Source organism: Amphibalanus amphitrite, unplaced genomic scaffold (genome assembly GCF_019059575.1).
Source record: "Amphibalanus amphitrite isolate SeventyFive unplaced genomic scaffold, NRLGWU_Aamphi_draft 000551F_arrow, whole genome shotgun sequence".
In the NCBI taxonomy this organism is placed as follows: domain Eukaryota; kingdom Metazoa; phylum Arthropoda; class Thecostraca; order Balanomorpha; family Balanidae; genus Amphibalanus; species Amphibalanus amphitrite.
In genome coordinates this window covers 117,492-260,860 of record NW_024882045.1, presented here as the reverse complement: position 1 = coordinate 260,860, position 143,369 = coordinate 117,492, and the positions used below count along the sequence as shown (strand labels likewise).

Below are 143,369 nucleotides of genomic sequence, written 5' to 3'. Positions count from 1 at the left end.
GAACGTCAAGCTCTCTAGACAGGCTGTGGGTTATTTTCGCAATGGCGAACGGCATGTCCGTCGCCCAGACCGCTCACGTCTCCTTCCATGTCATGCAGATGCCGCGAGTTGCGATAATCGACTGGCGCCATTACGTGCGCTAACTATTTGTCGCAGCACTGGACGTGGCCGGCCCTATGGGAGGACCAGGAGAAATTGTGGAAATTGATGAGAGCCTATTTCGAGGGAAACGAAAATACAACCGCGGCCGCATGCTCCTGGGAAATGACTGAGGAGCCCCAGGAGCCGCAGGAGGCGGAGCTGGAGGGCCCGGCGGAGCCGCAGGAGCCGGAGCCGGAGGTGGAGCTGGACAACGGAACTATGGGCGTCGGATCGACGGCCCATGGGTCTCCGGCATGTTGCTTCGGCGGACGGGGGGAGCTGCGCCTCGTCCACGTTCCACGGAGGGACGCGGGGACTCTGATCCCCTGATCAGGAGGCACGTTGCGGCCGGCACAACGGTGTACTCAGATGAGAGGGCGGCTTACCGCCAGCTTGGCGCAGCTGGAATGAATTACGTCCACCGGAGTCTGGACGGTTAAACATCAGGTACGTATGTAGGTGTAGGTACAGTCCACAGCAGAAGTAATGTGTGGTTTCAGTCATGGGTATGTTCTGCTTCTGAAGCTTGGAACGATTAGCCAGACTACAATGAAACTTTGAATGTAGGTTATACGTATCGTCACCCTTGCAGCTGCAACTTTAGCTATTGACATATTCTCTTCTCTTCGATCACTCCGCATTAAACAATCGCCAGTCAAAGCCAACCGTTGAGATTGGTAAAACCCTACATTACTTTAGCGGTGGGCTGTACATTCAACTAGGAAGCTGGAAGGCACGCTTTTTACGCGAATAACTTGCGTAAAAAGCGGCTGATCGCGACGAAACTTTCAGCACTGTCGCATTGGTCAATTGTACACCTACCCTGAAAATTTTATGACTCTGGCTAAAATGACCTTTGATCTGTGACCTACTTTTCGAGATCACATCATTTCGATAGGAAGTTTAAGCCCCGGGATAGATCAGCCATCGGTAGCGCTATAATTCACGCCAAATAAGCCGTAATGCTTATATCTGTTACAGCAAAACTTCGTAGATCCAGCCAATCGAGACACCCACACCCAAGGGATGGAGCGGGCGCAAGGCCCTATATAGAAGGTATGCTCAATGCTCATTAGGCCAAAGCAGCGATTTCCGTGACGTCACAGGTACGAAGCGTCGGACGGCTGTAATGCAATCCTATAGAAAATGACCCAACTTCAGGGCTCTCCCACATAGCTGCCAGACTCGACACCAAGGTAAAAATCATATCATATAAAAGCTCAAATCAAGACGAACAAGAAACCTATCTGACGTTTTTACGTATTACTACCGGCTTAGACAATATTCAAGTATATTCAGAGCTCTGCATTAGCTCACTTTTTCTGCCGTCAATGCCACTACAAATGCCTATAGTCGGAGCACGTGCGCATGTCGAGCGGGGACCACCAGTCGGGCGATTCGGAGCTGCCGCCCAATCAGAACGCCGCAATGCCGTGACGTCATTGGTCGCACACGACACGTTACGGAGATGGGGATGAGACAGCCCTGGAGCGGGCGTGGTGTCGAGTCAAGTATGACCTCCTCAAGCTGAAGCACGGCACCACTCCCGCTTTGCTCCCGAGCCACCTCGCCTGCTTCTGGTGGGAGTCCCTTGACCGCAGCCAAGTTTGAATCACATTCGAAAAAACAGCTGTTCAACAATGGAGCACGAGATTTACGATTCAAATCGTTGATCAGCTGTAGATACTAGGGCTGCGTTTTAAATACACAATAACCAAAAGCGCAGATAAAGAAAATGACAATACAAAATCGAATAAGACAAACCATTCATTGAACAGATATGCCTTACTGAAAGCAGAAGTCAAATATGTTTACGCATACTGCCGTACAAAGGCAAAACCGATCATGTCGATTTTTACCATTTTTCGTTTTTGTTATCAATCTATTGGGAATTTTCAGCTGCGTCTGATGGTAATAACGTTTTGTACGGTTTACGATAAATAAGCAAAATATTTGGAAAACTATATTTTTGGAATTATTATGTTCCCATGATAAGGCTAGATTACATAGGCAAACATGATTACGTCTTAATAACTCAATCGAGGAGGTCATTCATTTTGAGTTATTATAACAATCTGTTCCTCGCAAGAGCACTAACACCATATCTTCAATGATAACGTCTTTCCAAAGGAGGAAAAAATGCATGCGTCTGCATGGTTCAGATGGGAGTCGATGGCAAAAACAACTAGGTTTCAGACATTATCAGATTTGTCACTAAAGAGAATAACAAGAGATACGGGGAAAACCAGTTACTTGTCGACGTGACCAGAAATGCCTCGCTGCTTTATCTTAATGACAGGAGGGGTATAAACGACTACGCCTGAACGTGATTATTTTTACCAATAAATAGAGCAATGCCTGCTTGCAACGTGCTCATTTTTGTCGTGCCGATTTAGTTTCTTCAAGACTAGGGTGCCACACACTACCATTACAGGCGGGCGTGCCTATTGCCTACTAACGTAATCGCTTTAGCTGCAGGCAACGAGTTCGATGGTAGCGCCTGACCACAACGTAATCGTTTTTGCCACATGTACCAATGACTCTTCAACCTGGAGGCATTCAATCCTACTACTTACGCACACGCATTTACAGGGACGGATCCAGGGGAGGGGCTTTGGGAGAGAGAGACAGAGACAGAGGACGCTGTCCTCAGCTTTCACTAAAGGCGCCCAATCGCAAATTTTGCCCCCGTTCCACCCCCCCCCCCCTCGTAGATGGAATACATGGCACATGCCGCCCCCATTCCAATGCCCTCTTCAAAGAAAATCCTGGACCTGACCTGACCCTGGCACCGAGGTAGCCACTCTGACCCCTGACGCCGGGGAGGTGGCCGCTCTGACCCCTGGCGCCGGGGAGGCCACGCCCCGCGCTACTACCGAGGAAACAGCTTCACACGTCGCTGTCGAGGACACGGCGGCCCTAAACCCCGTCGATGAAATCAGGGTATATAGAACAACGGGTACACCAACGACGCGGAAAGCGCCCATTTTACCTGGATGAGTTACATGGTAGGTGATATATTTTTTTGAATATGGAAAAATAGGGTACTCTATTCTGACGAGTAAAGCCAAATTCATAAAGCAATTATTTTTAAATTATATGTACCAGAAATAACATACTAACCGTAGTTTACAACTTAGTCTAAGGTTAGTTGAAAAGCGTATAGTTGATACTAAGATGGAAGGAATCAATGGAAGGCAGAAATGGCGCAGCTGTTTCATTCTCAAACTGTGTTCGCAAGCAGGATTTACGAGATGCTAGCGACATCTATTAATGTAATCGGGGACGCTGATTGGCTGATCGAGTCCATGAGCAGTATCACTTTTTTTTTGCTCCGCCAGCCTAAAGCCAGTCTGGAGCCGGGGGTCATTACATCTGGCAGTTTTGGCCAGGAACAAAGTTTTACGTTAAGCCGGTTTATGTGAACCCGGAAGCTAAAAGATAAAGCTAAAAGATTAAGTGCCAAAAATACTGGCACTTAATCATTTAGCTTACATGTGGGGCTCGCTTGAAAAAGGTCGATTTAACATGGAAACCCTATGGGGTAATAGTTTTTGAGCGCCCATTTGGCCTAATGCTACCAACTGTTACTGGCTACCCCTGGATGAAATAGTCACGAACGTTCCCGCCAGAGAGACGTCAGACGACGGTCAACGGAGACACACTACCTGTTGGGTCATGCGTAAAGGCTGATCACAGTGCTGATGACCACCAATGCAGCTCAGGTGCCTGCAGCACATTGAGCCTCATGTCGCTACGTTTGTATAATTGCATGCAGATTGATATCAATCTCGTACATGCAGATTCCGGACCCTTTCAAATCGCCTCAAAATCGGCATGTAGACCAAACAGGACACGCTGATCACGAATCCGAAGTCCGTTCCGCGGCACATATGTAACTTTTCCCGTAATTGACGAATTACGGATCTGCATGCAGATTCCGGACCCTTTCAAATCGCCTCAAAATCGGCATGTAGACCAAACAGGACACGCTGATCACGAATCCGAAGTCCGTTCCGCGGCACATATGAAACTTTTCCCGTAATTGACGAATTACGGATCTGCATGCAGATTCCGGACCCTTTCAAATCGCCTCAAAATCGGCATGTAGACCAAACAGGACACGCTGATCACGAACCTGAAGTCCGTTCCGCGGCACATATGAAACCTTTCCCGTAATTGACAAATTACGGATCTGCATGCAGATTCCGGACCCTTTCAAAACGCCTCAAAATCGGCATGTAGACCAAACAGGACACGCTGATCACGAATCCGAAGTCCGTTCCGTGGCACATATGAAACTTTTCCCGTAATTGACGAATTACGGATCTGCATGCAGATTCCGGACCCTTTCAAATCGCCTCAAAATCGGTATGTAGACCAAACAGGACACGCTGATCACGAATCCGAAGTCCGTTCCGCGGCACATATGTAACTTTTCCCGTAATTGACGAATTACGGATCTGCATGCAGATTCCGGACCCTTTCAAATCGCCTCAAAATCGGCATGTAGACCAAACAGGACACGCTGATCACGAATCCGAAGTCCGTTCCGCGGCACATATGAAACTTTTCCCGTAATTGACGAATTACGGATCTGCATGCAGATTCCGGACCCTTTCAAATCGCCTCAAAATCGGCATGTAGACCAAACAGGACACGCTGATCACGAACCTGAAGTCCGTTCCGCGGCACATATGAAACCTTTCCCGTAATTGACAAATTACGGATCTGCATGCAGATTCCGGACCCTTTCAAAACGCCTCAAAATCGGCATGTAGACCAAACAGGACACGCTGATCACGAATCCGAAGTCCGTTCCGTGGCACATATGAAACTTTTCCCGTAATTGACGAATTACGGATCTGCATGCAGATTCCGGACCCTTTCAAATCGCCTCAAAATCGGCATGTAGACCAAACAGGACACGCTGATCACGAATCTGAAGTCCGTTCCGCGGCACATATAAAACCTTTCCCGTAATTGACATATTACGGATCTGCATGCAGATTCCGGACCCTTTCAAAACGCCTCAAAATCGGCATGTAGACCAAACAGGACACGCTGATCACGAATCCGAAGTCCGTTCCGCGGCACATATGAAACTTTTCCCGTAATTGACGAATTACGGATCTGCATGCAGATTCCGGACCCTTTCAAATCGCCTCAAAATCGGCATGTAGACCAAACAGGACACGCTGATCACGAATCCGAAGTCCGTTCCGCGGCACATATGAAACTTTTCCCGTAATTGGCGAATTACGGATCTGCATGCAGATTCCGGACCCTTTCAAATCGCCTCAAAATCGGCATGTAGACCAAACAGGACACGCTGATCACGAATCCGAAGTCCGTTCCGCGGCACATATGAAACTTTTCCCGTAATTGGCGAATTACGGATCTGCATGCAGATTCCGGACCCTTTCAAATCGCCTCAAAATCGGCATGTAGACCAAACAGGACACGCTGATCACGAATCTGAAGTCCGTTCCGCGGCACATATAAAACCTTTCCCGTATTTGACAAATTACGGATCTGCATGCAGATTCCGGACCCTTTCAAAACGCCTCAAAATCGGCATGTAGACCAAACAGGACACGCTGATCACGAATCCGAAGTCCGTTCCGCGGCACATATGAAACTTTTCCCGTAATTGACGAATTACGGATCTGCATGCAGATTCCGGACCCTTTCAAATCGCCTCAAAATCGGCATGTAGACCAAACAGGACACGCTGATCACGAATCCGAAGTCCGTTCCGCGGCACATATGAAACTTTTCCCGTAATTGACGAATTACGGATCTGCATGCAGATTCCGGACCCTTTCAAATCGCCTCAAAATCAGCATGTAGACCAAACCGGACACGCTGATCACGAATCTGAAGTCCGTTCCGCGGCACATATGAAACTTTTCCCGTAATTGACAAATTACGGATCTGCATGCAGATTCCGGACCCTTTCAAATCGCCTCGAAATCAGCATGTAGACCAAACAGGACAAGTTGATCACGAATCTGAAGTCCGTTCCGCGGCACATCTGAAACTTTTCCCGTATTTGACAAATTACGGATCTGCATGCAGATTCCGGACCCTTTCAAAACGCCTCAAAATCGGCATGTAGACCAAACAGGACACGCTGATCACGAATCCGAAGTCCGTTCCGCGGCACATATGAAACTTTTCCCGTAATTGACGAATTACGGATCTGCATGCAGATTCCGGACCCTTTCAAATCGCCTCAAAATCAGCATGTAGACCAAACAGGACACGCTGATCACGAATCTGAAGTCCGTTCCGCGGCACATATGAAACTTTTCCCGTAATTGACGAATTACGGATCTGCATGCAGATTCCGGACCCTTTCAAATCGCCTCAAAATCGGCATGTAGACCAAACAGGACACGCTGATCACGAATCCGAAGTCCGTTCCGCGGCACATATGAAACTTTTCCCGTAATTGACGAATTACGGATCTGCATGCAGATTCCGGACCCTTTCAAATCGCCTCAAAATTGGCATGTAGAGCAAACAGGACACGCTGATCACGAATCTGAAGTCCGTTCCGCGGCACATATGAAACTTTTCCCGTAATTGACAAATTACGGATCTGCATGCAGATTCCGGACCCTTTCAAATCGCCTCAAAATCGGCATGTAGACCAAACAGGACACGCTGATCACGAATCTGAAATCCGTTCCGCGGCACATATGAAAGTTTTCCCGTAATTGACAAATTACGGATCTGCATGCAGATTCCGGACCCTGTCAAAGCGCCTCAAAATCGGCATGTAGACCAAACAGGACACGCTGATCACAAATCCGAAGTCCGTTCCGCGCACATATGAAACTTTTCCCGTAATTGACGAATTACGGATCTGCATGCAGATTCCGGACCCTTTCAAAACGCCTCAAAATCGGCATGTAGACCAAACAGGGCACGCTGATCACGACTCCGAAGTCCGTCCGTTTCCGATTTTGAGGCGATTTGAAAGGGTCCGGCATCTGCATGCAGATCCGTAATTCGTCAATTACGGGAAAAGTTTCATATGTGCCGCGGAACGGACTTCAGATTCGTGATCAGCGTGTCCTGTTTGGTCTACATGCCGATTTTGAGGCGTTTTGAAAGGGTCCGGAATCTGCATGCAGATCCGTAATTTGTCAATTACGGGAAAAGTTTCAGATGTGCCGCGGAACGGACTTCAGATTCGTGATCAGCGTGTCCTGTTTGGTCTACATGCCGATTTTGAGGCGATTTGAAAGGGTCCGGAATCTGCATGCAGATCCGTAATTTGTCAATTACAGGAAAAGTTTCAGATGTGCCGCGGAACGGACTTCGGATTCGTGATCACCGTGTCCTGTTTGGTCTACATGCCGATTTTGAGGCGATTTGAAAGGGTCCGGAATCTGCATGCAGATCCGTAATTCGTCAATTACGGGAAAAGTTTCATATGTGCCTCGGAACGGACTTCGGATTTGTCATCAGCGTGTCCTGTTTGGTCTACATGCCGATTTTGAGGCGATTTGAAAGGGTCCGGAATCTGCATGCCGATCCGTAATTCGTCAATTACGGGAAAAGTTTCATATGTGCCGCGGAACGGACTTCGGACTCGTGATCAGCGTGTCCTGTTTGGTCTACATGCCGATTTTGAGGCGTTTTGAAAGGGTCCGGAATCTGCATGCAGATCCGTAATTTGTCAATTACGGGAAAAGTTTCAGATGTGCCGCGGAACGGACTTCAGATTCGTGATCAGCGTGTCCTGTTTGGTCTACATGCCGATTTTGAGGCGATTTGAAAGGGTCCGGAATCGGCATGCAGATCCGTAATTCGTCAATTACGGAAAAGTTTCATATGTGCCGCGGAACGGACTTCAGATTCGTGATCAGCGTGTCCTGTTTGGTCTACATGCCGATTTTGAGGCGTTTTGAAAGAGTCCGGAATCTGCATGCAGATCCGTAATTTGTCAATTACGGGAAAAGTTTCAGATGTGCCGCGGAACGGACTTCAGATTCGTGATCAGCGTGTCCTGTTTGGTCTACATGCCGATTTTGAGGCGATTTGAAAGGGTCCGGAATCTGCATGCAGATCCGTAATTCGTCAATTACGGGAAAAGTTTCATATGTGCCGCGGAACGGACTTCAGATTCGTGATCAGCGTGTCCTGTTTGGTCTACATGCCAATTTTGAGGCGATTTGAAAGGGTCCGGAATCTGCATGTACGAGATTGATATCAATCTGCATGCAATTATACGAACGTCATGTCGCTCAGGCTAGGCATCGTACTGAACCCGGAAATGACAGTACTGACTGACTTAACCCCACTGTTGTCTGCGTCCGATTGCACACCAGGGGACATTACCAAGGGTACAACATCCAGGGTACGAGCAAAGGGTTCAAGCAAAGGGTAAAGGGTACAAGCTGTTGTCAGCTTAACATAAATACTAAATTAACCCGCGCGGGGCTGGGGGGGGGGTAAATTTTACCCCCTCGCGAATTTTTGCAATATCCGCCGCCAGACTTTCAGTACCTTTTCTTACATCAATTTGACACGTTCCCTGAAAATTTGGGCGAAATCCTTCGGATTTTTATTTTTTTAGAAAATGACTATTTAGTGACGTCATGCTCGCCATTTTCGCCTCAAAAACGGCAAAATTTCAAACGCCGCTAACATCCTCATTTTTAAGGGAATCAAGACGTAACAAAAAGGTTATACGTGATTCTACTTCGTCTATCAAATGGCTATCTCGGTTTTTGACAATTTTGGATTTTGGCCCAAATTAAAAAAAAAAAAATTGGGAAAATCATAAAATCCAAAATCTTGAGTGTATCGAAAAAACCGGAATATGTGTCAGAGAAGTGGTCTATGTGCACCTACATATCAATTTTCAAAAGAATCGGTTCAAAAATGTGGGAGTTATTTCAAATTTTATGACGTCACGACACACAAAATTTTTGAAAAAATGATTATTTTTGGAGGTTCTAGACCTCGTACAGAAACAAAAATAGCACCATTCGATTCGCCGTGAAAAACTTCATCAGATAGACTACTTTTTAGGCCTTAACAACCAACTTCAAAATTTGACCTCACTTGACCTGACCTTGACCCGACCTTGACCTGAAATTCATCCAGAGGTGGTCCATATCACTTGTTGAGTGTGCCTATTGAATTCTATGAATAAAATGGCCCATAAAACATGTGCCGCACATGCCCTTTAATATATTTTGTTTTTGGTGACCTGACCTGACCTGACCTTGACCTCTGAATGATATTGTATGCAACGAATATTGTCTTGGTAGCCTAAGAACACGTTTTGGGCAATCAGTCTCAGTCCATGACTCCATTCTTCGGCAACTACGGTGCAAGGCCGATACTGTAGAAACTTGCAATTTGTACCCTTGACCTGACCTTGACCTTGACCTCAAACTTTAAATTAAGTACTTGTTTTTAGTTGTTCGTGATGAAATCTTTCGATTGGCGTTTGAATTTTCCAAATCGGACCATTAGTTCGGGAGATAACAGGGGGGGGGGGGGGGGTAAAATTTACACCCCCCACTCGCCAGCCCCGCGCGTTCGGCTGGAGACCCCAGCCCCGCGCGGGTTAACCCGGCAGTTGCTGGGGTATTTCGCCACCCACCGTTCGCTGGGGGGGGGGGGACGTCAAACGCCCCCACACGGTTCGTCGGAAGGTCATCTCAGGCTCAAAAGAAACGGTATATACCATTCGAAAACTGACGGTGAGCTGAATCCAAAAATGTATTTTTTATCAAAATCGATCGATGGCCTTTTTTTGAAAATTGCGTTTTTGTAAAAACTTAATAATCTTTTATTCCACGGGCTGTCCCGGACATTCTTGAAAACATAAACATGTATTTTTGAGTTCCAGTGAAAGCTGAACGCCAAAAGAACAATATTTAGCGAAGCAATATTTCCAAACATTAATATGCGACTCCCACAGCCGACAATAAGGCGCAATCACACATCTCAGTGTCCACGATGGACCAAAGTCAGCCACACAGAAGCGTGAAATGACCCTTATCGACTCGCAGACCCGGCGCTCTCGGCCCGCCTGACCGGCCACGGAAAGAACGTTCGGCTCTCGTTCTACTAAACAAATGTAATATTTGCCACTTTAACTGTCCACATCGCTATTAAAGTTACTCAGGATACCTGTGAAGAGAATTCATTGTTCGGCTTGATTTACAACATGCTTTAATTTACATTTTTCTTATACATGTTTTGTTCCATCCAGCTGCGATCAGTGCCCGCGCAGGGGAAGTGAGCGGGTTTTCACTGTCAGAGGCTGTACTGGTGACAGCTGCTCGGCCGCGCGACCGGTCAAAGGTTACCCTGCCCCGCCGGGCGCTACCCCCACTCCACCCGAGCTGAGGCCGGTGCAGCCTCTGACATTTCAGCGCGGCCAATTTTCCTTAAATGGGCATGATACCAAGCTCAATTGAGCAAAGTAGACATGAACAGATGCAAATTAAAGGGACTATCCCACCTTTAACATGGGGTTTGAGTTGAGATAGCCAAGTTTGCGGCGAGGTTCAGAAACCACTATCTATCTAGGTTGCAACCCCCGCGGCCTCTTGGTGTTGAAGAAATTCGTTCCCTTCATTTGAAAATGGGCCTTGTACAAGGCCCTATCTTCAACATGGAGCGACCGTTAGTGTGACGTCACCTCGTTTAGTCATTCTGATTTAAATGGGTTTGTTCGTTGAAAAATCGCTTAAAACTTGGTCTGAACTTTGTTGTGGTGCCTACAGAGTAAAAATAATCAGCTTTATGACAGTAATGTGGCCTGGGGAAGGAGGTGATTTTGGGCTGTGACGTCACATATTTGAAAGTTTGTGTTTGGAATATGGGAAGCCTAAGATATTTAATGAAAAATAAATGCCAGAACCGTGTTCCTGGTCATCCAATCTATAAAGTCGGGCACAATTTAACTGGTTTTAACAACATTTTAGAAGGTGGGATAGTCCCTTTAATGCATGATGCGAAGATGACAGAACAATGAATTTTCTTCACAGGTATCCTGAATAGCTTTAATAGCGATGTGGACAGTTAAACTGACAACTTTGACATTTGTTTAGTAGAACGAGAGCCGAACGTTCTTTCCGTGGCCGGTCAGGCGGGCCGAGAGCGCCGGGTCTGCGAGTCGATAAGGGTCATTTCACGCTTCTGTGTGGCTGACTTTGGTCCATCGTGACACTGAGCTGTGTGATTGCGCCTTATTTTCGGCTGTGGGAGACGCATTTTAATGTTCGGAAATATTGCTTCGCTAAATATTGTTCTTTTGGCGTTCAGCTTTCACTGGAACTCAAAAATACATGTTTATGTTTTCAAGAATGTCCGGGACAGCCCGTTGAATAAAAGATTATTAAGTTTTTAGAAAAAATGCAATTTTCAAAAAAGGCCATCGATCGATTTTGATAAAAAATACATTTTTGGATTCAGCTCACCGTAAGCTTTCGAATGGTATATATCGTTTCTTTTGAGCCTGAGATGACCTTCCGACGAACCGTGCCCAGCCGATAACTCGAGAACCAATAGGCGCAGCGAAACGCACGAGGCGGCTAACGAAAGAACGCGACGAGACGCTTCAGATGAGTACTTCAAAGTTGAATTTTGAGGTCACAGGTCGGGTCAACGTCAGGTCAAACCCTTGAAATCGGGCTTTCAGTAGCATGGACTTCAGGACTTCGCAATGGGCGCCTCTCGTCAGAAACTCTGTCAAAACGGTGCACAATCCATCATATAAGGCCTACAAGAGTGCCAGTTCCATGTAGGGGTCAGTCAAGCATAGGTCAGGGCAGTGGCGCAGCCAGGATTTCGTTTCGGGGGGGTCATCGCCTCCAAAGCGGGCCCCCTAGTGTGCGGGCCCCCCACCCATTTTTCAGAATCTTTCCATATTACATACGCATTCTGCTGAGCGGGCCCCCTTTACCTGTACGATAACCCTGAGCGAGTTTGAATCGGAAAATTTTGATAGAACAATAGCTCGGTAATCACCCAGTGTTCAATTTCTACGCGAATTGACCATGACAGAAATATGTTACTATGACGTATGAATTCGTATCTTTCGAGGGCGAAATGTGCCCCTTCCGCAATATGCATAGCATATATGCAAACGGAACTGTTGCCTGCTTCTGTCGGACAAGATTTAAGCAGTCCCATGTGCCTGTCCTAACTCCTAAGTCATCTATTGGCTGCTGTAGTAGATTGTGATTTATTCTTCTTCATTACGTGCATTCGCTCACAAGAAGTTTTAACCCTCGCCGGCACAGGGGAGGGGATGATGCAACCCCCTAAGGGTTTTCGCAAATAACTCGCGTAAGAAGCAGCCGATCACGACCAAACTTTCAGTACCCTCGCGTTGATCAGTTCTACCCTACCCTAGAAATTTCATGACCCTGACCCAAATGACCTTTGACCTGTGACCTACTTTCCGAGACCATGTTTGGCCAGAATCGCGATTCGGCGTATGCCGGCTCGCATTAGCCGCGCGTTTGCAGTCTTTCGTGGTTTCAAGCATTCAAACAACAGTGAGTTGATGCTGCTCCCATGCATTAGGGTGGATGTCAAGGTCACCTGAAGGTCAGGTCAGGTCATTCATTACCTATGATGACCTCGGTACTTTTTTCGAATTATACATGTTTCCAGGCTAGTTTTTGGAGCTGAATCCGAATTTAACAACCATTTGAACATTTACGAAGTAGTTTTGGTGCCTTCGTAACATGTTACGAAGCTGCCAGAGGCGGCTGACACGTAGGTACTACGAATACCCGGCAGGACTCCTATTGGTTGACCTGACCTGACCTGACCCGACCTGGCCTAAATGCATACTCTTGCCTTGGGCCGGGTTTGTTGTGGCGTGGTGATGTGGTGACGTAGATTCTGTCTGCTATCGTGGTCCCGGCATGGTGTTACTTAGCGCGGGGTACGGGCCCGACCGTTGCGCCAAGTGCGCTGAAATTTGCGCAACTTATAGATCAAGGATGGGCAACGTGCCTTTGAGGGTCTCAGCTCGATCGGATCGATAGCGAGCACATGGCGCGTGCTCAAAAAGTGCAAATTCGCGTCATGGACTTTACATGTATAAATCGGCTTGCAAAATCGGGCGAAAATGGCTAAATATGCCAGACACTGGTCCGGTACCCATGCAGTATCTCGGTAACCGTGGGCCCAATCGGCACGGGGAACACAGTATCGTGTAGAGAATCGAAAGGACTATCGAATGGTGTGCGGTGCAGGGATGGCACGCGCCACGTGCACCCGTGAGGGCACTTATGCTGGAAAATTTACGTTTCGGACAGATTTGGGACTTAATGCTATTTTCGGGTGACTGTTTGACGGACCGGGTTCAAACAACGCCTGTTGGCAAAAGAAAGGTACCGCCTCTCATGGAAAAATTGTGAACAGCTAATTGATCAAAAACAAGGTTCAGAACAAATCGCTGGAGAGAATGGTATTTGTTAATGACTTACTTAATTACATGGGTTTTACTGCATAACCTGGTACGTTTGACAGTTGAAAATGGCATAGTTGGAAAGAACATTTAATTTTGTCCAAAATCCAATCATCGCTTTTGCATGACGAGCAACAGTATTCTTAAAAATATAAATGTTGCAAACCTCTACAAAGTAATTCATCGATCGCTATCATTTTTCAATAACCTACGTCAACCTTTGTTATAAACTACACATGACATGTTCTATAGTAGAACGCATGCTTATCAGACACGAGCACCTCGATGCAATGGATATTTTTTCCCAAACCAAAATGCTTAGCCGTCAAAAAGCAATCAACCGAATTGGATACATAACCCACGGACACAAGACCAGCCAAACGCCCACCGATCGAAAATACCCCTTATTCGCTTTGGGGAGCAAGCGAGTCACCCTAGCGGGCCCCATTCAACCAGGGGCCCGGGCCCTATCCACACGGGGGCCCGAGCCACGTCCACCTGGGGCTCCGGGCCCCGTCCACCAGGGGGGCCGGGCCCCGTCCACTAGGGGGCCCGGGCCCCATTCATCCGGGGGCCGGGCCCCATTCACCCGGGGTCCGGCGTCCACCTGGGGCCCGGGGCCCGTTCTCCCGGGGGCCCGGGCCACATCCACCCGGGGGCCCGGACCCATCCACGGGGTCCCGGGCCCCATCCACCCAGGGGGCTCGGGCCCATTCTCCCAGGGGCCCGGGCCCGTTCTCCGGGAGGCCCGGGTCCGTTCTCCAATCTCCCGGGGGCCCGGGCCCCATCCAACCGGGGGTCCGGGCCCCGTCCACCCGGGGCCCGGGGCCCGTTCTCCCGGGGCCCGGACCCATCCACGGGGGCCCGGGCCCTATCCACCAAGGAGGCCCGGGCCCGTTCTCCCAGGGGCCCGGGCCCGTTCTCCCGGGGGCCCGGGCCCCGTCCACCTGGGGCCCAGGCCGACCCCTCACCCGTGGTGTCCCAGTAGGCATTTCTCGAAGCGGGCTCGTCCGATTAGATTAGGGTCTCTCTCTCTCCTCCCTCCCTCTCTCTCTCTCTCTCTCTCTCTCTCTCTCTCTCTCTCTCTCTCTCTCTCTCTCTCTCTCTCTCTCCTTCTCTCGAGCGGGCCCCTGACAGAAATTTCGGGGGGGGGGTCAGCTGACCCTCTGACCCCCCCCTGGCTGCGCCACTGGGTCAGGGTCAAGGTCAGGTCAACCGGGTAGGCACATATCCCCGAAAATAAAAACTAATATTCGCAGCCTATGACACATGTTTTATGGGTAATTTGGGCCGTAGAACACGATGGTGACATTCATTTTATCATATATGTACGTGTTTGGCTAAAAAAGCTCAATTTAAGAAACTAATGTATCATGGTCGTGAAGCAGTCACGAGAAATTGTCAAGATTCAGCTCAAGATTTTGGGAAATGCGGAACGATAATCAGTAATCGAAGATAGCCATTTGATTGTTCATGGTATTGGCATTCTAATGGCGTTTACGGCATATCTGTATGTCTATTCTGTGATTTTATGATTTTTTGAACATATGCCGTTTTTGGTCGAAAACTCAGAAAACATAGACGTCACTAAAACCTCGATATCTCAAACATTTTTCTACCGATTATTTTGAAACTTTGTCACAATAAACTTAAATCAAATCCCTACAGGTACCCAAAATTTAGCGCGCACGCCATTTTTATGCTATAGCCCGGCGAAAAAAGTGGGGGCGTTTAACGCCCCCCCCCCCCCAGCAACTCGCGTGTTAACATACTAAACACACAATTTTACTTTTTAACATTTTTACATTTTTACTTTATCACTTAACATACTAAACACGACGGTCCTGCCTGATCAGCGATCATCTCAGGCCCATGTCACTCCACTTTTGATGACATCATAAGGGGGCCTCAGGACAATAATGGCGCGGTGCGCCACAATCGCTTCAAAGCTACTTGCCAACGGTTGCCATTTTTGAAAATATTATTTTGAAATTAAGTTGCAAGTTATTCAAATATTGTAATAAAGTTGTTGATTAAATCGATGCCATATCTGAAAACTTACTGAAAAATGATTTATTCATAGTAAAAATCATAGACTACTACATATCTGGACTGGACACGAAATTTCGCCGATTACCATAAGGGTACCAATGGAGTTTTATGTGTTAAATTTGATTGCCTTTCATAATGGATATGTTATAATGAACAGGTCGCATATTTGATCCCATCCCATGGTTATAACCGCGTGAACTTCGCCCTGCTTACTGATGCTCATTTGGCAGCTTAGAGGTCAGTGGAGAGAGTGCTGCGCGTGCTACGTGATGGTCTGCTATTAGTCATCATTTTGTCGCTTCTGCCATCTTCGTTGACAAGGAAACTCGCAGATAGTGGTTGCTTGTTTATGATAATTCGCACATCACAATGAATCGTAATACAATGAATGCAAGCCACAATTATCACATAAATAGATCACAATGATACACTATTGGAACTGTGACGCTCCTGCGATGTCACTCTTCCAGCTCCAGAAACTAACAGGACAAAACACGGAGAACTGGCGGCGGGCGTACATACGTTTGACCCGGGTCGCGCTGAGCCATACTGTGCCGGCGCAAAAATGTAACGTACATACTGGCCACTAGATGGCACTGTGAGTCAGCGCCTGAAGGCATACTGTGCCGGTGCACAAAGGTAACTTAAATATCGGCCACTAGATAGCGCTGTCCGTCAGCGCCTGCAGATGCAGTGGAGCCGAGCTGGTCCTAAGTCTTCTTACTCCCACTTAACTTGCGGCGCTTCTGGTCTTCCCTAGAGCATCTCTCCTTACTGGTACTGGCGCCGGGGTCTGTGGAACGCTTCCATTTTCCGTGTAGACGGCTGTTGGCGTCCCTGACCATGTTGCTGGCGAACAAATTGAATAGGGAGCCTGCCATACGCGATACTACAGTTGCAAGACAGTGGCCTCCTTCACAGCTGATGTCTGAGACAGTCACGTTCTCGGCCGATGTGATGACTTCACTCACCACATTCACGAAGACTGCTCGCGGCAGGTTGCTGCCGAACAGACGCTGCCTGCTGCTCTGCTCTTTGACGAGAGTCCTCCAAACACAGCAGATTCTGGAAGCGATGTCGATTGCAGTGGAAGTGGGTCGTATCAGCTTCCCTCGATCTAACAGGCCGATGAAAGTATTGCTGAGCAACGACGTCTGATCCAGGTTGTCCGCCAAGCGAACCTCCAGTGGTGGAGAGCGTCTGTCGATCAGCAGATCTGCGCAGGAATCGCACTTGTTGTCTTTGGTGACTGCGCGCGCGAGGTAGCCGGCTATGTAGCCGAGCGCAGCCTCGGTTGTGTCATCGAGGTCGTCTTCGATGTCGCTTGCTGTGATCAGTGTTGACAGATGGCGTACCGTCTCGCTGTCTTCCTCCCCTTTCTCCTGTCTTGGAATGTCCATTCTTGAAGCGATTTCGGCCACGCTGAAGCCCGACCACCAAACCAGCCCTGTTGTGCGGATGATGGCTTCATTTTCCCAGAACTGGCGCACGCTTGCCCAATAGTTCCCACCGGCGAGCTTCCTCAGGTGCCCAAAACGACCTTCAATCTGATCCGACTGAATTTTCCCCGTGAGAACGTACTCTAGCCGATCTGGATATGTTGACAGAAGGTACCGTGCCAGGGCGACAAGACCCCTTGAGGTATAAAACACCGCCATACAAGTGTCCTTTGTCATCGGAGCACCGCTGTCGAGAACGGCACGCATGTAGTCACCAAAGCTCGCGATGAAGCCAAGTGACTTCTCGCTGTCGTCACATGCAGCTCGCAGTGCGATGCGGCTCTTGTCGTTCAGTCGTTGCGCTGCGTACGCCGACTTAACGTTACATGCATCAAACCACCGTCTGATGAATTCAAGGAGAGCTGCAGTGTCGGCGAAACCTGCACAGTCAGGTCGGTGTTCAGCGAAGTACCGTAGGGCCGCAGTCGTTGTTTGGTCCGTGACTGCCGCTGCCAACTTCACATTGACACGCTCCAGAACTGATGGATTCAAGACTCTGTCCGTAAGCTTGTACGCAAGCTTGGCCGGGTTGCCATACTCCATCTCATGGATCCTCTTCAAGTGATCGAAGCTGACTTCTAGGTCGCGCTGGTCTTCTGAACCAGGGAGAGGCGGAAGACGGAGTGATTTGTTCCTCATCATACCATAATAGAGGTTCTTAAACACGTGCACTGTATCGTACAGCGTGAAAATCTTCTCCTCATCATCAGAGTATGGATTTATCACGTATTCCGGGTGGTGACCGTCCGTGCCGAGTGACCTGTGCCACGCTTGATTCGTGCGGTGGTTGTCAGTTGTTACCGACACCACAGTGAGTCCTAGCTCGGTCAGCCCCTTCAGCGTTTTGTTGAATATGTCATTGATGTCGGATGTTTTGACGTGAGGGACTGGCTGCATGCATATCATGTCCTGGTATGTTCCTGCGACAGAGTTCACATGGACACAGAACAGAGTCTTGGCGATAGCTCCATCTTGCTCGCCAAACAGCCGCCCGCCGGCCAGCTCCATCGTCTGGGCGCAGTAGACTTCATCCATAGCCATATTGATAAGCCGCTCTCGTGGCGCCAACTTTTCAACTCGCATACGGAGGTACGCCATTGTCGTGCTGTCGAGTCCGGCGCTAACCTGCAGTGCAGATGTAAGTCGACGGAGGGTTTTTGAGTGCGGAAGGCAGAGCAAGGGCGACTGTTGAAGTGTGCTGTACAATTTGGGACTCATTCTCTCCCAAATCACTGCGTTCCCCAGAAGCTCCTGAGAGCACCGTCTGTTGTTCGCCGGCTTCGCGACTAGTCGCAGTTGTTCAGCGCAGAAGGAGACTACTGGGCAGACATCGCCATCGCTGGACTCGGCGATTGTGTCGAGGAGCGTCGCGGCTGCCGACAGACGAGCAGCAACTGTCACAGTGACACTCTTCAGACGTGCAATCACGTTCAGCACTTCTGACACTGATGAAAACGCTCCAGGCACGCAGCAGATATCAGAGACTGTCTTGACCGAAACATCAGTTCCTTGGCAGTGCAGCTTGAAGCGAAGGTCGTCGTATATGGTGATGTTGTGGGTTATAACGGGCATGCCAGCCGGTTCTCTAACTTCCTCCTTTCTTATGCTGATCACTGTCACGTCTTCAACGTTGACTTCGGCCACCCTGAAAAAAGAAAATTCATAAGACGATATTCAAGCATCTTATTTGCCGACACTGCAACCGCCCACAATATGTTGTATCTTTTGCGCACTTAGCAAATCATATTTCTTTTGTTTTACGTATTCGATTGTATTTCAACATATTTGTTTTTATATAATCAATTATTGTAGAATGGTAATTACTATTTGTGAATATTTCAGTAAGGTAGGTACCTTTTATGTTGTATGATCAGAAGCCTTATTCCGCATATGGAGGTACTTATTTTTCAGTAGTATCATTTTTTTCAAGACGTTGCAACGAAACAGTTAAGTTACCTACATCAAATATGTAATTGGTGGGTTAAATCGTAGTAATCTATCCGTCACTCCCGTTAAGTACCTATTCAACATAGTTGGGCATAATATTATCATTTATCATACCTAAAAAATTAAATACATATTACAAAACACAATAGGCGTAGGAACAGGGGGGCCAGGGGACCATGGCCCCCCCCCCCACTTTGCGGCCAAGTTTTCATGTTACATTATTTAATGTTGCTCAAAATACAAAAATAAAGGCAGCAAACGATTCAGCAAGACGAGGAGTTCAAAACTGCCCTCAAATTTTTCTTAGGGGGTTGGGGTTCCCACAAACTGAGATCGAAGTGTCCCTGACCGGGGTCTCCCCCCCCCACTTTTCGTGACGTTCCCACGCCTATGCAAAACATCAATTCCATTGATAAACATACCTGAAGCCCACGGGCAGGTGCTCCTTTTTTAGTTTCTGACAGAGATCAGCGAGGTTCTGTATCTGGTCGTCAGCGAAGAATGCCTGTGTCCGGTTTTCGGCCTCTTGTTCCTGTCGGAGTCGTCGTGCCGATGGGTCTGCAAATTTCGTCGGACGAGGTGTTGAGCGGCCTGTTGCGAGTTCCACAAACGGCACAGCATCTTTCTTCAGAAGTCGCCGTTTCCGATCCTTGCCGCGTCTGTTAGCACCCACACGAAAATCATGAGGACGGAAATGCTTTTCGCATATGCCACAGTTGACCCCGTTCAGGTTTTCCACGTTCCGTCCAATGGCTTCAGCCCATTTCCTCTTGCTTGCTTTATTTCCGGGGAATCGAAAAACGCTTAATCGTGGGGTAAGCTTATTGTTTTCCCTGTCCCATATCGTCGGCTTGTGTCCTGAACGACAGTTAGCAACTGCACAATATCTTGGCATTGTTGAACAGCTTCCATACTGTATACAACCACAAGTTATGAATTCATTGTGTTGCGGAACGATTGTACAGAAAGGGGAAATCACCAAAAAAATAATATTACAATGATCCACATTAAACCAACTTGGTATTAAGATGTATAAACTACAATTCCGACAAAGCTCAACGAAAACAATATGATGAAATTTGGAATGTTTGAGATTCTATAAGTAAAATACTCATTATTGCAGCACGTGATAAATGCAATTAACATCCGTCATCCACCGCCTGCAGTACCCTTATGGTAATCGGCGAAATTTCGTGTCCAGTCCAGATATGTAGTAGTCTATGTAAAAATATAAGCTCGATGCGTTTTTCCGTTGCTTTCCTGCAACTGCAGAGGATTTTTAAATCGTCTATATCTTCAAAATCGGCCATTTCTTAGCATATTGCTGCTTTTTTATCGCTAGAAAATTAGTTGGTCTTTCCAATGAGATCAACGGTTGAGCGATTTGTGTAGAGTGCCACCAACAATCTTCAAATGAAGTTAGTCATTTTTACGTTGTAAAGGAATGGAGTACCCCTTGCGAGCATCAGGGGTGACGTCACTCAGGATCTGTCTCTGATTGGTCGGCGGGGGAGTGACTGTACCTTCTATAGATGGCCTTGGATCATCCAGACCACGCGGAACAGGAACCCAGCGGTGGCCTGGAGGGGTCCACGTCAAAACAGCTAGTGACTATTGAGCTAGTGACTTTTGAGCTAGTACAAAAGAGCTAGTGCTTCAAAACAGCTAGTGACAAAACAGCTAGCGCCAAAATAGCTAGTAATGCAAAACAGCTAGTACCTCAAATCAGCTAGAGACAAAACAGCTAGCGTCAATATAGCTAGTAGAGCAAAATAGCTAGTGCTTCATTATAGCTAGTGACAAAATCGCTAGCGTCGAAATAACTAATGAAGCTGTAGCTTATTCGTACGAAGTACGGGCAGCTATTATAGATTCTTTCCCGACGAGCCACAGGACTTCATACCACTCTCCTGTTCTTCACCTCGGTCGGTTCAGCGTGAAGGTGGATTGTGCCAGGAAGTCGGTGAGGACCGCTGTCGCGCACCATCTCCCACAGCGGAAGCAGCGAGACCCAGAAAAAGAGCCCGGACGAACGCACAGAAGATCGCGAACTTCGTGCAGATCGTGAACAAACACCAGGTTAGACTACCTCCGAAGGCCTGTGTTGCTGGTTGGTGGAGACGCTGCACCACGAATTTCTGTGAAAATCAGCGGAAAAAAATAAACGAGCAAGTGAACAGGGTAAATGTGGCTGCGAGACGACAATGGTGCGCCGAGCACCTGCTACACCTGGGCCCTGCGGCGCGGGGAGTCATCCTGTCGCTGATCAACCGCTCCTCGGGCACCGCCCTCGTCCCCTCGACCTGGAGAAGGGCATTTATCATCCCTATTCCCAACGCTGACAAGAACCCGGGTTCGGTGAGCAGCTACCGCCCTATCAGCCTCACCAGGCACCTGGCGAAGCTGGCTGAAAGAATGGTCACTGCAAGACTGACCTTCGTGGCGGACAAGAAGCACCTAGTTTCGCCCGAACAGGTTGACTTTCGACGAGGCCGAGGCGCAGAGGAGAGCCTTGCCAGGCTGATACAGACTGTTCAAGACGTCTGGAACCGGCCGAAGCCACGGGGACGTCCGAGACACGGAACTACCGCCGACAGGTTCGCCCTCCTGGCTTTCGATTTCAGTCGCGCCCAAGGCCCTATATACCAGGTAGGGTCGTCCCAGGGTATATTGGGTCGTCCGGCGAGTCTACCTTTTCGTGACGTCAGCTCGTGACGTCATTTGGAGTCAAGTCTCGAAGCCCCGTTCAATCCCCATGTAAATGAGCGATTTTCGAAGCACTGTAGAATGAAGTCTGCACAAGATATATCAAACCTAAGCATCTTATCTGAAAGAGCAGACAATTTTCTGCAAGTTATCCATTACGTGTTTTTCGCTAAATCTTTTGCTTTTTTCACAAAAGCGTAAAATGTCCCGCCATGTCTCCGCAGCCTCCCTGCCGCCAGCTGCCGCGCGGTCGCGGTAGTGTAGTGGTTAGCGTGCCCGCGCAGTATCTCAAAGGTCCCGAGTTCGAATCTATGCGGTGCGGAACTTTAATTGCAATTCCAAGCTGAATATACGCACATCCATAATAAATTATTATTCGTATAGCTTAACTGTCACCAAGCTATCCATATAAATTGACTTCACCCAAAATATCGGCAAGATTCTATTAAAATATAAATTCAAATATGGCGGCTTGGACTTCCGCGTGCGTTAGGCTCCGCCCATAGCTCCGCCCACATGCGTGACGTCATTCGTGTTAGTTGACACACGCGGAGATAGGGGACGACATGGGCCGGTGTCGCGCCTACGACACCGTGGACCACCGGATGCTCTACTCCGTCACCTCCCGAGGTGTATGGCCACCTGGGTGTTCGGCTTCCTGAGGGACCGCCGAACCAGAGCCGAGGTGAATGAAGTGCGCAGCTCGGAGCGCCCGTTCCGAGCGGGCCTGCCACAGGGGCCGGTTCTGGCCCCCACCCTCTTCACCCTCTGGTTCGCCGACCTCATCGAGGACCTCCGCCACGTCCCCAGGACATACAGGGTGATCCAAAAAATTTGGAACCCCTAACTTAAAATGTCTCTAAGTCCGAAAGTATTCACTTTATTGACCAATTGCGAACACCATTAGAAAGAGCAATAAATCCTCTATAAAATCACGTCAAATTGGTGAATGTATATTGTAAAGCATTGGCACACTATTAGCTTTTGGAATGAACGTCAGAAAACTGAGTGAAACGAAATCGCCAAATGTTAACAATGCGATGAAATCCGTTAGCACTCTATCTGTTGTCTTTTTGCGAATAACACCACATCCAAATTCAATTTTATTTCATAAAAGTTAACACAGAAGCACACAGTAAAACAGATACACGCGCCCTAGCTTCCGCTGTTCATCACAGCATGTGCTCAACGGCGAGCTCCGGGGGCCGTCACGCAGGCCTGCAATTGCTTGGGGACAGCTCCGACTGCGCGGGCCAGCAGTCTCTGGGAAACCGGTCCCAGCAGGCCGTCAGTCTTTTCTTTCCTTACAATAGCACGTGAATGAGCTATTTTTATTCATGAACCTCCAACAAGCGACATGGTCAGAACAGCAAACCGTCAATCACTGATTTGCGCATAGTATGTTCAAAACCGTTTCACTGAGTTTCGTGACACAAATTTTATAGGCATATGTCTAGGGCAATAAATTGTAAGTACAATCAACTTGGTTTTATAGAGAATTGAACGTTCTTTCTAATGGCGTGTGCAATTTATCAACAAAGTGAAAATTTTCTGACTTATAGACATTTTAAGTTAGGGGTTCCAATTTTTTTGGATCACCCTGTATGTCTTTGCATACGCAGACGATACGGCGACAATGAGTGCAGGAGGCACGATGCCTGAAACAACGGCCAGAGCGCAGCAGGCAAAGGACACCCTAGCGAGCTAAACACGCCGCTGGAAAACGAAGATCGCCCGCCAGACAGCACAAGCTCTCGCGCTCTCCCAGTGGAGTAAAGATACCGTCGACCAAGGCCATCTATAGAAGGTACAGTCACTCCCCCGCCGACCAATCAGAGACAGATCCTGAGTGACGTCACCGCTGATGCTCGAAAGGGGTACTCCATTCCTTTACAACGTAAAAATGCATATTTACGTCTGGACAACGAGTTGCGGGGAAAAGTGCCGATTGTGTTGCAGTTTTAGGAGCCGGTGATTAGGCTGGATTTTTGGGTTACTTTTTCGTTCCGATTCATGTATTTCATAGTGTTTGGCTTTTGAATATTTTAGTTCTTTCAGATAAATATTACTTGCCTTACAACTTTTGTAAAAACGTTTCATTTTTTTATAAGCCGACGTTCAGAGTCCTAAAAATACATCAGCACTACAATCAATGTAAACAAACAAATGGAGCACCACTTGGCTCTGTTCCAAGGCCATTTTTTAGTTTATCTGGTGGTTTTCTTGCTCTTGTACGTCGTTTTGTTGGATGTTTTGAATCCCTTAAGATTGACTTATATCATATTTAAGAAGCATGTTGACTGAAAACAATCTGAAGTATCCAGGAGGCTGACAGAGGTCCTGACTACTGAGCAATATCAATATCAAGTTGAACAAATTATGAAATTTTGGTTGATAAACGCAAGTTGATCGGGCTCATATATCAGCAAGAAAAAGTAAAATTAAAAGAGCTTAGGTATTGTCCAAAAACAAGCTATAATATTGCAGACCTTGGAGCAATACTGAAGAGCACGCTGAGCAGGATCGTGCCAGAAAATGTTGACTGATGAGCGCATATTGATGTATTGGTATGAATATTGAATGATAACTTACAACAGCAAGATAAATTAGTGCTAACTGTCAAGTTAAAATCTAGAATGAATGGACTTGGGCAGTTTTACTATGCTTAAATGCTATGCAGATTGTAATGTGCATCAGGTACTCAGTGTCTGGCAAATGAAACAGGCGATCATTCCATTGCTACTGGAGGAGAAAGCTTGGATCACTAAATCCACTTTATGTTGATTTTGATGTTAATCATCATAACTGTATTTCTTGAAAAAAGGATTGTAGTAAAATTGTCAATGTGACAATCCATGCAACAATGTGATCATATTATGTGTTCATAGTCATTCGTGATAGTCATTATTGGTCCAATATACAATGACAAAGCTCTCAGTCTCAGCGTTTCTTCCTGTGGATGGCCAGCAGTGACTCAAAGCTTAGAAGTATTAGTTTTCTTCACAGGGCTGGGATAAACAGTACTGAGGGTAATCTTCCACCAAGGAACTCCACTTTGACATGGTATGAGATGTAGGCACAAGTAGGTAGGTGCTCAGTTCCTACTTCCTATAGTCAGTAGTTGTGTATGTTTACCTAAGATCAGATTGTTAGTTTTTTAATTTGCCAAATGTCCATAAAAATGTGACCTGAGCAATGAGCATACCTGAACCTGACTAACCTGACAGCTGACCTAACCTCAATCATCACACATATTTGCAGCCTACCCAAGACCTGCATGGCAGTGGCACCCAGTTATAGGTAGGTACTCACCCTAACTCAATCGTACCTGCTAACCTCCAACTTGCCAAAAGTAAGCTCACATTGCCACGCTGTGTCCAGGGAAACAGTCAACTGAGGAACTGGCTCATTGGGTGGCTGGTGTGAGACTGTGCATTTAAAGTGTTTCTTCTCTGAAGCTGCTCTGCACTGCTGTATGTCATGTTAGATGCTCAGAAAATGTGGGAAATGATTACTAAGCTACTTTAGTGCTTTGTTAATGCTCGAGACATGAACAAGTACAGATCATGCAGGGTACAGCTATGAGTTAGGTGCTAACTGCTAGGTGAGTATGTTATGTGAATGTGCTGTTCCCTGTTTGACCGTAAGTATGCAAACAAGCACAGGGTCACAGTTATATTCAATCTCCACATAAACATACAACAAAAACGGCCATATAGCCTTACTCCGAACACACCACAGATAACTTAAGCCTTTGAAGGCACAAAAATGTTTTGATTAACAGGACAGGTTTACAATATATCCTCTGTCCTTGGGGGATCTTGCTGCCAAGTTGAGGTATGATGACTGAACTTCAGGATTGATCAACCTTTTCTTAGCCACTGCTTAGGTATATACGAGAAAGACCAAATGCTTGTTTGGTTTGATTTACAGGACATGTATACAATATATCCTCTGTCCTTGGGGGATCTTGCTGCCAAGTTGAGGTACGATGACTGAACTTCAGGATTGATCAACCTTTTCTTTGCCACTGCTTATAAACGAGAAAGACCAAATGCTTGTTTGTAAACTGCGTTGAAAATTTAATGATCCACCTTCAATTCTGACATGAAGGCACAAATGAAATAGTTCCCTCTTCCTTTGGAATACACAAAGCAAAATATTTAATAAATTTTAGTGGATGGACAAGAGCAATTAGTATAGCTTAGTAGCTGGCACTGTTGATGAATTACACTGACGCTTATTCGCTTCATATTTTGTAACAAACGCGCTAAAACTGCAATATAACAGCACTATATGCTTCTTGACAAAATGCAATAGTATTAAAAATTTAGCCCTGATGGCATTCATTCTTGGTGGAAACGTAATTACAAAATATTTTGTAGTAACTATTAAATTCCGGCCGAAAACAGTGCACGATTTAAAAAAGAATCATTCCAATGGCGGTCCATTCTTGCGGTCCTGAAATCGCCACTATTTCCGGCCTCTCCAACGCAACTCGTTGTCCAGACGTAAATATGCCGTAAAAATGACTAACTTCATTTGAAGATTGTTGGTGACACTCTACACATATCGCTCAACCAATGATGTCACTGGAAAGTCAAACTAATTTTCTAGCGATAAAAAAGAGCAGCAATATGCTAAGAAATGGCCGGTTTTGAAGATATAGACGATTTAAAAACCCTCTGCAGTTGCAGGAAAGCAACGTAAAAACGCATCGAGCTTATATTTTTACTATGAATAAATCATTTTTCAGTAAGTTTTTAGATATGGTATCGATTTATTCAACAACTTTATTACAATATTTTTATTACTTGGAACTTTATTTCAAAATAATATTTTCAAAAATGGCAACTGTTGGCAAGTAGCTTTGAAGCGATTGTGGCGCGCCGCGCCATTATTGTCCTGAGGCCCCCATATGATGTCATCAAAAGTGGAGTGACATGGGCCTGCCGTCGACTTTAAACTCAAAGTCGATGGGGCTGAAGTGAAGCCCCCACGGCCCACCTGAAGTTACTCGGCATCACGCTGGACAGGTTACTTCACTTCGGCGAGCACTGCGCGAGTGTGAGGAGGAAAACCAGGCCCCAGATCGCCCACCTGCGCTCCATGACGAACCGGTCGTGGGGACTGCAGGAACAGCAGCTCAGGACGGTGGCCAACGGCTACATTAGAGGGGGCCCTCGAGTATGCGGCATCGGCATGACCAAGGCCGCATGGCATGACTACCCGACACGCCTCCTGGCTCCTGGACATGTCGAGCAGCTGGCTGGACCGTGAGCTTCGATTGGCGGCTCGCGTGATGACCGGCTGTACCCGATCAACCCCGATAGCGCCGCTCATGGCAGAGGCCGGACTACCAGTCGCAGGTAGTCTCTCTCTCCGCTGTTGCCTCATAGTCAAACCCGGAATCCTCCAGCTCTTCTGACATTCTGCACCATTCTTATGCTGATTTTCAAGGACTCAGAAATGTCTTTGTTTGTCCTTCCAGCGCGCATGGCAAGGAGTACCACATGTCTTTTCCATAAATTGGGGGGGGGGGGGTCAAAATCGTCCATAGTCGCTAACTATGCAACAGGAGAAACAACATTTGGTCATTGTTATTTGACAAAAGAGAAATTGACCTGAACGAAATGAAACCGACAGGGGCGTAGCCAAGGGGGCCGTAGGGGCCATGCCCCCCCCCTGGAGCCCAAAAGAGCCCCCATCGCGGTGTCGTAAGTACGGTAAGGGGCACAATAAAAGTAACGTAAGGGCCCCTCGGGGCACCACTGCGTTCGCGGGGGCCTTTCGGGCCTGAGACCTTGCCGCTAGGGCCCTCTGGGCTCTCTTCATTAGTTAAAAAGGGCCTGAGGCCTTGCCACTGGGCCCCTCGGGGCCCTCTCCATTGGGTTCGCAGGAGCCCTTCGTAATTTTAACCCGCGCCCCGTAGGGCTACCGGCGGACCCTACCACCCGTAGGGGGGGGGGGCCGTTTCGGCCCCCCTAAGATCTCGGAAATTTACCGGCCGATTGATATTTGGCACATATATAAATTGCAACAATTTAAGAGTTGTCAAAAGAATTAGGCGTTCTCCCCTCCCAGGCGGTCTACAGCCCACGTGCTATACAGACGCCCGCCCCCTGTTGAAATTGCGCGGCACCTCCGGGTCCAGGTGTGGCGATGGCTAGCGGGCTATGGACTTCAACTAGACGCTAATATGCACTTAACATCTTCCTCAGGGCACTAAAGAGTCAGGTACTCCATAGTTTTTCCTAGTATATACTAGAATTATACTATATCAACTAGAAAAACAACTAGAATCGGGAGCCTACAACTATATACCGAAAAATATTCCAGGATATGGCTGCACTCTAGGCACTCTAGCGCGGCGCAGCTGGCGCCCTTGTTTCAATACATTGCGCCAGACTGGTGTTTGATTCATCTGTGATTGAATCGATTGGATTGAATCAAACAAAATTTGTTGAATCAGAAAGGTTTGATTCACCGTCAGGATTGTTTGATTCACAAGCCATGATTGAATCAAACGCATTGGGAATCAGGGTTGATTGAATCAAAAAAATTAATGATCATGAACTTAAAAAACAATGAAGTGAACGAACATAGTTCATTATCAACAAATATTAACACTACTGCCATTACATGACAACAAAAAGAACACAACAAATACAATACTATCCCTGATATTTTATATATTTTGTTTTTTAATTGAATCAAAAAAGAATCATTCAAAAAAATTTTGGCTGAATCAAACGTGAATCATTCCTTTTATTGTTTTTTTGATTCTCTGAATCAAAAGGAATCGATTCACCATTTTTTTTAAAGGAATCAAACGGTGATTGAATCAAACAAAAATCAAATGAATCAATGATTGAATCGATCCAGAAAAGGTGAATCAAAAACCAGTCTGCATTGCGCTTCATATTACAAGGCAGCCTGTGGTTTCACGCGGTTCCATGGTGTTCTCTATATTTAAAGACTTGCAAATTGTGCTGGCTAATTATTTAAATTCGGGGCTGCGGAGTCGGAGTCGGAGTCGGAGTTGGAGTCGGTCGGAGTCGACAGTTCTGCCCGGAGTCGGAGTCGAAGTCGGAGTCGCCCAAATCTTATCGACTCCGACTCCGGAGTCAGAGTTAACGCTGCATGGCTCAACTTCATGCACTGCACCTGTTTGATTGACGATACCGCACTCGAAATTAGATTTTGTCGAAAATAGGTCATTTTTCTGTTTTTGGACGAACGTTTTCAGCGAAAGAAGCAGAAGACGGAAAATGCCCCAGAACCTGCTTTTTAAATCTGCATTTTATTTTAATGCATATTTGCAACGCAAACCTTTGGAACGCACATGGGATCGTTTCAGGCAAGATAAAAATATCTCCATTATGAGCTTCAATATCATGATATGGGTATTCATAGAACCGTCCGGAGTCGGAGTTGGAGTCGGAGTCTATTTTTGAAGTCTGAGTCGGAGTCACCCTAAAATCCATCGACTCCGCAGCCCTGTATTTAATAACTATCGTATGCACAAAAAAATCCGCTCTTTATTATGCGTGGAATTATGTGAACGAATGCATTTCTGGGCAGTTGTGTGCAAATTTGCAAATTGCTGAACTTGAATTTGGGTGGTGGGCTGCAGCCTCGCTCTCTCATTCTTTCACTGCTACTTAACACTCGCATGTGTGCGGCGTTTGCCAGCTTCTAATGTGTAGGGGGGGGGGGGCGGTTGAACCCCCCCTTGCCGTTTGGCCCCTGATCGAGCTAGAGCTTCGCGGAAAAAAACCAGCGTGTTGCCCGTGACGAGAGGAAGCCGATGATACCCAATTTTAAGGTCCTAGGTCATTGGTTGACCTTCCAGGTCAGTTCAATGACCCAAGGTCGGGAAAATCGGGACCTGTTAGAAAGTCGTAAAGTGTGGCTGCTAAGGTTTTTTTCGGGGTGCTGATCACGAATATCGTGTTAGTTTTGATCACAGATGATATCTTTAAGCATTTAGACCAGGTCGGGTCAGGTCAGGTCAGGTCAACCAGTAGGCGTCGTGACGGGTATTCGTATTACGTGTCAACCGCCTCTGACAGCTTCGTAACATGTTACGAAGTCACCAAAACTGCTTCGTAAATGTTCAAATGGTTGCTAACTTCGAATTCAGCTCCAAAAACTAGCCTAGAAACATGTAAAACTCGAAAAAGTGAACCGAGGTCACCAAAGGTCAATGACCTGACCTGACCTTCAGGTGACCTTGACACCCACCCTAATGCATGGGAGCAACATCAAATCACATGTTTGAACGTTTGAAACCACGAAAAACTTGCAAACGCGCGGCTAATGCGAGCCGACATACGCGGAATCGCGATTCCGGCCAAACATGGTATCGGCAATGAGGTCACAGGTCAAGGGTCATTAGGGTCAGGGTCATGAAATTTTCAGGGTAGGTGTGAAATTGATCAATGTGAGGTCACTAAAGGTTTCGTCGCGATCGGCCGCTTTTTACGCGAGTTATTCGCGAAAAACCATGGGGGGGGGGGGGTCCATCCGACCCCCCCCCCCCTACACATGCGAGGGTTAACAGTGTGTTTAAAAAGAAGTTTCAACGTTCTTAATCAAATGTGAGACATGAAGACACATTTGACTTAACTGTGAGCATGTTTTGCATATAAATTGCATTGCAAAGATTGCTTACACCAGCTTTATCTATTTGCAATGGTAGCTCTCTTACGACATTTGTGTATTGTCTTTTCTAAGTTGGTCGTTTGTATATATTTTTATAGCTCTGACAGGCTGACGAAGGAAGACTGAAGTCTTCTGAAAGCTATCATTACTAAGAAATAAAGCTGGTGTTTTGTTGAACAAATTTAACAATACAATATCACTGTCCCAGCTGAATAACCAACAAATTACATCATACTTTGTGTAAGCATCTCATACAACTGTGTTGGTGTGATAATGAAATCAAAACACATGCATCCTGTATCCATGAGAGTGGATAATAAGTAAAAAGTGGCATGTTGTGATAATTATGCATTATCCTGGTAATTTAAGTTTAAATGAAATAATGTGAGATTTATTTGATTGAAACTAAATATGGAAAATAATTTCTAGGTCAATTTTTACTTTTCCTTTGTTCTTGTTGCTATTCTCGATATTCTATTTCACTCACACATCAAATTGACTTTCTTAGCCATATACAGGGTGACACAAAAAAACGGTCATCACCAAATTTCGAATAACTTCGGAAGTTTTATTCAGATCATCACCAAACTTCGGTCACTTAAAGGTAGTGTGCCACCTTTGAAAGATTTCCCATTTTATTTTTCCTAGGATAAGAAGCTTCTGTTTTTACCTAATATCGCAAAAAAAATCAAAAATGGGCCTGGAATAGTGCTTTTTTCGCCTAAAAGTTTTTCGGCTTTTAGATATGTATAACAACTGTAGTGGGCTCACCTGCAAACAGGCGTCGGGCAACAATCGCGAATGCGGCGCACTTGTGACAATAAGCAAAGGTCATTATAGTGTTACGACCATACGACGTACGGGAATGAGTTATCAGCTGTCTAATCGTAGACAACACAATGTCGAGCCTTAAACTGTAAGCCCGTATTGTATTGTTTCTTTTATTTGGCTGTCGAACATTATTTATGGTTTGAAATATGATTTTATGTAAAATAATTGATATGAAAAAGCCGTCTTATAAGTTATGACCCCATTTCACCACACGCAAGTGGCAGAAATGACAATGATCAGCTGACGCATTTTTCTTGGCCGAAGTCAGAGCGCGCGGCCCGACGCACCACGCGTATTTGGAAATTCCGACCTCGACAAGCATCAGAAGCCACCTAACAGGCGTGTTCGAAACCGCAGGACATGATGATGAACGGGTTTATCGAAACTTGATTGGATGAGCATATCGGTAATAGCGATTTCAGTGTGTGCATTTATTGTTCATAGTGGTGTGAAATGTGGTTGGGGTACGACCGACAACCCGTCGGGGCGAATTTCGCACTGGGGTACTCAAAATTTGAAGAATTTAAGACGTTTCCATGAGTTTTGAAGGTATGGATAAGTTCTAAAAATCCGGTTCTCCTTATCTGGGCCATTAACTCCATACGGTCCAAGAAAGCTGGCACACTACCTTTAAGGTCACACCTATGTAGCATACATCCACTAAGTTTGAAGTCTTCACTACGAATACTTTTAGTACAGTGTGTGTTTTACTGACGCTCCACAATGTGCTCCAGGTGAGCGCCACGGCGCTGCAGGGCGTAGGCACACTTGCATCCGGCGGTCAAAGTTGTCGATAACCCGATGGCTGTGCAGTGTGCACTTTACAGAGTGCAATGGCCTCTGGAGACAGTGCTCAGGGGGTGTGCTACCCCTGAAACGTTATTCTTATCGGGTTATCGGCAACTTTGCCCGCCGGATGCAGGTGTGCCTACGCCCTGCAGCGCCGGGGCGCTCACCTGGAGCACATTGTGGAGCGTCCGTAAAACACACACTGTACTAAAACTATTCGTCAAGAAGACTTGAAACCTGGTGGATGTCTGCTACATAGGTGTGACCTAAAGTGGCCGAAGGTTGGTGATGATTTGAATAAAACTTCCGAAGTTATTCGAATTTTGGTGATGACCGCTTTTTTTGTGTCACCCTGTATCTGACCCTTTTTAAGGACAAGACATGCACTAGGTACTACATGTATGTTGTGCAGCTGGCTCAAGATTCCTATATATATAGCCAAGCTGCCCTACCGACACTGGCAAAATGAATGCTTCCTCGAACAAAGCTAACCAAAGGTGCCATCAACTGTCTAAATCTGAACAGGAAGGAAGCCTAGCTTTCAGCATAGGCACCAGCTTGTGTGAAGCTGTGACTTTCAGGGTGTGCACCACCCAGTGTTCATTTCTGTTAACAAAAATGTGTGACCATGAAGGGAAACCCTTGTGAAGGTAATATCTCTCGGCCATATAAATTATAAATCCCCTTAACAACCAACTACCCTAAGATTAACAGGGCACTTAAATAACCATGCATTATTCCTCTGATAATGCTTTTTATGTGCTCGAATAGGTATGTACAGTCACCAGCACTTGCTACTAATCACCTCGTTTTTGTTCAGTAGTTTGAAGACCGATCAACTGTCAGTCGCGCAAGATACGTCAAACGATCCGTTTGGTCCTGCGATTTTCGAATATCTAACTTGTTTTTGTATATTCGAAGCATTTTGGGATGGGGAGCCAAAAAACCTCTTTTCTGCCCTAAAGTGTGCCCCAAGAAGTCGTAGAACCTAGCCCCGCCTCTGATCCACAGACCACTAGTGCCATCTCTTGTCAGCCGAACAAGCCGCAGAAGTAAATAATGTCACGTGACCTTTGCACACGCTACAATTACTACGCAGCTGTAGTGGGGGAAGCGGGACGGAGGCGTGGAGAGGGACGCGATCGGTCGGCTGGGGTCAGGTCGCCGAGGTCAGAGGTCATCCGCCGGAGGGTGTTTGAGCGGTTGGGCCGTGTGGGCTGGGGCCTGCGGAGTGCGGAGCGCCTGGACCTGTCTTGAAACAAGTCCTACAACGCTGTGACAGTCGAGAATATTGTGAGGAAAGAGAGAGAAAGAGAGAGAGGAGAGAGGGAGAGAGAGAAAGAGAGAGGAAGAGAGAGAGAGAATAGAGAGAGAGAGAGAGAGAGAGAGAGAGAGAGAGAGAGAGAGAGAGAGAGAGAGAGAGAGAGAGAGAGAGAGAGAGAGAGAAAGAGAGGGGGAGAGCGAAGAGAGAGGGCGAGAGCGAGAGCGAGAGCGAGAGCGAGAGCGAGAGAGACAGAGACAGAGACAGAGACAGAGACAGAGACAGAGACAGAGACAGAGACAGAGACAGAGACAGAGACAGAGACAGAGACAGAGACAGAGACAGAGACAGAGACAGAGACAGAGACAGAGACAGAGACAGAGACAGAGACAGAGACAGAGACAGAGACAGAGACAGAGACAGAGACAGAGAGATAAGAAAGAATGGAGGGAAGGGATAAGGACGGGAGGAGAGAAAAGAGAGAGAAAAAAACTGAAAAGGAAAACCAGAGAGGGTAAAATGAGAAAGAGGGCAATGGGTAAATCAGTGAGAGGGAGCGAGAGAGGAAATATTTAGTTGTGTCAGCTTGTTTCACATGTAAAATGCAAATTTGCTTTCCATCATAAATCATTACAGCTTCGGATCTTAGCATCCTTGTGATAAACCCACGTTGACGGGATGCAGTAGCGGCGGAACACCTTCAATTAAGGGGGGGGGGGGCACTGCCGACTTTTGGTCCTATTATTTCCATGCAACGCTCATTGGGCTAATGTTGAAATGCCAAAATCAAAGGGGGCACGGTGCCCCGGTGCCATCCCCGTTCCGCCGCCTATGACGGGATGGGGACGCTTTTATGGTCGTCGTTGGGAGCTCGGCACTAATGGGGTCTGGGGATGATGTTGAAGGTTTCGCAAATGTTTCATAAAAGATGCTATTTTTTGCACAACCTATTAAACATTTTTTTACGTTTGCTATGAAAATGTTACGGCTGTTAGGCCCAGTTCCTTCAAGATCAGGTCCACGACTCCACAGCTTACAACAGGAGCTATTATAGCTAACATAACAATTAACCCGCGCCGCCGTGTTGGTGGCATTAACTTTCCATCGAGTGCTGGGGGGGGGGGGCGTTTTACGCCCCTCCGTCTTCCATCGAGTGCTGGGGGGGGGGCCTTTTACGCCCCTCCGTCTAACTCGGCTCCTGGGCCACGTAGCGACACGCGGTAAGCGACAATCGAAAGAGCGTCAAAAATAAGGAGGAAAACACTCGGTCATTTTAAGGTCAGGGCAAAGGTCAGGTCACTAGGGTTCATCAAAGGTCAAATTTTGTTGATTTCAACGATTTCGAACACCCGACGGCTAACTCGGGAACCAATAGAGCTATAGCGCCGCGGAAAAGCGCATTCGATAGCTCTTTTAACGTTTTTTCGCCAACATGTCCTCAAATGACCTCAGGGGCACACACAGGGGTCACAGGTGCAATTTTCCGATTCAGTGTGTCATGTTTACCTATGGACCGATGTTTCAGAGGGTGTAGAACGAAATTCGTCCAAAAGAGGCGCATTTCAATTTTCTCCCATTGATTTATACCTAATGGAGCAGTCGCAAAACTGACCTGACCTTAGGTCACAGACATAAAAAAATCCGAGGTATCCATTTTATACATACTGTTACCCTAAGCAAGCACTGAAAGTTTTAAAGTGATCGCTCAGTCGGTGTAGCTACAACGAGCTTTCGAATTTTTTTCTGAGGTAAGGTCACTTGACGTTACCTGGTGACCTGACCTTGAATGACGCTACGCGTCGCGTCGCCGTTTCTTGAGATATTCGCGAAAAACCTGAGGGGGAAGGGCGTAAAAACGCCCCCCCCCCCCCAGCACGGCGCGGGTGGTCGACATAGCGACTCGGACTGAACAAATGCCTTTAACGTTTTAACGGTTGAATAAGGTGAGAGGATTGAGGTAGGCTTGTATCGGATTTTCTTCTGCTTGTCGGTAGTTTAGGTTGAGCGCGAGCTGTCCATAATCATTCAAGAGGGAAAATTCAGCTGCACATCGTTCGGGCCAAAGTAATACCAAACATTCTCAAATTTTGTAGTAAAGAGCCAGTAGTCTACGAATATATTCAAAAAACAATTAGAAAAAGAATAAGCGGACTGGTTTCGTCTATCAAAGACTTCTTCAGCGTTTTTTCAAAAACGTATAAGAAGAAAACTAGCACAGTGACAATCGTTTGAAATAAAATTGGATTCAGTAAGAACTAAGAACTTCATTGTCCGAAAACCGCTGACAGTTGATAGCTCAATGAGTAATGACACTTAGAGCCGTGCATAGGGAGGCGTGAAAACACTCCTCATCTCGTTCTATTACGAGAGGACCATGTCATGGCGTGAGAAAGGTGTTCTCAATATAAATGACACTGTATGAGTGAATAAATATTCCGCGCCCTCTTGGGCTATTGGCGGACCCTACCACCTGATCGGGTGTTGCAGCCGTTTCGCCCTCCACCTGAGATCTCGGAAAGTTACCGACCGATTTTAAACATTCGAAGAGCGTTCGATAGCCCCACCAGGTAACTACCTTATTACCAGGTCTCGTTGACCTAGGTGCAACCCATGACGTCACAAGTCAGGTCAAAGGTCGCATTTTTTCACCGATTTAGTCTAAGGAATGCGTTACAGTCAGTTAACACATCAAATAAAAGGCATGTTATCGAAGAACATCGATGGAGCGTTGGTTGTCTAATACATATGTTGCCTAAAGAGGTCATTGATGCCAGGTCAGTTCACAGAGGTCAGGTCACTAAGGGTCACAATATGAACCCAACTATGTCGTCGTGTGATACATGTTTTATGGCCAATTTTACATTTAAAATTCAATGGTGTGAGCTAGACGGCCATTGTGGCCAGTTTAGATTACATTCTGGTGGAGGTCAGGTCAAGGTCAGGTCAAAGAAGGTCAAATTTCAAAGTTGATATTTTGCATAAAAGGGGTATCTATTCGATGCAGCTCATCACAGGAAATCCAATGGTGGCCTTTGCCTTGCTTTGTGTGTTCTGTGACGGCTAAAATTGAATTTGAAAATTTTACGTAATAAATTTTGAGAAGTTTTTTTTTTGCCATAACTTTGCTAGAGATGGAGCTATCGAGTTTAATCTAGAGCAGATAGTTTTATAACATATATTTCAGTTTTAGTTTTGAAAGTTGTTGGTATTTTCGGGGTGTTATACTTCTATAGTTTTGTTTTGATGGTCAAAATCAATTTTTGTTTGGAAATAAGAGTTAGCAGTTTGGTAGCGCTGTTTATTTTACATCTTTTTGATCTTGAATATTTTTCGTTATCTTGAAAACTGTAAGCGTGACAGCTCTTCCCGCTAAACCTTTTATTGGGTCGAAAATGACAGAACATGGCATCCCTCTGACGTCATTTGTGACTAACCTTTCATAAGAGCTCTGGAAAAATTTGGTCACAAGGTGTAAAAATGATGCCCGGAGGGGTCTTGAAAGTTTGGTGGCGACATTTGCTATACTTTAGGAGATATCGACTGAAAAGGAGAGAGGGAGCCGTTTCGCGCCGCCCCCCCCCCCCCTCCTCAACAGGGCTTTCAGTTGCTGCTCTCAGAGCTCTTGGTTATATTACAACGTAGTGGAATTGTAAGTGGCAATATAAGCTTCCTGCCAGCGCCGGACCAGAGTTTAAACATGTAGGCTGAATTTTAACATTTAATTTTTGAATTTTTAAACCGTTGAGCTTTTTAGAAGTTGTATGGCCTGTTCAGCTCCTTTTTTTGGTCCATCACAGCGGGCTTGTATGTCACTTGTAAATCAAATTAAAAACTTAACTCGAATTAAAAACTTTTTACTTGGTCTGGCTACCTCGCCAACTTCTTAACTGGATCGTTTAGTAGCTTTTGATTGGGCACTGCCCACGTTGTCTGTCTAGCTTTTCGTGTCATAGACACTGTCTATGACACGAGAAGAGGCTGCTGACATAGTTTGTCGCGGTTGGATAATACCAATCCACGTCCCAGTGGCTACTCGATCGCACTTTCCCTGGCCCACCTCTCCCACCAGGCGAGACTTTGCCCGGCACAGCCGTCGCCTCAGTGCCTCGGGCGGTGACCCGTTCAAAGGGGCTCACAATTCGTATGGTGCCGTGGCTCTCAAACCAATACAGAACAGTGAAACGCAAAGGCTCACTTTCCATATAAGGCGAACGGCTGATTCTGGCGCCGGGGCTTCATTCATGCTAAGGCGCCCAATCACAGCGCCGCATTTCAGTTAGTGTCGGGCGCAAAAGCTACCATGCTCCGCCCCTCCATCACGTGACCCTGCCCTCACGTGGCCTCAGTCACGTGGTGTTTCCACTTCTCGGCGCATGGCGGCGCTAGTCTCGCAGGGGCGGTGGTAGCTTGCTCCCCCGCCGTCCGGGGGTGATGGGTAGCAACTGCTGGTGACTGTACATGTTCTTTCATCCTGATTTTTCGAAGATACTTATCACTTGAGTTTGTTTTTATTGCAGGTGTAATGCATGTAATTTCATCTTGATGTGTTCTTAGATCGAAGATCCTGCTCGCAGCTATGCCCCATTGCTTACCATCGCCAAAGCTTCTTTGAGACGGTTACTGTAGTGTTCTCCGTCTCATATGTGTTGAGGATGAGCTGAATGTCACCCTAGCAAGCTCTCTGACCCGAATTTCCTCCTTCAAAAACACCAGGAAGTCATCAAAGTGGTGACTCGATCGCCGGGCCCACTCCAGACGCCAGTCTTCGGGGATATTGCCCTTCACCATGGGCAGCAGCAGGCTGGATAGGCTCTCTGAGGAGACACCCAGAGTGCTGAGAGCTCTCGTGTGCGCAGACAGGTGATCTATGAAGGATCGCATGGCCTTCAAGTCACCGTGGCGGACTGATGACATGTTCATCAGCTCCTTCAAGAGAGTCTCCCGTCGCACATTCTCGAGGTCAAATCGCGCTTTCAGAGCTGACACCGCCTGCACATACCCGTCAGCCGTGACTGGGATGCCCTGGATGGCCCTCAATGCCACTCCGGCAAGATGCGACTTGAGGACCACGAATTTCTGAATGTTTGCGTAGCAAGGGTTGTCGTGCACAGAAAGTGAAAAGAGTTCCCAGAACTCGGGCCATCTCATCACATCACCATCGAATGTGGGAATCGCCACGGTGAGTGCTGCCTTCAAATTGGTGCTACCAGCCCAGTTCAGTGACTCAGAGGCTCTGGATTGAGCTTCTTCAGCTCGCTCGAGGCGAGCCAGGAGGCGGGAACCGAGGAAGGCCTCATCCTCTAGAGTCTGAACATGATTCGTCTCATCGGCTTGACCCTGTTTGTCCAGCTGGACGTGCAAGCCCTGCAGCTCACTCTGGATCTTCTCCACATGGTGGAGTTTTAGGGCAAGTTGGTCCGGGTCTAACGCTTTCCGATCTCCCTCCCTGTAGGCTCGGAGATCGTTGCACGCTTTAGTAGCCTTTGTGCGGAGACGCGACCTAGCAGCCAGTAGCTGCTCCATGTTTGAGTGAAATGGGAACTAAATCAAAGTACAAAGTGGACTGTATGTTCAAAACAAACCATCAATTTACCCAGTGGACTCAACAAATTAAATGTCCGGTAGCCATGGGGACTGTGTCCTCCACTGAATAAATGATTCGGCCCGGAGGACTATGTTGCGAATCCAAGTTAAAGAAGGTATAAATACACCAGGCGGATGTATTTTTGATCGTCAGCAAAATGAACAACCATGGCAGGGCAGGGCTCCGACTCGGCCCAGTACAAACTCTGCACCAATATAAGCCTACTCTATGAAATGAGAGCCTCGTTCATGGCTCCCCAACCCGTAAATATCCTCTCTGAATAGGCGCGTTGCCGTATGAAATAGCGACCTTGCAAGGCACGCTCAAATGATACGAACAGCTCCGCGAATATGCTCACCGAACAGGCCGCTCAGACTAGTAAGGCTAACATATTCACGGCGCTGTGCTATCGGTGGTTGGGTCCAAAAAGCGTATGTGGAACGAGCCGGACAGACTCAGTCCCAGATTTAGACCCTCGAATGCATGTGCGTCGCCGAGTAAGCCGACAGCAAGCCTCTCAGACGAGACTGCCGACGTCCCCAGCAAACGCATATAACATTCGAGGTCCCAACGCACCATCCGTGACAACAGACATTGTCCGACTGCCCTCCGCCGGCGCGCCCTCACCCGACCTCGCTTCACAATCACGTGGTCAGCAGCCGACCAATCACTGCACGAGTCCGCGCCGCACAGCCCCGCTCCAGCGAGAGATGCTGTGCCGCAATACAGCGGCCGCGCGTCGGCCGGGAAGCTCAGCCGGCGCGGCGGCCGGGCGAATCACTGATCACAGCAAGATACAAATATTAGCTTAAACCACTCATGACCGAATTTCAACAAAACCACAGTAAAAATAGCATGGATGTCGAATAAATTTTATTTAAGAAAAAAAGGAAGCTCATTATCTCCCTTTAACATACTTTGTATGTGGATGCCCACACTACGAGACCTTGAAAACCGAGTGCGAAAAGTCGCATTTTAACACGCAACCCTATGGGCTAGTGGGAAAAGTCACGCCCATGCTGCCATAAGACTTTGGAGGGGGCTGGCAGGGACATGAGGGATGAAGAAAGACGGAGCGTGCATGGCTTCGTGGAGGAAACTGTGCCTGCGATGACTGATCTACAGTTTAAGGAAAACTTTCGCATGCAGCGCGGTACAGTGGCCAGAATTGTTGATGCACTAACGGAACAGATTCCTGAGGAGGACAGGGAAGCTGAGAAGCAGAAGCTGGAGTTCAAACTACTTTTGTTCTTATACTATGCTGGCAGCATAATAAGTTTTCGGAAGGTATGTGTACTGTTTGGTATCTCCGTAGCCACCGCATGGCGATTTGTTGACGACATTGTGGCCATCCTGTCAAGGCTCCACACACGCTACGTACATTTTGCCTCTCAGCCCATCCTTCAAGAAGTCATGGTCTGTTTTCACCAGCGCGGTGGCATTCACGGCATCATTGGCGTAGTGGCTGGATGTCACATTCCCATTGAACGTCCGAGCGAGCAAGAACATGCCTATGTCAATCGCAAAGGATACCATTCCATCAACCTGATGGCTGTTTGCGATGTTCACGGGAAGTTCTTGGATGTTTGCATCGGGTGGCCCGGATCTGTCCACGATGCCAGAGTGTGGAAGAACTCGCCTCTTGGAAGACTTCTCGAAGACCAACATTTCCGGAACCGCACGCTCCCACCACCGGGTAGCTTCATCGTCGGTGATTCTGCATTCCAGCTGAAGCCTTGGCTGATCACTCCATTTCGTCACAACCAACTGGGACAGGGTGTGCATACGGCTGCGCAGAAGAGGTTCTTCAACAAGAAACTCAGCTCTGTCCGTGCAGTTGTCGAACATTCGTTTGGCCTGCTAAAGGGAAGTTTCCGTCGCTTGACTTACCTCGAGACAAAGCCTGTGAAGAAGGCAATTGTCTATCTGCAGTCGTTTTCAAGATAATCATCAAGTTCTGCAGGACTATTTGCTCTCCGCCGCGCATGCCTTCAAGGCCCAAGTCTCCCCCTCCCAACCGCCGTCGGTTGCCATGGTGACCAACCCCTATGGGTCCCGGCGGGCGCCCGAGACGCCGGTAGCCGGCTAACAACAATGCCGGCCGACCCTCGTCCCCTGCCCCGGCGGCCCGCTCGGCGCGGCCGTCGCGCGGGCTGGCGTGCTCGGCGCGCGAGGGGACATGGCAATGGGAGCAGCGAACAGCTGACTGCTCCCGGCACTGGGACCCATGGGCGTCGCCACAGGGGGGATGGGGGGGGGGACACCGTCCCCCCTGGAGTGAGGGTGGGGGGATTATCCCCTCCTCAAATTGAATGTCAATCGAAGTTTTCGAGCTGCTTTTTCTCAGTTACCTGTCATTCTGCGGAAAAAAAGAAGTAATCCTTTACCGAACAAGTTTTTTTTTAACGGGACAGAAGACCTAAGTCTCTTCAGGATGCGGTCAACATCATGCAGGAGGTGCCTGAGCCCGCAAGAGCAATGTTCCCAGAAGTGAACAAGCTCTTGCAGCTCCTCCTGACACTGCCTGCAAGCTCTGCAACGGCCGAGAGGAGTTTCAGTGCGCTGCGCCGCCTGAAGACTTGGATTCGTTCGACGATGCGCCAGGACCGACTCACCTCGGTGGCTGTCTGCCACGTACACCGGCACCGGGTGGATGCTGTGGATGCTGACAAACTCGTGGCTCAGTTCGTCAGCCTTAACGCCGGCCGAGAGCGAGTATTCGGGCGTCAGTGAGCTGTGAGTGGAGGTAATAAACCTGTGTCTTTGCACTTGTAAGTTCGATCTTTCTCTGGAATGTTGGATATTTTTATTGCAAGAGCCTTTCAATCACACGTGAATCGAAAAGACTCACGTTAATGCGACATTGCACGAGCAATTCAAAGGGAGACGAAAGCCGATTTAGGCGGTCATAATTAAGCACATGCCTTTAGGTATATAGAATATGCTTCGCCTGGTCTGTAGCTGAAGCAAAACGAGCATATTTAACAATGAATGACACGAAAGTTTATCACCAAAAGTTAAACGGCTTCCTTTGAGGAAAGTCAATTTTGGTAGTTGTGTTAACCCTCGCCCGCACATGCCATTTTCCCATCCTAGAACGCACATGGGGGGGGGGGGGGGGGGGCGGTTGCCACCCCCCCCGCGCCGTTTCGCTCCTGTTGGAGATAGAGCTTAGCGGTAAGACCAAAAAGATTCTTTGGGAAGAGACGAATCCAATGATACCCGATTTTACCTTCCAGGTCAGGTCAAACTAAAAAATGTTGCTGTTTTGGGTCACCGTTGGATATCAAGTGCGCTGCTTGAAAAAAAAGGATAGAGGAGCAGCTATAACAAAAATCAGTCTTCTAGCTCTAAAAATGTTGAGTGCAGAGCAGAAAGACTACCTGGGGGGCGGGGGGGGGGGGGGTGGCAACCACCCCCCATGTGCGGGCGAGGGTTAAACAACTGATCTGTCAGACGTTACCAAATTCAGACCGATTACTGTCGTACCTGGCTGGCATTTCTAAAATCACTGAGCGCATCGTTCACCAGCAATTGAGTGGTTACTTTGAAAAGCGCCAGCTGTGGACCTCCTGTCAGCATGGCTACAGACGGTTCCACTCAACCGAAACCGCTTTGACCGCTTTGTCTGATTTTATACTGTCTGCCATGGATGCTTCTGAGGTAGCACTAGTAGTTCTCTGTGATCTCTCCAAAGGATTTGATGTGGTCAATCATGATTTGCTCTTGTCTAAACTTAAGTTGTATAATGTAGACACTCGCTGGTTTGAATCGTACCTCTATGACCATACGCAACTAGTACAGTACCATGGAGCGGACGGCCAGCTTGTTCGCTCTGAGTCGCTACCAGTCACCAATACCATGGGCGTGTACCAGGGTACCGCCCTCGGTCCGATACTTTTTTCGATCTTCTGCAATGACTTGGCTCTGCACATACGCAGATGATGTTCAGATCGCAGTAAGAGGCAGAAAGAACCAGATTACTGACCTGATATCTACCATGGAAGGTTACCTTGCTGTCATGGCTGATTGGTTCAGCTCGTACGGCATGAAGGTCAACCAGGCGAAAACACAGCTGATTGTCCACGGCACTAAACGTAATCTGCAGAATGTCCAGCCTGTCCTGATCAAGTTTGGTTCGTTTGTCATCAGCGAAAGTCGTACAGTGAAAAACCTCGGACTTGTCATGGATCGCTATCTCACGTTCGAAGACCATATCACCCAGCTTGTAGCTAAATGTACCGGTGTTCTCATATCACTGTCTCATTCCAAACACGTATTGCCTTCGTGGACTGTCGCCCATGTAGTGAACGCGCTGGTTGTGAGTTCTATTCGGTACTGCATCTCCGTCTATGGGACCTGTTCCAAAACCCAGCTACATCGTGTGCAAAAGCTCAGCTAAACTTTTGTGCCCCACACACAAAGAAATATTGACACCGTCAGCGGTGTAATTGCACAGTACATATCTGAGCACTTGAGGAAGGTTAATTTAGTCCCTTCCCCGCTTAAATTACACGCATTAGCTTCTAAAGAACACCAAGAAGAAGGTAATCGAACACTGTTAGGAGGGTTGGGTGTTTTACTACACCATGATATAACGTTAACGGTGTTAAATTACACTGAAGCTCTTTTTAAAAGTATGCTAATATCCTTAAGTTACCCCATGTACGCGGTTAAAAAACAGCCTGGAAGACCTTTTCAACAAATAGTACATATCTGAGCAGTTGAAGGTTTTTTTACACCCATCGTATATCTACGAAAACACTCTTAATCTACTAAAAATATAGTTCTACGATTCTATTAATACAACGTTTTTACTTTTATAAACCACATTATAGGTATTAAAACACGTGCATATTATAATAATACCGTTGACTAATCTTAATATTTCAGGGTACATAACATTCGTAGATTCCTGCAAATGTCCAAACAAAGTGCCTCAACGAATACAAAACATGTTTATTCGCATGTTTCAAACACTGGTGTCGTAAACCAAGTATAACGAAACCGAAAATCACCATTTACGGCTAAGTTAGCACTTTTGCATCTCGCGATGACGATGCACAACCTCACGGTTTGATTATTTCGCCAAATAAGACATCCGCTAATAAACACAAAACAATTTGTCACCTATTGTAGGAGTTGGAACAAAACGTAGGACAAGTGGCCCAGAACATGCATGTATTCGAATGTTAAACAAAGGGTACACCAAAAACTTAGGCAGCAGCAACGCGTGAAACACATTCAATGACGTGGAAACATCCAACACCCGATACATAATCAAATCAAATTCTACTGACTCAGTAATCCCCTAACTCGCTATAATCCCACAGTAATTTCCTACGCCTAATGACTCATAGCACTGCGGCACATCTTTGCGTCATAGCAATGACGCATAGCACTGCGGCACTGGTGTAGTCAACCTATGCGAAACAGGAAATCACCATGGTGCCACCGTAAACAACGATTTTGTTATCATGACAAAGGCCTTTAAGAAGTGCGGCACATCTTTTGAAAGTTTTCAGAAAATTCAGGTTTGCTTTTTCAACAGCAAAAAAAAACACAACTCTAACCAAGTGCGTCCGTATTATTGTCCCTTATGGGATTATTGCCCTGCATCAATCACTTCGACGCCGTCTCGTTGGAGTTCGCCACTGTTTGGCTGGCCGTGATCACAACAGCCCATAAGTCCACGAAGCTGTCCCACATCCTTGGCTGACTCTGAAACAAGCCAGAAGACCCGCGCTCATTTAACGATCCTTCATGTAATGCCTATTTAGGTACTTTGATCGGTTATTCGATACTTGATTCGCAATTTACTTTCATACCCTCCGAAAATAAAAACACGGTCTTGACAGGTATTAAGCCTATTCCGGGCGTGGGTATTCAGCTCATACTTGGTGACTTTTCCTAAATATTCATTACGCAAATTTCAGCAAAAAAATGCCGTTTCAGGTCAGGTCAGGTCACCAGAGCGTTTTTTTTACCCCACCTCAGAAACGTTTGCAATCACGTCAGAGCTAGAGTTTTTCACGGAGCGATTTCCCCTTTTCAGGTCATCATCACAGTACCAGTATGTGTAATTTATATATAAGAAATTGCATATCTGTGACCTGAGGTAAGGTCAGAGTCGTGATCTTTATATTACAAGTCCATGTGAAAATATTGAAATGCGTCCTGCTTTGAGTAAACGAGTCAAAACCATCCGATTCTTTCAGGATTATGACAGATTATCTGATCTGTAATGACTCAGATGCCATTTACTGACAAGGGTACTGGGAAGGGTCATCCGAGGTCATGTGACGTCATCATTTGTTTTTAGCTAATAAATCACGATATGAATGGTGCTAAAGACTTGTAAATGTACCAAACTGTTTGCCTGGTTATGACGCGTTGATTGGTATCCAGCGATCAGCGTGACCTTCTTCGGACAAATTTTAAAGTTGACCTATTAAGGTCATGCAAGTGTAGCGTGTGCTCACCGGGAAAGAAAGCAAGAACCTAGACCAAGATATATGTACAATAACGAGAATGAGATTTAGCGAAAGCAAATAGACAGTCCCTAAACAGAAAACCAAGGGCCCTAACACAGCGAGCCGGCCGCAGACCACGTTCGTCCGACTCCGCGCTCCGCTCATTCTATAATTCGCCGCCGCGCGGCGCACCCCTTCCGCCCGACCGCCCGGTCACGTGACCAGTGGGCGGCCTCAGGCGGTGGCCGCTCACCGGTCGGCCGGCCGGTGGACCACCCGCCGGCCACCGCCGCGAAACGCCGTTTACCATTTGTCACTCCGATTAGTGGTTTTCGAGATCTGAAGGGGGTCGAAAAGGCCCCCGCCCGATTCCGAACCTTCCAGAGCCCGTCCGGAGTAGGGTTATAACTTACCTTCGCGACAAGCGCACGCAGGAAAAGCTCCCGCAACCGGACGCTCCGAAACAGTCTAGCCTCCTCCACGTTTCCGCCTCAGTCATCCTGTTACTGCTGTATCTGCAGTCTGCAGCCACCATTCCACTTCTGTTCTCCACTTCATTTCCACAATATGTACCGCACAATTCGATAAACACCACTGATTCTTCATGGTCAGAGCACTGCCAATGCGCTCCACGCCTCAGCCGACCAGACTGAGAAAAAAATGGCGGCGAACGCGGGCGCGCATTCGTCCTTTTGCGCATGCGCGAAAGGAAACCCCCGTAAGCTACTTTGAGATTTGAGAACACCTCCACGGATATTTTACACCTTTAAGAAGTAACGGGCGTCTTTTAAAAGTATTTACAAGGTAATTATAGGCCTCAAGGTGTAAACGTAACGCTTTGCTGTCGTTTTAATACCTTCTTCGGTGTACATAAACTGATCCCATCTTTTTATAGTCTAGATATACTTTTTGTACCTCAACGGTGTTTGAGAAACTAACCACCTTCATTTCTACTTTGATAAAAAAGAAGGGATGTGTTATGGAAGTGTACGATCATTCTTTTGAAAATACCACTGACGTTAAATAGTGCATTTGGCGTAATTGTAGTCTCTGTACAATATTCATGAAAATTGAAATACTTTGGTGTAAAATAAACCTGCTCGGTGTTAATATTTTTGTGTGTGCAGTCATCAGTGGGCGTCGTAAGTACGATCATATTTCCGATGTACTCCGTCAGCTTGGGTGGCTGCGTGCCGAGCAGCTTGTGAGCTACCACAGACTCTGTCTAGTCAAAACCGCCTTAGGTACTCGTTTGCCTGCCGATATAGCTGCAATGTTTTCGTTCGTTGACACTTCCTATGAAACCCGTCAGAATGGCCTGCTTTACTGCTCTCGAGCTAAGAGATGTTCTGGTGATAGACGACTGGTTCACTGCAGTGCTGCGTTCAAGCGGCGACTGAGGCTGCTGCTGTTGCGTGAGGCCGCGGCCGGGTAAAGCTGAGCTTGTGTGCTTGTGTTGTGTTATGTCGTATAGTCAGCACCGTCTCTTTTACCCGTTCTTTTACCCGCTCTTTTCATCTGTTTTTATTCGTATTGACGCAGTGTGACTCGGGTGCGGAAGAGCCATTGTATGGTGGATGTACCTATGAATACATTGATTGATTGATTGATTGATTGTTCTATGTATTTATAATTTAAGTAAAGAAACCGGAAATAAGCAAGTCCAAACCTTCCCCATTTACATTTACCATTCGTACTCAAAGGCGTTCTTCTGAAAAATCAAAATATCTTAGTGACACCCATGCATTCTGACATTAAAAAATAAAATCAAAGCATAGTGTGTCGTTTATTCTTTGTGTCACACGATGCCCTGGGCTTAAAAATTATGCCTGAATGAACACAATGAAAAGAAGTGCGCAATAAAAATAATAAAAACCGGCTACATCGAAAATAAAGTGCATCAAATCCAGAGAGAAGGCTGAAAACGGGGTTGCGGGGTTCTAGCATAGAAAAAAAATCCTGCAGGATCCGTCGAGCTTCGTCCCCCCACTCAAAAACCCATGGCGACGCCCCTGGACAACCACCCGAGTTTTTTTCGCAGGTCAGAGACATGGGCAAGTTTACGGCGACCGAAAATGACTCCAGCAGCGAAGTTCAAATTTTTTTGGAGACGATCGAAATTTTTTTGGGACCCATTGCCATAAACTGAGAGGCAGTACTGGATGCGTGAGATAACGAGTGCTGTCACGAGCGTTCTAATGATGCCCTCCGGGAGACTGTGGCGCGCATGGGAGAGACCGATCAACAGTCCCGTACACCGGCGGCTGAGTTCGGAGACGTGAGCGTCCCAGGATAGAGTACTGTTAAAAGTGACGCCCAGGTTCCCCACCTGCGCGCACGGCTGCAACGCTGCGTCACGGAACGATACCCTGAAATCTGGCAATTTGTGTAAATTTTGACGACTGCCGAAGACAATGAGCTGTGTTTTACTGGCGTTGACCTTCAGGGCGTTAGCGCAGAACCATTCGTTGAGTGACGCGAGCGAAACATCCATGCGCGAGATGAGAACTCCAAGGTCCCTGGGCAGGACCGCTGACCAATACTTGTAACTTGGGTGTCGACTGTTGGGGACCATTTAGACAGGTTGCTGGCGCAAGTCATCTGGAGTCTCAGCGTGTGCGCACGTGCAGGGGCCGCTTTTATGTCTCAAGAACTGATTAGCCGATTGCACTCAACTTTGGTACACCGCTTCGGTCGGGTATGAAAAGAAAAGAGTATGGTAGTAGTAGTAGTAGTAGTAGTAAGTGTATTGAGACCGTCCACATGGTGGGTTTTCAGGTATCGCGTCAATGACAAATATAACACTACATGGGCACATCGCCACAAATGCCAGCAATATTTTATCGCAAACTATACTGAATACTGATACATGCTATTGAAATAAAAATGTACCTATAAAAGTGCATTAAAATGTATCCGAGGAGCAGAGAGCCGGCATCGTCACCGCAGCTCGCGGACAGCAGTTTTGAAGCCTCTCAGGGTCGCGGAGCCGCGTATGGAATCGCTGAGACGATTCCAGCCGGCAGCAGCCCTGTACGCGAAAGTACGTTGGCTTGAAGCCAGGCGATACCTACGATTTACGAAGGTGTAGACAGCCGCGTTCCGCGGAGCGCGTGTTTCTCGCGGAGACTGCAGCGCGAGCGGTGAAAAGGCCACTGATCTCAGGGGGAGCCCGTCCATCTGTAGCGCCTTGTACACCTTAGTGACGTCACGGAGCGCCACCAGGGTCTCAATCCTTGACCAGTCCAGATGAGCCAAAGCTGGTGTGATGTGTTCATACTTTTTGCAGCCTGTGACTACTCTTGCCGCGAAATTTATAATTTTTTGAATTTTGTTTATCTGGCTCTTGGTGGCCCCGCCCCATACGCACAGTCCATATGTAATATGCGGTAACACATAGGCTTCAACGATGATTTTCAAGGTAGATTTACTGAAATAGTGTCGGAACTTGTACAGAGACACCAGGACTCTGTTACATCTCTGAACCACGCTTGCAATGTGAGCGTGCCAGGTCAGCTCGGAGTGGAGAAAAATGCCAAGAATTTCTATCTTATCAGAGCGGATTATGGTGGTACGATTTACATCAAAGCAAAAATCAGCGGACTTAGCCAGGTTGCATTTTGACCCGACCATGATGAAGTTGGTTTTCTTTTCATTCAATTTCAAGGAATTTGAACTAAACCAAGCGTTCAGTTCGCGCATTGTCAGCTCTAACCCGCGCGGGGCTGGGGTCTCCAGCCGAACGCGCGGGGATGGGGGGGATAAATTTTACCCCCCTGTTATCTCCCGAACTAATGGTCCGATTTGGAAAATTCAAACGCCAATCGAAAGACCTCATCACGAACAACTAAAAACATGTACTTAATTTAAAGTTTGAGGTCAAGGTCAAGGTCAGGTCAAGGGTACAAATTGCAAGTTTCTACAGTATCGGTCTTGCACCGTAGTTGCCGAAGAATGGAGTCATCGACTGAGACTGATTGCCCAAAACGTGTTCTTAGGCTACCAAGACAATATGCGTTGCATACAATATCATTCAGAGGTCAAGGTCAAGGTCAGGTCAGGTCAGGTCAGGTCACCAAAAAAACAAAATATAGAAAAGGGCATGTGCGACACATGTTTTATGGGTCATTTTACTCATAGAATTCTATAGGCACACTCAATAAGTGATATGGACCACCTCTGGATGAATTTCAGGTCGAGGTCAGGTCAAGGTCAGGTCAAGTGAGGTCAAATTTTGAAGTTTGTTCTTAAGGCCTAAAAAGGTGTCTATCTGATGCAGTTTTTCACGGCGAATCGAATGGTGCTATTTTTGTTTCCGTACGAGGTCTAGAACTTCCAAAAAATCATTTTTCAAAATTTTTGTGTGTCGTGACGTCATAAAATTTTGAGTAACTCCCACATTTTTGAACCGATTCTTCTAAAAATTGGTATGTAGGTGCACATAGACTACTTCTCTGACATATATTCCGGTTTTTTCGATACACTCAAAATTTTGGATTTTATAACTATTTTCCCAAAAAAGTCAGTTTTTTGAAGAAAAAAAATTGGGTCAAAATCCAAAATTTTCAAAAAAACCGAGATAGCCATTTCATAGACAAAGTAGAATCACGTATAACCTTTTTTATTACGTCTTGATTCCTTTAAAAATGAAGATGTTAGCGGCGTTTAAAGTTTTGCCGTTTTTGAGGCGAAAATGGCGAACATGACGTCACTAAAACGTCAATTTCTCAAACATTTTCCGACGGATTTCGCTCAAATTTTCAGGGAACGTGTCAAATTGATGTAAGAAAAGGTACTGAAAGTTTGGTGCCGCTGCGCGCCGCCGTTTTTGAGATATTGCAAAAATTCGCGAGCCCCCCCCCCCCAGCCCCGCGCGGGCTAATCTAGCTTTTAGATCGGCGAGACCCGCCCCGTCCGGGGACCAAGAGTCGACATGGACTGTGTCGTCAGCGTATGAAGTGAGGATGCCGTGAGTCAAATGTGTTGCCAGATCAGTGGTAAATAAAATAAATAGTATCGGTCCAATTATTGAGCCCTGCGGCACGCCGCACGTCACGGGCAGCGTCCGTTTGCCCCCTCTTACATTCTGCTGACAAATAGCTACGAAACCCCTCGTCCTTCACACCATACCACGACAACTTGTTGAGGAGGAGGCCGTGGTCGATGCTGTCGAACGCCTTAGACAAATCCAGAGTCATTACCGATGAGATCAGGCCACTATCGGTGTTTGAGACAAGGCGATCGACAACACCGAGCACGGCGTCCTCCGTCGAGTGGTTAGAACGGTACGCGTACTGGCGGGGGTTTAAAATGCAATTGGTCTCTAGATAATCAGTGAGTTGAGTGCAAACGACCTTTTCTAAAATCTTAGATAAAACACTTAGCAACGAGATAGGACGATCGTTTGACGGAACAGTAGGGTCACCTGATTTCGGTATGGGTAAAATACAAGCAGTCTTCCATTGGCACGGAAAGACTTTGGTTGACATCGACAAATTGATAATGCGGAGAAGGTGTGGTGCAATTACAGAAAAACACCTTTTGACAGCAAATAACGGCACTCCATCCAGTCCCACCGCCCGAGACGCACTCATCTGTCCAATGCACCGCGACAGTTCGGGCAGGGTGGCGGGCTGCAGTCGGAACTCCGCGGCACAGACGGTCGGAGGTCGCGGATTCTCCCGGCCGGCAGCGACTGCGTCTCTGAGCTCGTTAGCTATCAGAGACCCAACAGAAGCGAAATGGTGGTTTAGCGCGTCCGCCGCTGCTTCCCTCTCGGTCGGGCTCTCCAGTCTGGCATCAGCAGGTGGAGCTCGTCCGGCGGCCATCATCCTCTTGAACTTCTGCCAGAACTCGCGGCGGCTGCTGAGCACCACCTCGTCCGACAGAAAGTCCCGTCTGGCGCTGATGAGACGACTTTTCACAGCATTCCTGAGGTGCGTGTAGTCGGCCTTGGCCGACTACACGCATCCTACATGGTATGGGATGGATATGGGATAGTATCCCAGTAAACATGCCGACGTCGGCCCAACGTCGGTTCAACCTCGGCCCGACATCGGCTGGACGTCGGATATGCCCGCATGTTCCGACGTCCAGCCGAAGTCCAGCCGACGTCGAGCCGACGTCGGGCCGAGGTCGTTTGCCGAGGTTGACGAGATTGTTTGTCGTTGGACCGACGGGGCCGACGTCGGCATGTTTATTGGGACAACGCGTCAAAAATATCAACCGGCGGCGGGATTCGAGCCCCCCAGTCGCCGACGTCGGCATGTTTACTGGGACAACACGCCAAAAGCATCAGCCGGCAATGGGATTCGAACCCCGTGTCATTTGAACGCGAGGTTAGTGCGCCAACCACTACACCACGCAGCCAGATAGCGAATTTAGTTTGTTTTGTTGGGTTATGCCCTTTCGGTCTGACAAGACTATTTCAGAGCCGGAAGGATGATAGGATGGAGAGTCGGAGACATTGGTCTTCTTGGCGAGCACCCTGGGTCCAGTTCATATAGAGTCCCTGGTCCCATTGCTGTTACGTGACACTTATTGGAAAGGGCGACCCCACAATGGATTCATATAGCCACTCTTACACACCTGCACCAACGTTTCCCAAAGTGTCCCTTTGATAAGAGGCACTTTGGCAAAGTGACACTTGCCGACTGGCCTTTCTATATGAACTGGGCCCGGCCCTGGTGAGTTGCCGGGGCTGAGCATGACCAAAGGATAGGCCGAGCAGCCCCCAAGCACTCACCGCACCCGGCTACGGGCGAGCTCGGCTTACGGGCAATCCCAAATGGGATAAAGTTTCCCGTCCAGTCCGGATCAGGGGGTTGTGGCGTGGAGGAAGATTTGAGTTTCCTGAGGATATTTTGAATACAGAAGCTCTTTATGAAACATGAAACATGTATTTTATATTATTTTAACGGTCAAAACAGCGGCCGATGTCGGTCCGACGTCGCCCCGACGTCGGCTGGACCTCAGCTATTGATCTCGGTCCGACGTCGGCCCGACCTCGGCTGGACGTCGGTACATGCGGGCATATCCGACATCCAGCCGACGTCGTGCCGAGGTTGGACCGACGTCGGGCCGACGTCGGCATGCCGATGCCGAGTTGCCGACGTCACCCCGACGTCGGCCGACGTCGGGCCGACGTCGGCATGTTTACTGGGATATATGTAGGATATGATAAAGTAGGGTAGGGTAAGGTAGTTAGGGTAAGGTAAGGTAGGGTAGGGTAGGGATTGAGGTTAAGTAGTGGCAGGGGTTGGGGCAGGGATAAAGTAGTGGCAGTGTATAGTCTCTCTTGAAAGTATCGCGTCATGGGCTGCGGCGGCTCGGCGAACTATTCCATTCAGTTTGAGGACCCCAGCAGTGAGGTCATGGCCTGTATCATAAAAAGTACGCAGTACCTCGATTCTACGCCAGCGGTAGGAGGAAAACTGGTATATGACGCAGCAGAGGTGGGCATCGCTACCGAAATTTGGAAACCGCTACCGCTACCTTCCGCAACCTAAGGTACCCAAAGCGCAATCGCAACTCCGAAACTATTTTGCAGATCGTAAAACCGCAACTCGCAACTCCGCAACTCCGCAACTCCGCTACCAACCTCTATTAGGTTCCTATGTTTTATCAGTTTTAGTCCTGAAGTGCAGTGTTATGTCTGACAGGTAGTACCTTTGGTTGACCTCTGTTGGTGACCTCTGATGACGTCACGTGACATATAATGCTCAATGCGCAAGTCATTGCGACACCAGTCGACGTAAATGACCTGCCAGTGCTACTCTTTGCATGTTTTAGTTGTTTGGGATCATTTTGCCGCAAATCCGGACGAGTTGTATTTTCTCCCATTGACTTATAATGGAGAGGTCACACAGTTTACCTTACCTTAAGTCACAAATATACGTATATAAAAAGAATATGAGACAACACACTTTGTACCTATATCTTGTTACCCTTGTCACATGCAGACAGTTTCAAAGTGATATCGGTCAATAGGTGTATCTATATTGCTATATTGCCCTGTATTGCTAGGGCAGGTGTTTAATTTTTTTTTCGGAGATTGGGTCCCTTGACTTGACCTGGTGACCTGACCTGAGGTGACCTGGGTCTGACATGTTGATACAATGTGTGGAAAGGATGTGTTAATAGCAGTGTCGAAAACAGCCGCGCTGCCGCCGCCTTTTTATATATTTGCGGAAAACCTTACGGAGGGGTGTCCAAACACCCTCCCCCGCCCCCGGCCCCGTGCTGGCGACCATAAAATTTGACTTAACCCTCGCTGTGTGCGGTGTTTTACAGCGTCTAACGTGTACGTCGGTTGGACCCCCTCCCCCCTGCCGTTCGGCCCCTGATCGAGCTAGAGCTTCGCGGGAGAAAAACGAGCGTGTTGCCCGTGACGAGAGGAAGCCGATGATACCCAATTTTAAGGTCATAGGTCATTGGTTGACCTTCCAGGCCAGGTCAATGACCCAAAAGTCGGGAAAATCGGACCTGCTAGAACTTCGTAAAGTGAAGCTTTTATGCTTTTTTGGGGGGGCGCTGATAACAAATTTCATGTTGGTTTTGATCAAAGATGACGTCTTCATGCATTTGGGCCTGGTCGGGTCAGGTCAGGTCAGGTCAACCAGTTGGCGTCCTACCGCCTATCCAGTGTCAACCACCACTGAAAGCCTCGTAATATGTTACTAAGGCACTAAAACTACTTCGTAAATGTTCAAACGGTCATTAAATTCGAAATCAGCTTCAAAAACTAGCCTGGAAACACGTGCAGTGTGCAGTGGAGTGCAAAGAGTACAGCGGCGCCCCCACCAGCGGTGGCGGCCCCGGTAGCGGTTGCGCTTTAGAATTTTTCGCTTCCGCAACTCGCAACTCCGCAACTTTTTTGGGCTCGGTAGCCGATCCGTAACTCCGCTACCAAGAGGGTAGTCCGCAAGTTGCGGAGTTGCGGAGTTGCGGACTTAAGTTGCGCAATGCCCAGCTCTGTGACGCAGGCACCAGAGGCTGACAACTGGGTCAAAACAGGTGGAGGCCGGCCAAAGGTCATGCTCGTATCGCTCTTCCTTGACCCCGTCCCCCGCCCCAGGCGGATACCGGCGCCGCTTGGGTTCACCAGCCCGGGCGCTCATTGGTCTGCCAGGCAAAATGACTCCGGCAGTCGGCGCGCCCTAAAGCTCCATTGGTTTGCCAGTGGGTGCCAATCATTCAGTGTGCGAGACGCGTAAAATCACAACGAAGCAAAGTTCCGCAATAACCCTGCAGTGAAGAGGCCTTCCGAATGACGTAAACAAGTCATGGGAGGGGAAAGGGGCAGCCTGGCAGCAAATAGGGCTTTTAAAAAGAAGACGGCTAAAATGTGAATATTCTTCTTTTTGCGCCGCTCAGTAAGCGGCTCATTAAAAAGAGATAACTTCAAATATATGACTCATTGCCTAGAGAGAGAATTTTTGTGATTTGAATCCGCTCGCGGGTGCATCTGCAACACGGATGCATGCAATATGCATTCTTTTAGCGGATGCAACTGATGTTTTTTTTTGTATTCGGGCACGGATTTCCGGATTTTACCAAAAACCTGTGACAGTGGTGCCGATGGTGTGACAGTGGTGCCGGTCAAATTGTAAACTTTGCAATGAAACAAATCTCAACAAGTCCTCTGCGAATACTCTGCGAGTAGGGTGGCTTCCGTTGACCATATGCTGACTGAATTCACAAGTTACCGGACGGCTACTGCCACCTCTCCCCTCATCCCTCCGCAGTCCGCAACCACTCCCCTCGCCCCCGTGTCAGGCTTCGGTCAGTGCTAACGGCGGCTCTCAAACTTTTCCGCTCAACCGCGGCTGGGGCAGGTGGCGCCTCCCCCCAGAGTCGCGATACTTTCAAGAGAGACTATAGGAGTAGGTATAGTGTGTTTCGTTTTCGCTCTTTCTGAACCGAGCGACATCACTTTCATGTAAATTCATTAATTTTTTTGAAGGTGGGAGGGTCCCTTTAAACGTATGCGTAAGTCGCAAACCTGTATTCTAGTCATTTATGATTTATGTGACATAAGTCATGCGTCGCATTTGGCGAGTTTAATTTCACTTAGCCAAACAACTACTTGGCCAATTTCAAATGCAGTCATGGTCCAGCCTTTTAGCCTCAGCAGTATTTCAACACCTATGCCAAAGGCAAAATTGCTACAACGTTTTTTTTTTTTAAGAAATTGTATGCCCTTTTTTCTTAAATTCTATCAAATAGAGATGATTTTCGCATGGTCTAAGACACACCTACCTAGGATAGGAAGGTAGGTAGGTATATATCATTTCGTCTCTCGCTCCCTTTTACTGCTTTACCTATTTCCCTCTTTCTCAGCCTACCCTCTCTTGTTTCCCTTTTTCCTTTTCCATCTCTGTTTTCTCTCCTCTGGTCCTTATCCCTTCCCTCCAGTCTTTCTTAGCGGTCTCTCTCTCTCTCTCTCGCTCTCTCCTTTCCCTCCTCTCTCTCTCTCTCTCTCTCTCTCTCTCTCTCTCTCTCTCTCTCTCTCTCTCTCTCTCTCTCTCTCCTCCCAATATTCTCAACTGCCGCAGCGTTGTAGGACTTGCTTCCAGACAGGTCCATGCGCTCCCCACTCTGCAGGCCCCAGCCCACACGGCCCAACCGCCCAAACACCCTCCAGCGGATGACCTCTGACCTCGGCGACCTGACCCCAGCCGACCGATCGTATCCCTCTCCACGCCTTCGCCCCGCTTCCCCTACTACAGCTGCGTAGTAATTGTAGCGTGTGCAAAGGTCACGTGACATTATTTACCTCTGCGGTTTGTTCGGCTGACAAGAGATGGCACTAGTGGTCTATGGATCAGAGGCGGGGCTAGGTTCTACGACTTCTTGGGGCACACTTTAGGGCAGAAAAGAGGTTTTTTGGTTCCCCATCCCAAAATGTTGCGAATATACAAAAACAAGTTAGATATTCGAAAATCGGACGCCCAAACGGATCATATAAAGTATCTTGCGCAACTGAGAATTGATCGGTCTTCAAACTACTGACCAAAAACGAGGTGATTAGTAGCAAGTGCTGGTGACTGTACATTTAACTACAAAATGGCACCACACCGATTTCATTCCGTCAAATCGTTTTCCAGCAGCATCGGTTTTCTTCCCACAGCCCTCAGCCCTGCTTCCCACAACTTCAAAGTACCGCAATATTTATGACCTCTAGCTAATTGCAAGAGATCTCATTGTTTCACATCAACGCATTAACAAATAACATGGATCGAATAACGATGACAATGGACTAGCACCACACAATGACCCACGTCAGCAGACAGCATGCCGCAGTCTGTATGCACTTGAAGCATATTACTTCCACACATTCATGAAACGTCAGTATCCGGTCAGATCAGTGTCTCGACTGCCACCAAGCAACACTCTCCATCTCAGCCGTGGTTAGCACTTCACAGCCAATCAGTGGTTTGCTAGAGTTACAGCGCATCAATGTCTAAATCACCACGCACCCAGTTATGAGAATCGGGTGCCGCCCACGGGTGGCCCTCAGTCTGTGTGCGCCGGTCAGCCGCCGTTCATAGGGTGGCCAGAATGCGGCTGAAGGAGAGGCACAGTCCGGCCACCGTCTGGCCGCAGCCCCACAGCAGCGCGTAGAACGGCGGCATCGTGAACGCCGAGGCGCGGTACACGAACGCGATGGTGGCACTGGTGATGACGCCGGCAGTCAGCGGCCCGGCCACGCCCACCACCAGCATCAGAGGCGGCACCAGTCTGAAACACGGCGGCGGTCAGGCAGGGGCGGCACCAGTCTCCACCACACCGGGGCGGTGTTTCACCGACACGTCAGCTCGCGAGATGCGCTGGCAGCGTCGGTGAAACACCACCCGGGGTCGGCGGCCCAGTCACACGCCCGGCTTTAGACGAGCCGCCGGGGGCCGTCCGACAGCGACCACCACCGGCAGACCAGCCATCAGCACAAAACACCGTCGGACGCAGAAGGTTCCCCGCAACTCAGATCACCGGGTCTGAACTCCTAGAGTTTTAGACACCTACGGGTAACACGTAGGTACTGACTTTGAGTGTCTCGGTGGTGACAATTACTATGCGGTAATAGCATAGATGGCGAATAGCATGGAACTGCGGGTGCTCGGGCACCACAAATCCACCGCCCCTGAGGCGGTGACCGTGACCAATGCCGTCAGTTGCGGCCCCTTAGCCGACCGGCGTTGAATTAAGAGAGCTGGAAAACTCGCAGTATAGTAACATTATCTACCTATGGCTGATATGTAAAGCACTAAGTGATATAGCTAGCTGTGACGATTAGCCATTTGTAAAAAAAAACGAAGGAACTCCCAATAAAATTGCCAACACTCACTTTCCGATTTTATGTTTCCGCAGCGTGAAGAAGGCGATCGCTGCCGCGATAATGTGGATAAACATGGATGAAAACAGAGCCCAAAGGAACACTTGATACCACATTTCTGAAAGAAATCAACAATGCGTGTCAGGTTAGAAGAAGTGAGGGTATTATCATTTTAAAATGCTTCTGGACTATACCTTAATTAAAAGTAAAAACACTAGGAATAGTATAATGCCAAGAAATAGCAATTGGTGAATTATCAGCTAGCTATATGTGCCAACGTACCTGCAAACATATCCAGAGGATCTGATGGTGTGAGTCCAATAACATCGCTCAGAGTGTCCAACTCTGAGCTGAGAAAGTCCGTGGACATGACTAGCTCACAAGTGCCAGAAACCAGACTCACTTTGTTCAATGCATGACCATCTGGAAAACAAGAGTATGCAGGCATGCAATAAAAAGGACCAACTACTATTTGGCCTAGCCAACCTACATTTACTGCTTACAACCACTGCCATCCTCCATACTCTTGTAGCCTATCAACTTCTTTTGTTTGTGTTTCAGATTTAATTCTCACACAGCCTTTACATTTCTGAAACAAATTGAGCCTAGGGCTTTATGGCTAGGTAGGCACTCAAACCAATAGGCCCTACTGAAACATGCAAAGCTATGATAAGCATGATGATAAAAGACACATTTAAAAAGCATGGTTAAGCACTCTAATTGTAGTCAGCTTCAAGCCTTTATGACCAACTCATTTAGGACATTGGTGAATGGTGGTCAGTGGGCTCTCACAGGCAGTTAACCCATTTCACTTTTTTAAAGTTAAATTTGATTGAATTTGGTTTGAAATTTGGTTGAAAAAATTTGATTGAAATTTGGTTTTGTCAAAGCTAGAGGTGAAAAGACTATTAGGTAACTCCTATGATAACAATTCCCTGGCTCCTGGGCTGGGAGTTGAAATTCCAATTCAGTTGGAGTCGGTGGGAGTCAGGGCCGCCAAAGTCTTATGGACTCCTGAGTTGGAATAGAGATTGCATGGCTCAAGCTCATACTCTAGGTACACCTGTTAGCATAAAATATTGTATTTATTGCCAAACCCGATTTTATTGAAGCGAATACTGCTGCTTTGAATGGGCATATGAAGTATGAAGCATGAAAAGCAGGGGCCTGGGTAACAACGCCTTGGTAACAACTGGATTCAGTCAGCTGGCTGGCCAGCTAGTGATGTAAGATAGCTACCATGCTTATAAATATAAGCATGGTAGTAGATGGACATACACGTGAAAATGGCACTTAAGAGAAAATAATAGATTGATATTAAGTCTTTTGTACCTTGCATTGATATATAACAAGCTTTGCTAGTGCCATTGTACAGTGCAAGCTGGCAAATAATCCATACTGGGATTATTTGCCAAGCTCAAAAGCTGCCTGCCGGAAAGACCTCTTCACATACTGGGCGTTGATGCAATGGGTACGAAACAGATAGGGCTTTACTGTTTACGCTTCTTATGTGAGGCAGTCTTTAGGCAAAAAATTCGGTAAAAGTATACATAAGGTCCGAGTGCCTGTTAAAAGATAAAGTTTTCACATTCTTACATTCTTTGACATCCTGAATCCAAAAATGATACTTACATGTACTGGAAACGTGGAAAAAACACCAAATCACCAACCCATTTCACTACAATACCATGGATGAAGTAGTACCTGGATCGGCAACTCCTCGATGTTTGTGACCACCGCTAGGTGGCAGTGGTGTCGAGCGCTAAGGACGCGGGGGAGCGGGTGCTATTCAAAACAATGGTCGGCGTCGCGTCGTAGGATCGTTTGCCTTGTTTTTTGAAAAGTTAAGCCCCTTTGGAGCAGATTGGAAGGTTTCAGAAGATGGAGGAAGATGGCAAGGTAAGATTGGTAAGTTTTTTTTTGTGGTTGGAGGGTCTGAGTGGCCTAAAATATGACTGTAAAGAGCGGCTGTTGACGATACTGGCGCACATTGCTTCTCGCCATATGTCGTTAAGAATCGTATAATTTCCGTAATTGGAATGGTTAATCACTTATTTATATGTTTAATTTTATGTTTTTATATGTTTGTTATATGTTTGACACATCATATCTCAAGCTTATACATGCCGCTGATATAGCCATGGTTTTGCTTGTGATACAATTTCGGTCTTGGCAGCGCATGATAGGTGGTGGATGATGCATTGTTAGTTGTGAATTGCTTAAGTTTTTGTTAAGTTTTTAGTTTGGCAAAATCAGTTAGAGTGCCATTATTTTTTAACTCAATATTTGTTCAACTATTGAAAATGGTTTCTGTTTTATATTGTGTAGTGCCAATACCTACCTATAAATTGGTCAACTGCTCACTGCTCAGACTCACTGCTCACCCATATCAGTTTCCTACGTATTTCTCTGAACGGCTGACTAGAGTGCAACACACTTCAGGAGCAGTTGACTGGCATCATGTCATTTCAGCTAATTTTTATAACCTGCTTGCCATTTGCCAATGCCCTGATTTCATAAATAGTTGAATGATATTGAATAAAAAAAAAACACATTTAAATAAATCATGTTCTCAGCCTGAAAAACTGAACCATTTGACAGTAAAAAGAAAGCCTAATGGCAGCCAGTGCCATTGTCAACCACAAATGACAAGAGTGCCGACCCTGGTCCCTGACATCAGCTTCCTTCTTTTCTTAAAGTCAAAAGGTCCAGAGTAGTACGAAGAAGTTTGTGAGTTTCCCTCTATTGAATGATATATAACAATCACCTTTGTAGAACGAGTGCTAGCCAAACTGTGTGTAGATAGCAGATAGATTTAAGTAAGATAAAGCCATTTTAAACTATGTAAGCCTAGCAGATAAGGTGTTAAGCTTTTGGGTACTTTTGTTTGGGAGTATCTTGTCAAGGTATTATTTATTTTATTTTTTTGCCAACATCATCGCAATGTAAAATACTTTTTGTGATGTTGTGGGGAAACAGTTTGCCTTGGAATGCCCTCACTCTCCATTTCATTACGGTATGCTCAGGTATCTAATTTCCCTCTCTCACTCTTCGTTTCAGATCAAAGAGATGGGTTCAGTTTCCACGGTGTGCTGACTTGAATTGACATCCTGTGATTTGTGATGTGAATTATGATGCACGCACTCGCAGGTGCACGCCCACTGCGGACACGTGTGACGTGACGGCAGCAGGCGGCCGGGGTGTGAACTGTGAACTGGCTCGACCGAAAATGTTTAAGGTATCACAGCGTTTGTAACTGACTAACATACCCACTACGGGCATACCCATTGAACGGATAATGCGTTCGTGTGCATCGTGTTTGCATTTATTCCCGATATACTCTGGTGGTAGGTGTGAATTGGAAACCAGCTTGGTGCTACGACACCGTTTAGTAGGCATGTGGCACGTCGTTTCTCGAAACCTACCTATCAGTCTATGCAATAATATGCATTGTATACATTGTGTGTCATCGTTCACCTTAGTTGTCATTGAACCTGTGTTAAATTCTGAACTTCAGGCCGAGACAGACTATTTCCACAGTCAGGAAATCGCACACGAGAGCCTATTCAAATCCATTAAGTTGCAATAGCATCAATCGCACGCAAGGAGGTGCGTGTTATGGATGCGAGTGCGACCGGGGTTTATTTGAATAGGCTCTCGGTCTCGCACATGATTTCTGACTGCGGAAAGAATCGGTTTCAGCCTGTACTCAGTAGGCAATTCGCTCATGCGACGGCAAATATAAGTTCAATATGGAAACAGTTTTTTAACGAAACGGTGTATGGTAAGCTTATAATCCTGGAATGCTTCTTGATAGAAATTGTCAGTGGTGCAGATATTCGTTAATCGATATGACAACATTTGTCTTGACCTTTATAAGTCAGTCAAAATGGCTGTAGCAATGATTTGGATGTTTCACGGCGGACGGCACATTTCCTCTGCGGTCTACCGACGACTGAGTTGGAATGCTCAAGCTGATCAGGGGCAATCCGAGTGATAGACAAAGTCGTTTGATCGAAGGTATTTTCAGGCAGCTGGCAGAAGGCGCCTGGCCTGGCCATGAGAGCTAACAATACGACGTGCTGAGGTAAAATCGGCCAGTCGCGCTCGGTAAACGACCCACCACACCATTCTTTCCAAAACGATACATAGTCTATGGAACCGCCCTGGACCGCTCTTCCGGAACCCGACACTGTTGGCCTATGCCAAACTTAGCCGCGGCTGGTTCAGGCCATGTAACTTGCCCGTCATTTTCGGACTTTGCTGGTATCGGCCGCTGTCTGACTGAGCGGCGGCGGCGGGCTGTCCTTAGCAGGGATCAGTCTGCTCGATAGGTGGCAGCACTTTCGGGCGGTCGCGCAATACAATGGGAATTCCGCGGAGTTGCCGATCCAGGTAGTAGGTAATCCATGACAATACCACCCGGCGGCATTAACACGCGACGAATGAAAAACGTGGGCGTTTCTAGCGCTGCCATATTTGGATTGCTGCCATTTCGGGGGAAATTTTGGGAACCGGGGTTTTTGGGTGGGGAAAAAGAAAACGATACAAATGGTGTTATGAAAGTGACGTAATAATTAAAAAAAACAAGAACCTAACCTAACTTAACCTAACCTAACCTAACCTAACCTAACCTAACCTAACCTAACCTAACCTAACCTAACCTAACCTAACCTAACCTAACCTACTGATGTTTGCCTACCGGAGATAAGGAAAAAGTTACTTGCAGGAATAGATTGCAGGCAAGAGTAAATCAAATATTTTTAGGTTAAGTATTGCGCTAGCGTGGAGTGCGGTAGCGGCTTGCGGTAATTGTAAGTATTCCATAGTTGCTTTGATACTTGTTTCCAGAATAAATAACTATCAGATATGAAATCAGGAGGTCAAAATACATCGTATAGTGTGCTTTTCATAATCGGTTCGCCACTCGGACCTCACGTATACTAATACCAAAAATTCCAGCAGGCGGCTATTTTTCTGTTGGTTTAACTGGTCTCAGAACATGTTTTTTTTACTAAGCATATTCACAGTTAAACCCTTACACCCATGAGGGCTCAAACCAGCCCCTATCAGATTTTTGTAAATAATTCACCTAAAAGCAGCCAATGGCTACAAAACTTGCAGAACTCTCAACTCCGTCAATTCAATATTGACTCACAAACTCAGAATCTTACGCGCAAGGTATAAAAGGATAAAAGGTAAAGGCCTATAAAAAAAACAATTTAATAATGCTCAATGCTGTGTGCCGTACGATGCCAACCCGGCGTTCGATGTCTTTCGGACGGCGAAGATTCTACGCCGTCCGACCAATCACGTTTCATAATCGCAGCCGAGCCCCCACTGACCTTGGACGTGATTGGCCGGACGGCAAAGAATCTTTGCCGTCCGGGAGACATCGAACGCTGCCCAAGATTTTTGATGTGATACAATACTGGCGCAGGACATGTAGGATTCAGTGGAGTTCGAGGAATTACGCTGCAATTACGCGCCTTAATCTTGCCATAATCCAACCAAATCCAACAAGAACAAGTGTTCCAGGTCCGAGGATTCTGGGAAGGTCAGAATTATGAATGTTGATGTTTTCTCTCGTATCGCCTTGCTCGTATCCATTCGTTTGTGATCCTTTAACGTGGGATCAGGGATTTTGAACTGTAAAATTATTAGCAGTTTTGTGGTTTGAGTGGAGACTAGTACATTAGCATAATTCTGAAGTTTTTTACACCCCCAACATGCATCCTAGCCAACAATAAGGCAATGATATTGAATAAATTAATCTTAGTTTCAAAATCATTTCCTAATTACTTACGAAGGACCTTATGGAAAAATGCAAATAATGCAGCACCTCTTGCAGATTGACATTCATTTGGTATTGAGCTAGGTAGCTAGGTACCTATGCAATATGATTGGTCAGCCTGTTATAAGCTTCCGCTGCAGATCACTGATCAAAACACAATTTAGCCTCTACCTAAGATGAAAGATAGCTCTGCCTATATGAAAATATGTATTTTTTGCACAAATATATTTTTTAATCATTTTGAGCAAAAATGATAAAACACTGATTTGAGGAAGCGTTATATTTCCTTCAAGATAAAGATACTGGGGTTAGGTAATGATGCATGTTTTGTAATGGTCCATATTCATACCACCAGCCGTTCCAGATGGGATAAAGCACCCTGAGCTGACTTCCTCTCTCAGAAACATGATAATCTGATTTTTGTTGTATTTGTATTTGTATTTTACGTCTGCAGGCTCTCCACATAATAGCTGTGGCTATTATGAGCCTATTGTCAAAAGGGATAAAAGCAAATGAATCAGGACGCAAAGTCAAGAGGCAAAACACTCACATGTCACACACAAGCAACACATCCATTCGAAACATACAACTCGTACACACTCTTAACTATAATGGATATATTTTTGTGATTATCATGTACATAAATTCTATTTCTAGGAATGTTGTTATATTCCAAACATTTGGGACCTGCAAGATTTGAGTAAGATATCAAATGAAATTGCAAAACAAATTTTGAATGTGCTTACTGTGTACAATGAGCAGTTAAAATCAATTATAGCACACCAGAGGGGTGTTCACGGGCACCGCACACTGCTGCGTGCGGTGTGTGCGGTACGTCCAGCAGGCGTGGGGGTAGGGGATGGGTAGGCGGCTCTGACGTCACGGCTGCGTGCGGTGGACGGTCCGCTGTGGCCAGTCCCGACCGGCCACAGCGGTCGCTGTGTGCGGTGACGCAAGGCTGACGTAGGGACGCAGTGGGCGGAGCTTGGAGGCTGTGTGCGGTCCGACCGCACACAGGGTCCGTGAACAGCCCTCAGACTCACAATTGGAAAAACTGAGCCACATGCTCAGGCCTCAAGAACAATAAAGTTACTGTAACACAGGGTGTTAAGGGACAGTGGGCTGCAGGGTGCTTCCTAATTTGAGACAGTTGAATAAAATCTTGAGTGTGGTAGTTGACATCTGACACTGTTTTGTTCTTGACTATAGGACAAATGGCATGGTTTACATGCAAATGATTTGGTCCAAAAATGGTTTTGAAAACCATGCTACATTTTCATAAAATTGAAACATCTCCAAAACTCTGTGTGTACCACAGAAACTAGTAGGTGTACAGGGAAAATGAATGCATAGCTGTACTGTCACATATATTGTACATGTTCCTGAAAGCCTTATACCAATCCACATATTCATTCATCATTCCTCTTCCTCTTTTCTAGATGCATGCATAGTTGGAGGTGAAAGTGGGGTGCTAACTGCTAAGGGACAGGGAAGAAGAAAAAAAATAAGATCTAAATATAATTAAATAAAGTTTTCTTTCAGTAGGCATGGAAACCACCTAATTCCACATAAAATGCTGGCAAGTCCATGCTTATATCTCTAACACAGCACATGTTAGGTATATAACAAAGCACCTCAAAACTCCCTGTTCTAATGATGGGCCAATGAAGACTGATGTAGGTAAATGTGATCTGTCATCATAAAAAGGTCAAAACAAAGAGGGCAACATAATGACAAGTGACTAGCTTCAAAGTGGGTTTTTGTTGATGACAGAAGGGTACTTTTTGGTTCTGTTTACCTTATAGCTAAGGTGCATTACATGTAATTGGCTGAAAAGCCCATTAGTGGCGAATGAAACTGACTTGTTTGGTGACAGAATATGCAGAACACTTCAATAAATTAATTGCGTGCCCTTTCACACCCCAATTGTGAGCATTTGATGACCATTTCTTGGAATTATATATAAGTCCCTTAATACCCCACATCAGGGTGCTAAGGGACAGTGAAGAGAAGTAATAAGGAAAAATATGCAGGGTATATATTTTTAAAATTTCAATGTAGCAGGCATGTAAAGCACCAAATTCCAGATAACATGCTGATAACTTGATGCTTCCATCTCAAACACTTCTTGAGTTATATAACAAAACACCTCAAAACTGTTCCTTAACCCGCGCCCCGTAGGGCTACCGGCGGACCCTACCACCCGTAGGGGGGGGGGGGGCCGTTTCGGCCCCCCCCTAAGATCTCGGAAAGTTACCGGCCGATTTTCAAAATTCAAACGGCGTTCGATAGCCCCACCCGGGAACTACCTTGTGACCAAATTTCATTGACCTAGGTCAAACCGATGACGTCACAGGTCAGGTCAAAGGTCAGATTTTCACCGTTCACAGGCAATTCAAGAAATGTGCTGTGAAAGCGAGTAAATTGGTAATTTATTGAAAACCATCGATGGTACATTGTTCGTCAAACACATACTTTGCTATCTGAGGTCACTGATACCAGGTCAGGTCACAGCGAGGTCAGGTCACCGGGGGTCACAATATGAATGTGTCGTGTGATACATGTTTTATGGTCCATTTTACATGACAAATGCGATTATGTGGGTTAGGCAGCCTTTGGGGCCAGCCTAGGTCACGTTTTTGTGAAGGTCAGGTCAAGGTCAGGTCAAATTAGGTCAAATTTCAAAGTTGATTTTTTTGCATAAAATGGGTATCTATTCGATGCAGCTCGTCACGGGGAGTCTAATGGTGGTCTTCGTTTTGCTCTACGAGTTCTAGAATTGCCAAAAATTGAGTTTGAAAATTTGACGTCATCATTTTTGAACAGTTTTTTCGCTATAACTTGGCCAAAAAACGAGGTATCGATCTGAAATTTGGTATGTAGATAGAAGACGGTAGGCACTATCACATATATTCCGGTTTTTTCGAAACTCAAAAAACTTTTTGGATTTTTTGGCGAATATATCCAAAAAAATGCTTTTTTGATTTTTGGGGGTCAAAACTCAAAAATTTCAAAAATTCGAGATAGCAGTTTTGTAGCCCTGTCAATTCTACACCTTTTATGTCTTGATCATTTTTCTGTATCTTCAAAGCTGTAGTCCTGACAGGTCTTCTCGCGAAGGTCTTTTTTCGGTCGAAAATGACAGAACGTGGCCAACCTATCATAGCCTCTGGAAACATTTTTGGTCACAATGTGTAAAATTGATGCCCGGAGGGGTCCTGAAAGTTTGGTGGCGATATCTCCAGCCGTTTAGGAGATATCGACCGAAAAGGACAGGGAGGGGCCGTTTCGGCCCCCCCCTACGGGGCGCGGGTTAACCCTCGCCCGCACATGGGGGGGGGGGGGGGTGCCATCCCCACCCCTGGTAATTTTTCTGCTCTGCACTCAACATTTTTAAAGCTAGAAGCCTGATTTTTCGTATAGCTGCTCCTCTATCCTTTCTTGATGTCCACTGACAATTTCAAGTTTCTGTAGTGTTTGGTTTCGTAGATATGACCTTGTTCTTCAGGTCATGTCATGACCCAAATGACAAATACCCAATATCTTGCGTTGGCTATGGGTCTTGTGAGCTTTTAACACCTTGATTTCGGCCTTTTTTGCCAGTCTTACCTATCATGGAACATGTTCGACGATGTACAGATTTGAAGGTCAGGGTCAAGGTCAATTTAGGTCATCTAAAACGTTGCGTTTTAGGCAAGCTGAGTTAACTTTTCGTAAGTTTCTTTGACTGTATTTTTGGTAAAAGCTTCTCATTTCACGATCTCATGTAATGCGGACACATAAACAATCGGTGCACACATCAGTATACACACAGACACACACAGACATACAAACACACATCATTGACCTTGACCTTACTTGACCTGAAATGACCTCAGCAGCAAAAACCTGATCGGATAGTGTGACAAAGAGGTTCTAGTTTTCTATGTAGTTGGCTTGGCAGTAAAACGGCATCGTCATCGGTATATGATTAACTGCGCACTTGATATCCAACGACCAACGGTGACCCAAAACAGCAACATTTTTTTAGTTTTACCTGACGTTGAAGGTCAATGACTGACCTGAGAAGGTAAAACTGGGTATCGTTGGATTTGTCCCTTCACAAGGAATCTTTTTGGTCTTTACCGCCAAGCTCTATCTCCAACAGGAACGAAATGGCGCGGGGGGGGGGGGGGTGTGGCAACCCCCCCATGTGCGTTCTAGGATGGGAAAATGGCATGTGCGGCGCGGGGGGTCGAACGGACCCCCTCTCCTCGGTTTTCGCAAATAACTCGCAAAAAAGCGGCCGATCGCGACAAAATTTTCAGTACCCTCGAGTTGATAAATTTTACACCTACCCTGAAAATTTCATGACCCTGACCCAAGTGGCCTTTGACCTGTGAAGTGTGGCCTATTTCTTTAGGTCATGTTTGACCGGAATCGGGATTCTGCGTATGTCGGCTCGCATTAGCCGCGCGTTTGCAGTCTTTTCGTGTTTCCAAGCGTTCAAACATGTGATATGATGTTGCTCCCGTGCACAAGGGTGGGTTTCAAGGTCACCTGAAGTTCAGGTTTGATGACCTCGGTTCATTTTTTTCGAGTTGTACATGTTTCTAAGCTAGTTTTTGCAGCTGAATCGAATTTAGCAACCGGCAGGACCTACTGACCCTACGGGTCGACCTGACCTGACTTGACCAGACTTGGCTTAAATGCATGAAGACATCATCTGTGATCAAAACTAACATGATATTCGTGATCAGCGACCCTCAAAACCTCATAGCAGCCACGCTTTGTGACGTATTAAACAGTCCCGATTTTCCCGATTTTTGGGTCATTGACCTGACCATTGGTCAACCAATGACCTAGAACCTGAAAATTGGGTATCTTCGGCTTTTTCTCGTCACGGGCAAGGCAACACGCTCGTTTTTTCCGCGAAGCTCTAGCTCGATCAGGGGCGAAACTGCAAGGGGGGGGGGTCCAACGGACCCCCGTACATACGTTCGAGGCTGGCAAAGCATCAATATTCAATAAGGGTGAAGGATAACACCCCGTTTAATGGTACCTGAATTTTGTCAAAACAGTCACTAACCTCCAAAAGTACAAAACTGCCACCAAATTCTGCAAACAGGAGAACCTTGTGGCACAGATTGCCAGGGTTGCAAAACAAGTGGCATGGTGTATGATTCTGATTAATTCTACCAAACCCGCCCCAACCTAACCTAGCCTATCCTTAACTAGCCATACATGAATGTGCATACACATAACCTAGCTTAACCCTAACAATATGCAATGCACTGAGCTTGTTGGCAGTGCAATCGCCAGTGTCTTTTGACTTAGTGCAAAACAGATATCATAAGTATTCATGTCTTGTGGTTAGTGTCTTATGATTTAGCATGAAATATAGTTTTCAGTTCATGTGTCGCCTTGGAGGCTAAGATAGTGTGTTTTTTCATTTTTTATTTTGTGAATTCACACAGTTCTGAGGGTGGGATAAGGCTTGTGACACCCAAATTAGGAGTCCTTTTGTCAGGTAGGTAACTGATACTTAACCCGCATACCGACGGGGGTCTGCGCCAGCTTACAACCGACGGGGGGGGGGGGCGATGACCGCCCCCCCTGAGATCTCGAGAACGAAGCAAGATAGCGACAGGCGGTAAACGGCGTAGGGTACGCACGGACAAGGTCTACCATTTTTACAAAGGTCATTTTTCAGGTCAGGTCAAAGATGACGTCACAGGGGTAAAAAAAGCCAAAATGGCGGCGCTGGATATGAAGAGTTTTTATCAAATAACGTTCGAATTAGTCAAGGTAGGAACAAGCTAAGGGCATCATCGTGATCCTCTCGTCAATGCGCATCGAATCATATACGTATATGTTGACCTGGAAAGGTCAAGGTCAAATTTTGACCTCAGGTCACGTGACCTCGAGGTCATCATGTACATCATTCGATGCGTCTTGACGAGCTGAACACAATGAGAGAATCCGCGTGGCTGTAGCTCGTTCCTGTAAGGAGTTATTGGCAAGAACCGTTGGTGACCTTTGATGATGTCACATGACCTTACAGCTGGCCAACAGCAAAACAGGCCTCAAGATAGTGAAGGTTGATCGTATATGAAGTCATGTGTGGTATATGGGGCTATTCCGATGCGTTTTAGTGAAAAAAAAAAACAGGGAGTTGATTTTTTCCCCATTGACTTATAACGGGGAGATCGAGAGCTTAGGTCATCGATATCGAAATTCCGAGATATGCAAATTGTAGCTACCAACGACCAAATAACATCCTGCGACTTTCAAAGGCCTCCGTCATCCATTGTAGCTCTGACACGGTGGCAAAGTTGCAAAAAAGTGACTTAAGGTTGGGTCATTCAAAGTGACCTGGTGACCTGATCTTAAAAGTTAGGAGGAACTTGCACACCATGTGTAAAATTGATGAGAGAATAGTCACGCCAAATTTCGCGGCGCCGCGGTTTTCCCGCTATTCACGAAAAACCTCGGGGGGGGGGGGGGGGGAGCGGATAACCGCCCCCAGTCGGTGCGCGGGTCAAGAGATGTTGTTCTTACCTTTTATTTAATAATTAATTTATCTATTTATTCATTTATTTATTTATTTGTTTATTTATTTATTTGTTTTACTTTTACTGACAAATGTAGCATTCATACTTTTCATGGTTTATATTTTGGTAGCAGGCAGGGGGTGTTCTCCAACCTGCAGCCTTTCAACTTTATGAAAAGTGAGTACACTTGCACTAGCACTGTCAGTGACCATGAACATTCTAAACAAAAATCATAGTTATCAATCAACACGAGCCATACGCTTTTTGGCTTGTCCACTTATTAGTCAGTGACGATTTTGACTGCGAGAGCATTAAACTTCGCGGGCCCGGGGGGGGGGCGTTTAGTGCTAACGCCCCCCCCTGGCGAATATTGGCGACCCCCTCCCCCCCCTGGTGAATATTGGCGATAGCCGCGAACGCTTCGGGATAGGAAAGCGAAACTTTCAGTTCATTTTCCCTTATCAATTTGACATCTTCTGGAATAACATTTTTGAACTAGCCCCCTTGGTGTCGTCACAGGGTCGAGTTTTCTAGACCCCTGCTCAGCAAATTTCGGCGCCAGAGATGTGAGCTTCAAATAACTAGCTGCCAAAAATAGAGTTTTAGAGATAATTATAAATTACGAGCACGGCTGTGTAACGTTTGACGTAAGGAAAAATATAAAAAAGTTTTTTGAAAACCTGAGGTCAGAGGTCAGGTCAACAACCCGAGCTGTGGTTTTAGTTTTTCGCGAATAACTCCTACAAAAATGGTCCTAGAGCTACGGCAGTGGTACCGACGCATTCATCTTGTCAAATAGCGTCGAATGACGTATAGGGGAGGTTGGGGTAATTTGGCCGCTTTTTTAGAAAACGATGTGACTTAACCCGGCAGTTGCTGGGGTATTTCGCCACCCACCGTTTGCTGGGGGGGGGGGGGCGTTAAACGTCCCCAGCCGATAACTCGAGAACCAATAGGCGCAGCGAAACGCACGAGGCGGCAAACGAAAGAACGCAACGAGACGCTTCAGATGAGTACTTAGTCTTACAGATGACAGACAGTCTATGAGTACAGATGAGTCTTGGGGGGGGGGGGGCCGAAACGGCCCCCCCTACGGGTGGTAGGGTCCGCCGATAACCCTACGGGGCGCGGGTTAATGACCCAAAAGTGGGTAAAATCGGGACCTTTGATAACTTCATAAAGTTATGGTTTTTGTTGTTTCAGGGTGCTGATTACGAATTTCATGTAAGTTTGGATCAAAGATGATGTGTTCAGTGTTCATGCATTTCGGCTCGGTCGGGTCAAGTCAACCAGTAGGTAGGCGTCCCGTGGGCTACCCATAGTAGGTGTCAACCACTGAAAGCTTCGTAATATGCTACGTAATATGCTAATAGGCACTAAAACTATGTACTTCGTACAATGTAAATGTTAAACTGGGCGCTAAATTCGCAATCAGCTCTAAATACTACCCTATAAATATGTTAAACTCGAAAAAAATGAAAAAATGAAAAAAGGTCATCAAAAGTCAATGATCTTCACCTGACATTTATGTAACCTTGACACCCCAAAATGCATGGGGCAAACATAATTTCACATCTTTGAACATTTACAACCACAAAAAAAGACTAGAAACGTGCGGGTTATGTGCGATGACATACTCCGATCTTGGCCAAATATGGTCTTGGGAAACAGGTCAAAAGTCAATGGCCATGTAGGTCAGGGTCATGCATTTCTTTCAGGGTACGTGTAAACTTGAGCAACTAGACTGTACTGAAATTTTTGTCGACTTGTGCGAGTTTTTCGCGAATAACCGAAAGGGTCCGTTCGACTCCCCCTAAAACTGCGAGGCGTTTAAGCTAACTTATAGCACCCGAGTTGGTTCAGTCTAGGATTATGCTATTTTGATGTTAGTATGCCAGTGTGGTAAATACTTGTCATTTTGTAATGCTTCATAAATACTTCATTGTTTTGAAAACTTAGCTTTATTCTGCTACCGCCAAAAAAAAAACTGTTTTTACATCAAACTTTGCATTGAACTTTACCTCTGTCAAAGTGTTCCCTGACCCATGTAGCGGTAAGTAAATAATGTCCCGTATTTCTAAAATGTAACACTTTCTAGTTATGAGAATTTAGACCCGATGCTCTGCACATTCATCAAGACGCAGTTATGCTCTCCCCTCAGTTTTGTCGGCGCTTGCCATGTTTGCTCCCTGCTTTTTGTTACTGGGACTGTTGCTGATGGCATTTCCATTTCTGGCTAGATGGAGTGATGGAGGCGGCCAGCACAGCTGCGGCCGCGGCGGCCGCCGTGGCCTCTGGCGGCGACGCAAAAGGCATGGACAAGAATACTTTGGTGGCAGTTCTACAATTTCTGAACAAGAACAACCTGCAGGGAGCTGAGCAAGCGCTCAGGAAGGAGACGGGCTTCTTTGATGCTGTGTCAGCCGCCGGATCCGGCGGTCAGGCTTCGTCAGACGTCGGCACCGTTCTCTCTGTTTACAAGAGCGAGGGAGACCCGGATGCCTACGTCAGCAACTATGTCAGTCTCAAGGCGTTCGTGGAGAAGTCGCTGGACGCCTACAAGTATGAGCTGGGCCAGCTGCTGTTTCCGGTGTTCGTGCACATGTACCTGGAGCTAGTGTTCAACAACCACCCTGCCGACGCCGAGGCTTTTCTGGCGCGCTTCGGGCCGGACCAGGAGGACTTCTTTCAGCAGGATGTCCAGAAACTGAGCCACGTTACGTGTCCGGAGCACATGCAGGAAAATGAGCTGATACAGCAGTTCCGCTCTAGCGCCTACACGGTGCGCATGTGTCGCGACAGCCACGTGCTGCTGAAGCGGCACCTCTCGGAGAAGCAACACAGTCTTCTGCTGGGCCTGGTGCAGGACCATGTGGTGCTTGACGTGTTTGAGGGCGTGCCTCGCTCCAAGCAGCTCATCCACCTCACGGCCGGCGCGCTCGAGGGCGATCCCGGCAGACAAGTGAACAAGACCAAGATGTTGTTTGGCCTTCTGAGGGAGCCAGACATCCAGCTCACTGTGCCCGTGGAAGAAGACGACGAACCAGAAGGTGACGACAAGCCGAAGAAGAAGAAGGCAAAAAAGGACGCGCTCGTCTCCAAGAAAAGCAAAAACGACCCGAACGCGCCGAACCCCAGCCGAATCCCGCTGGCCGAGCTCCGCGATATGGATAAGCGCGAAAAGGCCAAGAGTCTGCGCGAGGCGATGAAGCGCGCCACTCTTGGGCCCGACTCTTTGCCCTCCATGTGCTTCTACACATTCCTCAACGCTGCCGACAACGTCTCCTGTGTGACCCTCTGTGAGGACAGCAGCATGATGGCCGTCGGGTTCAGCAGCAGCACTGTCCGAGTGTGGAGTCTGATCCCGCAGAAGCTCAGAGCCATGAAGTCTGCTGATGAGCTGGCCGACATTGACAAGGATGCGGACGACGTCCTGGTGCGGATGATGGACGAGCGCTCGGCGGAGCAGAGCCGCACTTTGGCGGGCCACTCGGGGCCCGTGCACGGCGTCAGCTTCTCGCCGGACCGGACGCTGCTGCTCACGTGCTCTGAGGACGGCACCATCCGGCTGTGGTCGCTGCAGACCTGGAGCTGCCTGGTCTGCTACAAGGGCCACGTGTTCCCTGTGTGGGACGTGCGATTCTCGCCGCACGGACACTACTTCGCCTCCGGCGGCCACGATCGGACGGCGCGCCTGTGGGCCACCGACCACCACCAGCCGCTCCGTATCTTCGCCGGCCACCTCGCCGACGTCGATGTGGTGGAGTTTCACCCCAACTCGAACTATGTCGCCTCGGGCAGCAGCGACCGGTCGGTGCGCGTGTGGGACGTCAGCACCGGCAGCTGTGTCCGCGTCCTCACCGGACACAAGGGTGTGGTGTACGCGGCGGCGTTCTCGCCGGACGGCCGGTTCCTGGTGTCGGGCGGTGCCGACGGCGCCGTGCTCTGCTGGGACCTGGCCAGCGGCCACCTGACGGCGGCGCTGTGTCAGCACACGGACACCGTCTGCTGCGTCCAGTTCAGCCGCGACGGCGCCGTGCTCGCCTCCGGCGGCATGGACGACTGCATCAAGCTGTGGGACTTCCAGAAGGCCACCGAGGACTCGCTGGCTGAGGAGGTGGGCGCCGCGCAGCCGGCCGACGCCAAGGTCGGCGCCGAGCTGGCGCTGGCCTCCTTCGCCACCAAGCACACGCCCGTTCTGGTGTTGCACTTCACGCGGCGCAACCTGCTGCTGGCCGCCGGCCCGCTGCAGACGTAGGCGGCGCGCCCTCGCACGCGCGCGCCACTCACCTGATACGCCGCTGCCCGCTGGCGTGTCCTCGCCCGGGCCATCACTGCCCGCTGGCAGAACCATTTTCTTTGCATAGTGCATGTGAATACATGAAATTTGTTTGAAAAAGGGTTTGTTATCGTCTTACGAATCGGTCAGTTCTGGAACACCCTGTAGCTTATGATATCCCAAGCTCGCATCGTGTTTTAAATTTTCAACCTCAGGTCCTTGAAGGTCAGATCACCAGGTCAGCTTAACCCGTGCCCCGTAAGGCTATCCGTGGACCATACCAATTACCATCCGTAGAGGGGGGAGGGGCGTTTCGGTCCCCTTAAGGTCTTGGAAAGTTACCGACCGATTTTCAAAATTCAAACGGCGCTCGATAGTTCCACCGGGGAGCTACCTTGTGATCCGATTTCATTGACCTGGGTCAAACCAATGACGTCACAGGTCAGGTCTAAGGTCGCATTTTCACTGGTAACAGGCATTCTCAGAAATGTGTAATAACTGACTAATAAACTTCGTCTCAGAAAATCAGGTAAAAGGCAAAAGACATGGTATTGAAAATCGTCGATGCAGAATTGTTAATCGAACAGATATCTTGCTAAATGAGGTCACTGATACCAGTTCAGGCCACAGACGTCTGGTCACTAAGGGTCACAATAGGGTAGTAGGATACTTGTTTTATGGTCCATTTTACATGGCAAATGCGAGTAGGTGATGCGGTGGTATAAGGCGATGATTGCAATGCGGTTTAGGCTACCGTTGGAGTTTAGGTTACGTGCTAGTGAAGGTCGGGTCAAGGGTGGGGTCAAATAAGGTCAAATTGCAAAGTTGATATTATTGCATGAAGAAGACATCGATTCGATGCAGCACGTCACGGGGAATCTAATGGTGGTCTTTGTTTTGCGCTGCATGGCCTAGAACGGCTAAAAAGGCTAAAAGTCATGTTTGAAAACTTGACATCAATTTTGAAGTCTTTCCGCCATAACTTGGCGAAAGAAGAGGTTTCGATCTGAAATTTGGCATGGAAGACGTTAGGGGCTATACCTAACAATGCAACTTATGTTCCGTTTTTCGAAATTTTGATGATTTGGGATTTTGAACCAGTCATTTTTTTGGATACCTATAATACCATGCATTTGATGTTTTATCCAAAATATTATTTATTTGTTTTTTTTTAGAGTGAAAATCGCATTTTTTCTCTAATCTGAGATAGCAGTGTTATAGCCCTGGTAATTCTACACGTTTTGCCTATGTCTTGAACATTTTTTTTTGTAGCTTCAGAGCTGTAGGCGTGACAGCTCTTCCCGCTGCCTAAACCTTTTTTTGTAAAAAATGTCACAGTCCACGACATGACGTCATTCTGACGTCATTTGTTGGTATTCAATCATAGCATTCGGAAAAATGTTTGGCCACAACGTGTAAAATTGATGTCCGGAAGGGTCCTGTAGTTTGGTGGAATATCTGCTGTAGTTGGGGAGATATCTTGGGCAAATGACAGAGGGGCCATTTCGCCCCCCCCCCCCTATAGGGCGCGGGTTTAGTGACTATGTTCTTAAACTATAGCCACTAAATAGGACACTGTCATTCCTTCAGTTTATCTCCTAGAAGTTGGATTGGAAACTCGGGGAATTACATGAGGGAATCAGTACCAACAAGTAATATCCCTCGGAATTTTGATATCGGCGACCTAAGGTTTGCGACCTCTCCATTAAACATAACTCAATGGGAGACAATTGGACTACTCTTCTTTTTTTGCGAAAGTACATTCTCAAACATCGGGATACGGGCATGACACACTGAATCGGAAAGTTGCAACTGTGACCCCTCTTTATGCCCCTGAGGTCATCTCAGGTCATGACAGTCTCCATCTGTTTTTTCTTCAATAATCGTACAAACATGCTATCGCGATGAAAACATCTTAGATGGTGCATCTAAGATCTAAGATGCGTTCAGCTCAACGATACGAATCGAGTGATATACAATATGACTTCTCCCGTGACCTTGACCTGAGGTCAAATTTTGAAGTTGACGCGATGCCGGTAAAAGCAACCAAACACAAACATGGTGCCAAAAGTTATTGCAGAATACATTTATCGCAAAAACGTTAAATTTTTCCCCTTATGTGGCTTAACCATTAACCCTGGGTCAAATCTGAGAACATCTAGAAAGAGCGTTGGGAGAGCTATGCAACTCGATTTTCTATGGCAGCTCTACTCGAGTTATGCGCCAATTGGTGAACAATTGTCAAAATCGGGAAAATATTCGTGATAAGTTTCCTTTTGGTGGCCTCCATTGACCATAGTGATGACCTGATACTGATAATAGAAATGTCAGGGATAATTATGAAAGATTTTATAACATAACGAACTTTTTATTGCTTTTCTGCGTCTTTCTAGCTTCTTTGATTCCGAGATAACCTGGTGCGACCAAATACGTCATGGCGAAGCTGGCTGAGGAGTGAGGGGCAAGACGCAGGTTAACCTGCGTCTTGCTGGGGGGGTGGTGTTTGAACACCCCCCCCCCCCTGTGGTTTTTCGCGAATATCTCAAAACGCCGTCTTTGGCACACATTATCATGCATCAATTCTACACATGTTGCAAAAATTTCAGACCAAGGTCATTCAAGGTCAGGTCACTACCAGGTCCTATACCTATGTAATTTCGCTTCTTGACACGTTTCTTATCACTTAAGTTTGAAACGTGCAGATGACCTGTTACAGGTCACTTGATCAGGTCCGTGATTTTTTAGCCGATAGGTATGCAATTGATTAAACCTCGCCCGTATTGGCCTTTTTACAGCATCTAGCGTAGGGGGGGGGGGGCTAGTAAAGTAATCTTAGGTTGGGGGGGGGGTAGAGTTGGATTGGACTCCTCCTACTCTTCGGCCTCTGGTCGAGCTAGAGCTTTGCGGATGAAAAACGAGCGTGTTGCCCGTGACGAGCACGAGAGGAAGCTAACGATACCCAGTTTTACGGTACGGTCATTGGTTGACCTTCTGGGTCAGCTCGGTTTATTTATTCATTTATTTATTTCAAATCGTGAGGCAATTCCACCGCATGCAGTGGCTATTCCATGCCTCGAGTTAGTTGTGTAATGGGAAGAATGCTTTGGTTTTCCCCATTTAACGTCACATTTGGCGGCCCTAAACCAGAAAATTCAAAGATTTTAATTTACGTCATCAAAAATTGATGACGTAAATTTTTTCAAAGCTATTTGATGTAATAAGTGCACTGACAAATTTAGAGCCTCATCGGAAGTGATGCCCTAATTTTTTTTTGGGCCATCATTATAATTTCTAACAATTTCTAACACTCTGACGAAACTCCATTTTAAAATCGATGGCAGCCTGCCTTATGTCAAGTAAATCTTTGAAAACCTCTTTTAGCGCAACAAGATATGGCAGCATTGCCTTCATGCAAAGAACTTCCCTTGACTCGGCCGCAATTATTTGACTTTCTTCGCAGGCTCCTCTGGATGTTACGAATATACTAGGGTAGGGTGGGGTAATTTGAACATGTGGGGCAATTTGAACATAGTGTGAAAAACACAAAATTACGGAAAATCCATAAGTGGCATGACAATATGACCAATGAGGGAAATTATCGTAACTAAAGGGGCTATCATATGAACGGGGTTTTAAGTTTCATGGAATGAAGATGCTGACGCACACTGTAAAAAATCATTTTCGCAAGTAAAAACGCCTAAAAACACGTCATTGCAACTTCATTGCAGCGCAAAATCTTGCATTGCTAGCGCCTAATACGCAACCAGGCATCGGTAAAATCCTTTTTGATGGGATTGCATTCCCAATCCACATTCCTAGTGCCGAAGTGGATTGCATTCCTACCCGCAATCCCTTTTTTCACTTGGATTGTGATCAAATCCGCAATCCTTTTTTGCAATCCTGTTGTATTATTATGTGCACTAGTGGATCTGGGGGAGGGAGGGGGCACCATAGGGCCGTGCCTCCATCCCCAAATCACCCATTTCTAGTACCTAGTCTTGCGAGTAATTCCTATCTAAGGCACAGGTATTTTATGGGAAATATTTTTTTGCATCAAACACCCCCACATTTAAACCTCTACCCAACCAGTGTTTTATATTTTTAAAACTCGCCCTCAAATGCGTAATTTTGCCCTTCCTATGTAGTTCATCAGCGTATATTATTTTGAGCGTTTAAATCAAAAGTGTTTAAATTATTTCAAGTTTCGATGTAAAGCCCTTGATAGCAAAGTACATTAAGCCGATGAAGCCGATTTCATAATTTTCAATCGCAACAAACCATTTCAAAGCACTAATCAAACACAATCCGGATTGGATTGCAAAAATTGGAAGTATGATGCAATCCAATCCGCAATCAAATCCTGTTTTTTGGAATGGATTTCAAATCCAGATGCAATCCACCAAAAAGGAATGCAATCAGGATTTTGCAATCCTGCAATCACAATCCTACCGATGCCTGTACGCAACGGCTTTTGTTGTACAATGACCTAATCAGTGCCTTCAACTCAAGAAATTTGCTTTTGAAACCTGTTTTTAAATATGGCAAAATAACTTTTAGCGTGGGGTAATTTGAACATAGTGTGGGAATTTCAATGAAAACTGGGATAGCTCCGAAAAAACAACGCTCCCAGTTTTTTTTTGCCAATATTTTCGACCCAAAGCAGTAGCAGATAAGGAATGCCAGTTTTATAAAATTTACGTCTAATATCCGTCTAATGTCCGGCATTTTTGTTGATTTCCGTTCAGAAATGTTAAAATCAGCCATTTGTCCAATTATGTCCGAAAATTACGCATTAATAAACACTCAAAACTGTCATTTAAATTGCTTATAATGTACTTTTACCAGCCGAAAAGTGTTGATTATATTGAGAGCTTAACAAGCTTTCCATTCGCCAATCAATGCTATGCACGATTACTTTATAAAAAGCGCTGAAGTGTCAGGCGCGGATACAAGGGGGGGGGGCCATGGGGGCCATGGCCCCCCCCTTGGCCGATTGTTTTCAAAAATAAAATAAAAAGTTAAAAAGTTAAAAAGCTGAAAAGGGGGCCTCCTGAAAATAAAGTGGCCGAAATCCGATGAGTTTTTTTTTTTAACCTACCCACTTAGTTATTCCTTAGAAGACTAGCTGAGAAGACTTCTTTGTTAGAAGATTGGTAAAGCTTTTCATAACTTGGAGGTCTCTTATACTCACAGAGATGACCACTTTTACAGGGCCTCCTAACCTGCACAGAGGGCCTCCAAGCCTGCACAGATGTTGAGATGTTGCCTGAACAGCTAGATAAGCTCAATAGACGCAGTTTTTTTTTTGGGGGGGGGGGGCCCAACAAGTGGGAAGATGGGGCCTCCAGCAGGTGGGATTATGGGGGGGGGGGCCTCCTGGTTTCTAATGGCCCCTCCCTTGGAGATTTTCTGGATCCGCCCCTGTGAAGTGTAGCAAGCCATCGTCCAATGTTGTCCAGTCTGCTACCTTTGTCCTACCAATTCCGAATTGGACATTGGACAAAATCAGAAGTCCAAATGTCCAGGTTCCGATTGGCACCACTATAACAGATGAAGTAAGGTTTGGTAGAGTTTTTATCGAACGGAGATGATAGACGTTCTGTCAATTGAAGAGAGGCGAATTCTGTCAGCTGACCGGTGTGCAGCGTGCAGATATTGATACTCTGCAACTGTTATTTTTGTTGTTGTGTTGATTTTTCAAATGAAGGTATGTTTAGAATTGCTCTGCCTATTTGTTTATGGGTCAAACAACATCGGCGTTGGCGAGACTATCGTTTTTATGACAGGTAAAGGCAGTATGTTCAAATTACCCCACGGCGGGGCCATTTGAACACACCGTGACTTGGCGGAGAAGTGAGGCTATGCTTTTCAAGGCAAGCTCGGCTCGTCCAAAAATGAGGCTTGCATGGTGAAAGCAAGTGACACTTGCGCTACTGAAGCAGTTTTTCTTCATCCAGGGTTAAGCTGGAATTTGGTACAACGGAGAAGACGTAAAAATATGTTCAAATTACCCCACACTACCCTATCCTTTGAATAAAAAGTTTAAATGACGTCACATGTGACCATAGGCGCGGGAACCGGGGGGGGGGCAGTGGCGGCAGCTTGCCCCCCCCCCAACTCTGGGCCGTGGGGGCGGTGCCCCCACAACTTTGAGACGGAAAACCGCACTTTTTTGCAAATGTTTTCTTTTTTTGTTGAAAAAGCCAAGGGATGAAAATAAGTGGCCTAAAACCGGTGAGAAAACTAGATTTGGGGGTACCCCAGGTTGATCTCTATTATGGTGTGCCCCCCCCCCCCAGTCTGAAAGTAGTTCCCGCGCCCCTGCATGTGACGTCATGTTGCATATCAATGGATCGCGGAAAACCGCAGGGGATGTTCAACCCCCCGTCCCCGAGCAGGACGCGGGTTAATGAAAAAGCGGACAGGATTCGGACGCGTCTGCTCCCGTGCCGCTACAAACCAAGGCCCTACAAAGTAATCGTGTCGCGGGGCTCCATCCAGGAGCTTGGTTGTCATGGAAACGACGCTTTGAATAAAGTCCTTCATCGCCGTAAAGTTTTCTTTTGTGATGCCCTAAACGCAAAATTCAAAATCTCGTGGAGGTGTGGCCCTAAAAATGCGGCCCTAAAGTTGTAGGGCTAAATTAAAACAGCTCGAGCGATGATGGTCTAAACTTCTAAAACGGGTATGGATGATCTCAAACATGCACTTATACGCATAGCTCATACGTACCAAGATACAATCATACAGTCATACAGTCGATGACCCAAAAGTCAGGAAAGTTGGGGTCTGCTAGAACTCCGTAAAGTGAGGCTATGTTTTTTTTTTGGGGGGGGGGGAAGGATGCCGATCAAGAATTTCATTTTAGTTATTTTATCATAGATTATGTCTGCATGCATTTAGACCGGGTCAGGTCAGGTCAGGTCAACCGGGAGGCGTCCGTCGGCTTATCCATATGAGGTGTCGACCACTACTGACAGCTTCGTAACATGTTACGTAGAAATTAGAACTGCTTGGTAAATGTTCAAGTGGTGCTAAATTCGAAGTCAGCTAAAAAAAAACTGCCTTAGAAACATGTAGGGGAAAGTGGGTGTATTGCGCCCTCCTAACCAATTGCGCCCGCCCACATTCCCACGAATTCAATGGGATGTTAGGCATTTTGTTTTCGAAAACATTATTTTCACCACTGGATAGTTCCTTTTATGGCCCAAGCTCTCCGATGAAGCCAATCAGCAAGGCTCATTACGCCATCAAAGATGTTACGGCGTTTTCTTAACTTTTTTTGCAGCATTTTGAACCGTTGGCTATAAGAATAGGCGATACATGTGTGATTTTGAGAGTGATATTTGGAAAGAAAAATCCTTTCATTATATTTCACTGAAACAGTAAACATCTGTCAGCATCTTTATGGTAACTTCTACGCTTTTATTAAAAAGTACCTCAATTTTAATTGCGCCCATGGCAATTGCGCCAGGGGGGCGCAAATAGAATAATGGTGTAGCTATTGTATCACGACAGTATGAATGCATCATTAACTGATTGCAATAAAGAAGGAGTTTTATGTCAGGCACGGGAGCAACCCGCCATCGTCAGTCTAAAAATTATTTCTTTCGTCGAACTTATAATGTAGGGGAAAGTGGGTGTATTGCGCCCTCCTAACCAATTGCGCCCACCAACATTCCCACGAATTCAATGGCATGTTTTAAATTTTGTGTTCGAAAACATTATTTTCCCCACTGGATAGCTCCTTTTATGGCCCAAGCTCTCCGATGAAGCCAACCAGCAAGGCTCATTACGTCATCAAAGATGTTACGGCGTTTTCTTGGCTTTTTTGCAGTATTTTGAACCGTTGGCTATAAAAATTTGTGATATTTGTGTGATTTTCAGAGTGATATTTAGAAAGAAAAACCTTTTTTTCATTATATTTCACTGAAACAGTCAACTTCCTTCAACATCTTTATGATAACTTCTACGCTTTTATTTAAAAGTACCTCAATTTTAATTGCGCCCATGGCAATTGCGCCAGGGGGGCGCAAATAGAATAATGGTGTAGCAATTGTATCACGACAGTATGAATGCATCATTAACTGATTGCAATAAAGAAGGAGTTTAATGTCAGGCAGGGGAGCAACCCGCTGTCTTCAGTCCGCAAATTACTTCCCTCGTCAAACTTATAAAGCAGATTCCATTTAGGCCACGAACTTGTGGTGTAATTGACATAATAGGGCATTTTCAACATGGACTCAGGCGTGAGAGGTGACAGCTATGATAAAAAAGTAAAAACTGATGTCATTAAGCTGTCGAAATGATAAAAATTATTTATTTTGAGAGAAACGATTGAAAATGTGGCCGTATAGGCGCATCCGTTCACATATATCTAGTCGGTTACAGTAAACGTTTTCGTTGCACTTTTACAAGCGAACGGACACATGAAAAGTTATCTACCTGGGCAAAAAACATCGCGATTTACACCTACATTTATTATTTAACCAGCATGAATAACATTATGAATGTTAAAGTAAGCTGCAATGATATTAGACTGCCGGGCTGTATGCATTCCGTCTCATTCGCTTAGCCATGTTAAAGTATAGGGCGCAATTGGGTTCTAATTGCGCCATCCCCCTGGCGCAATTTACAGCAGTTGTTGGCAAATGCGCCCTTTTGCATGTTTCTGAAAAAGCAGCTGTCAGAAGCAAACGAAGCATTCTTAATTGATCGGGAGGCTCTTAAATCGTAGCCAATGAGTTCCTCTTTGAAACGGTTACCAGTGCATGCTTATGTCTCCAGCGGTTTTCTTACAATTAGCGTTTTTCCTTAAGGTGGCGCAATTCACCCTCCTTCCCCTAGCTGCCATTTGGGCTATGAACTTGCGGTGTAATTGACAAAATACGGCATTTTTAACATGGACTCAGGCGTGAGAGGTGACAGCTATGATACCAAAGTAAAAACTGATGTTAAAAAAGTTGTAGAAGCAATAAAAAATATTAATTTTGAGAGAAACGATTGAAAATATAACCGTCTAGGCGCATACGTTCATATATATCTAGTCGGTTACATCAAACGTTTTCGTTCCACTTCACAAGCATACCGGACACAAGTAGTTATTTACCTGCGCAAAAAAAAACATCGCAATTTATATCTACATTTATTATGTATCGCGCTTGATTCACATAATACATGTTCAAGTAAGCCACAATGACATATAATGCCGGAGTGTAGGTATGCATTCCGTCTCCTTTGCTTAGCCATGTTAAAGGATAGGGCGCAATTGGATTCTAATTGCGCCATCCCCCTGGCGCAATTTACAGCAGTTGTTGGTAAATGCGCCCTTTTGCATGTTTCTGAAAAAGCAGCTGTCAGAAGCAAACGAAACATTCTTAATTGATCGGGAGGCTCTTAAATCGTAGCCAATGAGTTCCTCTTTAAAATGGTTACCAGTGTATGCTTACATCTCCAGTGGTTTTCTTACAATTAGCGTTTTTCCTTAAGGTGGCGCAATTCACCCTCCTTCCCCTACAGCCCTCAGCAGACTGCGTGGTAGGTATTCTTTTTTTTCGACAAAACCGGCAATAACTCAAAGACATATGTTATCAGTAGGTCGGAACTCACTGCAAATAGAGGTGCCATGCTCCAATCCTTCGATCACTCGGGTCTATCAGTTATCACTGAATAAATTATAAGCCTTGTGTTGCAACAAAATGCAAAAGTTTGTTTTGGGGGCAATTATAAACTTTTGGGTTTTGTTGCCAAACTGGATGGAAAATTAATACGACATGGTAATGCCAATCTAAGGTGCGCAGTCTCGCGCGTTTTGCTGTTACGATTTCTGAGTGACCGATAACATAGTATCCGCGTTATTATCGTTTTTGTCGAAAAAAGAATGCCTACCACGCAGTTTCCAGAGGGCTGTAGGGGAAAGTGGGGTAAGACGGCCAGGGTAGGTAAGACGGGCACCCCTTCTGCAGACCAAACCAATAGCGCATACGAGCGAGAAAAATTAGGACCAGAATTGCCTTTCCCACTACACACCACCATTGAAGTCTGGTGAATTTGTGTTCAGTTGATAATCTTTTATTTTGATTTCTTTAAAACACTCAATTCATTGAAAACATCAATAATATATTGTGCAAGCTTTTGTGTGCAGCACTATAGAGTTAAAAACTCGCAATCACTTGTGGTACACTCATATACCACCAGTGTTCATTTACCGCGGATTTGCTTTGTCTGCATCAAATTGTCCACAGAGAAAAATCGCGCCGAACTTCTGACATTGAGTTTGGGGTAAGACGGGCAACTATCAATCCAATGGGTCTGTAATGGTGAAAATATTTTTGTTGCTGTAGGAAAAAAAGAAGCATTTCTAATAAGAATATGTTCGATTCCGATGTTCAAAGACAGCAATATTTATTTGGCACAGTTTATTCTCGAATAATGAATGTGGAAAATGGTTCTACATGGCTTCTGAACCAGGGCCTATATACGAGCATACGCCTTCTGCACAAATCTCGTACCTATACTGCCATTTCCGAAGCACTTGAGACCAACGAGCGACTTTATCAATGCGGCTAATCTCGGGCATTTGTTGCGAGCTGTGCTGGTCGGTGAAAGAAGCTGGCCGTCTTGCCCTACCCATGTGACCGTCTTACCCCATGGGGTGGGGTAAAGACGGGTTTTTGCAAGGTTTTGCAAAAATAGCTGCAGTGTATTTGTTGAATCAGGTCTAAGTCTCATCTTCTGGCAAATGGAAGTAAAATGTAAAAAAAGGTTTTCACTCAGTTTCCCGTTCCTATGATGTTTCTAACCGGCCGAAAAATGGCTCCAAAGTTAAGGTGCCAGTCTTACCCCACTTTCCCCTACCTGTAACTCAAAAAAGTAGCAAGGTCACCTAAAATCAATGACCAAAACACCCACCCTAATCATCATTCCATTCGACCGTTTACAACCACAAAAAGACTGGAAGCGCTTATAATGTGAGCTAACATACGCCGAATCGCGATTACGGCCAAACATGGTCTCGGGAAATAGGTCACAAGTCAAAGGTCGTTTGGGTCAGGGTCATGAATTTTCAGGGTAGGTGTAAAATTTATCAACACGAGGGTACTGATTGTTTCGTCGCGATGGGCCGCTTTTTACGCGAGTTATTTGCGAAAGACCTTCTGGGGGGGGGGGGGGGCTACATCAGCCCCCCTCCCCCTGTGCCGGCGAGGGTTAACACGATGGTACGGCAAGTTTCGTCGCCATCCGCCGCTTTTTACGCCGGTCATTCGTAAAAGAAAAATAAGGGAGTCCATCTGCCTCCACCCCTCTAAGTAGGTATGTACAACTTAAAGGTAGACTGCCACCTTTTTTCCACAAAACGGTTTTCACTAGAGCTGAGCCACCTATGTCCCAGACTGAAGTCGGTTTTCCGAAATTCGAACCCGTTTGCGAGAAATCGGAGACCAAAGTTCAGTTTGATGCCATTTTTTTAGTCCAAGAAAACCGACATCTCTACTGTTTATCGATAACTTTGAAACATGAATTTTCTTATCTTTTGGTAAATATATGTCAAAACTTTGATTGTTTCGAGATCAGAGAAGAATTTTGGAGTGTCAAAATAAAAGTTAAACTTATATATTCAGTAGTTCATTTTTTCCAAAAAAGTGTGGGAAATGGGGTTTAACATGGGCCAGACCCATTCCAAATGAGCCATGATTTTTAAATGTTTTACGATCTTAAATGCAAAATAAATTAAACATGGCCAATTTCTTATGAAATCATATATTAGTAAATCATAAAATACCTTACTTTTTCAAATAAAATGTAATAATCTTATGACCTTGAAGTCTAGTGATGTGTAAACATTGTCGCTAGACATTAACCGATTGATAATTGTATGATAATCGACAATTTTTTCGCGATTCACGTGATGATACTTTGTCAGGTGAATTCTAAAATTTTGTTTTGTCCAGGGAATAAATCATAGGCCGATCTGAGAAAACTTTTTGAAGGTGGCAGTCTTCCTTTAATGCGCTGCTGGAAAGTCCTTCGGCATGATTGATTGGATTCGAAACTTCGCTCTCGAATTTTTGTTGTGTACCTATTATTCATTTTTATTAATTTGATTGTTTTGTACTGCGTCTGTCGTCTGACAAAAACCTTTTCTTTGTAGATTATTCTGCACCAAGAAACATGTTTCAGCATTTGGCGAAGCAGTTACCGAGATGCGGTCGAAACCTTCTGAAGTCCGTCTTGCAAGATTCTATGCGCAACACTAGGTAAGATGCTGCGCGGTAAGAGGTTACTCAACGGTAAAATATTTGATTATGTGTACTGTGTACTGTGTAGGAACCGGAGACTGATCTCTCTAATTTTTTTCTGAAAAAACACGATATTTTGTAACCGTTTTGTTACTTCGGGCTCCACAAATAAAACCAAGGAAATTTACGCCCCCACAGCCTTATGCAACAGGTCAATTTGGAAAGTTCGTTTCCCATGGCTTAGGAACGGGCATGTCAAGTCTGCACGAAGACAGGCCAAGCTGAGAAAGGTCACAGAAAACCACATTTTTGCAATTTGCTTGTTATAAGAAATAGGTATGTGCGTTTTTTTTTAGGGAGGCAGAAATCGTAAAACTCAAATAGCCCGAACTTAAGGTAATTCATTCTTAGATGTTGATTTTTTATCCGCTGGGACTGAGAGCGTGAGATGATGTTTTTCGTACTCCAGCGTAGATGGGTAGCCATACGGCTTCCACGGTTGACAGTGATGACATCAGTCATCTTTTGCAAGCTCGTTAAAGATTTGGGCTATACGGGGACACGAACCCCGGATCTTTGGATTAGCGCTCCAATGCTCTACCTCTGAGCTAATTCGCCAAGAATTCAGCTCACTAACTTGATATTTCTTACAGGAACATGGCGAAAATCGCTGTCAATGGCATGAACATCAACTACGAGAAGGCCGGCAGCGGCTCCTCAGTCGCTCTGTGCATGCCCGGAGCCATGGGTAGGTGTTGCGCTGAATGCCTCAATATTCAATATCAATGCTATCTATTTTCGCCAAATGCTATCTATTTCCGAATGGGATAAACTTTGTGACGGTCCTGACAGTTGTACCCATACTAAGTATCTTATTAAAAGGTGTCGATATATGTACATCCAGTACTCACCTCTGAGCTTCCGATGTGCTCGCGGCTGCAGGCTCGGCGCTGACGGATTTCGGCGCCCAGCTGAAGTCTCTGGCCGGTCCGGAGCTCACTCTGGTGGCCTGGGACCCGCCCGGCTACGGCCAGAGTCGGCCACCGGCACGGCAGTTCCCGCCGACATTCTTCAAAGATGACGCGCTAGCGGCAGCCGAGCTCATGAAGGTAACAAGGGACTGTCAGCGGTGTATTACGGACAGATATAAACGGAATAGGTATATATGACAGCACCTCGTATAGCTGTGGTACCGACTGTTAGATGATCAGGAACCTGATTTTACTCCAGTTCAGGCCGTTTCGGAACTTGTTCTGCCCAAGGGTAGCTTGCGGTCTGCGACATAGCTTGCGATTTTAGGCTAGATAGTTATGTCTGTGAGTGAGACTGGCCCTTTCCGTTAACGGAGAAACATAAAACGTTTGGCTTTGTAGTTTGCATTGTGTCATGTGTCCGTGATTTCTCGATCGGTCGGTAGAGGACAGGACGTTCGCAACAAGCTCTGCTTGGGGTGGTTCTGCCATCCGAAGTCATCATACTAGAACCTTATACAATCTCAACCACATACACCAACTAAATTTCGTGAAATCAAATGTGACTCGTGAGCCACGTATGTACAGTAGCGATATGTTTTGATGGGTGCCGACTGTGTGTGTCCCAGACGCTGGGCTACGATCGTTACCACGTGCTGGGCTGGAGTGACGGCGGCAACTCGGCCGTCATCCTGGCCGCCCTCCGGCCGCAGAGCGTCACCAAACTCGTCATCTGGGGAGCCAACGCCTACGTCGGTGATAAAGATCAGGAGCTATACGAGGGTACGTTCCGTGCACCGTCAGTGCATTTGTATTTGGGAATGTTTCTGTTTTCGTTAAAATGATTATTCTTGTTCATTGTTGTAACATGTATGAAACAATAGCATTTTTATCATTTGTCACATTAATCAGTCTATATTAACCCTCGCATGTGTGCGGCGTTTGCCAGCTTCTAATGTGTAGGGGGGGGGGGTCGGTTGGACCCCCCCTTGCCGTTTGGCTCCTGATCGAGCTAGAGCTTCGCGGAAAAAACGAGCGTGTTGCCCGTGACGAGAGGAAGCCGATGGTACCCAATTTTAAGGTCCTAGGTCATTGGTTGACCTTCCAGGTCAGGTCAATGACCCAAAGTCGTGAAAATCGGGACCTGTTAGAAAGTCGTAAAGTGTGGCTGCTAAGGGGTTTTTCGGGGTGCTGATCACGAATATCGTGTTAGTTTTGATCACAGATGATGTCTTTAAGCATTTAGACCAGGTCGGGTCAGGTCAGGTCAGGTCCACCAATAGGCGTCGTGACCGGTATTCGTAGTACGTGTCAACCGCCTCTGACAGCTTCGTAACATGTTACGAAGTCACCAAAACTACTTCGTAAATGTTCAAATGGTTGCTAAATTCGAATTCAGCTCCAAAAACTAGCCTAGAAACATGTAAAACTCGAAAAAGTGAACCGAGGTCACCAGAGGTCACCAAAGGTCAATGACCTGACCTGTCCTTCAGGTGACCTTGACACCCACCCTAATGTATGGGAGCAACATCAAATCACATGTTTGAACGTTTGAAACCACGAAAAGCTTGCAAACGCGCGGCTAATGCGAGCCGACATACGCGAAATCGCGATTCCGGCCAAACATGGTCTCGGAAAAGAGGTCACAGGTCAAAGGTCATTTGGGTCAGGGTCATGAAATTTTCAGGGTAGGTGTAAAATTGATCAATGCGAGGGTACTGAAAGTTTCGTCGCGATCGGCCGCTTTTTACGTGAGTTATTCGCGAAAAACCATGGGGGGGGGGGTCCATCCGACCCCCCCTACACATGCGAGGGTTAACATTCAAATAGTTAGTGTTTTCTTAATTTCTTTGCAGTATGTTTGCCCGCTCCACCACTGATGGCCTGATTTTCCCGCCTCCTGCACGGCAGCCTTGAGGGACATCGACAAGTGGTCGGCCAGAATGAAGGCTCCCATGATCGAAATGTACGGAGAAGAGTATTTCCGCTCCACGTGGAACGCCTGGATTGATGGAATATCAGCATTCAAAGACATCGAGTAAGAATTTTATAGGGCTGTCGGGCAGCGCTTTAGCTAGTTTATATATTTTTTATATCATACTTACATTTGTATGCAATAATACGTTATTTAAAGCATAGAGATCTTATAAGACCTCTATGATTTAAAGAGGACGGCGATTATTTTTTTAACGTTAAGATGGGATTAAGCCGATTGCCAGCAAGACTTACGCATTACCCTCCGTCAATAGCTGTCAAACTAACATTTAAAATTATCAATCTTGGTGAGAGTTACGGCGCAATGCTGTATCGCAGGATCATATGTGCATTATTCAACCATTTCTCTCGTCATTTCTCAATCGTTACGTTGATGTTTCACAGAAACGGCGTCTGCAGAAAGGAGACGAGCGAGATTCGCTGTCCGACGCTGGTGGTGCACGGAGCGAAGGACGCCATGGTGCCTCCCGAGCACCCGGAGTACTTCAAGCAGCACATCCCCGACGCCAGGTCAGAGCGTGTCCTGTACCGCAGGCCAGCTGGAGGTAACATGTCCAGCAGCTTAGTAGCTTAGCTTTGACATGCTAGGCGAATCACCTGCCCTTATGGCGCGGTAGCGAGGTTCCAGGCGAAGCGCGTTTCGAGCTTCCGCCTGGACAGCTAAACGGGGATGATCCTAGTTCATTGGCAGCTAAGGGCGTGCTGGTCGTTATGAAGTCGTTTGCTTGGCCAACACGCTCAGAATCCCGTATTTCGCCATATGTCCCGTATTTGTGACGTCCTGACAATCACAAATATTAACGGAATATCAGCATGGCTGTGGTACATACCACAGCCACCCCCTCACTAAGCAATTAAACTTCTTTATCGTAGTTCGGTATTTGAAATAACCTTATTGTGGAAATGTAGGTATTTAGTATCTTGCTGACTGTGTACATAATGTCTTAGAAACATGATACCTAAATACGCCATAGGTTTCACCGCAATAGTATTATGTTTTCCATATCCAAGCGTAACGCCTCAAACAATCTGGTGCCTATGCATTTCCGTTCATGGGCAATGCACATGCCATTCTAAAAAATATTATGTGGTCTTTGTCTTCCAAGTATGTATTGATATTATTATCTATGAATTAATCACAAAGTTGATATTGAATTATCAGTGCCGTGCAAAGGAAAAGAAGGGTGAGATGCCATTCTGCCTGAAGATTAAAATTTTCGGGAGAGCGAAAATTGTGTTGCCGGGTATAATCGACCGACCACTTCTGTAATTTCTGTTTTGTTCCAGGTTGCACGTGTTTCCAGATGGCAAACACAACCTGCACATGAAGTATGCCGACGAGTTCAACAAACTCGTGAGGGACTTTTTGGCAAAGTGATCAGCCTGAGGGGACCATCATTTAATGAAATGTCACCCGAAGACAAGTCGTACATCGTGAGTGTTGACGGAGATGCACTTTGGGCGTTATAAAAAGTTAGTCTGCGGAGAAAGGCTGGGTCAGTTGAGGTTTTTGCTGAAGAAAGCGCAGTAATGTTATGTTGCGGCAATCCCGGGGACTGCTGTATCTATTAGCGCTGTGTTCGTGCCTACATATATAAGCAATAGCATTGGCTGAAAAGACTGCTGGAATGCAGTATGCATAAGCCGTATGTGACCGGCTGGCTTGCACCAGGGCTTAATAATTCATTTTGGCTGTCTGGATTGCCTCGCTTAGTTAACGCAATATATTTTTGGGATCTACCGGCGGATTCACGATCTGCATGTGCTGTGATGACGATACCTATTTGCGTATTTTGTAGTAGTTGTTGATGGGCTATTAGACTCAAATACATCATCATTGCTGACCTTGTTTTTATGAGATGTGGATGTATGTAAGGTACTCATAATCCCAAAAAGGCTTGACAACAAGCTTTCATTCAGCATACATATCCAAAGGCGCGATATTACGCTTATGCGTAGGCCGCCGTAGATATTAGATGACGTAGATTTAGCATGTAGCCCCAATATAATCGAAAGTGCCTAAACGTTTTGGAATGCGAAGGTATACAGTAGGTATACTTGTAGGTACGTACAATAAATCTTGGCTCGCTTCGCGTCGCGTTGGCCATAAAATGAAGGAGAAAATTTGGGACCGATTGGTGTTCGTCCCGTGTTGATCGGACGTCTATAAGCTTAGATATTCGCGAAAAACTTGTTGAACTTTCTGAAATACCTGCCAGCTTGCTGTATCACCTGGGGCATTCCACGATAGATCGTACCACTTTTTTCCAATTTGACACCCTCATCTCTCGGAATTTGACGGGAATTGGTCTCAGGGGTAATCAGGGGCTCTGAATCCACCTGTAACAAGTTCAGGCTTATCAGATAAGTATTTTTTGAGTTATGGTGTATAACATTTTTTGGATCTTGCTTTGCAGCGCTAAGTTTGGCGGGCTGTAACTCTAAGACAGATTATTCAAATGTCAAATGTTATATAACATTGTACTTGCAATGAAACAGAGATTAATATGTATTTTTGAAATTTCGAAAAATACGTTATTTTTGATATATGACATATCGAGTTTTATTTCATTTGTATTTTTTGGACTTTGGGACCAAATTTTTTTGAATTTTTATTTCTTTAAAAAAATATTTGGCTCATTGTTAACAAATATGCAAAAAATTAGGAAGGTGTTCTTTCGATAAATGTATTTTTTTACGTCACGATAACGGTTTCGAATAGTGATTTCGGGAGGGGAGCTTACAAATGGCGTGGTAAAGCTGCCTAGTGACATCACGGGTTACTGAAATTTCAATTGAAGTCTGAGTCATCTGAAAAAAGTGAAAAGAGGGTTCATCCAACCCTCTTTCCAATAAGCGCGAGGGTGAAAAAGGCTGTTTGGTTCTGACATTGTTTTGGACGCCAACGACCATATCTGTCCGAGATGAAAGTTACAGGACGCATACATGGTGTCCTCCAGAGGTCTCACAACTTGTATGTCTGGGAATTTTTAAGGTTACGTGAGGTCAGGTCGGTCACGTGACATCACTGTTATAAGTCAATGGGGAAATATAAAAACTGTTATTTTGGCGCCGAGAATGATCTAAAACTATCCCACGTGTATGGTTTCGTGATTTCATGCACTTCTTGCAAAGTCCAAAGCTTTTCTTTTGCATTGGTAACTTTGCGACGTCACTAGGGTCGTACGAGTTTTTCGTCAATAACTCCCGATCAAATGGAGCTAGAGAGTCGGGAAAGACCTTCCGAATCGAATGATATGCCATATGATACCCTTTGCCCAGCTTCATGACCTGAGGGGCTCTGACCTGACCTTGATCCGAGGTCAACTACTTAAGTTGACCTCAACCTAGCAAAAATTATACCATTCGATGCACCTGAGCTAGGTGAACACAATGATGCCAAAATCGCGGCTCTGCGGCCATTTTTTGCGAAGTTATTTACTAAAAACCGAACCCGTAACTTCAGTCACTTGACCTGACCTCAGACGCTACCGGTTAAATTGAGACCTTAAAATCGGGTATTAATCGCTGCGACTTGTTGCGGCACACACGCTCGTTTTTTTCCGCGAGGCTCTAGCTCCATCAGAAGCGAAACGGCGTGCTGGGGTCGTGTCAACCCCTCCGAAACCCATTTTGTTTGCGGGAAAATGAGGATTTTATAGAAAGAACACCTTTCTAATTTTTTGCATGTCGATTTGCAATGACATAAGGTTTATTTTAAAAAAAATAAAAATTTGAAAAATTTTGGTCCCAAAGGTCATTAGAGGCAAATGAAAAAAGATTAAGGTTTTTGCTCAACAATGAAAATTTTTCTTTGGAATTTTTAAATGGTAATATTGATTTTTGATTCTTCGCAAGCTTAGTGTTGTTTACTGTTTGTTGGTAGCTTAACCCGTTCTTGAGTTATAGGCCACCAAACTCACCGTTACAAACCGAAGTTAAAAAAATGTAATGCAATATAACTCAAAAAGTTTTGATCTGAGAAGTCTGATATTTTGCCAGGCGTCTTTGGGGCCTATGATTACCCCTAGGACGGATTTTCATTAAAATCTGAGAGATGAGGGTGACGGGCCTGGTACGATCTATCTTGGAATGCCCCACCTGTTACTTGCTAATGTACTGAATACTTGCTAATTTACTGAAAACTCGCTAATTTACTTGGTATTTACGTGCCTAAATACCGCGAAAAAAAAAAACAATTTACTGATTTGACACCGCTGCTCCGCGTATGAATGTCAGCTATGTGCAACTGCAACGAGATGTTCAACACTCACGCTATGCCATGGACCTCAGCTCAAAATCATATCTATTTAGCGCTAAAAAAGCTGTCTCGCTCAATATGAAAGCAATAAAGCTGTCATATTTGATTCATGGTAGAATAGGTATGCCAGCTAGACTCCGAGATACGAGACTCATAGTTCTGACGTAAGACATTTCTCTTCACTTCCATAGAAGTATATACCCTGGTCTTTCATGTGCTCTAGGCGATCTTTAGTAGCTCCGAAACCATCGTTACGTCCCGGTGGTTTCTCTTCAAGATAGGGTGATTTTAATCAATGGATCGCTTTCGGTGCCTGGGTAGCCCCACAAAGGAGCGGGGTGATCGGTAGTAGCTGAGAAGCGCTCGGAGGTGAGTCCGATGTAAGTTGGTCTGTCCGATTTCCCTCTTGGACCAGTGACCTTTTCGATGCCCCCTTACTCCGGATAATGAACAGCGATTGGACACTTATTATCATCGTGTCGCTGACTTTACCTCGACGCTCTTACCTCACGCTTTCACAGCATCGCTGGCCATTGGCCCGATCAACGCTCTGTAAGTGTATCATTGGGCGCTTGGGAATCGGTTTGACTTATGCTCAATGGTCGTCCTAAAAAGCCCAGTGTTCATCTGACACTAGTGATCGTTTAGCTGCAACATAGATGACTATCAAAGTTGAAATACTTAAGTGTTATGTTTATGATGTAGGAAATAGGGATATCGAAATGGCGTGTAATCTCTGAAAGGGTAGACCAGCAGCGGCGGAACACCTTCAATTAAGGGGGGGGGGCAATGCCGACTTTTGGTCCCATTCTTTCCATGCAACGCCCTAAGGCTAATCTTAAAATGCCAAAATCAAAGGAGGGTGCACGGTGCCCCGGTGCCCTCCCCGTTCCGCCGCCTATGGGGTAGACTTGAAAATGTAATACAGTTTGCTGTAAGTGACTAATTAGTTTTTCGTTTGCTTAAAAAAATCACAGAATATGATTAAATGAGTTATTTTGAAGCATAAAGGCTCAATAATGTTGCGGACGTTTATCCCACTTGGCTGGCTACTTGAACTGGTGCATTGACTTCTAATGATTACGAAAATTGAGGCTACGAGCGTGAGCACTGAGCATGGCAAATCTTACGCATGTAACATCTACTGTCATTCGGATTTGCCCATTGCAATCCACCATTGCCTGTACTCAATATCTCATCGTTTTGCTTAGTTATATTGCCGTTATTCCACAACGCATTTATTTCTTTTCAGGTTGAAAATGCCTAAAGTCAAGGTAAATGATACGCTAATCAACTATGAGAAGGCTGGGAGTGGTTCCACAGTAGCTCTCTGCATACCCGGAGCCCTTGGTAAGCCCTTCGCTGTCACTTTTTGCAACTTTTATGTTACAGTTAAACGTATGGAACGGTGATCCACGGCAAGGCGCCAATTATATTGAGGGACATTCGCCGCTAGCTTTTTCACGTTTGGTAATGGTGGCTTGCTAAGAGCATATTGCATGCCACATGGGGAGCAGGTAGGGTATGTTCAATCCAGCCTCTTATGTCGTGAATTTCTGTTGCCTTCTTGCCTGCAGACGGCGCACCCTTTCATTAAGTGCAGTGTGTAGTCTGAGTGCATGAAGACGCAAGGGCGGATCTAGGGGAACGTTTTGGGGGGGGTCACCAGTCGGCCGACATGCCAGGTCTGATGAATGAATTCTGACGACCGGGGGGGGGGGGGGTAGGGAGCGAGTATGTCGAGATCCAATGACATTTGATCTTCGTCGTTTCTGAGTTGAAGTTTTATCGTAAGTCACTCGGCTCAGTAGTTTTAGTTAGTGAAACCCACCTATAGAGGAGCGTCGCCACGGATTTTTTTACTGGGGGGGGGGGCGGATCGACCGACTTAAAAACCCAGAAGTAGTAGATATAGTTACCTCACTTATGCATTAGTCTAATGCCCAATGCATTAGTAGCATACAGTCACGATCTCTCTTATTGACCTGTGTATGAATCGGCGGCGCGAAGCGCCGCAAAAATTTGAAAAAAGTTGTCAAAACACAGCTCTAAAACACAAATATTACAACCCTTTTAGCATGCTAGTACAAGCCGGAGTTCCTTCACAGTGCACATATGAATTCCGATTCAATTTGACACGGTTGGTGTTATTACAGTCACGATCTCTCTTATTGATTGGTGTATAAATCGGCGGCGCGAAGCGCCGAGAACATTTGCAAAAGAATGTGTCAAAACACAGCTCCGCTCCAAAACACAAATTTTACCACCCTTTTAGCATGGCAGTACAAGCCGGAGTTTCTTCACAGTACACATATGAATTCTGATTCAATTTGACACGGTTGGTTTATGTAATTACAGTCACGATTTCATATTGACCTGTACGTATGTACATGAATCGGCGGCGCGAAGCGCCGCGAAAAATTTGCAAAAACATTTGTCAAAACACAGAGGGGGTCTCCTCTCTACAGAGGACCACCGATCTCTACTGCGGGCCTCCTCTTTTCACAGGGCCTCTTAACTACAGAAGGCTTCCTCTCTACAGAGGGCTTCCTCTCTACTGAGGGTCTCTCCCTTTCAGAGGGCCTCCTTTACAGAGGACCTCCTCTCTTCAAAGAGCCAGAGGACCTCATCTCTGCAAAGGGCTTCCTCTCTTCAGAGGGCCTCTTCTCTACAGAGAGCCTCCTTTCTTCAGAGGGCCTTCTCTCTACAGCGGGTCTCCTCTCTTCAGAGGGCCTTCTGCATTCAGGCGGTCTCCTTTCCACAGAGGGTCTCCTCTACAGAGGGCCTCCTACCTACTGAGGAGTCAGAGGGGCCGACACAGACACTAGCGGTTATTCACTGGAGGCCCCAGGAAGTAAGAAGGGCCCTAGCTGTCAGGCTGGTCAGAGTGCCCTGAATGTCCTGACGTGATTTTTGGGATTCCCGTGAATTTCTTTCGCCTCCGACGTGATTTTGACCTGCCAGGGCCCAGGGGCACTAAAAATAAAACAAACAAAATAAAAAAATGGAAATAGGACATCACCAAAATTAAGTGGCCGAAATCCGTTGAGTTTTTAATTTTGCGTATAGGTAGGGGCACCACGAATTAAATTCATGACCATCCCCTTGGAGTTTTCCTGGATCATCCCCTGGTGCTCGCACGGTTGAGACAAAAATGAGTAAGATTCTGGCCTTCAATACGCCTTTTCACGCAACACGATCCAGAAAAACAAAGGTATTAGCTCAGAAGTGTTTGACATGTGATTTTGAGCATGCAAGACGGCGTCTATAGCGCATTTAGGTCTTCGGCTTTTGGGGGGGGTCAAATGACCCTCTCAGACCTTTTGGGGGGGGTCATGACCCCGTGGACCCCCCCCAGGATCCGCCACTGTGAAGACGGCATACAACCATTGTCATTAATCATTATGTACTTCCTCTCAGGCTCGGCGCTGAGCGACTTCAGCCCCCAGCTGAAGTCTCTGGCCGGTCCGGAGCTGACCCTGATCGCCATTGACCTGCCCGGCTACGGCCTGAGCCGTCCGCCGCCGCGTCGGTTCGGGCCCGACTTCTACACGGACGACGCGCGAGTGGCCGGTGACCTGATGGAGGTGCGTGTCGCCGCGGACAGGTGCCGCCGGCCGCAGTCAGTCGGGGATCTCTCGATGTTCAGCACGGGTGTGACCGGTTTTCAGCAACCGGGTCTAAATGATTCCAATGCAACCAGCAATCTTAGTCACCAAGATAGCAAAAACTTCAGTTCTGCGCAACCGTTGTGCACGTTTTAGCATATCCTTATTTGTTTACTTGTATCGGGAGGGTTTCACCAGACGCTTGTGCGACTCTTCCTGACCGATTGTGTGTCTCAGGCGCTGGGCTACGAGCGCTACCACGTGCTGGGCTGGAGTGACGGCGGCAACTCGGCCGTCATCCTGGCCGCCCTCCGGCCGCAGAGCGTCACCAAACTCGTCATCTGGGGAGCCAACGCCTACTACACCGACAAACTCGGCAATGTCGTAAAAGGTAGCGAACAAAATCATCCCGCTCATTCGTGTTCGTTTGTTTCGCTCATTCATTCATTCACCCATTCATTCATTGATTCATTAATCCAGCCATTCATTCATTTATTCATTTGTTCATTCATTCATTCACTCATTCATTCATGCTTATTGCTAACCCTCCACGTTTAATATGCATGGTCGCCACTCGTATCGTGCATTGTTTGCCGTGCATTACCAGCAATCTAAAAAAATGTTCCTTTCAGTACCACAGCCAACCCTGTGTGCTCACACCCAGTGTGTGTTCTCTGTGTTCTGCTGCGCCTGACCTGTGACGTGCGGTGCGGTGACGGCTCTGTCTCTTTTCCGTTACCGGCAGCTATGAGGAACATAGAGGACTGGCCGGAGGCGGACCGGGCGCCCATGCTGGAGCTGTACGGAGAGGATTACTTCCGATCCATGTGGACGGAGTGGGTCGACGTGACGCTCGCCTTCAAAGACGTCAGGTGAGACCGACATGGCATTGACAGATCCTTACATCTTATTTTGCACGATGTGTTGATGTTTTGTAGGGTAGTGTGGGGTAGTTTGAGCATATTTTTACGTCTTCTCCGTTGTACCAAATTCCAGCTTAACCCTGGATGAAGAAAAACTACTTCAGTAGCGCAAGTGTCACTTGCTTTCACCATGCAAGCCTCATTTTTGGACGAGCCGAGCATGCCTTGAAAAGCATAGCCTCACTTCTCCACCAAGTCACGGTGTGTTCAAATGGCCCCACCGTGGGGTAATTTGAACATACTGCCTTTACCTGTCATAAAAACGATAGTCTCGCCAACGCCGATGTTGTTTGACCCATAAACAAATAGGCAGAACAATTCTAAACATACTTTCACTTGAAAAATCAACACAACAACAAAAATGACAGTTGCAGAGTATCAATATCTGCACGCTGCACACCGGTCAGTTGACAGAATTCGCCTGTCTTCAATTAACAGAACGTCTATCATTTTTGTTCGATAAAAACTCTCCCATCCTTACTGCATCTGTTATAGTGGTGCCAATCGAAACCTGGACATTTGGAGTTCTGATTTTGTCCAATGTCCAATTCGGAATTGGTAGGACAAATGTAGCAGATTGGACAACATTGGACGATGGCTTGCTACACTTCAGCGCTTTTTATAAAGTAATCATGCATAGCATTGATTGGCGAATGGAAAGCTTGGTAAGCTCTCAATATAATGAACACTTTTCGGCTGGTAAAAGTACATTATAAGCAATTTAAATGACAGTTTTGAGTGTTTATTAATGCGTAATTTTCGGACATATTTGGACAAATGGCTGACTTAAACATTTTTGAACGGAAATCAACAAAAACGCCGGACATTAGACGGATATTAGACGTAAATTTTATCAAACTGGCATCACTTATCTGCTACTGCTTTGGGTCGAAAATATTGGCAAAAAAAATACTAGGAGCGTTGTTTTTTTCGGAGCTATCCCTGTCTTCATTGAAATTCCCACACTATGTTCAAATTACCCCACGCTAAAAGTTATTTTGCCATATTTAAAAACAGGTTTCAAAAGCAAATTTCTTGGATTGAAGGCACTGATTAGGTCATTGTACAACAAAAGCCGTTGCGTATTTGGCGCTAGCAATGCAAGATTTTGCGCTGCAATGAAGTTGCAATAACGTGTTTTTAGGCGTTTTTACTTGCGAAATTGATTTTTTACAGTGTGCGTCAGCATCTTCATTCCATGAAACTTTAAACCCCGTTCATATGATTGCCCTTCTAGTTACGATAATTTCCCTCATTGGTCATATTGTCATGCCACTTATGGATTTTCCGTAATTTTGTGTTTTTCACACTATGTTCAAATTGCCCCACATGTTCAAATTACCCCACCCTACCCTATTATAGGTATGACTTTATAGCATAGACTTCTATGCAATACAGTGGTTCTGTCCATTTAATTTCTATTGTACCGAAAACATTTCTCGGCATAAATCCTCAGTTTCGATAAGTAATAAGACATGTAAAATTTATCTTACCGTTCATTTCAGGCTCTCTTTCTTTTTCTTTTCGTAAAACGATTCTGTTATAGATTGTTTCACGTTATTGATCTTTCTTACAAACATTTTTTTCTTCTTCTGGCAGCAATGGAACCTGCATGCGTGAAACTCGTGAAGTACAGTGTCCCACGCTGGTGGTACACGGTGCAAAGGACGAATACTTTGAGATGGAAGATCCGGAGTACTTTGTGAAAAACATCCCCAACGCCAAGTGAGTACTATCAATTCGTTCTCCTCATGAGGAGTGGCGTCTGATTGTGGACCTTTTCAATTCCTGTATGTATTTATTGTAGGCAAGTCACATCAGCCACAGGCCAAGGGCAAGGAAGGGCTCACGGGGATCGACGGTAGCACGGAATACAGTCTCCCGAGTTAAACTGTAACACGGGTCATCATGTAGTGTCCTCAAGAGCCCTGAATCATTTCCCAGGGAAGAGCGAGCTTGAGTTCTTTCTGCCAGAAACCTCGCACTAAATCGTTTGTAACATTGCGTTTCGTTCCCCATGATCCCAGGAGAAAGGCAAACGAATACGAAATACGCATCACGCACGCTGTCAGCCTCTGCGTTTCAGCAAAATATTGAACGTTTAGCGTTAACAAATTCGTTATTGTACGGATTAAGTGTTACGGCCTGCGCGCTACACTATGGCCTTTATGTTTTCAATAGCAATCACTTGGTGTATTACGAAAGTAAGACCCATGCTAACATATTAAGCCCAGTCCTCCAGTTTGTGAGCAAATATCTTTCCTTGTCCCTCCGTTCACCGCCATCCACAAGTCTCCGATGTGCCTTGCGGGTCAGTCTATCTTCAGGCGGACTACTACTAGCGCCATCTATGGACAATAGTAGGAACCTTGACCTATTCGAGCGCCCGTCAGTCTCTACAAACGTGAACTTGCATCACAGGTCGGCCTTCGTGCAATGCAAGTTCTGCAATCACTAGACGTAAATGCTTCTGTATTTCAAAGTGACCACCCGTCCATTATTTCCATCCTCAGGACTTTTAAACCTTTCTCCTCCACGCCACAGCCCCGGGTCCGGGCTGGACAGGCAACTTTATCTCATGCGGGCGGCTCCCATTGGAGCGGCACCGCTGCTTCCGAGGGAGCACACCCGTAGCCGGGTGCAGTGAGTACTTGGGGAGCTGTTCGGCCTGTCCTTTGGGACGGGCTTAGCCCCGGTGACTCACGGGCGTCTGCCCAGATCAATGTCTCCCGCTAATTTCTATCATCCTTCCGGCTCTGAAATGGTCTTGTCAGACCAAAGCGGCCTAATCCAACAAAACAAAGAAAATCAATGTGATGTTTTCCAATCAATTGCACTGATAATTATATTCCTTTGTTTGTTTGTAGACTACTTTTTTCGCTTCTTTCCCTTCTCAGTTGTCATGCATGTCACCGTGAACGCCTATGCAGCTAATATCAACTTTGGGTATCGTATCACGTACTATTTGTCAGCAATATTAAACGGTTCTTGTTGCATCAATAACGGGCGAAATTGGATAAAGATAAATAAGCGAAATTAATAAAGCAAAAATATTGATGTCCAATTTCGCCCTTACGATTATTTTACACATCATAAGGTGGTTTTGTTTAGTTTCTTTAGGCACCAAGCATAATTTCTTAATAACAAGCTATCACAATATGGGACAGCACAGCTCAGTCGCCTCCCCAGAGAGGCGGGGCAGTCGCGTGGTGTGCGCCGGGGCCGCAGGCTACCGTTCGTGAGTCGAAGGACGGTCGGAATCCTTCGTTAGCGGTCCTCAAATACGGCCAAATGCGACATCAAATAGCGGCCCCTGAGCCCGATATAGGTGCAGGGTCGGGTAGGCGGGCGGCCCTGCGCCCCGGATCGCGCCGGGACACGCCACCGCTGCTGGGTCAAGCCGCACCTCCAGAGGTGGCGCGGTGGTGGCAGCCGTCCTTCCATGAGCCGTCCCCGCGGGCGCAGACCGATCATAAACGCTTTATAAATCGTCTGCATTGTTCACACCCTTTCATGAACATATTAAGCTGCCTCGGAATGTATAAGGTGGCGAAGGTGCTGTGACATGCTGGTTTCCATTCGGGCTCGCTTAGTAATGTCAGCCGCTCGCACACATGTCGGTGAAAAGGAATGGACGGTGTTGTGAATTTTCCTGATATGGAGTGGTAGTTTGCTTGTTTTATGTGCGATGATTATGAACCTCATTTACATTTTATATTAGTTTTTTATCCAACATTTTGTTTTAAATACATTATTCATCAGTATCAAGAACAATTGGATATTAGAAAGCTGCATAAATTGGAAAACATTGCAACGCTACAAATTGTTTTTTTATTTCCTAGTAAAAAGTACCTTTGTAAAAGCGTTTCCTGATAGGGTTGATGTCGGATATGATTCCCGGACTGATTCGCATTTCTGCCCGCAGATTGCACGTGTTCCCGGAAGCCAAGCACAACCTGCACATCGAGTACGCTGACGAATTTAATAAGGTAGTGGCTGAGTTCCTGGCGGGCCGGTGAGCTGGCCTTACCTCTCGCCCGGCCGTCCTCGGGGCCCCTGACCTGTCATCGGACGAACTGGGGCCACTCTGGCCGCCCTATCGATCCGAGCCCGACCTCAATCGATATGGTAGGCATCCGTGCTGCGTGCCTCTTAGTTTCGGCTAGTGGAAAGCTGCACTGATCTGGGGATCATTCAAGTGTGTGTACAAAAAACAGCCGGGAGCTTAGCGTGGGTCAAACCGATGGCAAACCAAGCATTATCTGGACGACGGTTTTCGGTAAATTACGGTGACTGCTTTTCCTCTATTTTCTAAAGAAAAAAGAAATAGAGAAGGGAGATAGATGCTGCTTGTTTTTTGTATCGCTTGCATATGTATTTGGAATAAAAGCAAACAAACATTGACGTATGTGTAGTGTTTTATTGCTTACCAGTGTGTTCTTATTTTCATCATTTAGCCTCTTGCCTGCATCTTAATTACCTTAACCCTCGCCCTGGCAGGGGGGGGGGGGGTCGATGCGACCCACCCAAGGTTTTTCGAAGATAGCGTAAAAACGGCGGCGCGTGACGCCGCCAAATTTGGCACAGCCTATGGGGCAACCTTTTTACATATGACCTGAAAATTTCAGGTCCGGGTGACCTTGGGTCAGGTCACCAGGTCAGAAAAACCGGTACAAGGTTATGGTCAAATTTCAATTTTCTTTTTGCACCTGTCCAACTCACAGTTTTGGACTGATTTCCTTCAAACTTTCAGGATGTGCTAAGTTCACCGAGTTGTATAACATATAGTTCGTTTTTTTTGAGGTCACTGACCCGAGATCAGTTAGAGGTCATTACGTCGTAATGTTAAGCCTATGGGAAAATACTAAATTCGGAAAATAATGGGGATATCCGCTTCGTTCTATCTTTTTTGTGCTTCGAAACCACAGTACTTAACAGCAGGTCACTTGGTGCTTCTTTGTTTGGTGTACTTATCCATGGGTCAGGTCAAATGAGGTCAACTGAGGTCAAATGACGTTTTTGCTAATAACTTGGCACATAATGACGCTAGAGCTTAGAAAATGGTATCATTGTGTTCCTGGTGATCAGCCGAATCGAATGATATGCGATATGATGCAATTTGGTTAGCTTGAACTTAATTTATTAATTTAAGTTTACTTAAAATTTAAGAAAAACTTTAAGTACACTTAAGAAAGCTAAAAATTATATCATTCGACGCGTCTTGACGTGCTGAGTTCACTGGTGCCTTTCTTTTTGCTCTATCTTAATTAGATGAAAAGTTATAAGCGAAAAACTTTTGACCTGTTTTTAGCGAAATTTTTACATTTATATCCCCCAAAACCCCCCTAAATATTGACCTAGAGCAACCAAATTTGCACAGGGGCGAGAACTCCAGGGGGCCCACCTACCTACCAAATTTGGTGTTTCTAGGTGCCATAGGAGCCAATCGCGGGGGGGGGGGTCGCATCGACCCCCCCCCCTGCCAGGCCGTGTTATGAAAAATGCCCTGCCAGGGCGAGGGTTAATGAACGTCTCTCCTTAACAAATACTAATAAATAAATAAATTGATTAATAAATCAATAAAGAAGGATAAAAATGATTTATGATGCCGATGAACTTCCGCAGTGTATCGTAATGCTGGCTTAGTACCTTTTGCCGTCATTTACCTAAGTACCTTTTGCCGTCATTTACCTAACCTTTTTTTGCGTCCCGAAGGCCGAATACAAAGGAGAGTGATGCAGTAGCAAGTATTTCGTTGCTTTATTTCAGCACACATTCCAGCATATCCTTTTCTAATCCAGGTCTTCTTGTCATCGCGGCGTCGTTTACATCGCCCAGCTGCCTTCTTGAAGTGTGATTACATGCTTTTATCCTATCGGGTAATTCCAACGGTAGATAATAGTTCCCCGGCAGCCAAATATATTAACTGTGTCGTTGCTGTAATTATTTCTTCCGAAAAGGGTTCGTGAAAAAAATAAACGATAAATTGATAGGCTCTAGACTCTAGAGTAACTGCTCGCCTCGCACTTAGCAGGATAAGGCGTTTTAATCCAGTTCTACGTTACAGTAACGTCTAAGTCATATTAAGGGGGCTATTATAAGTTGCTAAGACAACCGCGTCTGAGTCAGTGTCACTTCGGAGTACTATGCCATGGGCAACACACAGCGATGTCGTTAGATTTGTTTTATTCCACGTTGTCTTTCCAAGTATCATGCTCTCCCTGCAACGTGAGTGACACGAAAACAAACGCATCTCATCGACGCAGATCTTTTGATTCCTCACAAATTACTCCTTGAAGTAAAAAATATAAAAATCGGCTGATCACAACGTTTGTAACAAGCGGTAAAGCATTTCACGAGTGCAAACGGCATATTCTGAACAACAGTACTCACAAGCCCTCATCAAGGCCACTTGGTCCGGCTGAAAGGTGGACAATTTGCTGGAATGATGGGACAGTCCTGCCGCCTCCGTGCGAAGAAGCCGTGGCCGGGCGGAAGAAAGGAACGGGGCGATTGGAGAGGAATGGGGGAGGGGCGGGGTCACTGGAGACAGCGAGGCAGGAGTGTCGCGCGCGCACGATGGTGCGTCAGCCTTCGGACGCGCCAGTACGGCATGGCGGAATGACCTCTGGACCCCTGGAGTTATGAAGGACGGGCATCTTAGGCTACCTCAGCCTGGTCATCATCGTAATCTTCCTCGAACTCTCCCTCGTCGTCGGCGGTGGCCTCCTGGTACTGCTGGTACTCGGACACCAGGTCGTTCATGTTGCTCTCGGCCTCGGTGAACTCCATCTCGTCCATGCCCTCGCCGGTGTACCAGTGGAGGAAAGCCTTGCGCCGGAACATAGCGGTGAACTGCTCAGAGATACGTTTGAACAGCTCCTGGATGGCGGTGCTGTTACCAATGAAGGTGGCGGCCATCTTCAGGCCACGGGGCGGGATGTCGCACACCGCGGTCTTGACGTTGTTCGGGATCCATTCGACGAAGTAGCTGCTGTTCTTGTTCTGTACGTTCAGCATCTGCTCGTCGACTTCCTTCATGGACATGCGTCCTCGGAAGATGGCGGCCACCGTCAGGTAGCGGCCGTGCCGGGGATCACAGGCGGCCATCATGTTCTTGGCGTCGAACATCTGCTGGGTGAGCTCGGGCACGGTGAGCGCCCTGTACTGCTGGGCACCACGCGCCGTCAGAGGCGCGAAGCCGGGCATGAAGAAGTGAAGACGGGGAAACGGCACCATGTTGACGGCCAGTTTCCTGAGATCAGCGTTCAGCTGACCGGGGAACCGGAGGCAGGTGGTGACACCAGACATGGTGAGGGAGACGAGATGGTTGAGATCACCGTAGGTGGGGTTACCCAGTTTCAATGTGCGGAAACAGATGTCGTACAACGCCTCGTTATCAATACAGAAAGACTCGTCCGTGTTCTCCACCAGTTGGTGGACGGAAAGGGTGGCATTGTACGGCTCCACAACCGTGTCCGACACCTTGGGCGACGGCATGACCGAGTATGTGTTCATGATTCTGTCCGGGTACTCTTCCCGGATCTTTGAGATCAGGAGAGTTCCCATGCCGGAGCCGGTGCCGCCTCCAAGCGAGTGTGTGAGCTGGAAGCCCTGCAGGCAGTCACAGCCCTCGGCCTCCTTGCGGACCACGTCGAGGACGCTGTCCACCAGCTCGGCGCCCTCTGTGTAGTGGCCCTTGGCCCAGTTGTTGCCGGCGCCGGACTGGCCGAAGACGAAGTTGTCTGGCCGGAAGAGCTTGCCGAAGGGCCCGGAGCGCACCGAATCCATGGTGCCCGGCTCCAGGTCGACCAGGATGCATCGTGGCACGTAGTTGCCCGCTGGAAGAGAGAAGGAGACAGTGTTAGCCACACAGTGCATTTGTTACCGGCGTGTGACATATAAGATCCATTAATAAATAATGCTATACGAAACTGTGAAAGCATATGACAACCCTCTTCCTACGGCTTTTCACAAAACTGTAGGCTTCATCCATTGGCCATCTTAAGGGTTGAGCTAGTTGGTCAGAGGGTAAACAACTGGGCCAGCAGGCATTAAGCTGTCGACTGATGAGAGATAACGTCTGGCGCCAGCTGTTTTAGTTCACGAGACCACAGGAGGCACAAAGGCGCGGCGATGGTCGCCCACACCACCAGGGGCGCGACGGTCGTTCGGCCGGTCGTCCGAAGACCTGGCAACCTCGGCACGTCACATCTATGCACCGACCGAAATGGGCCACTTTTTGTGGCGTGCGCCCGCAGCTGAGCGGCCTCCCCCGCTGCGCCGGCTGTGCACGTGCCGCGCCTACCGCGCCGCGCCGCCAGTCACCTCCAGTCGCCCTCCTCGCCGGCGCTGAGTCAGATCTTGATCAGCCGGCCGGCCGGCCCAACACGGCGAGACGCCTGCGCGACCGGGCCGGCATTTAAACGGACCATATTCGGCCGGCCGGCCGGCGGCGAGACACCGACTGCCATATAAGGAGAGAGAGAGTGGCCGACCAGTGTCGTGGCCAGCAGGTCACGTGACCGGTCGCCGCCGCGGCTGCCGGTGCAGCGGCAGTTGCAGCCAGCTGTCGGCTCAGCGGCGCTCTGGACGGCTATACGACGTTGTTTGCACTTGCCCTAGAATGCTGCTTCATAGTTGATAGCCGGCTAACGCCTCCGCGGCTCGTCGGGCGACGCGGCTGCGGCGGGCCGACAGTGCAGCGGGTCAGCGGTGTCGGTCTGGGCGCTGACCGGGCGCCGCCGGCCGTCCCAGACGACCTAACGGGTCGCCGCGCCGCCAGCCAACGGCACTAGCAACGCGTGCAAAAGTGGGCCGTGGCAGCGGACGAAAGAGCGGAGCGGGAGTGTAGAGGAATGGATAGACAATTCCGTCCGGGGGAGACGGCGAGGGAAGGCAGCTGAGCAGGGAAAGTCGAAACTCGAAAGGCAGAGCGGCCGTGGAGTGAGCTGCAAAGCCTACAGCGAGGCCAGGTCACCAACTGAGCCACCTGTCTTGGCGCCAGGCGACCTGCGAATCCTGTGACAGAGACCGACATCAGCCCTTGCCCGCAATGCGCGTATTTGATGATCGATATAACCACCATGAAGTAACAGATGGCTCGTTCCCAATCTCCTTATGATTTTGGCTCGGACACCATCAAAATCTGAATATTCTAGATGCATCGAAGGTTTCCATCATGTTACGCTAGCACTGCGTCGTAGATTGCCCATCCTGTATCCCGCAAAGGCTGCAGGTAAAAGCCATGACCAAATGTGGACATCGGCGTTTGATTTGCCACAGAGATGGAGCCGATTAGCGCGAGCAGCGCGTCGTGACCACGCTCTGACGGCGGCCGCGGGTCAGGGACGTGCCGACCCGGGGCGGCGGGCGTGAGGGAACGGTTTGGAAGAGAACGTGCCAGCCCCAGCGGCCACGTCAGCCGCCCCAGACACGCTCCCGGCGCCGGACAGTGGAGCGGCCGACACCTTTCTCTTGTCAGGTCCTCAACACTGCCTGAATCCCAAATGGGACAGACCGACCACAGTGGGGCAAGAAGTGGTGAATCGAGGAAAGGGTCAAGTGTCTGGAAAGGGCCAACCGGCGACCCTGCTGTTCTTGCAATCTGACCGTTTTCATCATACTCCATCGCTCGGTTTATGAGCGGCTGTTCTAGCTGTTGTGGGGCGGCTGTTCTGCAATCAGGTCGAAGTCTGTGCAGGATCCACCCCTTACTGCACACGGCGCCATCCCCAGAAGTGAAGAGCACGTTTTATGGCACATCACAGTTCAGTTCAGTTCAGTTCATTGTATTTTTTTCCATATGTAAACAAGAACAACGAACAAAACAATAGAGGATTGGCGCAAAAGCAAAAAGCTTAAATCAAAGGCGCCTCTCCAATTAAGTTAAACAAAGAACACATGACCAAACCAAAGTATCAGAAAGCGTCGACCCCGCCCGAAACCCGCCGAGCCAAAAAAGCAGACAGTACCCGGCCCCAGGCGACGGACGACTCCAATCGGGCCAGCTTGCGTCATAGTGTCATGTTTTGTGTTTTGTAATGTAGTGTAGTGTTATGTAAGCAGTGTGTTGCATTAATATCAATGGTACTTAAATGCACTAACTAAACAGTTATGTTGTATTGGTAAACCGATTTGTCTCTACAATAAATGTCTGAAGGTGATGGGTGATTTGTGTGCCTTGATGCTTGTTTAAGTCTTTTGCAAAGAGAAGGGTGTCAAGTTTTAATTTTGCTGAGAAATTGTCAAAATTTGGAGTGATGATTCGAACTGCATTTATAAGTTTTACTCTTTGTGTATGGTAAAGTGGGCACCAGAGTATGAAGTGAGTTGTGTTCTCATCGTGATAACCGCAAGCACATACTGGGCTGGGTGTGTTGGGGTGTTGTATATTGAACAGGTGTGCCTTGAGAGTCGTCATGCCCACTCTCAATCGTGTGTGTAGTGTGTTACGCGTTTTGTTGCCGAAAGAAAAGAAAGTGGGTGGCTCTGGTGCCCCAAATCGCTGCCAGACTTGACGAGCAAAAGCGGAGCGGGATGAGGTGTTACGCAATGTGTCTGGGAGAGTATTCCAGAGTCTTATTGTCGAAGGAAAAAAGGCTCTATAGAAAGAAGTGAGATTGGTAGGGGGGAAAGTAAGAGATTGAGCATTGCGAAGTCTAAGTCCCGTGGCGTCTTGTCTGGTTTCTGTCAATATGTCTTTAATGTATAAAGGGAGAGGAGGATGATTGAAGTAAAGTCTGTGAAAGAATAGAAGCTTATGAATTAATCGTCTTGTCTCAAGTCGTTCCCATCCTAGTTCGGTAAGTAATGCGGTAGTTGGTGTTCGATAAAGCGTCCCTGTTACAAGTCTGGCACAGCGGTTCTGAAGCGTCTGGAGTCGGATGGCGTCAGTTGATGTCAAATGTCCGTCGTAAACAATATCACAATAGTCGAAATGAGGTGTTATATAGGTAGAGTAAATGTTGTTCAAGACTGATCTAGGAAGAAGCTTAGCCACGGGATATATCGGTCCTAGGAGAATGTTAATTGTCCGAATGACGTTATTGATGTGTGCGCGAAAGTGAAGGTCCGTCGAGAGTGTCAGTCCGAGATGTTTATGACTTGTCACGGTCGGTATGTCCTGCCCGTCAAATGTGAGTGCTGGAGGACAGCTGTCTCGTCGGTTTGTAAATGTCTGTTGTAGTGTCTTTTTAGCGTTGAAGGTGATGGCCCAGTCAGTCCCATATCGTTTAATCTCGTCCAGGTCGTTCTGCAAGGAGCGTCTATGATCCTGACTGTCGTGGGGATGGGAAGAGTAAAGTGAAGTGTCGTCAGCGTAAAAGAGAGCGTCATTTTTGGTCTTGTTTGATAGATCGTTGAGGTAAATTAAGGCCAGAAGAGGTCCAAGCACCGAGCCCTGGGGGCAACCGGATAGTATTTTTTGGGATGATGATAGACTGTTTCCAACACGAACAACCTGTTCGCGATCTGTAAGGTAAGAGTTAAGCCAGGCTAGCAGAGAACCGGAAATATTACACTCGATTTTGCATTTTAAAAGGAGTCCATCATGCCAAATTTTATCAAAATATTTCGAGATGTCAAGATAGATAGCTGTAAAGTTTTGACTTTTGTTTAGAGCAGAGTATAGCTGGTGAGTTAGATACAAGAGCTGAATTTGTGTGCTATGGCCCGGACGATATCCACTTTGTTTTTCTGAAAGTAAGTTGTTTCCATTCAAATGAGAATATATCTTGGAAAAAACGATTTTTTCGAGAATTTTAGAGAGATTGGGAAGAAGACTAATAGGACGATAGTTTGTTGGATCTGAGCTAGATCCCTTTTGCTTGAAGATTGGAGTGACACAGGCTTTTTTCCAAAGTGAGGGGAACCTTCCTAGTTGAAGTGATTTGTTAAAGAGTTTGGACAGAGGTTCAGCAAGTAAAAGTGCACACATTTTTAATAATTTGTTAGGAATTTTGTCCGGGCCTGTTGCCTTGTTGATGTCTAAGGAATTTAGAATTTTGAGAACTTCGGGCTCGGTGACTTGGACATCCGTTAGCGGAGGAATAGGGGGAACAGGAATAGGGATTTCAGGCATTTGCAAGTTGTGTGTGTCTAGTCGAGTCTGGGATGCAAAGTGGTCATTTAAGATTGTCGCTTTGTCAAAGTCGTCTGAGATTGGTATGCCGTCTTGATTTATAAGCGGTGGCATGCTACGATGAGTCCTTTTTCCGATAATACTGTTTAAAATTTTGTAATATGATCGTGGGTCCTTTTTATGGTCAAGAAGTTTGTCAATTTGGTTTTGTATGTGTCTATTTTTAAGTCTTTGGTTTGTCTCTGTGGTCTTGTTTCGCTGTCGTCTCCATCGTTCCCAGTCATCGTCCGTGTTACGTCTTTTTGCTATGTTGAAAAGCCTATTCCGCTTGCGTATTTCTCGTTTAAGTTCAATGGTAAGCCATGGTTTGTCGTGAGATTTTATTGTAATTTTCCGACTTGGAATGGCTGCTTTGGCTGCAGTTAATAGAGCGTCAGTCAAGTTATATGCTGCGTCGTCCAAGTCACAGTCCAAAAGTCTGTCCCAGTCAGTGTCCATCAAAAGTCGTGTCAGTTTGTCTGCGTCCATATGTCTGTAGTCCCGCCTGTGGCCGCCTGTGGACCAGCCGTCGCCTCTCTGTCCGCCGGCGGCCGGGTCCCGCGCCGACCCCGGAGGTGGCTCCGGTACAACGGTCAGACTGCAACGGTCCCGGGCTGCATAAACACGCCCTTGGCCGGTCTGAGAACCGTGACAGGGAGGGCGGCCGGCCGCCCGTCCTGGGGCATTCCACGATAGATCGACCAAAGCCGTACACCCTCATATTTTATTTTTTGCTTAAAATTGGTCTAATGGGTTGTGATGGGCGGGGAAGCCAGCTGTGCCAAGGATTTTTTTCTTCGAACAACGGTTTCCGAGATATAGCCTCAGGCAATTCCTGGAGGTCACGCTGCAACCCTATGTTTGGCGGCTTATAACTCAGAAACTATTGGTTTTCTATGGTAAAAACTTAATATGGTTCAACTCGCAATCAACCAATAAACGTTTTGGCTATCTCGGATTTTCGATTTTTGAAAATTTTGATCACGTGACATCTTGACCTTTTTTTCGAAGAGTGACCTTGATATTTTCCCAACTGAAAGTCGCAATTATGTCTGATGACGATTAAAGCCTTATCAATTGTCATTCATATGCGCAAATAAAAAAGTGGCTTTCGGCCTGCGTTGACCTCAGGTCAGGTCATTTTTATGACCTGTCCATTATTACGAGCGAGAGCGACGCGAGATCTCGATAATAAAGCAAGATAGCGACAAGCGGTAAACGGTACAGGATTCACACGGATAAGGTCTACAATTTTTACGGAGGTCATTTTCAGGTCAGGTCAAAGATGACGTCACAGGGGTAAAAAGGAAGTCAAAATAGTTATGGCTGTACCTTTTGATCTAATAAAGAAAGAGACGTGGAACAGGCACCGTTGTGTTTGCTTTCGCCTAGCGCCAGTTCGTTTTGAATTTCAATACCGATGACCTAAGATCAGGTCAATTTCTTGACCACCCCATTATAAGTCAATTGGGGAAAAATCAGCTCCCTTGTTTTTACACTAAAACGCGTCGGAATTGCCTAATATACCATGAGTGACTTCATACACGACTAACTTTGACTACCTTGAGACCTTTTTTGCTCTTGGTCAACTGTGACGTTGCTCTTGGGTCATGTGACGTCATTAAAGGTCACCAAATGTTTTTTTGCTAATAACTCCTTACAGGTTTGAGATACAGCCGCGCGGATAGGCTCATTGTATTCAGCTCGTCAAGGCCCATCGAATGATATATATGATGACCTTAAGGTCACGTGACCTAAGGTCAACTTTTGACCTTGACCTTTCGAGGTCAACATACACATGTTTCGATGCGGATCAACGAGAGGATCACGATGGTGCTATTAGTTTGTTCATAGCTGGGATACTTTGAAAGTTATTCGAGAAAAACTTCATATATATGTAGTGCCGCCATTTAGACTTTCTTTTTACCCCTGTGACGTCATCTTTGATCTGACCTGAAAATGACCTGAGTAAAAATTGTAGACCTTATCCATGTGTACTTTGTGCCGTTTACCACTTGTCACTATCTTGCTTTGTTCTCGAGATCTCGCTGTCGCTCCCGCTCGTAATAATGGGAAGGTCATAAAAATGACCTGACCTGAGGTCAACGCAGGCCGAAAGCCACTTTTTTATTTGCGCATATGAATGACAATTGATAAGGCCTTAATCGTCATCAGACAAAATTGCGACTTTCAGTTGGGATAATATCAAGGTCACTCTTCTAAAAAAAAGGTCAAGATGTCACGTGATCAAAATTTTCAAAAATCGAAAATCCGAGATAGCCAAAACGTTTGTTGGTTGATTGCAAGTTGAACCATATGAAGTTTTTACCATAGAAAACCAATAGTTTCTGAGTTATAAGCCGCCAAACATAGGGTTGCAGTGTGACCTCCAGGAACTGCCCGAGGCTATATCTCGGAAACCGTTGTTCGAAGAAAAAAATCCTTGCCACAGCTGGGTTCCCCGCCCATCACAACCCATAAGACCAATTTTAAGCAAAAAATAAAATATGAGGGTGTAAATTTTATTTATTTTTGGTCGATCTATCGTGGAATGCCCCCTCTGTTATCACGGTTTGGCCTGGCTCGGAGATCAGTCGGAGGTCAGCCCCGCCGGTCTCGCTGGCCGTCAGGTGTCTCTGGCCCTGCGTCTAACCGGCCATGACCATCCAATGACTGTGGAGAACTCTCACCGCCCCCGCCCGTTCCATGACATGACAATCGCGACGCAGCGCAGGCCGCTCGCGGCATCGGTGGCGCGCCGATATTTCAGCAGAAGCTGACGTCAGCAGTCTGAGTGTTCGGCTGTCCGCATCAGCAGCACCGCTGCCCCTGCTCGGGCGCGGCTGCTCGGGCGGCGCGCGGCGGTCCGCACCGCGGGCGTCACTGGTCGGCGCCGAGGTTCGGCCCGCCGCCGTCGAGGGCGGCACCGTCGCGGACAGCCCGCCCGCGTGACCGATGAGGTCGGAGGTGCGTCCGGTCATCGCCTTCGGACGGTCGCCGGGCGGGCGGTTTCGCTACAGCGGGGTAAATCGGCACGGCGTTCGGCCGCTCCAGCACCATCATTTCACACTACCCGTGTTAAATTGCGACATCCGGGAACCCCTCCCAGTGGGTGACGGGCAACACCAGTCGGTCGGCGGGCCAGAGCGGCCATCTTTGAATCGGTGTGTCCTTATTATTTTTAAGTATCACCAATGCATTGCAGAAGAATGCGAAGCATCCGGACGTCAGTGGTTCAAGTGATATCTTTGGACAAGGGTTGACAATGCATAGCCCGTCGATGGGTTAAAAATTACATCAGGACATTCGTTACGAGATGTGTCAGCACCCTATCGATGACATTCAAACCTACAACACGACATGACAACGTTCTGATAAAAAACATCAATCAAGGTTATCCAAATCACGTTTTCTGGAGACAAATTACCTCAACTTCTGGGTAATGATAATTCGGTACAGCTTCGTTGCAGGGAAGCATCACGGCAACTTATCTCATAGCCTTCGGAGAATCATGTACCCTGCTGAGTCTCGTGCATAATTGTGGATGGAAACAAGAAGTTCTGCTTGTCCCCAGCTCAGTGGAAACCGAGACCCAAGGCCAGTGGGGCCCCCGGCGCCGGATGCGGGAGGTTGAGGCCAAAGTTGGCCACCGGAAGCCTCCTCACGCCCCCTCCCCTTCCGCTGCGGACCACTGCCGTCAGCTTTCTGCCGCCTTCCAAGAGACAAGTCCCGGCCGGCTCACGTGCTCAGCGCGGGGTCAATATCCAGCGAACGGGCTCCAAGTGACGCAATCGGCCGAGTAAACACCTTTTTCTGAGCGCGCCCGGCGCCCGGCTGGCCAGAAACAGCTGGATGGTGTTGTCGTTGGACTTGTGACCGCGCGAGCACTGGTGTTGCAACGCCCGACCGGCTACTGCGGACTGCGCGTGCCACTCGGAAGACATCAGGCTGACAGGAAGCACGTTCCGGTGGCCACAAAGCCCAGCAGCCTCGTACTAATCAAGCTACATCAGCAGACGCTATCGATACACCCATCTGAAACCGGAAGTGCGCTAAATGAACTAGGAAAACAAACAGAAACAGCTGAGCTGAACGTGCCTGGTGGGCCACCACAGGATTGGCCGCCCCTCTTGGGCATTAGGTATGTAGCCACTGCTAGTCTTCTCCCGCTGCGGGGAGGCTGAGGTGGCCAGGTGCGCGCTCGTCCAGACAAGTTACCGGCCTAGGGGAACGCAGAGATGCGGTACCTACACCTGGCCCCTCGGGATAACAACTCTCATCGGACGCGGTGCGGTGCTATATTCTGGCCCGTCGCCCATCACTAATCCCGCGTGGTACTCACAGCTGGCCTCGTTGTAGTATACGTTGATGCGCTCCAGCTGGAGCTCCGAAGAGCCTACGTAGTTGCCGTTCGGGTCAATGCCATGCTCGTCCGAGATCACCTCCCAGAACTGAAAAAAAAAACACAGAAATACCACACGTCAACACAAGGCACAAAATGAACAAATGTGAGACAAGCGAAGCACGCAATATGCTGGGGAAAGGCGTTTAAACTCCTGAATAATAATGAGCGTTCACACGATGACCCATTCAGGGAAACATCCTTACAGACAAGGAATCACGGCGACGGCGACGGCGGCGGCCATCCAAGCCAGTTGGTAACGTGCGGGCTGCAGGGTCAGTTTCCGGTGCACCCGGGCCGCTGCCGAGGCCCCTCGGGGACCGCGATGTGCCCGGGTGTTAAACACAGTGTGTTGAAGCGCATTAGAGACTCGACGAGATGATAAGGATGGACGAATCGGGGAAAGGCGAGCCGTTGAGACCCTGGGCGCGCCTTTTCTTACGGCCTTTTTAGATATGACGGAAGGATCCCGAAATAGGATACAGAGGAGCCGGCGCAGACACGGAAGATTCTGTGGTGGAACCGGTCCATTTTTTATCCGACCCGGGCGCCGTCCGTAGCCATAAATGGAGTAGGTGCCTACCCTGCTGCCACCAGCTGCGTCGCGTGGGGGCCACCTCACTGCTAAAAAGGGTCTAAATCTAGGTCAGGGCGGTGGGGTGCCGGCCGAGTGACCTTGGTCCCTCACCGCGTCCGTCCACGTCAGGGCAGACCAGACAACAACAGGTCAAACCAAGGCAGACAACCATACCAAGGCAGACAGGCCGAGCCAGCCCTGTGCACCCCGCCCGTGACCAATGGCCCGCAACTAGGGAAGTGGTGGTGACACGAACTGTTGGTCATTTCAGTTAACAGTCGAGGTCAGCGAATGCATTCTTGCAGTCAAAAACTTGACGCTGAGTGTGAAGCACCATGAAGGAAATGAAGTCAAGAGTATTTCCTCCATTGAGGAATGACGGCAGACTCCAAGGTTAGATCGCGAGTTGTCGGTCCTTCAGCCTGGACTTCCTTTTGCACACGGGCACCCCATGTTCACTGTTCAGCGTTCAAATGAATCCTGGTAGGGGCTGGCTGTGGTCCCGTCTACCCCCTCCCCAGGGTTGTGCTCGACTCAAAAAAATTTACCGACTCGACTCATCATTCAACTTCAGAAAGCCCTGACTCAACTCTGACTCAAACAAGGACCTGATTTTTTCCCTTGACTCGACTCATGACTCAAGCAGCTCAATGAAAATATGAGTTGACTCAAACTTGACTCAAATTTTTTGTTGAGTCAAGTGTGTTGACTCAAAATTGACTCAGATGAAAAAATTGTTGAGCGGAGGGGGGGGGGGTGAAAAAAATCCGGCAACAGGGCCAGGCCTAAGTTGTTAGGCGGGGGAGAATGAAAAGCTTATATATATTGTTTCTAAAAAGATGAGTCAGCTGACTCATGTTCCTAAATGTTTTTGACTCAACTCAATGTTAAAAGTTATTTTACTGACTCAACTCTGACTCAACTCAATACCTTAATATTTTTGTCCGACTCAACTCTGACTCAACTCACCAGCTCAACATTTTATCCGACTCGACTCAAACCTGACTCATTTTAGTCAGAGTTGAGTCAAATTTCTGACTCGACTCATGAGTCAAGCACAACCCTGCCCCTCCCCCTTCCCTAACGTTCCCTGTGGCGACAATAAGTGCCTTGTTCGCCCCGGTAGGCGCGGCGGCCCGAACAGACACAAAACCACCCCGCCGCCGCTCACGGCACCGTCACGTGACGAGCGTGACGTGATGAGTCACACCTGGCGTCACCCGGCGGCTCTCAGCTGTGACTTGGCCAAGGTGACACACGCACCCCCAGCTAACAGATTCGCGGTAGACGAGCCACGGGACCGCGGTGACTCGCCGCCTGGTGTTTCACAGCCGGTGAGCTCGTTATGCAGCCCTTTCCAAGGACGACTAATGAGATGCGTGACGGTTGTCGCGCCGTGTGCGTCCGACTGAACCTTCTGCGCCGCGCCGGGGCGTCGCGCGGTTCCGGCCCGTTTGAATGCCGCTAGTGACGTCAGCGTCGCCGGTGGAGCCGTCTCGAGCTCGACGGCCGGCGGCGGGCCGTCCTGAAAGTACCGCCAATCCTAACGGCCACCAGCGGAGCAGACTGAGCTCTGCGCACACTGATGTGCGTTGGTAGGTAGAATGAGAAACGCCGGGCTATCTGCTTGTCTCGGCTGTGCAGTGAGCGGGGCGGCACGGCAGTCCGTGCGGCACGGCATGGCGGTCCGTGCAGGGCGGCACGGCAGTCCGTGCAGGGCGGCACGGCGGCCCGCTTACTGGTCCAACTGGATTCCGCAGCGAGGGAAGGTTCCAGGAAGACGCCGGCGGCTGAGGGCCGGGAGCCGACTGGTCGGGTCGGGTGGTCAGCCGCCGCCGGCCGCCATCTGAAGCCCGAGGTGTAAAAACGGCGAGGACTGCATCAGGCTTCTGGTAGCAACGTAAATGCGTTAACCTTTCGTAAAAGCTCTTTTGTACCTACCAGCGTTTTTCATGGTTGTATTTTACTTCAAGGTTTACATTTCTCTTTTGCGTTCCTTTCAGCAGGTCCACTTGAATATGATCCGTAACATCAATCAGCATACTGGATCAAATGAACCTTACGTTTCAAAAGTGGGACTAAAATCACAGAGCAAGCCCTCTGTCTTGCTCTTGGCAAATATAAACCGCAGTGAATTATGGAAACCTGCGAAACCTCCTGATGCTAGGAGTGAGCCGGCCCTGACGTCGGTTGATAAGCGATGGCTAATGGAAGTTCTACCACAGCTAACTGCTCCAAATCATCCGTTTGCGTCAGAATTGACGAGTTAGTGGGTAATCAGACGGATTCTCTGAATTAGCTATTACAATGAGGAAATATCCGGGTGTCATCAGCATAATCGAGCGCCTCTGATCGAGCGATTGGCGGTCAATGACGCCGGTTCGACCGGCACCGGCGGCTGACGCCAGCCAGAGACGGCGCTGGATCAGAGCGGGCTGCTAATGAGGGTGCGGTGCCACAGAGCACCACAGCTTCCTGCAGTTACTGTGAACTGGGATCTAAAGAGGCTCGATGGGTTCGTCGCACGCTTCGCCGTCTGTCGGTAACCGCTCCCACTGGGTTGTTCCTGTCGGTAACTGTATATCGGACTTCCTCCACGAGTTAAGCTGTCAACTCTCGGCCCGAGCCAATTTACGAGAGGCCAGTGCCCGGAGCGGGCCAGGGGTGAGGTGCCAGTGTGAGGTCGACTGGCGCCGCGCCGAACAGCCGCCAGCGTGGGAGCGGAAGTGGCCGGCGGGACGGCTTTTAAATACTGACAGCCGGGCACAGCTATGAGCTAGCTCGGTCGGCCACAAAAAGTGCGCAGATGCTGGTGGTTGAGGCACGCTTCAGCAGCGATAAGCCCGAGATGCCTATATTCCTATGCTGAGCGCGCAGCATCATGACAGTGAACGATCGTTGGCTTCCCAGAATTTGGCCGATAGCATTGATACAATCACGATGAATTTTGCAGCGCTGCGCTCAACCGGAACTCTAAGCTGGCTATCTAAGAATTCTGATGAGCGAAGCTCACGATACAGGCATCAGCGGCGGACGGTCCACCGGCCTGTCAGCGGCCCAAAACAGCGGCGCGGAGCCCCTGCCCACTGCCCACCCGCCCCGTGCGAGCACCTGAGTGGGACGGCGGCCGGCGGGGCCGTGCGCTGGGGAAGGCGCTGAACCGGCGCAAACCGGCTGACACCGGCCCCGGCCCCGGTGCCGTCTGCTCGCACCATTACCGGAGCGGAATGTTATCACAGCTGCTGCGCTCCGCTGAGCGTCGGCAACCGAATGGGGAACCGCGCCGGGAACCGGGGAACGGGAAACCGCAGAGGGAACCACCGAACGGGTTACCGCACCGGGAACCGCCGGACGGGGAACCGCAGCGGGAACCGGCCGAGCGGGGAACCGCACCGGGAACCAACCGAACGGAGAACCACAGCGGCAACCGGCCGAGCGGGGAACTTCAGAGAGAACCTACCAAGCGAAGTCAGCAGTCGTCCCCAGCTAGTCATACAGTCTCAGTGGTCGTCCCCAGGTAGTCATACAGTCTCAGTGGTCGTCCCCAGCTAGTCATACAGTCTCAGTGGTCGTCCCCAGCTAGTCATACAGTCTCACCAGCCGTCCGCACCCGCCGAGTGGCCCATGGTGGTGTCTACCAGGCACGAGCCAACAAAGGGAAGCCGACCGACGACCAGGCGCGACATGCGATTGGAATTTATAACAGCTGCAGAAGTGCAGACGGGCGCCGGCCACGGCAGGGGCGGGCCACCGCTGACCGGGGCGAGGGGGGGGGGGGGAGAGAGACGGGGCGTGGCACCCCAGCGCTGCACTGAGGGGCGGCACCGACACAACTGCTGACGGCTGACGGGTCTTTCCGATTAGAAAGCGGGCACCGCCCTTCAGCCGACACGGCGGTATTTTCGGCCGCTCAGTGTGGCGTCTGGGCTGTCGGCTCTGCCGGCGCGAGGACCGATTCCGGCTTGACAGCTGGGGTGAGCCGGTCGGGGTCGGAGAGACTAGGGAGGGAGGAGACAGTGTAGCCAGGCGGGTCGCTGAACGGCTGACCTTGAACGCCGCTCACGGCCGCGCCGCTCCCGCCCGGCCGGCCATGGTGGCACCGCCGCCGCGCCGGCCAGGCGCAGACACTGCCGTGGAAAATCGACACAGCGCGGCGGCGGGTGTCACCACGCCCCCGGGCTATAACCGGCTCAGGTCAAAAGGTCACGAGTGGCGCCGTCAGAGCGATTAGAACCAGCTTACCCCACCTGGGGAGCGGGTGGCGGCGTCCTTTGAGCCCGTCCGCCTAGTCTCGGGGGGAGGGGAGGTGCTACTGCTGATCAGTCACACCCGTTCCCCCCCCCCCCCCCCCACCTGATTCAGAGGGGGAGCGGGCCGCTGCCAACTGCACAGGAAGTCGGGGGTGCACGCCACGCGGTCGGCGCCTCAGCAGTGATTGCGCCATAGTGGACCGCATGCGGTGCCGCCATTGGAAGAGCGGCCATCGCTGAGCCGAGGGGCGGCGGCGGTGGCGGCGGGGACCCGCTCCAGCAGAGCCGTCTAGACGGCGGCAGTCACGCGCCGGGGAGCGGGAGGCCGCTGGAACCGGTGGGGTCCGCGCCGGCTAACTGCCGCACCAGCGAGCCGACAACAGTCGAGGAGTTCCAACGTAATCCACATGCAGCCGATAGATCGGACGGCCACTAGACTTGGTTAAGTGCGGAACCGAACTTCAACAGGAATCCAATAAAATGCCCAGGAAAAGAGGACTTATTGTCTTGGAGTTAGTTTATGCCTTATATTTGATTAACGTTTATGCAATCCATCGGACACGATTGACATTTATGGTTCACACTTCATAAGATCACAAGACCTCGAGAAGGGGTTTTATCAATGTTTTTTTATGATCGCCGTAACATTTTGTTTCAATGAGGATTGAGGACGTCTAGGGAAGGCTATCGGTGAATATAAAGAGAAAACTGGAAAATGATAGATGAATATGAAAACGTGATTTAAGAGGCATACACAACTTGAATCAACTTATCTTTGATGCATATTTGGGGCATGCAAACAAGAAGATCGAGACAAACGTGACGTTTATGAATGGGGCATTTAAAGGGACCCTCCCACCTTAACATTAGTTTTGAGTTGAGATAGCCAAGTTTGCGGCCAGGCTCAGAAACCACCATTTATCCTGGTCGCAACCCCCGCAGCTTTATGGTGTTCAAGAAATTTCTTCCCTTTACTTGCAGGGTGGGACCAGCTTGGTCCCTATCTCTTAACCATTACGGGAATCTGATGACGTCATCAGGCTTTCGAACGTCCGTTAAATGTTTGACTAAAACGTTTTGTAGCACGCGGTGGTATATGCTGCTTTGCGCGCAACAAATGCCGCACTTTCAAATAAAGTCGCTAGGAATAGCGGAGATCCCAAAAAGTAAACAAAAGTAAAAGTCTAATATCTTGAAAACCGGTGAATATTTTTCGATGAAATTTGGTAGATATTCGTTTTTGCTCTTTCTGAACCGAGCGACATCACTTTCATGCAAATTCATTAACTTTTTTGAAGGTGGGAGGGTCCCTTTAAAAGGCGGCTGAAATCCTTTGATGTCGCCGGGAACGTACCTTTGATCCGATCTGGTTACCGCACTGGCCGGCCTGGAGGTGGAGAATCTCCCGCATATTGTCTGAGTAGGGGTGTGGCGTCAAAATCGGGAACGTGCAGCGTCTCTGTGCACTCCTTCCTGCTGTCTGGAGGGGCTGCCGGCCGACCGGCCACCACTACACCGGCCGGTCGGTGCCGGCCGGTGACGTCACCGGCCGGAGCGGCGCTGCCATTGGTCGAGACAGGCGGTATGCCATATATGGAGAGCGGTGCTTGGAGCGCGGGCGGCCGATCGCCCACCGAGCCGGGCTAGACGGGGGGACCCTTTCCCGTGCCTGTCAGCGGGACTTGGGAGAGTGCAACCGGTCAGCTGGTGGAGAGGGGAGGGGGGGGGGGGCTACAACACAACAGCCGCACCTGTGCGTGATAAGACCCATAAGTTTCGACAGGGAATAGATAAGTATATTTTCCTTTTCCTCCGAAAACATACCACTGACGCAAGTTCTTCAACAAATCTGCGATCTCTCCCAAATATCATGCGTCAGTACCTAAGTCTCCTTTGGTCATTTTCATGGCCACCTTGAGTTTCAGTGGCCTTATCAAGCAAGTGTAATTTTAAGTATACCTCCAGGGGCGTCGCCACAGCTCCTCAACTTGTACGGACACATCCCGTCAGCCGTCATGCACCCCCTCAGACCTAAACAGAATTTGCCCTTTCCCCAGCGGGGCGCTAGCGATGTTGCTCATACTGTTGCAGCATTTTATGTAATTTTAACCCTCGCCCGTATTCGTGTTTTGCCAGCGTCTACCGTACAGGTGCAGGGGTCCGTCTTGCCGTTTGGCCCCTGATAGAGCTAGAGCTTCGCGGAAAAAACAAACGCGTTTCCCGCGACGAGAGGAAGCCGATGATACCCAATTTTAACCCGGCAGTTGCTGGGGTATTTCGCCACCCACCGTTTGCTGGGGGGGGGGGCGTTAAACGCCCCCAGCCGATAACTCGAGAACCAATAGACGCAGCGAAACGCACGAGGCGGCAAACGAAAAAACGCGACGAGACGCTTCAGATGAGTACTTTCAATTTGAATTTTGAGGTCACAGCTCGGGTCAAGGTCAGGTCAAACACCTGAAATCGGGCTTTCAGTAGCATGGACTTCAGGACCTCGCAATGGGCGCCTCTCGTCATAAACTCTGTCAAAACGGTGCACAATCCATCATATAAGGCCTACAAGAGTGTCAGCTCCATGTAGGGGTCAGTCAAGCATAGGTCAGGGTCAAGGTCAGGTCAACCGGGTAGGCACATATCCCCGAAAATCAGAACTGATATTCGCAGCCTGTGACACATGTTTTATGGGTAATTTGGGGCGTAGAACACGATGGTGACATTAATTTTATCATATGTGTACGTGTTTGGCTCAAAAAGTTAAATTTAAGAAATGCATGTATCATGGTCGTGAAGTAGTCACGAGAAATTGCCAAGATTCACTTCAAGATTTTGGAAAATGCGGAACGATAATCAATAATCGAAGATAGCCATTTGATTGTTCATAGTATTGGCAGTCTGATGGCGTTTACGGCATGTCTGTATGTCTATTCTGTGATTTTATATGATTTTTTGAACATATGCCGTTTTTGGTCGAAAACTCAGAAATCATGACGTCACTAAAACCTCGATATCTCAAAAATTTTCCGACCGATTTTTTTGAAACTTTGTCAAAATAAGCTTCAATCGATTCCCTACAGGTACGCAAAATTTGGCGCGCCTGCGGCGCGCCGTTTTTATGCTATAGCCCGGCGAAAAAGTGGGGGGGTTTAACGCCCCCCCCAGCAACTCGCGGGTTAAGGTCCTAGGTCATTGGTTGACCTTCCAGGTTAGGTCAAATACCCAAAAGTCGGGAAATTGGGACTTGTTAAAGTTCGTAAAGTGGGGCTGTTATGGGGTTTTTCGGGGTGCTGATAACGAATATCATGTTGGTTTTGATCACAGATAATGTCTTCATGCATTTAGGCCAGGTCAGGTCAACCAGTAGGCGTCACGCCGGCAATCCATAGTAGGTGTCGACCACCACTGACTAGCTTCGTAACATTATACGTAGGCACCAAAACTACTTCGTAAATCTTCAAATGGGTGCTAAATTCGAAATCAGCTCCAAAAACTACCTCATGAACACGTAAAACTCGAAAAAGTAAACAAAGGTAATCAAAGTGATAGACCTTGACCTGACCTTCACGTGACCTTGACACCCACAATAATGCATGGGACCAACATTATTTCACATGTTTCAACGTTTACAACCACAAAAAAAGACTGGATATGCGCGGATAATGTGAGCCGACATACGCCAAATCGCGATTCCGGCCGAACATGGTATCGAGAATCAGATCACAGGTCAAAGGTCATTTGGGTCAGGGTCATGAAATTTTCGTAGTATGTGTAAAATTGATCAACTCGAGGGTACTGAAAGTTTCGTCGCTTTCAGCCGCTTTTGCGTGAGTTATTCGCGAAAAACCGAGAGGGAGGGGTCCGTTCGACCACCCTATATGTAGGTGCGAGGGCTAACCTTGCCGGCCGAGGGGGAGCGGGTGCCGCCTCCCCCCACCCCCCATCCCCAAAGTTTTTTTTTTTTCGCGATAGCCCGGGACACGCCGGCGATAGAGAGCTGAAACTTGGCATACCTGGTTTTTGATTCAAGCCAAATCTTGTGACACAAACCGCATTTTCAGGTCTGGTCAGGTCACTCACCTATGACGTCATAAGTGAACCTCTGCACGGTCTTCAGATGTCGCTAATTCGCACCGCTCTCAGTGCCAGAGGAACTTTCACAGGAAGGTGCAACTTACAGGACGTAGCATTCTCCAGAGGTCTCACAAATTGCATATCTCGGATTTTTCCTAAAGGTCACATGAGGTCAGGTCGTTCACGTGATTCACCATTATGTCAATGGGGAAATATGGGAACTGTTATTTTGGCGCCGGGAATGATCTAAAACTATCTGAAGCGCATAGAATCGTGATTTCCTGCACTCCTTGCAAGGTTCAATGCTTCACTTTTTCATTGTTGACCTTGCGTTATTTATGACGTTACTATGGTCATAGGAGTTTTTCGTCAATTATTCCTGAACAAATTACGCTAGAGAGTCGGGAAAACCACAAATGGACTCGGGAAAACCTACCGAATCAAATGCTATGCGATATGACCTTCTTCGACCAACTCCGTGACCTGAGAGGCTTTGACCTGACCTTGACCTGAGGTCAACACCTTAAGTTGACCTCACCCAAATAAAAATATACCATTCGACGCGCCCGAGCGAGGCGAACACGATGATACCAAAATCGCGGCTCTGCGGCAACTTTTTGTTAAGTTATTTACCAAAAACCAAACCCGTGACTTGGGCTACTTGACCTGACCTCATAGGTCACCGGTTGACCTGAGACCTTAGAATTGGGTACCAATCGCTGCCTCTCGTAACGGCGCACACGCTCATTTTTCCACGATGCTCTAGCTCCATTAGGGGCGAAACGACGAGTTCATTTTTGGTCGTCGAAACTTGTACGGACATTCCGTACAAGTTTTTGGACTTTCCGAAACTTGTACGGACACTGTCCGTAGTGTCCGTAGTGGTGGCGACGCCCATGTATACCTCCTTGGTTTACGGCTACCAGTTTTCTAAAAAAGAAATACGCCCCCTCCCCCCTTGGCTCCTGTACGACACCGGCCCATCGCTATCTCGCCTCTATAATTGGGCTAGAGCTACGCGCAAAACGAGCGTATGCGCGGTTAAGCAGCAACTGGCATCCAATTTCAAGACCTCAGGTCGACTGGTGACCTCGGAGGTCATGTTAAAGATCCAAGCTCTTAAGATCCGGCTCCTTTTTTGTAAATAGCTCTCCAAAATGTTCGCAAAGGCATAGGCGGCGGAACGGGGCGGGGGCACCGGGGCACCCGTGCCCCCTTGATTTTGGCATTTTAACATAAGCCCTATGGGCGTTGCATGGAAATAATGGGACCAAAAGTCGGCAGTGCCCCCCCCCTTAATTCAAGGTATTCCGCCGCTACTGGACCTTAGGTCAGGGTCAGCCGTCAGTTCAAAGCTGGTCAGGTGGCCATCATCCACGTATGCCATAGTTACATGGCTGGAGTGCTGAGAGCATACATGGCATGGCACACGTCCTTGCTGTGATTTTTACTTTTAGGGCAGTTGTGATGCTTTGCAAAGTGTCTTTTTTAGTGGGGCGGTGACTGGTGAGTTAAATTACGACTAGTTACATGCCTTTTGTACAAAGTTTCTTTGATCTGTGCGGCCTAAAAGACGACATCAACCTGTCTGTGTGTGCTGCGAGAAGGCAGCAGCGTTAGAGCGTTACACTGGCGCTTCCCCGGTACCCAGGCCGCTCGGGACGCCGGTCGGTAACCAGACGGCACCTGTCAGACAGGGCGCACGGCGCTGGCTCCGGCTCGTGCGCCGCTGCACATGCAAAGGAGTCCCGCGGCGGGCGGCGGGGAGCCGCGGGCCGGGCTGCGGCGGCTGCAGGGGCGGTCGGGCGGGCCGCCGTGCCGGGGAGGGCGTGCAGACCGGTCCGCTGCCGGCCGGTCCGCCGCCGGCCGGAGCGAGGACCAGCTGTTGCCGCCGGAGTCCGTAGCCGCTCAGCAGGTCAGCCTGCAGTATCGCCGACGGCGCCATCGTCTCCGGCGGGGTCGAATTGGCGCCGGCAGTGGTAACCTCCGACCGGCGGGTCATGTGGGGCATGTGACCTCCCCTCTAACACCGGTGGACCCGCCCGTCCGGCCTCCCCCGCCGCTGGTGGACCGGTCCGGTGACGGATAAGTAGCCGGCGTATCAGACCGTCTCCTGCACGGTAGCCGATTTCTTTTTGATGGCTTCTTCGGACAGTGCAGGAAGCTTTTGGCACTAGCCGCTCTTCGTAAAATATCTTATTTGCTCAATACCTACATGCCTTGTATTGCCTTTGTATTGTGATCCGTGATAAGTTAGGTGAAGGAGAAGCGAGCCACACCCTCCCTTATACGTTACCGTCACCGCATTTGTCTGTCGGTCCGCGAACAGCAGTAGGCTCACTCGAGCCATGTGAGGAGTGATTTGCCGGCACCGGGTACTAATTTAGCGGTCAGCTACACCTGTCGTATGCCTGTCGTGCCAGTTGGAACTCAAAATTTCACGCACTATATTCGTCATACAATTTGTTTGAAACCAGGGCGGCGGATAACGAATAGGAGGACGTACTTTAGATATACATACACTTGCAGTGCTCTTGCTCAGTGGTCTTCTCTGGGGTAGCCCGGGAGGACTTCGATATAAGAATATATGGATGGCCGTTCGTTTATGTTGTATGGACTTGCCTCTGCCCTGTGATGCTGGTGAGTTGCAACACTGCTCTCAGCCAGTGTGTTTGTTGTGAGCTGCCGTCTGAGTCACCTTCGCGGCACACCCGTCACTCAGACGGGCTCCGAGTTCCAGGAACCGCCGCCTCGTGCCGCTGTGAGACACGGCTCCTTCCCACCGGCGCGCCCCGGCGCTCGGGAGAGAGGGAGGGAGGCGGCAGCATAAGGTCCAGGCTGAGTCACCGGCCCCGGCCTCCGTCACGGAGCTTTACCGGCCCTCTCCGACTAACTAAAGCGCTGATTCGTGCTCCCGAAGACTAGTCGGTGTGTTTTATGTGCTAGGTTCTGTCTTTTACCACTAGAACGCTTGACCAAACAGGGTCGACCAAGGGGTCGAATTAGGGTTGCTTAGGAGCGGTCTTCTGCTCAGAACGCTAATATGTGCACGGTTCTTTTTTCCAATACTAGATAAAAAAATATCATTCCGACTGAATGGCACAAGACACATTTGCGATTCGCAGGCCACCATAATACCATGACGGTACAGGACACCGGGCGACCAACGGGACCGTCCCACGCCACCGCCCACCGCCACAGGGTTACCCGCCGCCAGCACCGCCGCCGCCGCCGCCGCCGCGGTCCTCAGCGCCGCGTGGGTGAAGCACTGTATTCTCTGTGCCTTATTTGGTAGGGGGGGGGGACGGGCCACCCACGCCCTGCTGCCAGTCCCAGGGCCAACTCGTAGGCGGAAAATGTGGGCAGTACCATCTCTACGGGCAGGGACCGGTGGCGAGCCGCCCCTCTGACGTCATCGGTGGGGCCAGGTGACGTAATCGTTAGCTTTGCCGAGACGTCTCGTCACCATGACAGTGGCTGACGGCAGCTGGTAGATACCAGCGTCCTGTGACAGACACATGACAGCTCCTGGCGTCCTCTGACAGGTAGCCTGGTGCCTTCTCTTCTGACAGAGAAGTAACAGCTCCCGACGTACTTTTACAGGCATCTGGCAGCTTCCAAAGTCCTCGACAGATACCTGACAGCTCTGGCCGTCCCATGACAGGCAGCTGACAGCTCCCAGATCCTCTGACAGGCGGCTCCCAGCTCCCAGGTCCTCTGACAGGCGGCTGACAGCTCCCGACGTCCTCTGACGGGCAGCTGACAGCTCCCAGATCCTCTGACAGGCGGCGCGGCTAAGCAACTCCCGCCGTTCTCTGATGCAAGCGCTCTGACGGGCACCGAAGGAACTGTTTATGGTGTTAAAAAGAACAGAGCAAGTGTTGAAAGAGCTTTATCTACCACATCGCTCCAGTTCGCAACGAGCTCTGCTGGACTTTGACGCTGTGACTCGACTCGGTTTGTTATGAAGAAAAGTGCAGTAGAGCAATAAGCTTATAAATCTGCTCTGAAGCTGGTCCTGCGGTCCGCAATACGTTTGATATTGGACGGAGAGAGGCTGAGTGCCCGAGCGACGGTCAGGGGGCGGTACCGGCCGCTGTGTCCCTGTGTCAGACGGCACCGGCCACTGTGTCTGTGTGTCAGACGGTACTGGCCGCTGTGTCTGTCAGTCGGTACCGGCCGCTATGACAGACGGTACTGGCCGCTGTGTCCCTGTATCAGACGGTACTGGCCGCTGTGTCCCTGTGTCAGACGGTACTGGTGTGATGATGCCCCCAGGGGGTCCGGAAGCGGTGGGGAGTATGTTTTCAAAAAAAAAATATTGTTTAATAAAATTTCTTTCATCGGGGGTGTTTTTCTTTCCGAGATGGTTGCCGACCTGCGCCGTGCTCTGGAACAACCTCAGGTGAGTGTTTTCGACTGGTAGATCCTCAAATGGTTGATTAACGAGTTGATTTTCTTGCTGTTTGACTTCTCTCTTGTTCAAACGCAATTGCACACCCATTTTCAATTGATGATCGGTCCGTTGGTTTCAAGCTGACCGATTCCTTTCCGCCACCGTTCCTTGCGCCTGGGGCTCGTCACAAACAATATTTATAATGAGGCTGGCTTGTCGCTTGTCAACATATAGTCTTCACTGCCTAGGATGGTATCTGTCTCATAAGGAATTTAGGACACGGAAGTCTCCCCAAAGTATATAATTTTGATGCCTCCCTTGAGGACATAACCTGAAGCCACCATCTGATACCTGATAGCTACCCACAATTCTCTCCCTTTCTAATGCCTATCATCCCAAAGGTAATCGAGTACATCCCCATTTAATGTCGCCCTCAATGCTGAGATTAGATCTCCCGCTGGTCCTTACACTATATGACGCATACCTCAATCTCCCTCAGACCCACTCTCTTTGTCATACCTCTCTCATTCCACTACAATAAATTTGATCTCGCGTCGACCTCTCAGTCCCTCCCAGCAATTATTCTAACTCCCTCCAGCGGTACATATCAGGGACAATAAACGCAATTTGTTCAATAGACTCCGTGATTAGTGTGAATTTCATCTAGGCTTACTCTTACCTCCCAACGACTTATCGCGCCACATTCCAACATTGGAATCGTGTGTGCTCTTCCTAGCACCTCTTGGGCTCCCTGGCCCAATATCCTCGAACACCTACATCACTTGACCCGGATTACTTGTCTAAAGGTGCAACGCAGGTAGCGATTACATTATTAGCGTTCGTCGATGGGTGTGATTGGTTCAATCAATCTCTGCCGGCCCACTCTCTTCGAACACCTACATCATTTGACCCCGATTACTTGTCTTAAGATCGACGCGGGTAGCGTCAGTTATTAGCGTTCCTCGGTGGCTTATGATTGGTCCGTCAACCTCTGCCGCTCACGGCACATCTCTGTTTCCCTACTAAAACCCCGCGGCCGGACGTTGGTTACTGACCCTTGCAGCCCTTCTGTGAGAGACCGTCTTACGCGTTTTCACCCAACGAACCGGTGGACACAAGCCTGCTACCCCGACGACCGCAGTCTCACCGGGCTCATAGACAGGCACCTACTCAGTACTCTCATGCAGTCATGGCACCCGCAAGTGGCGCCTTTGAATCATTGACCGGTGTGATTCGAAAGACTCCATGACTGAATCTATCCTGCAATTTTATCCGACGCCGTGGAATTCTGTCCTGCAGATGTGTTTTCAAGCGCGTTAGCGTCATGAGTGATGTATGCGGCGATCTTTCCGACGGTGGACTTATCACTTACCTCATCCCGGCGGTATTACTCCTCGCCTTATTATTCTATCATCTTCTTCGTATTTGTCACTCACCTTCGGCAGTGTGCTCCCTCGTCCTGTCTCTGTCTCTTTCTGACTCACCTCTCAGCTTGGGCGTCTTATGGCGTTCTTTGTTCTGATATCTGCCTAACATATTTATTTACTTCCTCTGTAACGTGAGACAGTTCCAATCCTAGTAGACTTAGACGTATCAGCAGAGTCAAAAACACATGGAAGTGTTGCAACATACCTCCTCTTCGGCTAGCATCCATTCTTAGATCTTTCCTCCTTGTGTAATTCCGGTTTCAATATCTATCGACCACTTCAGAGTCACTCCTTCTGTATCCCCTTACCTGTCTGATCCGTAGAATCCCTTCAGTCCATGTGCGCCCCGCTGCGCGGTACGTGTCGATTGTTACCCGTGACATGAACAAAAAAAAAAATCATTTGATAGAGAAATCTGCGCCGCCAAATACTCAGACCATCTACTACTCCTTTCATCTACACGATATTTACGCCTATCAGCCGAAACGTCTCCACCGCAGCTTGCTATATTCACTCAGTGACGTCATACTCCAGGAAACAGACTGTTTACGCTTGTTGATCAGTAATGACGTCATAAGATCGTGCCGTCTGCGGTTGGTACATCCTGACTTCTCATCGTCTAACATTGGACACGCCAACTTTGATCGGAATTTCAGCTTGAATATTCTGAGTGTTGCCTGTGATTTAATGAAGTAATTCTCGGAAGTGCCCAATCATTTGTGATCATGAATATTTTGTTTGTGGATTGCTGTCTGGCGTCCCTCGCCACGTTGTCGCAAATTTCTCTGGGGTTGTAAGTATTTGCATCAAGGGAACTCTAAGGTAGTGCGCCGGATTAGTCTCAATTTTGCATTTCGATTTAAAAACAATTCAATTCATGTGATTTCATGTTATCTTACTGAACCGATTTATGAGAGTCAATTTTATAATACAGATTTTATTGACATACTCGACCAGATGATTTATTTACTTGCAATTGACAATCGACTTGTGGTGTTCTAATTTAAGGAAGCTCGGTTTACCGATTGCTATGTTGTTGAAGGTATACAAATTTTGGCAAATGTGATATCCAATTATTCGAGTGGGAACATCAGCAATGAGAAATGGTTATATCAAATCAAGCGGGGACTGTGTCCACTTCCAGTCATGAGGACATGTTAAACTTTCTGACAATTTTATGCTATGCAACTGGAATTGCGCGGTCGGTTGGCAGGCCGAGTTCAGCACAACAAGCTATGCTTAGTGCGAGCTCTGATTTCTCAACTCTGCCCATTCACCCATTCAGACTAAATTAAAAAAAGGGCAAGAGCAGTAACTTTAACAAGCTAATGGGAACTGTCCAATGGAGAATGGTGCTAATTTCAAACTAAATTGATGGCTCGGTTAAGACTAGACTGGTGTAATCATCGTTGTATCTGTTCCGTCACCTGACAAAGTTTGTCATGTTCAATGATGCCTTATAAATTTTCAATTCCAGGATGTTAAGTGAAACTGCACTGGTCTGAAACTGTTGTGCTAGCATCCAAGGCCAGATATGAGATCAGTTGTGACTTGAGAGGTCAATGATCATTGACATTGAAATTCCATGTTCAATAGATCATGTCAATAGAAAGGGATCAAATAACCTTGGATGTTACTGGGAATAATCTGACTCGAATTGATGCATGCTACTGATTTACCATCTGAATTCATTAATTTCAGCGTGTCCCTCCAAAACTTTGTAAGTATAGTTGTCAGTAGCTTTTCACACCACGCATGACATGAGATGAATGTCCTCCTAGCTTGGGTGGCAATGACCTTGGACATATTGTAGTACCTGTTCGTTAGGGAATGACACTAGAAAGGTGACTGGGGTTGGTGCTATTTCCTCATAAGTCCCTGGTACTGTTCAATTGAATCTAACACCATCTGACTCAGCCATGGTCCTTTCTTTCTTTTAATTTCTAAGTTTTAGTGATACACGCTCAATCATAACACAATTAATTATCCATTCCTGCCTTTAGCCTATAATTGTCTGCTAATCTGATTTGGTGGCATGCCTTGCAATGCAGAGTTTGATTTCGACTGACATAGGTAACCAGTTTCTCCCTGAATTAGACTAGGGTTATAGGGTTGTTCACCAAAATTTTCTAAAATTTGATCGTATGTGACTCTGCTCCCTCTTTCTCCCCTTTAACCACCCGCAATTGTGTCCGTCATTTTTCACTGAAGTCAGGATGGGTCAATAGTTAAATTAGGTGTTCGTCCAGCTATCTTAACATACTAATTGTTTCTCTCAGCAGGTCCATATTCGTGTACTGCCCGCGGTTCAGCTGAGCTGAGGACTTCATGGGCCCGTGCTTTCTCCGATCCAGCGGCGGGGGGACCAGGTCGCATTTGTGAGATCCAAAGCATTCGCGTCATTGTCTTCTCTGGTTTAAATTAGCATGAAGGTCGCTTTTGCCTACAGATATAAATGAAGTATTACACCTGGATATCTCACTCACTCACTCGCCCACTCTCTCTCTCTCTCTCTCTCTCTCTCTCTCTCTCTCTCCCTCTCTCTCTCTCTCTCTCTCTCTGTCTCTGTCTCTGTCTCTGTCTCTGTCTCTGTCTCTGTCTTGTCTCACTCTCACTCTCGATTATCTGTTCTAACTCACTGTCGCAGGTCTTAAGATTGAACCATATCGTTGAGTCTTTTAGGCAAACGGGATTTATCGAAATTGTACAATATTTGTAAATTAAGCAAACACAAAGGGACAGGTGATAACCGGCCTTTAATTGATTGTAATGAAAGCTCTGCGGCGACCTGACCCTGCTTCAGATCTGATCGGCGCCCATTCTGACTCATCGGTGATTTTGGCGACTCCTAGCGGATGTCGTCAAGGTTACGTTAGCTAGGTGGCGGTAGGGAGTCACGGGTTGGTCTGGATTGTCGAAGTTGTACCAAAATATTTTATGTATGAGATCGATCTTTATAACTACTGATTTAGAAACTTCGACATCTTGCTCTCTTTCTCACATACATACCAACTCACGCCCCAATTTACTCATCCACTCCCGCACGCGTCCACTCATTCACTCATCACTCACTTACTCTTTCTATCCTTGCCAGTCTGTCTCTCCTACGCATACTCGCATACGCGTCAGATTCAGGGTTATGTGGCGACCTCTCATGGCAGTTTTGGGAACCAGTGTGGCGTATTCCATGCTAGGTGGCACTGTTAGTACTGTCAGCTGCAGCTGAGCAGTGAGCACTGTCGGAGTCTGCACTGAAGGCATTGGATCTTGTAGGTGGCGCTAGTGGTGCTGTCGTCGGTGCGTCTATTGACCTGTTAAGTGTTTAAGGTCATGTTTAAGGTCAAGGGTCATACATTTCCATTTCGTTTGGACTACAATCGCTCAGTTTAAAGAAAAGCTCACAGGTCCAACATCAGTTAATTAGGGTCTGCATCTCGTTCAGTAAGGTGGCCTGGTGACAATCTGACCTGAACAAAACAAATTCTTCATCCTACATAAATGACGATGAGCTGCGGTAATTTCTGGCTTCCCTCCGTGACCAACTCTAGTTGTGTACAAGCAGGGTGACATTTTGACATAGTCACGTCACATTGAACGGTAACTCGCTTGATGTTTATGATCAATTGCCTCAAATGATGCATCAATTTAACAACCGTAACATTTCTACGTTAATCTTTGATATACCTCGACGGGGGAGCTAGCATCAGTATCAGTAGGTACTGATAATGCTAGGACAGAAGGAGTAATTGATTGACAGGTTACGAACAGCGATAAATTTATAACGATTGAAATGGTGATTCAGATGTGTCGGTTATATATAAACACGAGTCACGAAACGGCTCAATGCTGATTTAATAACGAACCGGAAGGCGATTCAGACTCACAGCGTTCTTGTTCTGGCGCTGAGCTGCCGAAGGAGCAGAATAATGTTTGATGTTTACAATGTTTACTCTCCCTATCCGAATGTAACTGAACACGTTACGACTTCTGGGCCGCCTTCATGACAAACCGTATCCGAATGATGAGTATATCCCATGAATGTGACAATCCTACGATGACCGTCGATTTATCTCGAATAGCACTTGTAAGGATTGAGAATCAATTGACAAACTTGGAATTAACACTAGATTGATAATGAATTGATACGCTGGCCTACCGAGTTCAAACTGATTAGATTATGAAACAACTTATGCTGACCTACTAGCTTCGAAAAAAAATGTATCTGTAAGGGTCGCGTCGTGAGGGATGATCATTGCATTTCCGTTGATTGGTGATCAGACGGCCGTGGCGTAGTCTCATTCAACTCCGGTGAGTCTGTGGTGCTAGGCTGGCGTGAGGCCGTGTGATCGACGATGACGACTCAATGATAATTACGTTAGCGGTCTCTGTGAATCTGAATCAGCAACATATCTGGAGTAACCCTCCCTTTCTTTTCCCAGACAGATTGTTAAATTTTCACGCTATATTTACAAACGGGCGATACAGTAATGCTCAAGCTCAAGCCATAACCGGTGCATTGCGATCGATATAGTCAACTCGCCATTCTCGATACAAACTTAGCCTTAAACCTAATCCTAACGCCCTAACCGCAAAAAGATTATTTACAAAACATCGCCAATTGAACTGTCATGACGTCATCTGACGTAGTTTGACGCGTCAGTGGTGACCAGCGCCCTAAAAATGACACCACCTGACCTGTTCCACTCCCCTCTCATACATTTGAATCCCACACCTCACTGCGGCCGGACCGCGCGCGCGATGACCGACAGATAGCGCTACCCCAATACCAATGTAATGGTGAGCCATTAGCCTACACTGACCATTACTGACCCGCCCCGGCTGTCCCTCTAACCCCTCTGTCTATCCCATAGACAAGGCCGGACCAGTCATGCCCATTAGCCCCTTCCCGCCTTTACAAACAGACGCACCACTGCCGCGCTGCTCGGTCGGGAGCGGAATGTAGCGACCATCTGCCCTCCCTTCCCTGCCGAATAACACTCCCACGATGTTAAATCCATTACCCTCTAATGGTGGCTCAGGTTAGACCCCAGGGAGTGGCATTTGTAATCCAGATCAGAGACATCCGACGGGTAAATGGGAGGTGAATTGTCCATGACGGGGAGGCAGTCTTGATGAGGCGGACAGATGAGATGACTCACTTGACAGTGTTTGATGATTGCTGTCCACTCCAGCTGAGGTCCGGTGCAGTGATGATCCGATCAGCAGAGAGGCCGCTCCGGCCGAAGCCGGGCGGGGCGGTGTCCCGCGCCGAGTCCCGAGGCGTTCTGTCTCTGGTGGTCGGCCACCGGTGGTCGGTCTCGGGTCTGTCTGAATCCCTTCTCCTTCTGCATTGAGTTTTTGTTCTCCTGTGATTTCCGGGCCGGAGGTTCCGGGCGTCGCCGGGCCTCGCTGACCGGGGCAGAAAATTGGCGACATCCCGTCTCGCATCCGGAGTCGAGACCGTCGCCCTCCTCCTCCATTCCGCCGGAACGTGACGTCATCCTCACTTGCTCGGCTCATCCGTCTCAGCTGTCTCCTGCCGGATGACGTTTTCACACTCGATTTTCGCCGGATGTCGGTCCCTGCCTGTGCCGGACGGCTGACCGCAACGACATCCTCCCACCTTCCTGTCAGCTGCGTCGGCAGGATGTGCGTGGCGCCAGGCGTCGGGAGGCTGGTCCAGCACCGGGAGCAGCTGTTTCCGGCTGCGTTGCGTTTGTCGGCGGCCACTGCGCCGGCCCGGATGGGTGTGTTTGTACTCCACCCTTCGGCGAGCCTTTGATCTTCGCTTAATGGTGACCGGCCGACGAGTCGGGGATCGTTTGGTCGACCCCCTCCCCACGCCGGCTCAGCGCCGCGGCAGGCAGTGCGATCGTCCTTACGTATAGAGTGTGAGAGATGTCCTTTTTGATGTACGGAGAAAAAAATGTCACAGCTTCCAGCTGTTACATTTTCAGGCTTCTTCTTTTAATTGTGCCCCCACAATTAAGGATGGGCTTGTTCTGCATGGTAGTCGGCTGGCCTTCTTCGTCTGCCTTGGCTAGGACGTTGACGTCCTCTGCCTCCCTGCGATGCGAGGGTGCTGTTTCTGGACTCCATGGGTAACGTCGCCTCGATCCTCCGACAGCTGGTTGTGGTGCCGCCATCCCCCGAGGTCAGTTCCCTTGCCACCATTTGCCCTAACCTAGCTTACACCCTAACCATCCCATTAGTGACACTCCCCCCTTTCGGTATTCCATCCCCCGAGTTAACTACAGCAGTTCATGTCCTAATCGTTTTCCCCCAACATTCGTAAGGTGGTTGCCTGACAAGCCGAGTAACCAGTAAGTATAACACATCTGTTTTAAGTACTACACACCATCAGATATCTACCCCTACATAAAACCTAATGACACACCGCGCGCATATTGTCACATCGGTACATACGTCGCTCCATGTTGGTACGACGGCCCGTGGTGGCTCCTTGGTAGCCACTTGGATGAGAGGTCTTGGGCCTTCCCACCGATCGCCGCCTGGCGTGACCCCCTTGGTTGCTCGTGTCCAGGCCGGGGTCGGTCGTCGTAGTCGTGTAGTCCGCTTTGTTGGCGCCAGGGCATCGGGCGCTTTTAGAGCAGCGCCTCTGCCAACGCCTTGGTCGATCTGGTTCCCTCCATGGTTGGGCGCTGTTGTCGTGAAGTCCGGTTTGCTGGCGCCAGGGCATTGGGCGTCTTTGAGCAACGCCTCTGCCAACGCCCTGATCGATCTGGCTCTGCCATGGTTGGGCGCTGTTGTCGTGAAGTCCGGTGGCGGTAACCCGCGAGGGTGCTCTGGAGCTGCACGCCTCAACGCCACAGTGGTAACGTTGCTTGCTCTGGTACCTGGAACAAAAGAGAAGGGGAAGGGTGCTTCTTGGATCCAAGGGGGGAAGGGGGGAAAGTTTAAGGCGGTTGGACATGACCCTTGGAGTGGGTAGGATGGGGTGTGGAATGGTTGTTGGGCAGGATTGGTGTTACAGGGGTTTGTTGTTCGTCCTCCATGGAGCACATCAACTCTCCGTACCTCTCCTTGGTGACCACTAACCATGCCTTTGTTTCTGTATTGCAGTTATCTGGGTGGCCTGTTTTCTGTTTCACCAGCTGCTCCGTGCGTTCCCATTAGTTCGACTCACTCAGCTGCCCCGCATGCTTCGAACTTCTGGTTTCCAAGGATTCCTTTCGGTGTTTGTGCGACTTGGTAAGTCGGTCTTCGAATTGTTTTGTTGCAGATCTGCTCAACACCATGTTCGATGGTTCAATCACGTCTTCCGGTTCATGAAGGCGCTTTTGTTCGTTTATGTGTTCTGCAGCTGTTTCCTTCTTATCCAAACCGAGCGCCTTGGTATCCAGAATCTTCGGATCCATACTTCCTTCGTCCCCTTTTCCCGCTTAGCCAGACATCCGAGTGTTTTGTTCGCTGACACCACGACTTCTTGACCTTCGTTACAGTTGGTGGTCTTGATCTTTGGTCTTCGACGTCTCCTGCTTGGGTGGTGGGGAGTTTAGGTGAGTCTTCTGCTGGTGGGTGACTTTTTTTCCACGGCTCGTCTCGACTCAGATGCTGGTGGCGTTGCCGGCTGGCTGGATTTTCTCTCGAGGCTCGGTTGGATATTCCTTCGTTACTGCTTGGTCGACTTCTCTTCTTCTCAGAGTGATGTCTTTCCGCCTGGAACAATCTACCTTGGTCCCTCCTTCTCCGACACCGGTTAGGTAGGGGGCCGCCGCTTTCTTCTAGAGTGTCGCCTCCTTCCGTTCTCCAGGATGATTTTGTTGGCTACAGAGATTCAAAGCTTTCTATTGACCGCTCGACGATGATGCTGTTTTTCGGACGAAGCTAACTCCGATGATGGCGTCATGGCATATGAGAAGGCGTCGTGTCTTCTTCTGTGCTCGTAACTTGAATTTCACTGCTGTTTCTCAGGTAACCGGTTATCGCATGACCTGAGGCGGACCGAAGAGCCACGCCCGCGACTTGGGAAGACTGGCTGTTGATGATGTCTGACGAGCAACGCGAGAATCAGTGCCGGTTTCCTTTGGACCTCCTTTCGGCGGGAGTACTTTATACGTCGGTCCGTGTCTCGTGCTGATGATGTAGTGAGGTGGTGGGCTTTCGTGACCAGGTTAGCTGTTTTCTTCTCAGGCTGTCTTCGATCACCTCTGATTGAGATTCCCGTAGATCCTGGTGTTGTTTCCTGTGGAGGTTGAAGGAAAGTTGCGTCCATTCGTTACCGGCTGATCCCCATGCGAATGATGATGTCAATCTCCCTGATGCTGTTGATCTCTGGAGGTATTCGAAGGCTCGGTGCCGCGGGCGGTGGTTATTGTAGCACAGATCCAGAGTAAGTCCCTTTCTCCCCTGGCTTGGTTGTCGTATTCGTTTAAACTCCTGCGGTCTTGAGGTCCGGTACGTCGCCATTCCTGTCCTATCGCTTGGCTTTGCTCTGATCGACTTGCTCTTGGCACGTAAACTTCTCCTTTTCACCGTATTCAACGCCAGGTCAGTTTTTGTTGTGGAATTTGGAACCGCAAGATTAGCGTAGCATGGCTGGTGTGTTTCCTCCCGCTCCTCTTGATCTCCCCCTCATATTTTCCCGTTGCTCGCTGGAGGCAGGCTTTGCTCTTCGCGTCCCAGTCGTCCCGACGGCGCAGGCTTCTTCTCAGGTTCCTCCTCCCGCGTTTGAAGAACTGTCACGATCTTTCCGACCACTTGTTGCTGCGAATTCGGGAATCCTCTTGTGTAACAGCTCAGGACCTCTCCTTCCCGGTGGCTGGCTCCCACTGCTTCTTCTTCATCTGCCGTTTCACTTCATTGTCAAATGTCTTGCATTTCCTGCACCCTTGATCTTGATCTTGTGATCTGGGTTAAACCAGTAACATATGCTTGCGCATGTACGAGCTGGATCCTTGTGATCAGATTGCTGCTCCTCTCGAACCTCTAGATGTTATCTTGTCTGTCTTTGTTTCTTCGTAGTGCAGTGTCTCCTCGAATCTCATTTACCGCCGATCTTGTTCTTTTCTGGGCGGCTTCTCGATGGGTGCGACTCTGCTGATTGCATGTTGCATTTTGTGACTGCAGTTCCTCTTGAATAACCGGATCCAGTTTTGTCCCTTTGACCGCAAACTTCTTGAGATGTCGTGATGGTTCTTCAACTTCTTCTTCTTCTTTCTCCCCTTCCTGGCTCGGTTAGGTGAAGCACTGTTGATTGTAGGTTCCGTGCAACATAACTGAAACGCATCTGAACAGCTGGGTATGATTCTTCATTCTTGATTATCAATGCCTGGAACGCAACGTCAATGCTTTTCTTAATTTTACCCGTCTTAGATTTCGCTTTCCTTGATTTGGATTTTGTGCAACATTGCTGAGTCCATGTTGCTGTTGCATGCAATATAATTGCAACGCCACCGTACGACTGGATCCGTCTTTCCTTCTTGCCCGCAGATTTCTTGGACACAACGCCAATACTTCTTTTACTTCTCCGGTCTTCGGTCTGGTTCTTCTGGATTTGGATTTGTGCAACATTGCTGGTTCCGTGTTGCATGCAACCGCATTGCAATGTCTCTGAACAGCTGGACCTGCTTCTGTCTCCTTGACCACTAACTCCGTAATTGTTAATGTTCCTCCTTAAATTTTCAAGTTTTGACCTCGTTCTTCTGGGTTTGGATATGCGTAACTTCACTGATTGCATGCAACAGAACTGCAACCTTTCTCGATAGCCGGATTCAATTGCGTCCTCTTAACATCCACCTTCTTGGATGTTATGAAGTATTTTTGAATCTCTTCTGTCTTCGGTTCTGTTTTCTGGCTTCGGGTATGTGCCACATTGCTAAATTGTGTTGTATGCAACGGAACTTGCAACGCCTCGAAACAGCTGAAGTACTTTCGGACATCTTGACTATCACCTCCTTGAATAGTGTTCTTGAATGTAGCTTGGTATCCTCCTTGATTTCTAGCGTTTGGTTTCGTTCTTATTGGTCCCTGTATGTGCAACATGGCTGATTTTCATGTTGTGTGCAACCGGATTGCAACTTCTCTGTACTGTTGGGTTATATCCTGTGTTCATAGCCATGACCCCAGTTGATACGTGGTTCTTCTCCGTAGCTCCTCCAGTCTTCGATCCTGTTTTTCTCGGGCTCGGATATGTGCAACTCGGCTGATTGTATGTTGCATGCAACTGAGCTGCAACTCCTCTGGGCTGTTGATGATATCCTGTTTCCATAGCCAGTGGATACAACGTGTCTCTTCCCCGTAGCTCCTCCAGTCGTCGATCGTATTTTTCTTCTTGGGCTCTGGTATGCGCAACTCTGCTGATTGCATGTTGCATGCAACTGGACTGCAACTCCTCTTCCTCCTCTGGACTGTTTGATGATGTCCTGTCCTGTCAGTGAGTACAACCTGTTTCTTCTCTATCGCTCGTTCAGTCTTCGGTCTGGATTTTTCTTGGGTTCGGGTATGTGCAACTCTGCTGATTGCATGTTGCATACAACTGGGCTGCAACTCCTCTGGGCTGTTGATGGCATCCTGTTTTCATAGCCAGTGGATACAACGTGTCTCTTCTCCGCGGCTCCTCCAGTCGCCGATCTTATTTTCTTCTTGGGCTCTGGTATGCGCAACTCTGCTGATTGCATGTTGCATGCAACTGGACTGCAACTCCTCTGGACTGTAACTCCTCAGGACTGCTGGATTATATCCCGTCTTCATAGCTAGTGGATACAACGTGTTTGCTCTCCATAGCTCCTCCAGTCTTCGAACTTGATTTTTTTTCTTCTTTGGGTTCGGGTATGTGCAACTCTGCTGATTTCATGTTGCATGCAACAAAGCCATTGCCCCACGTTGGGCGCCACGAATGTGATGATGCCCCCAGGGGGTCCGGAAGCGGTGGGGAGTATGTTTTCAAAAAAAAATATTGTTTAATAAAATTTCTTTCATCGGGGGTGTTTTTCTTTCCGAGATGGTTGCCGACCTGCGCCGTGCTCTGGAACAACCTCAGGTGAGTGTTTTCGACTGGTAGATCCTCAAATGGTTGATTAACGAGTTGATTTTCTTGCTGTTTGACTTCTCTCTTGTTCAAACGCAATTGCACACCCATTTTCAATTGATGATCGGTCCGTTGGTTTCAAGCTGACCGATTCCTTTCCGCCACCGTTCCTTGCGCCTGGGGCTCGTCACAAACAATATTTATAATGAGGCTGGCTTGTCGCTTGTCAACATATAGTCTTCACTGCCTAGGATGGTATCTGTCTCATAAGGAATTTAGGACACGGAAGTCTCCCCAAAGTATATAATTTTGATGCCTCCCTTGAGGACATAACCTGAAGCCACCATCTGATACCTGATAGCTACCCACAATTCTCTCCCTTTCTAATGCCTATCATCCCAAAGGTAATCGAGTACATCCCCATTTAATGTCGCCCTCAATGCTGAGATTAGATCTCCCGCTGGTCCTTACACTATATGACGCATACCTCAATCTCCCTCAGACCCACTCTCTTTGTCATACCTCTCTCATTCCACTACAATAAATTTGATCTCGCGTCGACCTCTCAGTCCCTCCCAGCAATTATTCTAACTCCCTCCAGCGGTACATATCAGGGACAATAAACGCAATTTGTTCAATAGACTCCGTGATTAGTGTGAATTTCATCTAGGCTTACTCTTACCTCCCAACGACTTATCGCGCCACATTCCAACATTGGAATCGTGTGTGCTCTTCCTAGCACCTCTTGGGCTCCCTGGCCCAATATCCTCGAACACCTACATCACTTGACCCGGATTACTTGTCTAAAGGTGCAACGCAGGTAGCGATTACATTATTAGCGTTCGTCGATGGGTGTGATTGGTTCAATCAATCTCTGCCGGCCCACTCTCTTCGAACACCTACATCATTTGACCCCGATTACTTGTCTTAAGATCGACGCGGGTAGCGTCAGTTATTAGCGTTCCTCGGTGGCTTATGATTGGTCCGTCAACCTCTGCCGCTCACGGCACATCTCTGTTTCCCTACTAAAACCCCGCGGCCGGACGTTGGTTACTGACCCTTGCAGCCCTTCTGTGAGAGACCGTCTTACGCGTTTTCACCCAACGAACCGGTGGACACAAGCCTGCTACCCCGACGACCGCAGTCTCACCGGGCTCATAGACAGGCACCTACTCAGTACTCTCATGCAGTCATGGCACCCGCAAGTGGCGCCTTTGAATCATTGACCGGTGTGATTCGAAAGACTCCATGACTGAATCTATCCTGCAATTTTATCCGACGCCGTGGAATTCTGTCCTGCAGATGTGTTTTCAAGCGCGTTAGCGTCATGAGTGATGTATGCGGCGATCTTTCCGACGGTGGACTTATCACTTACCTCATCCCGGCGGTATTACTCCTCGCCTTATTATTCTATCATCTTCTTCGTATTTGTCACTCACCTTCGGCAGTGTGCTCCCTCGTCCTGTCTCTGTCTCTTTCTGACTCACCTCTCAGCTTGGGCGTCTTATGGCGTTCTTTGTTCTGATATCTGCCTAACATATTTATTTACTTCCTCTGTAACGTGAGACAGTTCCAATCCTAGTAGACTTAGACGTATCAGCAGAGTCAAAAACACATGGAAGTGTTGCAACATACCTCCTCTTCGGCTAGCATCCATTCTTAGATCTTTCCTCCTTGTGTAATTCCGGTTTCAATATCTATCGACCACTTCAGAGTCACTCCTTCTGTATCCCCTTACCTGTCTGATCCGTAGAATCCCTTCAGTCCATGTGCGCCCCGCTGCGCGGTACGTGTCGATTGTTACCCGTGACATGAACAAAAAAAAAATCATTTGATAGAGAAATCTGCGCCGCCAAATACTCAGACCATCTACTACTCCTTTCATCTACACGATATTTACGCCTATCAGCCGAAACGTCTCCACCGCAGCTTGCTATATTCACTCAGTGACGTCATACTCCAGGAAACAGACTGTTTACGCTTGTTGATCAGTAATGACGTCATAAGATCGTGCCGTCTGCGGTTGGTACATCCTGACTTCTCATCGTCTAACCTTGGACACGCCAACTTTGATCGGAATTTCAGCTTGAATATTCTGAGTGTTGCCTGTGATTTAATGAAGTAATTCTCGGAAGTGCCCAATCATTTGTGATCATGAATATTTTGTTTGTGGATTGCTGTCTGGCGTCCCTCGCCACGTTGTCGCAAATTTCTCTGGGGTTGTAAGTATTTGCATCAAGGGAACTCTAAGGTAGTGCGCCGGATTAGTCTCAATTTTGCATTTCGATTTAAAAACAATTCAATTCATGTGATTTCATGTTATCTTTCTGAACCGATTTATGAGAGTCAATTTTATAATACAGATTTTATTGACATACTCGACCAGATGATTTATTTACTTGCAATTGACAATCGACTTGTGGTGTTCTAATTTAAGGAAGCTCGGTTTACCGATTGCTATGTTGTTGAAGGTATACAAATTTTGGCAAATGTGATATCCAATTATTCGAGTGGGAACATCAGCAATGAGAAATGGTTATATCAAATCAAGCGGGGACTGTGTCCACTTCCAGTCATGAGGACATGTTAAACTTTCTGACAATTTTATGCTATGCAACTGGAATTGCGCGGTCGGTTGGCAGGCCGAGTTCAGCACAACAAGCTATGCTTAGTGCGAGCTCTGATTTCTCAACTCTGCCCATTCACCCATTCAGACTAAATTAAAAAAAAGGGCAAGAGCAGTAACTTTAACAAGCTAATGGGAACTGTCCAATGGAGAATGGTGC

The 143,369-nt window shown here is 47.6% G+C and overlaps 6 protein-coding genes and 1 long non-coding RNA gene across 15 annotated transcripts; 4 read left to right on the top strand and 3 right to left on the bottom strand.

Moving 5' to 3' along the window:
- Nucleotides 1–15,991: 15,991 nt before the first annotated feature.
- On the bottom strand, nt 15,992–20,150 carry LOC122393741. The gene is made up of 2 exons (XM_043390023.1): nt 19,527–20,150; nt 15,992–18,802 (listed from the first exon to the last, which is right to left on the bottom strand). Exons 1-2 carry the CDS (start codon nt 19,997–19,999, stop codon nt 16,369–16,371), a joined length of 2,907 nt encoding a protein of 968 aa, XP_043245958.1. The 5' UTR covers nt 20,000–20,150; the 3' UTR covers nt 15,992–16,368.
- Nucleotides 20,151–56,582: 36,432 nt separating this feature from the next.
- On the bottom strand, nt 56,583–62,944 carry LOC122393739 (transmembrane protein 170A-like). Of its 4 annotated transcripts, none has more exons than XM_043390018.1 (4): nt 62,924–62,944; nt 58,032–58,172; nt 57,762–57,867; nt 56,583–57,157 (listed from the first exon to the last, which is right to left on the bottom strand). In XM_043390018.1, the coding sequence occupies exons 2-4, from the start codon at nt 58,117–58,119 to the stop codon at nt 56,962–56,964; spliced, it is 390 nt and encodes a 129-aa protein (XP_043245953.1). In that variant the 5' UTR covers nt 58,120–58,172; nt 62,924–62,944; the 3' UTR covers nt 56,583–56,961. The 4 variants fall into 4 exon arrangements, with proteins under 4 accessions (XP_043245953.1, XP_043245956.1, XP_043245957.1 ...); XM_043390021.1 differs by having other exon boundaries at nt 62,908–62,926; XM_043390022.1 differs by lacking the exon at nt 62,924–62,944 and adding an exon at nt 62,842–62,910.
- LOC122393740 lies at nt 59,186–61,298 on the top strand. Its single transcript, XR_006258743.1, has 2 exons — nt 59,186–59,648; nt 60,810–61,298. It is a non-coding gene; the product is annotated as an uncharacterized LOC122393740 (long non-coding RNA).
- Nucleotides 62,539–74,475, top strand: LOC122393736 (transcription initiation factor TFIID subunit 5-like). 6 transcript variants are annotated; one of them, XM_043390013.1, is made up of 2 exons: nt 62,539–62,563; nt 72,317–74,475. In XM_043390013.1, exon 2 carries the CDS (start codon nt 72,325–72,327, stop codon nt 74,332–74,334), a length of 2,010 nt encoding a protein of 669 aa, XP_043245948.1. In that variant the 5' UTR covers nt 62,539–62,563; nt 72,317–72,324; the 3' UTR covers nt 74,335–74,475. The 6 variants fall into 6 exon arrangements, with proteins under 6 accessions (XP_043245948.1, XP_043245949.1, XP_043245944.1 ...); XM_043390014.1 differs by lacking the exon at nt 62,539–62,563 and adding an exon at nt 62,926–62,947; XM_043390009.1 differs by lacking the exon at nt 62,539–62,563 and adding an exon at nt 65,205–65,223.
- LOC122393737 (valacyclovir hydrolase-like) lies at nt 63,165–91,404 on the top strand. Its single transcript, XM_043390016.1, has 8 exons — nt 63,165–63,306; nt 86,507–86,612; nt 87,248–87,342; nt 87,537–87,703; nt 88,195–88,348; nt 89,477–89,603; nt 89,945–90,070; nt 90,848–91,404. Exons 2-8 carry the CDS (start codon nt 86,527–86,529, stop codon nt 90,936–90,938), a joined length of 846 nt encoding a protein of 281 aa, XP_043245951.1. The 5' UTR covers nt 63,165–63,306; nt 86,507–86,526; the 3' UTR covers nt 90,939–91,404.
- A 2,925-nt stretch (nt 91,405–94,329) lies between these two features.
- On the top strand, nt 94,330–102,760 carry LOC122393738 (valacyclovir hydrolase-like). Its single transcript, XM_043390017.1, has 7 exons — nt 94,330–94,373; nt 95,074–95,171; nt 97,242–97,408; nt 97,667–97,820; nt 98,175–98,301; nt 99,952–100,077; nt 102,278–102,760. The coding sequence occupies exons 2-7, from the start codon at nt 95,081–95,083 to the stop codon at nt 102,369–102,371; spliced, it is 759 nt and encodes a 252-aa protein (XP_043245952.1). The 5' UTR covers nt 94,330–94,373; nt 95,074–95,080; the 3' UTR covers nt 102,372–102,760.
- Nucleotides 102,761–104,521: 1,761 nt separating this feature from the next.
- LOC122393735 (tubulin beta chain-like) lies at nt 104,522–121,342 on the bottom strand. The gene is made up of 3 exons (XM_043390008.1): nt 121,057–121,342; nt 114,816–114,924; nt 104,522–106,193 (listed from the first exon to the last, which is right to left on the bottom strand). The coding sequence occupies exons 1-3, from the start codon at nt 121,111–121,113 to the stop codon at nt 105,013–105,015; spliced, it is 1,347 nt and encodes a 448-aa protein (XP_043245943.1). The 5' UTR covers nt 121,114–121,342; the 3' UTR covers nt 104,522–105,012.
- Nucleotides 121,343–143,369: the final 22,027 nt, after the last annotated feature.

Coding starts and splice junctions, on each gene's coding strand:
- LOC122393737 (XM_043390016.1), top strand. CDS start 86,527: ATGTTTCAGCATTTGGCGAAGCAGTTACCGAGATGCGGTCGAAACCTT. Junction 87,704..88,194: donor CGGCAGCCGAGCTCATGAAG/GTAACAAGGGAC, acceptor TGTGTGTCCCAG/ACGCTGGGCTACGATCGTTA. Junction 89,604..89,944: donor TCAGCATTCAAAGACATCGA/GTAAGAATTTTA, acceptor GATGTTTCACAG/AAACGGCGTCTGCAGAAAGG.
- LOC122393741 (XM_043390023.1), bottom strand. CDS start 19,999: ATGCCAAGATATTGTGCAGTTGCTAACTGTCGTTCAGGACACAAGCCG. Junction 18,803..19,526: donor CACCTGCCCGTGGGCTTCAG/GTATGTTTATCA, acceptor TTCTTTTTTCAG/GGTGGCCGAAGTCAACGTTG.
- LOC122393739 (XM_043390020.1), bottom strand. CDS start 58,197: ATGCCTGCATACTCTTGTTTTCCAGATGGTCATGCATTGAACAAAGTG. Junction 57,868..58,031: donor TCCTCTGGATATGTTTGCAG/GTACGTTGGCAC, acceptor GATTTCTTTCAG/AAATGTGGTATCAAGTGTTC. Junction 57,158..57,761: donor CGGAAACATAAAATCGGAAA/GTGAGTGTTGGC, acceptor GCCGTGTTTCAG/ACTGGTGCCGCCTCTGATGC.
- LOC122393738 (XM_043390017.1), top strand. CDS start 95,081: ATGCCTAAAGTCAAGGTAAATGATACGCTAATCAACTATGAGAAGGCT. Junction 95,172..97,241: donor CTGCATACCCGGAGCCCTTG/GTAAGCCCTTCG, acceptor ACTTCCTCTCAG/GCTCGGCGCTGAGCGACTTC. Junction 97,409..97,666: donor TGGCCGGTGACCTGATGGAG/GTGCGTGTCGCC, acceptor TGTGTGTCTCAG/GCGCTGGGCTACGAGCGCTA.
- LOC122393735 (XM_043390008.1), bottom strand. CDS start 121,113: ATGCGGGAGATTCTCCACCTCCAGGCCGGCCAGTGCGGTAACCAGATC. Junction 114,925..121,056: donor GTAACCAGATCGGATCAAAG/GTACGTTCCCGG, acceptor TTTTTTTTTCAG/TTCTGGGAGGTGATCTCGGA. Junction 106,194..114,815: donor ATACTACAACGAGGCCAGCT/GTGAGTACCACG, acceptor TCTCTCTTCCAG/CGGGCAACTACGTGCCACGA.